This window comes from Panulirus ornatus, chromosome 4, assembly GCF_036320965.1.
Source record: "Panulirus ornatus isolate Po-2019 chromosome 4, ASM3632096v1, whole genome shotgun sequence".
Lineage (NCBI taxonomy): Eukaryota > Metazoa > Arthropoda > Malacostraca > Decapoda > Palinuridae > Panulirus > Panulirus ornatus.
The window spans coordinates 88,518,119-88,662,297 of NC_092227.1; the positions used below are offsets into that span (position 1 = coordinate 88,518,119).

General features: G+C 43.4%; 3 protein-coding genes and 1 long non-coding RNA gene across 4 annotated transcripts; 3 read left to right on the forward strand and 1 right to left on the reverse strand.

Moving 5' to 3' along the window:
- Positions 1 to 2,528: 2,528 nt before the first annotated feature.
- Positions 2,529 to 6,691, forward strand: LOC139764612 (carbohydrate sulfotransferase 1-like). Its single transcript, XM_071691462.1, has 2 exons — positions 2,529 to 3,603; positions 5,992 to 6,691. The coding sequence occupies exons 1-2, from the start codon at positions 2,882 to 2,884 to the stop codon at positions 6,326 to 6,328; spliced, it is 1,059 nt and encodes a 352-aa protein (XP_071547563.1). The 5' UTR covers positions 2,529 to 2,881; the 3' UTR covers positions 6,329 to 6,691.
- Positions 6,692 to 15,954: 9,263 nt separating this feature from the next.
- On the forward strand, positions 15,955 to 24,037 carry LOC139746198 (uncharacterized). The gene is made up of 3 exons (XR_011712101.1): positions 15,955 to 16,062; positions 19,833 to 20,145; positions 22,652 to 24,037. It is a non-coding gene; the product is annotated as an uncharacterized lncRNA (long non-coding RNA).
- A 2,459-nt stretch (positions 24,038 to 26,496) lies between these two features.
- LOC139746193 (alpha-(1,3)-fucosyltransferase C-like) lies at positions 26,497 to 44,813 on the reverse strand. The gene is made up of 10 exons (XM_071657119.1): positions 44,456 to 44,813; positions 39,161 to 39,216; positions 37,163 to 37,275; positions 33,495 to 33,759; positions 32,893 to 33,068; positions 31,942 to 32,070; positions 31,437 to 31,596; positions 30,509 to 30,663; positions 29,354 to 29,512; positions 26,497 to 27,501 (listed from the first exon to the last, which is right to left on the reverse strand). Exons 2-10 carry the CDS (start codon positions 39,182 to 39,184, stop codon positions 27,321 to 27,323), a joined length of 1,362 nt encoding a protein of 453 aa, XP_071513220.1. The 5' UTR covers positions 39,185 to 39,216; positions 44,456 to 44,813; the 3' UTR covers positions 26,497 to 27,320.
- A 13,344-nt stretch (positions 44,814 to 58,157) lies between these two features.
- LOC139746204 (aminopeptidase N-like) lies at positions 58,158 to 92,645 on the forward strand. The gene is given in 19 exon segments (XM_071657140.1): positions 58,158 to 58,270; positions 67,384 to 67,610; positions 69,726 to 70,168; positions 71,210 to 71,406; positions 73,758 to 73,913; positions 74,915 to 75,042; positions 76,608 to 76,785; positions 77,349 to 77,532; positions 78,657 to 78,813; positions 80,981 to 81,062; positions 81,264 to 81,438; positions 83,189 to 83,534; positions 86,982 to 87,032; positions 87,035 to 87,123; positions 87,542 to 87,723; positions 88,618 to 88,788; positions 89,888 to 90,031; positions 91,427 to 91,505; positions 92,350 to 92,645. Coding segments are annotated over 17 exon segments (2,517 nt in total). The 5' UTR covers positions 58,158 to 58,270; positions 67,384 to 67,610; positions 69,726 to 70,132; the 3' UTR covers positions 92,512 to 92,645.
- The last annotated feature ends 51,534 nt before the right edge of the window (positions 92,646 to 144,179 follow it).

Here is a 144,179-nt window from a genome sequence, read left to right on the forward strand (position 1 = left end):
TCGCGTTCAAATACCTGGATATATTCGAAAGTTTTATCTATTTCGAGCAGCAGATTGGTAAATGAGAACCATCATTAAGTCCTTTCGAAACACCACTGACGGATTAAGAAGATACGTTTCCTCAGTCTTCAGTGAGTTGAGAGAAGACATCATCGAAACACTTCGCCACTTCGTTGACCAGTTCATTGGTGTGTTTAAAGAGTTACAACAACGGGACAACGTTCACCGTTACAACAGACAAATCATAAGAACAATTTAACAAATTATACAGAAATATATTGACCAACTTTATATATATAGTAATAAAACAACACAAACCCTCATGATATATAAAGAAAAAAGAAGTCATTATAGATATCGTATATGAAATTCCGATACTTAAGCTTAAAGCTTAAACGAAGACATGGTTGTGATTATGGTCTGTATGTGTGGTTAGCGGGTGGCGGGTCATAACATTTTGGTAGTAATAACATGTTATTACAGATGATCACACTCCCCTGAGACCATCCCTTATGTCACAGTGGATATTTATCGCCCGCTAACACGACGGTGCTACAAATGCAAGAGTCACAATCACACAGCCAACATCTGTTATGCTAAGTCGCCTCGGTGTTGGAATCTGTGTCGGGCGACATTCAACCAAACTTTCCAGCAACAAACTCCCTCTAACTGAGACCGTTCCTCAACAGGCCATAAACTGTGAACCTCCTGGACTGCGGGCAAGGCGTCCACACTGCCCAGAGTTACCACGTGGCTAATTTGCATACAAGTAGGCGACGTTTGCATTCACTTCTCGGTCGTCTTTCCAACAGAACGTCTGTTGCATTATTACAAGGTCACAAGATTGAAGCTGAGGATATGCAGCTTGGAACTCCTGAGCCCCACAGTAGACAGATGAAAACATATCGTGAAATGGCAACAGTTCATAACTACATACACACACCCTGCGATAAACTTGACCTTATCATCTCTGCATCGAAAAAGAACAATGGATAATAAAAGAATTGGTAATGATAAGAGCGGACCCACTGGCTATGTCTCCTACTTAAATATCTTAGTATCTGAGTCAAACGTCCTGTAGTTGATGTACATAATCTAACTCGACAATATACAGACAAACACAGTTCTTGTGGTGTACAATCCTAACTGATGTGTAAATATAAGGACAGTAAAAATGATGTTCTTGGATTTTATCAGGTCTTGTGTAACAGATCACCACGAACCAGCTTTAGTCCAACATAACAGTAAAAGTATTATTATTATCAAACTTGAAAAATGTGCAAAATGAAGCCTTACTTGGCTGCCCCAAGAGGCAGTAAGTGCTCAACATGCGGGAAGAACGTGCTATACCCAGCACTGTGGACAGAACACTTGAGATCAGTCTTGTGATTCACATAATGTTGTCTCTCCAGGCTGAAACACAGACCGTAAAACCAGTAAATATAAAAGGATCCAAATAACAATGTCTGCAGTACATGATTTGTATGAAAATACGTAGAAGCAGCATTTCCCGCCTCCCAGACAGACAACTTCCTCTCACACAACTGTAACTACTTACATACTTGAGAAAGTACATAAATACAGTCTTCACCTGCAATACATGGCCAAAACCAATGATCTTGTACAAATACAGAAACTACAGACAGCAAAACACGGCTTAGTATATGTATACTGACGACTCTCTCAACTCTGCCACTGAGAAGTTGGATGTGCTGCTATCATGATCCAACCCAGTGTTGACAGAGGAAAAAAAAATATATTATAACAAACAATTTGGCATCTACCCTACGAATCGAACTGTCCATCATACTTATCGCTCTTGAGCTTATAGAAATCACTATCATAGACAGTTTGATGTTTATTTCTTTTTTATTTATTCTTACTACATACTGTAAACACCTTGAGATGAGAATGTTACATGTTAATCCCTGAAGCCAGAGAGAAGTATTCAGACACTGTTGGTCAAGGGACTCAAATAGAAATATTATGGATCCTCTCTTATTTAAGCCTCCAAGAGCATAGCAATCTTCCACTTCAAGAAGAAGATACTGAAAACAACACTGGGTTGTTACTCACAAGGCTCAGAGCTGTGATTAGCAGGAGTCTAGCATCACACCTCACGTGAAACATACAAACAACTGCAAACAGGCGCTGGCACGTGGACGCATTTTCCATCATGGTGAAATGTATATATTCAAACATGTTATGGAGAAAATAATGATCAGACCACAAGATGTCATTGTCAGACTAAATAAGACTATAACTATCAATAATATCAACACCGTGACATATGTCTAGAGATGTTGATTGTGTGAACCAGAGATGTGAATGTCACAACACCTTACTGTTGGTGACAAAATATCTGAAAGTCTTAAACAATCCACTTTTTGCACCTAGTAGATAAATCTACTTGTGCAGTGCAATGGACCAACTTTTTAACAACTCGTGTCACCATGTATGTAATCTATGTAATCAATATTTAGCCCAGTGCTGGGGTCTGACCAAGACCTTTGTTACCTCTGTAATCCTTGTGCATCACTGGTGGTTCACAGTATAAGAACCGGATGGTACACAATAACCCTGGTTATCTCTAACAACAACAGCATATCAAAACATGTACAAAACTCGTAGAATATCTTGCCTTTCCCCTTCTTATTTTTCCTTCTCATTACCCACGTTATTTTTAATATCTTCCCTGTCACTCGCTCTCTCTCTCCCCAGCTCGCATATTTCTCCTCCCAGCCACTTACGAACTGGGCGAAAAAGGTTGACTTTCCCACTGATAAGGAAAACTAGCGCTAAATACCACCTGTTCTCGGACAAAGTCTCAATCAAATAAGCCAAAGATGATGTGGCGAAGCCCCACAGACACCGAGTGACTATGAATCAAGCTGGAAAAGAGAGAAGATGGGCGCTACTGTCTCTACTCCTGCTGGGGATGTGGTTCTCCCTGCTGGTCATGTACAGACAAGGTCCTCTGATACGGAAAGTGGTCAGTGTGAGGGATACAGTGTTTGGACTGCAGAAGGAGAACCATGGTGTGAAGCAGGTCATCTTATTGACCCAGATGCGTTCAGGGTCGTCCTTCACTGGTCATCTCCTGATGGCGGCGTCCTCCACTTTCTACACAGAGGAACCCGTCAGAGAGTTCCTGGGCGCCGAGCCCACTACCTTAGATGAGACAGCGGCGGCCATCGCCCTCCTACGGGATATATCCCTGTGTCGGTTCTCCGCTCGGCCCGACTACTACGAGCGCCGTCTGCTTGGAACGCACCACCACAACCCCGACACCGTCCGCCTCTGTTATGACTCCAACCAAGTCTGCCGGGACCCCGCCACCAACGAGGCGCTCTGTCTCGCCGCTCGGGTCCGTCTGACGAGGGTGGTGTCCCTGGACCTGGCTGCCCTCACACCCCTGCTACGAGACCCGGACTTGACTCTTTACATCATCCACCTTGTGCGTGACCCCAGGGGAACCTTGGCATCTCGACAAGACCTTCGTAAATACTTCGACGAGAAAGCGAGGAACATGAGCGCGGTGTGCAGCCGCTACCGGCGGGACCTGCACACTGCAGACGTCTTCAAGGCTTCCCATCCCGACAGGTGAGGCTTCGCTCATACCCCAGAAATATCAGACTCTCTAGACACACTCCTAGTATACCACGGGGAGTGGCAACACTACCCTGAAAGGATAAGAATTTCAAGGCATTCTTTGCTTGAAGAGGAATACCTAAAGAATTTCTAGCCATTATCTAACTAAGCCTAGGTCTTTGCATATTCCCCATACATATGAAACAATATATACCCCATAGATATAAACATAAACATAAGACGATAGACATCCACCATAGATAGGCTTTATCGTGCTTGTTAGAGGTAAGGAGGCCAGCCACAACATCCTGTACAGTGATTAACTCCTGGTCATCATTTCTCATGAGTAGAGGATCCCAGAGCTCCCCTCCGTCGACGTGGCTCCATCATGATGAGTGAAGAAAAATATTTCTTACCCCAAGTTGGCTTCCTCCACACACACACACACACACACACACACACACACAGGCCTAACGGCTCACAGCGGTACGAAACAAAAGGCAATGATTCATTATCATGTTAAGGACACACAACACATGAAACGTAATGGAAGAATAAATTACAGAATAAACACCATACATGACAGAATGTCACCTTCTCGTGTGCTACATGTTCGCATGATTCAATCTGCCAATCCTTGTTTCACTTCTTCTCTCTCCCTCTACACCAAACGTTTTGTTCCACTATGGATTCCACCATTAGCTATGCTGCCGGGAGATGTTAGGAAGATCTATATGACTATTCATTTTCTTAATAATTTCTGGTAATGTACACTTGGTTATATTTTTAAATCTTTCTACTTCCTCGACGCTTCATTTATCCTGCCAGTTTTCCTGTTCTATCATCCCGCTTCTCCCTTCGTACACTCTCCCTCTCTACCATCCACACCAACCCTCATACTCCCTCATCTTTGTCTGGCAGGCTGGCCGACGTCACTCCTATATACAACAAGGGAAGCTATTGAATTGCCTGGTAATTACCGTCCTGTTAACCTCACATCAGTTATATGTAAACTTCTGGAGTCGATCATGAGAGATAGAATGGTAGCCCAACAGGAACAACCCAGCCTGATCAATAAAATATTTGATTATGAACAGACGAGCCACAAGATGAAGGACACCTCTGGTGTGAGGGATGTAGGGGTCACAGTCTCTAGCAACATCAAATTCTCCCAGCATATTGGGTATTAGAATTTATCAACAGAAACTTTACATACAAAAGCAAGGATGTGATATTGACTCTATACTTAAGTTTAGTTAGACCACATCTCAAATATACAGTGCAGTTCTGGGTCCCCCACTTAAGCAAGGATATTCTTTAATTGCAAGCAGCGCAGCGAAGAGCAACTAAATTGATTCCAGTATTGCGAAACAAACCATATGAGGAAAGACTGGGAATATTAAACTTGTTCTTCCTAAGCAAGAAGCACCTCGGGGCAGATCAACAGAATATCTTACAATACTTCAAGGATCCAACATCGTCCATATTGAAAATTTCTGTACACTTGCACCAGCATTACCAACGAGAGGACATGGACTAGAACATAGAGGTGGTCGAGTTAATATAGATTGTACGAAATCTTTCTTTACCAACGACATTATTGAGGCGTGGAATAAGCTCCGAGAATATATCGTTCAGATGAACATTAAACATCTTCAAAATTAGGCTTGAACATCACATGTCACTCTCCAGTTGTGAATAATTCATTTCATCAATCATGACGCAGTAGTTTATGTTACCTTCTCAACTCATGATCTCTTCCTGGCCAAGCTGGTGTAACGTATTAACGCAGATCATCCCACGTTATCTGCTTTCAGAGATAAGTAAGAATTATTGCATCAATCTTTAACGTCAGAAATATTATAGTCAAGGTAAGTCGAGAGGCTGGAGCTCAAGTGTATCCTCAGTATTGTCTTTGTAACAAAAAGTGATGGGATGTATGATGTTGGTGATGGGATGCATGACATATTCATGTTCATTCTACTTTAAGATCTTCATATACAAAAATCAGACTTTTTAATCCTGCAAGGTATTTTTTCTCCGTTTTCCGTCTGTCGTGTTGGTGGAGGGTGGGGAGAGAGCCTTTGCTTTACCATCACTTGTACTGCTTTTAAGGGAACTACAACTTTCTGAAGTGGTGTTAAGGCCAGGCCACCTCGCTTGGACCTTGGATCTGTTCGGTCTGTCTCCTTATCTCCTCGTCTCTCTGTCAATCATTCCTCTTCTCCTACACCCTTCTTTCCGTCCCTCTCTCCACATCCTGCTTCCTTCGCTGTCCCTCTCAACTTTCTCTCTCAGCCTCTCCTATCCTCCTACACGCTCGTGTCTCTGTCTCGCTCTCGCCACCCTGGCTAGCTCCCCTCGCCATTGCAGCTGATGTAGTTCTGGTGGTTGCCGCAGGTACATCTTCCTGCGGTACGAGGACCTGAGCCTTCACACGTCACAGAACCTCCTGCGTCTCTACCGCACGTTGGACCTGCCCTACACGGCCGTCGTCAGCGCCGCCGTCGCCCGCCATACCCTGGGCTACTCAGGCAATACCAACAACAGCTATGGTACCTTCAGAAACTCCTCGGCCACAGTGTTCCAGTGGCGGAAAAGGCTCTCCTTCGCAGAGGTGACGAGGGTGCAACAGGAGTGCCAGGACGTGATGCTGTCCTACGGGTACAGGATCTTCACCAGTCACCAGGAGTACCAGGATCCTGGTGTCCAGGTCCTCCTGACTAACACCTCCTAAGATGTGCTCTGAGTCTTCCTCCTGGCAGGAGGGACGTCTCTCTTCCTGACAACATCGTTATTGTGTTACAAATGTAAGAGTGGAAGTGAGTCTGGACAGGGAAAGTAAGTTTTGAACCCGTGAAAGAATGGTAAGGATGCGCCATAACTGGACGGAGTCATACACTGTATCACTGTTCAATGAGGAATAATATGTATTTGTAAGAATAACTGAGAAATATGACTTCGCACAGTTTGTATGACGTGTGGCAACATAGCAACTGATCGTATTAAATGGCTGCGTAAACCTTTATTGCTGAAGAACAAGTGGGTTCAGGGGAAGGACTGGGACGTGTACATCACCAGATCTGTGCATCTACAAGAGTACATGATAACATGTACATCACCAGATCTGTGCATCTACAAGAGTACATGATAACGTGTACATCACCAGATCTGTGCATCTACAAGAGTACATGATAACATGTACATCACCAGATCTGTGCATCTACAAGAGTACATGATAACGTGTACACCACCAGATCTGTGCACCTACAAGAGAACATGATAACGTGTACACCACCAGATCTGTGCATCTACAAGAGAACATGATAACGTGTACACCACCAGATCTGTGCATCTACAAGAGAACATGATAACATGTACATCACCAGATCTGTGCACCTACAAGAGAACATGATAACGTGTACACCACCAGATCTGTGCATCTACAAGAGAACATGATAACGTGTACATCACCAGATCTGTGCATCTACAAGAGTACATGATAACATGTACATCACCAGATCTGTGCATCTACAAGAGTACATGATAACGTGTACACCACCAGATCTGTGCATCTACAAGAGTACATGATAACGTGTACACCACCAGATCTGTGCATCTACAAGAGAACATGATAACGTGTACACCACCAGATCTGTGCACCTACAAGAGAACATGATAACGTGTACACCACCAGATCTGTGCATCTACAAGAGTACATGATAACGTGTACACCACCAGATCTGTGCATCTACAAGAGAACATGATAACGTGTACACCACCAGATCTGTGCACCTACAAGAGAACATGATAACATGTACACCACCAGATCTGTGCATCTACAAGAGAACATGATAACATGTACTGGCAGCAATGTAGGGAGACGTGATTTCTTGAGGTGTGCATGAGAACTGATGAATCCTGCAAGAGTCCTTACAGTGGAGGCAGTGCATTTGTGAGAGGCAGTAGGTGATGCACTTGTGAAAGGCAGTACGTGAGGCATTTGTGAGAGGCAATAGGTGGTGTGAGTAATTCGTATAAAGTAACTGTGGGAGTGTGTCATGTATATTTGATGTCACTGTGTGTGTGTGTGTGTGTGTGTGTGTGTGTGTGTGTGTGTGTGCAACGCTTTTATGAATGGTGAGTGGGCGGGATGGCTGTGTGGTGGGAGGATTGTGGAGTGATCATCATGAAGAAACACACTGGAAGTGGCCACAGTTGTCTCCAGTTAACACTGTGGTGTTCACCGCATTAGAGGAACAGCTGGACGGAACCATGACCAATTGCATAATGTTTACAGAAGGAGAAGACATACGTTCACTGAGGATCAGACTGCATGATCAGATCGCATGATCAGACTGCATGATCAAACTGCATGATCAGACTGCATGATCAGACTGCATGGTGAATAAGTGAAAGATGTGGATGAGTTTAGACATCCGGGAGTACAGCATGGTCAGGAGGAGGATGAGAAAACTGATGTTGAAGGTAGAATGATACAAGGTCGAAGACTTGTGGGTCAGTGGGGGAAAACTGAAGTGCAGTGTGTGGAGGAAGCGTACCTGGAGGTACACTTGTCCCAACACTGGTGTGTGGGAGTAAACCCCAGTGTATACAGGGCACAGTAGACCAGAAGCACGATCATTAGCGACAGATTGTGTTAATGACACATATATTGAAACGAGACGCCAGACTGGATGACCCACGAAGATGGGAAAGGATAACTTAGTGGTGTGAAGGCATATTAGAAAGACATAGGGGTGACAATCTCCCCGTTTGATATCGTCATGTAGGACTTAGAGCAGAGGGTAGATTGGTCAAGAAGATATATGAGCGGTATTATAGAGGTATACGAGGAGAATCGAGAGGCTGAGGAAGAGATGGACAGATGTGCTGAGAGAAATGATTTAGGGGTGAGGATAATTGACATGACGTCAGAGCCATGACTGGCGATCGGGTCAAACATCATGATCCCGTACGTGGAGATGGTGTGCATGAAGATGGTGTTATCACCTGACGAATCATCTCAGGGTGTAAAGTGAGTAAGTAACACTTTATAAGTATGGAAGTACACGATTCACATTATACACTGAACGAAAGATGAGGCTGTGTGCGAGTCACGCTCGGATCTACTACATTAAACTAGTTATGAAGTAATGATGACATTAGAGAAGCAGAGAGATAAATGAAGTCTATCTATATGACTAAACCATTATCAGTGAACAGACATGATCACTAGTCATCTCAACATTTTCGTGAAGGTCTTTCAACAGACCTGAAGTACAGAAGATGAGGGAACGGAACTGAAGCGGATGTTTCAGCGGCAACTCACAGCTTCAGGAGAAAAACTTTCCCATATTTTGATCTCTGAAAATGCAACTGTTGGAGTGGGAGCCAGGCCAGTGGTGAGGATGACCCTAGAGGGAAAGTCACAACATAAATCATGATCACAAAGAATACAGAAGTGTTATTTAGTCGTCTTTTTGACCTCTTTACTTGTGACCTACAGACACGATGTCCTCTGGTCCACACTGGACACACTGACCTTAGCTATACTTCCTGTTGGACACACTGTCTATATAAGTTATCAATCTCCCCTTGACACGTGCTAACCCCCTTGAGTACGACACTACGACACCCTGAGCACGAACGTACGACACTACGATCCCCTGAGCAGGAACGTACGACAGTACAACACCCTGTGCACGAACGTATGATACTACGACACCCTGAGTACGAACGTATGACACTACGACACCCTGGAGCACGAACGTATGACACTACGACACCCTAGAGCACGAACGTATGACACTACGACGCCCTGGAGCACGAACGTATGACACTACGACACCCTGGAGCACGAACGTATGACACTACGACACCCTGGAGCACGAACGTATGACACTACGACACCCTGGAACACGAACGTATGACACTACGACACCCTGAGCACGAACGTATGACACTACGACACCCTGGAACACGAACGTACGACACTACGATCCCCTGAGCAGGAACGTACGACAGTACAACACCCTGTGCACGAACGTATGACACTACGACACCCTGGAACACGAACGTATGACACTACGACACCCTGAGCACGAACGTATGACACTACGACACCCTGAGCACGAACGTATGACACTACGACACCCTGAGCACGAACGTATGACACTACGACACCCTGGAACACGAACGTATGACACTTGGGTACGATAACCTTTGACTTTAAGCTTCAAGGTTACCTCAGAGGTGAAGCCGTCACACCCAAGGATCGTTTCCTGGTACTCGAAGATCGTGCAGTCGCGCTTAAGGGTCATACCTCCGTGCTCAAGGGCCGTACTCTCGTGTTCAAGGGCCGTACCCCGTGCTCAAGGGCTATACCTATGTGCTCAAGTGCTTGCTGTAGCCTTGTGTTTAAGGGTTGTACGTTCGTGCTTAAGGGTCGTGCCCTCGCGATCAATGGACGTGCCCTCGTGTTAAAGGGCCGTGCCCTCGTGTTCAAGAGCCGTACCCTCGTGTTCAAGGGCCGTACCCTCGTGTTCAAGAGCCTTACCCTCGTGTTCAAGGGCCGTATCCTCGTGCTCAGTTCATTCACCTTACTCCTCTCAGCTCCAGGTAACACTGAGAACATCTCAGGAACTAACAGCTAACTCGTAGGGCAGTTCCAGCCAGATGTATGTACCCAGTGGGTCGGGTCAGGTGGTGTCTGCCACAGTGGTGCCCATCTCACCACAACCACTAGTCATTAACCAGTGCGCCCCATGCTGCCGCAGGCTCTCTTGTTGACTACAGACGCGCCAAGTTAATGACGGTATCGTATCGGTGAGAAACGTAGTACTACAGCGACTGTCAAATTTCTTTTCCTGGCTCAGTTTACTGTCATTTCCTCCCGTGTAAGCCACACGTGCAGGCCTTCACTCCACAAACACACACTCTCTCCACCTGACACATAACACATGACAACACATAACTCACACTCTCTCCACCTGACACATAACACATGACAACACATAACTCACACTCTCTCCACCTGACACATAACACATGACAACACATAACTCACACTCTCTCCACCTGACACATAACACATGACAACACATAACTCACACTCTCTCCACCTGACACATAACACATGACAACACATAACTCACACTCTCTCCACCTGACACATAACACATGACAACACATAACTCACACTCTCTCCACCTGACACATAACACATGACAACACATAACTCACAAGACTCGTTATTCTTAGATAAGTTTTCTGGCAGTAAGCGCTACGCGCTAGCCTTGCCTAATGGGGAAAATATCGTCGTAGGTACGACCCTTGAGCACGACAGTACGACCCTTGAGCACGACAGTTCGACCCTTGAGCACGACAGTACGACCCTTAAGCACGACAGTACGACACTTAAGCATAATGACATGACCTTTGAGTTGACCCACAGGTCTTACCGTCGTGCTCAAGGGTCGTCTCGTCCTACTCTATCTCAACACGGATTATCGAAGGCAAGTAAATCATGGGTACCCTCCTTCCCAAGCGTCATGCTAAAACCTTAACAGGTGAAATAGTTTATTCCAATACATCAGTAGCAAGTCCCGTCCTCACCCACTAGGAGTAGATAAACACCAGGTCGACAGATGCCATGGTGTGAGCCGACACCACAGCAGACCAACCCAACACATCATCTCTCGCTGAAGCCGACGCCCACACACGGTCGACCTGCCATGGGTTACGGAATGTGCAATTACTACTCTCGCTCTCATGACCTGACGATGTCGGAAAATGACTTATCACTTGTAATACGAGTTTGTTGGAAGATTCCAATCAACGAAGATAATTCTATAATCAAGTGGGAGGGAGAGAGGTAAGGTGCGTGGGATATAAGATGGGTTCCCAGACGCTGGTGATGGCTGGTAAGTTCCCCGCGTCTCTCACACTATGCTTGAAGGTCGAGGATGGCTCAAGGGCTCTACGAGACGACCAACATCACAACAGTTTCAACCACCAGGCTTCGATCCTCTTCTTTTTTCTTTCACCTTGGAGATCGTGTAGTGTAGGAATGTTAAGTTACAATAATTTGAATCCCCTTGAACGCGACGACACGAGAGGTGGCCACAGCGGTGCGAAAACTCTTGACTTGAGTACGACAATACGATTATTGAACGCGACCGTACAGCACTTTGTTACGACGGTGTGACCCTTAAACACGATGTTACGTACGAGCCAAGAGTGCAATAATGATATCACCCTCGAGCACGACAGAACGACCCTTGAGCACGACGGTACGATCATGGAGCACGACGGTACGACCCTTGAGCACGACGGTACGATCATGGAGCACGACGGTTCTGAAAATCTTGAACACGACGGAGGGTACGACCCTTAAGCGCGAGGTCGCATGGTTATGATGACATGACCTTTGACCTTACCCTGTAAGACCCACCCATTCTACCTACCATCCATCCCCTCCAGCCACCCTCACCATCTCCAGGTCATTGTAAACCACTTTGTAAACTAAATCAAAACTAGAATTTTAGACCAAGACGAAATATTTGGACACTGAAGTAGTTTTTCAGCTGAGTTGAAAACTCATGAGAATGAATTAGTAAGACAGATCTTTAGTGAAATAATTCTGCTTTTCAGTGAAGTGTTCTGAACGATTAATACAACAAATGAAATATTTCAGTGATGATCTTCTTCATGTATCACAAAGGAGAAAAATCTTGTATATATTCAGTTAGAAAGAAATTGCTAAACAATCTATCACAGTGAGACACCTACTTCGTCTATTCAAGAAATTGTTTTCCTTATTCTTGCCACAAACATCAGTGAATATAATCTCCCCACAGACCCACCCTGTGGGCGGAGACCCACTGTGGGGGGCAGAGGCCATGAATATATAAAAGAACAAACATGTTATATAATCTTTTTCTCCTCTCGTCGCCAGACATCCTACAAACGTTGCTCTACTTCTCTCTAACATCTGTAGAGTCAAAGTGAAATCTAAATACGATAATTCAATTGTTTTTTTGCGTGGAAGTTCAGAAATTTGTCAGAAACATGTAAATGTCAAGGAAGAGTAGTAACACCAGTACTTAATATCTTGTGTACTTCCTTGGCGCTAAATCATACTTGATAAACACTATTATACATACTAAGTTTGGCTATAAATGAGCGTTGCATGCTGCTATATAAGTCATATTCAGACATAGCAATTAAGGTCATAATGGAATACAATTATCGCTCACCTCTTCACTACTGAGGCGCTGATCCTGGTCGCTGGGGAGTTCGTGCGCTGCGGAACATCATGATCATGTTGGCTACGATTGTTTGTTTACCTGACAACAGATGATGACATGTTTACTATCACTGTAATCCCTCACTTTACACACAAGTTTCTACGTTTTGAACTGGTAATAAGGAGGTAGCAACGTGGCTCATATACACATACACGGCAATGAAGGTGCAACAATATATGTTTGCTTACATGAACACACAATTCTGGAGTCGATGCGATAATTGACTGAGCTGACCAGAACCAATAGTTCATTCCAGACGTTTTCTAATCACAGTTGTTTTCCACTGTGGAAAACAACTGTGTAGAAAACGTCTTGAGCAAACTCTGTCCTCCAGCCTGTTGTGTCACAGTGGCAACACCTACACCAACATATGTACACACGTATGTCAACATGGAAATGACATGTATATATGTACGCCAAGTGAAACAACGATACACGTACCCACACTTAAACACAAACAAACAAACTATAGGACACACACATACACACACACACACACACACACACACACACACATATACACACACACACACACACACACATACACACACACACACAACCTGGATGAGCTACATGACAGAGGCAGTCTGTTCTCCCAGCCACTGAAAACAAAAAAGAAATTAACATGACAGAGAAAACTGGAGATTACTGGTCACTGAGCCCAAGATGGGGGGGGGGGGGGGCGGCCCCCCCCCCCCCCTCCCCGAGGTCCCTCAACCCTGGTTAGACCAGGACGGCAGACCACGCGGGCCCTGACCTGACGTACACCCCCCCTGCCAGTCGCCCTGCCTCCAGCCTCACCACAGATCAACACACAAGGGATGTGATTTGTCAGCCTTACGCTGAGAGTCGTCCTAGCGCAGTGCTAGGATGGGGGGTCATTGTAAGGCAGCCCTACGTTGGAGGAAGTCCTAGGGCAGCCTCATGCTGTGTAAGGTCCTAGGGCAGCCTCATGCTGTGTAAGGTCCTAGGGCAGCCTCATGCTGTGTAAGGTCCTAGGGCCGGCCTGCACTAGGAGTTTCCCCAGGGCAGGTCCAGGCTAGTCATGAGGACCGGAAACACACTGGCCATAAAAAAAAGATAAACACTAAATAACGAAGTGAAATATGTGGACATTATGAGGAGGTGCTCTCCACATTATGAGGAGATGCTCTCCACATTATGAGGAGATGCTCTCCACATTATGAGGAGATGCTCTCCACATTATGAGGAGGTGCTCTCCACATTATGAGGAGATGCTCTCCACATTATGAGGAGATGCTCTCCACTCATACCTCACAACAGAGGACGTGATGGTGGAGGCCCAATACTCATTTATGAGGCTGTCCTGGTCATCACATACGAGGAGGGAGGGAGTGGGAGGTTTACTGTCTCAAGACATTCACTAGTTCCCGCGGCAGAAACAAGTCGTACCAGGTAGCACCAGCTGGACGCGCTGGTGGTTGACGTACACCTGGAAACGATGGTTAACCTGTAGGGAGGTCGTTCCTGGTGGTAACAACTGGTAACGATGGTTGGCATTGTGTCGTACACCTGATTACGACGGCCGACGTAGAGGAAGGTCGTGTAAGGAGGGTCGTACTAGTCGTGGTGCGAGGCAACGACCTCATTATCACCACACACACACACACACACACACACACACACACTGAAGGTGGAACACAGAATACACTATATACTACAATATATTGTATACTACAGTATCCTGTATATCCAGGTGCGGTCACAGGTGTAGGAGGGAGCTGGCCACAGCCACCAACACCACCGCCTGCGGCAACCTGGGGAGGGGAGGGGGTGTGTGGGGGGGTGCAAGATCGACGTCCCTTGTGCAGTCCCGGGAGGTTAGTGTCCTATCCTCCTGCGCTGCCTAGCCTGCCTTATCTATCCGCGAAGGATAGACGTAGAGTGACACTACGATGCTCCCTCACTTGTTTTATCTATCCTCGACGGATAGATGTAGGTGGTCGGTTAAGATGGAACTTCGCCTGTCTTATCTATCCTCGATGGATAGGCTTAAAGGTCACCTAAGAACCTCTCCAACTCCCTTATCCATGGATGAGGGATAGATTTCGAAGGTTATTATCCCTCTTCTCTATCCTGGAGGGACAGACAGAGAGTCAGTGAAGACGCCCCTTCATCCGCCTTACATATCCTCAATGTGAAGGATAGATCTCCATGGTTCACAGGGAAAGTGAAGTGGGGCCAATATTGACGTCGCTTATAATAACATCCGAGGACTTACATGTTCCTATCCCGGGATAAGCCAGGGACTGTCCCTGGGATGATGGGATCCTTGTCGAGCGGCCAGGACATTAACCTCCCCCAGCAGGCCAGCCAGGAACCTCCCCACACCCCCTTCTCCCTGCCTCCTCTGTGTACTACCCCCCCCCCCCCTCCCCCCACCTCCTCTCGTACGGTAGGTGTTGAGTGGTCGTTGCCTCGAACAACCAGGGTCGTACCACTGGGCGACCTCAGGTCATGACCTAGTGTATCTGAGTTTACATACTATTCTAAAATACCGTCATTCATGAATAGTTGGCATCAAGGATGAAAATCAGGCTTTTCAGTGATGAAAATGACGCCCATTGCTGGTGGAAATGACATTATATCATGAAAAATGACATGTGATGATGAGAATGACATGTGATGATGACAATGACTTGTGATGATGAAAATGACATGTGATGAAAATGGTACGTGATGATGAAAATGACATGTGATGATGAGAATGACATGTGATGAAAATGGTATGTGATGATGAAAATGACATGTGATGATGAGAATGGTGTTGTTATCTTCCCGGGCAGCAGAGTAACGCGTTACCCATGTGATGGTGGAGGAGAGCAACACCCCCCCGGGTATGACGTGTGTTAGTGTGTGGTCAGTAAGTACTGGAGCAGCTGGTGGTGCTTGCTGGGGGCACATCACCACACGTCACGTGATGATCGTGATGGTGGTGGTGGTGGTGGTGGTGGAGGTGTTGGTGCTGGTGGTGCTGATCGTGGTGATGGTGGTGTTGGTGCTGGTGTTGGTGCTGGTGTTGGTGGTGGTGGTGGAGGCCAGGCCGGTTCCTGGTGAGGGTGATCAGTTCTCGCCAGACAGCCAGTGGAGGCGGTACACCCGCCCAACCTCCACACCTGCAGCTTCCTCCCCACCCAGGGTCAGCCTCCGTGTACTTGCTGGTGTGAGGGACAGTGTACCTGCTGGTGTGAGGGACAGTGTACCTGCTGGTGTGAGGGACAGTGTGCCTGCTGGTGTGAGAGATAGTGGACCTGCTGGTGTGAGGGACAGTGTACCTGTCAGTGTGAGGGACAGTGTACCTGCCAGTGTGAGGGACAGTGTACCTGCTGGTGTGAGAGACAGTGGACCTGCTGGTGTGAGAGACAGTGGACCTGCTGGTGTGAGGGACAGTGTACCTGCCAGTGTGAGGGACAGTGTACCTGCTGGTGTGAGGGACAATGTACCTGCTGGTGTGAGGGACAGTTTACCTGCTCAAGCGGTGTGAGGGACAGTGTACCTGCTGGTGTGAGGGACAGTGTACCTGCCAGTGTGAGGGACAGTGTACCTGCCAGTGTGAGGGACTGTGTATCTGCTGGTGTGAGGGACAGTGTACCTGCTGGTGTGAGGGATAGTGTTACCAACCTACATTGTCTTTTCTAAGTTTCCTGAGAACTCTATTTCAATTTCTAAAAGACAGAACACAAGAAAGAGCCAAGCGATGAGTGCTCATCCTCCTCGAAGGCTCAGGCTGGTGTGTCTATATGTGTGTTGGATGTAACCGAGATGAAGAGAGAGGAGAGACAGGGAGTATGTTTGAGATGAGAAACCTGGATGTTCTGGCTCTGAGTGAAACAAACTCAAGGGTAAAGGTGAAGAATAGTTCAATAAGGGCTTAGGGGTAAAGTCAAGGGTTGGCGTGAAGGTAAAAGCTAAGGAAGGGGTAGCACTACTAAACATGCAGGAGTTGCCGAAATATGTGAAAAAAAATGTAAGGAAGAGAGCCCCAGATTGATGTGGGTGAAAATGAACGTGGGTTGTTAGAGATGGGTGATTACTGGTGCTTATGCACTTGACCATGAGAAGGCGGTTGATGGAATGCAAGTGTTTCGGAAGCAGCTAAGTGAGTGTGTCAACATTTTATCTGCTAGAGACAGGGTATTAGTGCTGGGTGATTTAAATATGAAGGTGAAAAATGTAGCAATTAAGGGTATAATTTGGAGACATGGGGAATTCAGTGAGGTGAAGAGTAATAGTGAACAGTCTGTGGAATTGTGTGCTGAAAAAGCACTTGTGACTGGGAATACTTGGTTTAAGAGGGACATACATAAGTATACGAAGGTGAGTAGAAAAGATGATAAAAGGGCATTACTGGATTACGTGTTAATTGACTGGTGCGTAAAAGAGAGACTCATGGATATTAATGTGTTGTAAGAGACAGCTGGTAGGATGTCTGACAATTACCTGGTGGAGGCAAGGGTGGAGATGTGTAGGGGTGTTAGGAAAAGTGGAACGATATGAGTGAGAGGAGGTAAGAAAAAGTAGGTGAGCTTGGAGAAGTGATATGTGAAAGGACAGCCAGTGGGAAATTGACGTACAGTGGTAAAAGGTGAGGATAAACGAAACAAAAAGAATGGATGAGGAATGGGAGATCCTTAGTGAAGTAGTACTAGCATGTGCAAGAGAAATGTGTGGCATGCGGAAGGTAGGACGTAGGCTGGTGAAAAAGGGTGGCGAGTGGTGGGATGACGAAGTAAAGTAGTAAGAGAAAGAGAAAAGATAGGTGTATGGACGGTACATATAGGGAAGGAGTGCAAATGATTGGGAGATGTACAAGAAAAAGCGACGGCAGGCCAAGAAGAAGGTGTAGGGGTTGAAAAAGAGGGCAAATGAGAGTTGAGGTGAGCAATTATCAGGAAACTTCAGAGAGAATATGATGTCTTGGAAGGTTAATTGTGTGAAAAAAAAGAGATCAAATGGGAACATCAGTGGAAGGGGCAAATGTGGAAGTGCTAACAGGCAGGAATGAGTGGAGGAGGAGATGGAGTGAGATTTTGAAGAACTGCTCAGTATGTTTGATGATACGGTGGCAGATTAGGTTGTTTGAACCGGGATGTTATGTGAAGTGAAAGTCATGGAAAGTGCTCTGGTGAAGAAAAAATAGATAGGGAAAAACTTACGCAAGACGGAATGTGGCAAGGTGCCTGGAGTGGATGGAATCGCAGTGGAATTTATTAAGAACTGGGGGCAACTGGGTGTTGATTGGTTAGTTGGGATTTTCATTATATGTATGGATCATGGTGAGGTGCCTGAGGATTGGTAGAATGTATGTATAGTGCCATTGTATAAAGGTGAGTGTTCGAACTCCAGAGGCAAAGGTTCGTTGAGTGTACCTGGTAAGTTGCATGGGAGGGTATTGACTGAGAGGGTGAAGGCATGTACAGAGCATCAGAATGAGGAGGAGCAGTGTGGTTTCAGAGGCAGAGGAGAATGTGTGGATCAGGTGTTTGCTTTGAAAAATGTGTGTGAAAAATACTTAAAGAAAAATAAGGATTTGTATCGGGCATTTATGGATCTGGAGAAAGCACATGGAAGGATTGATGGATATCAAGGGTGTGAGGCGTGTGTACGAGTAGGAAGAGAGGAGAGTGAATAGTTCCCAGTGAAGGTCAGTCTGCGGCGGGGGTGTGTAGTGTCACCACGGTTATTCATTTTGTTTGTGAATGAGGTGTTAGGGAGGTAAATGCAAGACTTTTGGAGAGAGAGAGAAGCGAGTATGCAGTCTGTAGCGGATGAGGAACGCCTGGGGAGTGTCAGTTGTTGCATGCTGATAACACAGCACTGGTGGAAGAATCGAGTTGGAAAATTGATAGGTCGGTGACTGAGTTTGGGAGAGTGTGTGCAAAGAGGAAGTCGAGAAAAATGTGAATGTAGGCAAGGTTATTAGATTCAGTTGGAGAAAGAGGTTGATTAGGTTGTCAATTTGAATTGAGAAAATTTGGAAAAAGTGAAGTGTTTTAGATGTCTGGATGTAGACATCCCAGCGAATGGAACCATGGAAGTGGAAGTGAGTCATAGGATGGGGGAGGAGAAGAAAATGGATATGTTTGAAGGTACATTTAGTTCCAACGATATCTTCCACCATCACAAACACCCTCGAAAGGAGCCAATGGTCTGATGCTGTTTGAATTCCTTTGCATTCCTCTGTATGTCGTCGAGCTGAGAGGCATGAAGTATAAATATGGGTGTGTGAAAGCGGTCGTCATTTCAGAAATGAAATGTTCCAGGAGATTATGTGGTAGGAGGTGGTTTGATCGAGTGAATGATAAAAGAGTAAGCAATAAAGAGCTGTAGTAAAAAAAAAGAGTGTGGTTGACAGAAAAAAAAGAGGTTGTGCTGGAATACGGAGAGAATGAGTGAAGAAAGATCGACAAATATGATATATGTATCAGAGGTGGAGTGAACAAGGTGAGGCGGGAAACCAAATTGGAGGTGGAAGGATGGAGTGAAAAAAATTTTGAGCGATCGGGGCCTGAAAATGCAGGAGGGTGAAAGGCATGCACCGGATAGAGTGCATTGGAACGATGTGGTATACAGGGAGCAAAGCGCTGTCAAAGGACTTACCAGGGCATGTAAAGCGGCAGGGAAAAATCATTGAAAGGTTTGTGAAGCCTGGCTGTGGCTAGAGGGCTTTGGTTTCAGTGCATTGCATGACAGCTATAGAATAGATGCGAGTAAATGCTGCCTTTCTTCGTCTGTTCCTAGCGCTATCTCGCTAACGCGGGAAAAGGCGGACGGGTTAAAGGCTTGTCCACCTACCCAAGGTCCTTACAACCATGTCTAGTGGGTCAAGATATTAAACAAACCTGTCTGTAGCTGTAACACCCATGAGACTAACAGTCTCCTGCTTCCTGTATCTTCCATAATGAACAGAGGGAGAGAGAGAGATGCTGGCAGCGGTCGTGTGGTGACGATGAGGACGTCCCGCTAGCTCCCGACCGAGCCATTAACACCACCACCACCGCCGCCGCCGCTACCATCACAGTTGACGGCGTCCCGAGTAACGGTGCGAGTGGCGTTCTTGAGGGCGACGACCTTGGGCCACCTCCGTTTCTCCTCCTCCTCCTCCACCTTCAGTTTTCTGTCTTGTCTTCCGGGCGAGGCAATAATGACTGCACCAGCCAGCCAGCCAGACCATTTCCTGGAACCAAACCAAACATCACGGTGGAAGGAATCGATGTGGAAGGTGAGTTAAGATTGTTTGAAGGTGTGCCTGCTGTGGCTACCGGGGATGAAAACTTTGATCTAAGGTGCTGTGGTACTTGTGAGGCGTTACGTCGAGCCGTGAACATCTTGAGGTGGCTCTTGAGGTGTTGTGAGGTGAGACGTGGCTCTACTGAACTTAGATCTGGTGAGGTAAGGTTCTGTGTCGGGATGGCGGAGGTGAGCAGCCTCTGTGACAGACGCTATGGACCAAGGATCCGTTGGTATGCTGAATCATAAGTCCGCCAACATGGCGGACAAACAGTGCTTCTCTCCGTGAGACGAGTTGTGGACGAACAGTGGTTCTGTTGGGAAGGTGACGATGGTAGATGACATTCAGTCTAGTTCCGGAAACCAGATTAACCTCCCACAGAACCGACGTATGTTAATTTCATATACGAATGCCTCAGTTTTGTTTCACAATATCTATAGCATAAGCTCTGTAAGTGAGACAATGTGTGATAACATCTCGTCATCCACTGACAGGTCTTTCTGGTCTTTAGCTAAGGGCATCTCTAACAACTTCTGTCGCTCTACCTTTCCTTCACTTTTCCATTCTGACGGTACTACAGCTGTCTCTCCCGTAGACAAAGCAACTAACTTTGGTTCCCGTTTCTCCTCTAACTCCATCTTGGATGATTAACATTCCTTCACCCCCTCTTGTTCCTCTTGCTAATCCTATTCCTCTTCCTGTAACATTTTCTTGAACTACTCGTCTCAAGACAACTTCCTCGATAAACTCAGATCTGGACAGAATTTTTCAGTTGGATAGACGAAATCTGGTTAATGCCTCCAAGACCCAGTTTCTGCTCATATCTCTGTCGAAAATTCCCCACAACTTTTCCCTCTCCTTCGACGGTTCTGTAATTCCACTGTAACTCTGTGGCTATACTTTGTATTACTGTAACGTCCACTCCATCCTGAAAATCCCGCTAAGAAACTGGGAGTCCTGTTTAAATGGAATACTTTTTCTTCTGAACAGTTGCTCCGTTTATACAAGGGTTTGATTCGTCCTTGTATGGAGTCCTGCTCTCACATCTGGGGTGGTTCTAGCTCTGCATCCTTACTTGACAACGTCGAGTCGAAAGTGGTCCTACTTATAAACTGTTCAGGCTAACTTCCAAACTTCACCCTCTTATCTTACGACGCAATGTTGGTTCACTCTCCCTCTTCTATAGGTATTACCCTGGTTTTGTTCTCGAGAGCTGGCTACTTGTGTGCCCACACCACTAACTAGACCACGCAATACTCGGCATGCTGCTGCGTCATATGATTATTGTGTTGCCATCAGCAACTCAAGGGTGGGCCGTTTTGATACCTGCTGCTTTCCCTGCACGTCGAACTTTGGAACTCTCTACCTTCCCATGTCTTTCCCAATAACTATGTCCGGGCACATATTTTAAAATACAGGTTTTTCACTTCCTCTAAAATTCGTGAATCCTTTTCCTTGTCTCTTATCTTTTCCCTTTAACCTCTCTAGGTTTCAATTAAGACCCGACCTTGATGTGGAAATTTGTTCATGGCTGGAGCCTCCAACGTGATAGAAAAGATTGATAGTCAGTTTTGTTATCCTGTAATGAAAATATCTTTGTACGTGTTACCAACGTCATATCAAATCCCTTCTATGTGCGGGATTCCCAGAACTCAACTGCTGAACCTCCTCTTTCACAGTGGCCTCAAGTTGGCTACACTGTTCTGTTAAATCCAGTATATTCTTTACGACTAAATTTCTTCTACAAATGTATTTGTTTATCAATATCATCATCACAAACCTTATATTGACCCTTTTCGTCATTATTTCTCTATATACTCTTTTCTTCAGTCTGTTTGAACACCGATTTTGAAGAAAAATATGCCTCTTACTCTCTGTTCATCTCTCATCATTCAGCGTCATTATGGAAGGAACCAAACCTCTGTACCTTAGAATTCATATGGAGAGAGAGAGAGAGAGAGAGAGAGAGATTTTCCCTGTAAATAACTTCGATTCTTTCACACTGTTTCATCATTCTGACAACATCATTCATGTGGACATTATGATTGAATAAATGCTTCAATTTTTTTCAAGTTTTCACTCCTGTTGTTCTTTTTTATTCAATGATTAAACACACACAGTTCCCACATTCACACTGTACCCACATCCACACTGTACCCACGTCTATACTATACCCACATCCACACTGTACCTACATCCACACTGTACCCACTACATCTATACTGTACCTACATCCACACTCTACCCACATCCACACTGAACCCACGGCCACATCGAACCCACATCCACAGTACATCCACATCCACACTGAACCCACATCTACACTGTAACCACATCCACTGTAACCCACATCCATACTATGCTCACATCCACACTGTACCCACATCTACACTGTACCCACATCTACACTGTACCCACATCCACACGGGCACTTTCCTTTGACCCTGATTCGACCTGCTGTAACTAACATGACACTAACGTATCCCTCCCTCCACAGCTGACCAGGTGACCCCCTGAGAAGGGCCTTCTGCAGGAGTACCTGGTGACCTGTGACCTGGAGCATTTGGTAATACCGGTGACCTGGCCTCTCCTTAATCCCGTGACCTGACCCATCCTACCATGCTGAGAACATCACGCCAGCAACGTGAAGGGTCACTTCTTCCTTCCTCAAGAGTCCAGGAGGATGAGCGATGGGGAAAGTCGTCACCCCAAGACTCATTCTCCTTAACTACTAAAGTGTGTGGGTTGTGAACACTGTTTACTGCCTGTGATCCGAGCAGAACAGGAAATATCGAAATCCAAGGCAGTGTACACCAGTAGCCTGGAAACTGGAGATATATCTTTGGTAAAATAGTAAAATCTTTGTTTATTTCCAATTATTATATCTTTACTAATACCACTTAATTATTGAATAATGACTGACCTTGTGTTATCAAAATTGTTTCACACTATATCATTTGTTTACATGCAAATGATCTGGGTGTTCTTCAAAATAATTCTTTGCTTGAACACATGAGAATCTCATGATGAATTGTTTGTTTACATGACATGGCTCAGTGTTATACACTCACAATGCCTGCTCAATGGATCTGCTCTCCTCTCAAAATATATCTGGCATAGAAAAATCTGAGAGACAAGTCTCTATGTAATCAAAGTACAAAAAGTATTCTTTGTAACAGTCATAGCTGGTTCTTGTTGACACAGACACATCAAAATATTGCTGAGTAACAAATGACTGCCATACTGAAATGACCAGACTGTGGGTGGGACTGACTGGATGAACCAGTTATCTTGACACTGTTACATGTATGTATTACCCACTGACCCACCAAACTGCGACACAGAACGACACACTGAGCTGTTTAACGCAGCAAATCACCATTCTGACGTGTGGAACTAAATGGCGTTGGTTTAGGTCCCCCCCCCAAAAAAAAAAAAATATGTTGTGTCACTTTCCCTCAGATATCTAGTTTATCAAGGTAACCCCAGAAATTTCCTTCATCCACACTACCCCTAAATATTTACTTCATCCACGCTACCACAAGAAATCAGCTTCATTCACATTACTGTGTTCACATACTGAGCTCACCAACACTGTCCCCAGACATTTAACCCCTCAGACTACCCCCAGATATCTTACACCACACAAACCCCGGAGATTTTCATCATACCACACTACCCCCTAATATTTCCGTTGTGCCCCCTTCCCCAGACGTCAACAACCATCCACCCAGCTTTCGTGTCCATCATATGTTCTTACTTCATAATAATCTCATGTCGAACTTTGCTCGTTTTCCCTTCTGTCAATCTCTCTCTCTCTCTCTCTCTCTCTCTCTCTCTCTCTCTCTCTCTCTCTCTCTCTCTCTCTCTCTCTCTCTCTCTCTCTCCATGATCACAATTAATCCTTCATGTTCCACGTCCTACAATGACCGACCTTCGCACAAACACATTCACTGTTCCAGCGTCGAGTTTGTATTTTCATACTGTTTTATTTGTTATTATTTGTTACCAAAACAGTTTCCGATGACGTAAAATCCAATAAAAAAAATTGCAACAAGTAATCAAGATGTATTTCTATCCCGTCAATTCATCTATTCCAGTCAGCAACTCGACACCAGCGGAAATAAATCACCAGAAGGATTAGGTACAATCTTTTGAATGTTACATACAACACAACGGGCGAAAATAAGACCGAGCAATTACAATCAACTGGAGGTGTGGGACGTGAACTGCCAACAAATCTGCAAACAAGAGGTAGTACAGAGCAGCAGGAGGCCATGACATCATGGGGAGTCGGTACGATGTATCGAAAACAGATGAAGAAACACGAGTCAAGAAAGATAAGTTCAATCACATGAAACCCACTGAGTTACAAGTGTCGAGTCTGAAGCATCTGTTTCAAAGGATCGTATGTTCCACTGGGTCATCTCTCGCGAGCTTGTGTCCGAAACTCCAGTTTGGCAACAGGATAAAGATAAACAAATGACATAAAGAAAGGAATTGTGAACTTGTTCACTGTGGAGGAAATAATGTCAACAGTGAATTTGAAGCGGAGTATTTTGTCAAGTTTATCTTTAACGAATAACAGTAAAAAGTGAAAATAGAGACATGGAACAGAATATCGGCATCTGTATCTTGATGATTCTTATAGTTATCATATTAGTTATGTAACCGTGGAAGGAGAAGTACAACATGTTCATCAGCCTGACTAAATCCAGGCTAAGAAGTGGGTTCAGCTTGGCTCTGGTCAGTGAAAGGTCGTTGTCAGAAGGTTTCGATCTGTTCTCATCAGTTCCTACATAACAAAGTCCAACTTGCTAACTTACAGGTTCGTATCATAACGTTTGTTTACTATGTCCGGGTATTGGCCTAGTCTGGTGACATGTTTACTTCATTGCAGACATTACCTCAGCTCTAGGTTACATACTGGTCTCAACAAAGGGAATAAGTCACGACCCGGAAATCATCGTCCTATGACCTTCATGTCTGTAGTTGGGAAACTTATGGACACCATCATTCGAGATATGGAAGACCACCACTTAACGATTCTCAACATGGTTGTCAGCGACAATCACTCATGTCTGACAAATCTGCTCGATATCTTTTATGATATAATCAACATGTGTGATGAAGGTTTTCAAAAAGATTTCTAAAAGTTTCCGCATCAAAGGTTACGATCACAAATTGAGTCAGATATTATTGGTTAACTGACCGTAAACAAAGAGTTATAATTAATGGTCAAGTTTCAGAATGGTTAGACGTACAAAGTGGAGTGCCACAAGGATCAGTCCTGGGACCGGTTCTCTTTCTCACTCATTGTAACGATATTGATAATGAGCTGCACTGCAAGATATCAAAGTTCACTAAATGAGACAAGCTGAGAAATAAATCTCCAAATGAAGTTGAACGTCGACAGCTTCAAACTGACATAGACAAACTGATGAACAGGGTTCACAAGTGGCAACTGAACTTTAACATCGATAAGTGCAAAGTTTTACATATTGTTAATAAATACGATAATGCAAGTTACAAAAAGAATTCTGTTGAACTACAAAATGTAAATGAGGAAAAATACTTGAACTTACTTGGTGACCTAAGACCAAGTAAGCTGTGCAGAGAAGCAGTGAAAAGGGCGAACAAAATTCTTGGTTTCATAAGTAAGGCCTTGGAATCTAAGTCCAGGGAAATCATCCTTACTCTTCATAATTCACTGGTTCGTCCACATCTTGAATGTTGGGTTCAGTTTTGGTCATCCTACCTGAACACAGGTATGATGGAGAGAGAACAGCGTCCAGCTACCAAGATGATTCCCGGACTGATAACAGATAATCTTACGTGAACACATTAAACGACTGGAATCTATTTAGCTTAGAAATGAGAAGGTTAAGAGGTGATCTTATACAAGGATTCGAAATTATTGAATTGATAATCTTGATTTATCAAGTTACTGAAGACTTGATTTATCTGATTTTATTCATAGTTTCACCTCGGATGAGGCGAAGTGTCTTTTCTTCGACCGAATTTTCACATATGGAACGAGTTCCCGTCTGGGATGGTTGAAAGCAGAACTACGGAGACGTTTAAGAACAGACTTGATACGCACTTCCCTTCATGTCTACGACTTTCATGATTTGGGCCCTCTTAGTCATAGTGACAATTAGCTGGTTCATCTCTTTGAATTACTTGTATATCTTCTAACGTTTCCCACACTGATGTGTGAGTTTGTGTTATCATTCATGATCACAAACAAAATCGTAAGTACCTAGTGGTCTGCTGTTGTCTGGATTCCCTTGTATTCCTTTGTACAACATTCTTTGGTGATGTCTTTAATTATATGTAATATTTGTTTGGTCTCTTTATTATTATAATCAGGTATATAAGTCCTTAACCAACTAAACGATTATGACAATAATGATCATACATTCTCTGGAAACTCTAAAGAGTTTTTGCCATCGTACTGTGCTTGTCTTCTACAAAGGTCGGGTTCAGCCAACAGACTGTGGTCAGAGAATGTACATTGTGGTGACACAGCATCCCACACTTGCGCCAGGTGTCCATCATGTCAACGCAGTGTGGGGACGTATCTTCCTCTTTAACAAAGACCCACATAAGGTCCATCCACGTAATCTAATCATAGTCACACGTGTTCATCTTTGGTGAAATCATCCGTTCGCGCGATCTCACAACTTATATATCTTGATTACTATGAACGTTACATGACTTCCTTGTTATGTGAAGATTAAGAATATCACAGCCATCAACAGACGACTGTGTTACGTCCTCTGGATATTGTTACTCGAACAGATATTTGACGAGAGGACTAGTGACTTGGGAGGAGACAGTGTTATCCCGCATAACGTACGCCGTCCACCCGCCTTCAGGCATGACGCCCTCGTTCCTAGCAGCACATAAAGGCCACGTTACATAATTATTCTCTGTAATCAAGTCCTTATCATCAGTTCACCTCACTTCATCTAGATTGTAGAACGTCTTTTATCAAGTTTCGCTTCACCACACGAGCCACATGACTAGCGTTCACCTCACCATAACCAGATGACAGTCGTCTACAACACAACACTGAGGGTGTTATAGAATCACATCACAACAATCACCACGCGGGCGGGCGGCCTCCACGCGAGGCGACGCCCACAACCTCAGGTTGTTCACTACCTCCACCTTCGCCAGGTCCTGGTGTCCAGCTTCTTACAGTGGCCTTGCGTCACGAACCATTGCTTCAGGTCCTGGTAGACGTGTGTGGTGGTGTCCTGGTGGAGCTTCCTGCACAGCTCGCAGAAGCTCTGGGCTCTGGCCGACCAGCCGTCGTGCACGACGTACCTGTCCTTCCATCTGTGGCGGAGGAGAAAGAGTAAACTATGAGACATCTTCACGTGAGGCAGATGAACCTTGACTGAAATGACCTCAGATGGTCATTAGGACAGCTGGATCCATGATGACCTGGCCTTTGACCTTAGCCTTAAGTCTCGGGTATGATGACCTGGCCTTTGACCTGAGTCTCAAAAGTCAGTCCATCACAACCAAGAGTTGTAGAGTTGTGTTCAAAGGTTGTCTGGTTGTAGACTGTACCGTCCTGGGTATGAGGTTACCTGAGTGAGTGAGTGTATCCACCTGTTGTATCGATGGTTGTAACCTGTACTGAGGAAGAGTAATTAATAACAAGTAACTTATAACTTTTTTCTTCTTGTTTCCATGATGACTGAGGTAGATAAGCTGAGGTAGCCAGACTGAGGTAGATAAGCTGAGATAGCTAAGCTGAGATAACCAGACTGAGGAAGCTGAGCTGAGATCGCCAGACCGAGGCAATTAAGCTGAGATGGCGAGGCTGAGGCGCTGAGGTAGCTAGGCAAAGCAGCTTCAAGCAGTTGACTGAGTTAACACTTCTTTGAGTTGGTAAACCGGACAGACACAAAAAGAATCCACCAGATTATTATGATGAAAATGAATGTATAATGTTCGACAACATCTTACATGTAAGCAACGTATCCTCGCTATGATGCGAGTGTATGATCAACACGAGAGAACATTAACATGTGTACTGCACTTCCTGGCTTCTCCATGTCTCCTCTGGTGCAGGGTTGAAGCTTCATGCTTCCTGCAACATGGTAGGTCAAAACATCTTTCTGTAGCACTAACTGTAAACTGATCTACTGTGTGTCGCAAGTATTGTTCTGTGCAACGTTTTGTTCATGATAACTTACCATAACTTACAAGTTACAGTGATCTGAAAAACAGCTAAAACAAAGAACTTTGACCTAGCAAATATCACATACAATGACCTTTGACCTGCAGAATACATAGAATGACCTTTGACCTGCAGAACACATAGAATGACCTTTGACCTGCAGAATACATATAGTGACCTTTTACTTTGTTACGGACGAGGGAAGTATGAAGATGTGTCCACCTTAGCTCCTTAACTAACTTGGAAGCGCAAAAAACAATCCAAATATCACTGGCTTTTAGAAAACAGTTCCATATGTTGCTATTGTGTGACAAGTTATACATTACAGTAAAGGTTGTACGTCTTAGTGAACGTTGGTTAAGTGTTGGTTATTTAATTGGCTTTTTCTTTTACGTTGAAGGTTCCAGTCACGAACAGAATTCCACATCAAGACCGGACCTTAATTGAAATATAGAGAAAATTATGAAAGGGAAACATTAGACAAGAGAAAGTGTTTACGAAATTTGCAAGAAGTGAAAAATCTGTCTTCTGAAATGTGTGCCAGGTCATAGTTATTGGGAAAGAAATGAGAAGGTAGAGAGTTCCAAAGATCCAACGTGAAGGGAAACAGTTATCAAAACGGCCCACCCTTGAGTTGCCATCAGCTACATAGTAATTATGTGACGCAGCAGCTGACCATCGACTGCCAGGATCATTAAGGCCAATAACATCATTTTGAAGCCATCAGTTGACATATTTTGAAAAATCTTGAAGTTGTACATACATGGCCGTCATTGTCAATACGGGGGCTAGATTCAGTAAGTACATCAATGAAGTTTTACAAATATGTTAAGCTGGATCATCTTACATGGAGAAGTGAGCGTTAGATGACTGTAAGAGTCAGTTCCCATAACCAGAACGAAGGGGAAAATGACAGTATACCTCATGCATTACACTGTTGTCAAAGCCTAGGAAGAATTACCAGTCTTCATAATCATTGCATCATTGTCAGATTCTTACTTGAAGTACTCATTGTAGGCGGTGTCGTTAGCGTGCAGGTACTTGAGGTAGTTGACGAGGCCTTCCAGAGTGGCGAAGTCCAGGACGTTGATGTAGGAGTGAGGGGGTGCCAGGTGGTCGTAACCCCCCAGACCGAAGACCACGGGGACCACATCGTACCTGCCGGACCAACCAAACCATCAGACCATCAGACCAACAGACCACAAATGTTAATACATAAAGAAAAACTTTAAAATCATCAGACGATTTTTCAAACCAAACGCATCACTGTTAAATGTTGTTTACTAAAAATCTAGTTTGTCAATTTTAACTTTTTCTCGACATCCAAAGAAGGACATGGTTACTGTAGTGGTTAACTGAGTGGGTATCTTAATGATCTTCACGTGACTCATTATTCAAAGCTCAAGTTTGTGTTTACATAAATCTGTATATCAAGTGAGGGACTGAGGAAGACTGGAGAACGAGGGACTGAGGAAGACTGAGGAACTGGGGGACTGAGGAAGACTGGAGAACGAGGGACTGGGGAAGACTGGAGAACTGAGGGATTGAGGAAGACTGGAGAACTGAGGGACTGAGGAAGACTGGAGAACTGAGGGATTGAGGAAGACTGAAGAACTGAGGGATTGAGGAAGACTGAAGAACTGAGGGATTGAGGAAGACTGAAGAACTGAGGAACTGAGGGATTGAGGAAGACTGAAGAACTGAGGGACTGGGGAAGACTGGTGTGGAACATGATAGTATGGACTTGATGACGACTCATGTTACCAGCGAAGTTATCTTACCTTTAAAACACCGAGTCCGTTTATCACTTGTTACAAGAGTCAGGGACGTAATCATCCATTTTATGAAACTTGTATCCATACGACAGGTTACAGTTAACATACAGGAGGTACAGGAAAATTGACAAGACCGTCATCAATGTATCTCTTATGGATTCTGATTAATGATATGCGGTTTTTTACCTAATGGCAAAATTTCATGTCAAACCAAATTAGATATCGAGTGAATGATAATCCAATACAGACTTTTAGTCTCTCAAATTTCCCACTTATTCTTTCATGTCTGAAAGATCAACTCCTTCTCTATTAGGAGGAAAATATCCTACATCCTCGAAGTTCATGCTTCAGGAGTACCTTCATCTACTTCAGGACTTACTTCAGGAGGGAGAAGAACTTCTCGGTGACGTAGTCCTTACAGAGCGAGTTCTCAAAGGACAGGTAGAACTTGTAGTCCTTCTCCAGCATGTAGTAGCACTTGGCAGGGTCGTCACGCGAGCAATTGAAGGGTCCACACTTACCATACACGTCCACCTGCAGAGTAGCGCTCTCATTCACTTGACATACACCTGGGGTTGACTGCAATCATACACTTGCTTATCATAATCATGCTTCTTCTCTGTTTCCCACTCTAACCAGGTAGTGCCAGGAACAAACGATGAAAGGCCACATTCGTTCACACTCAGTCTCTAGCTGTCATGTGTAATGCCCCGAAAACACACCTCGCTTTCCACATCCAGGTTCCGGTGCGTCAGGTGAGGGACGTGAGCTGCTGATGCAGATTGCATTCCCTCGTTGGACGGCTATACTGAGGCGCTGAAACAGAAAACCGGCCGCTCTCTCTCTCTCTCTCTCTCTCTCTCTCTCTCTCTCTCTCTCTCTCTCTCTCTCTCTCGTCCTTAGCTGGTTGTTATCAGCCGGGTTCCGAGGTCGCTGAGCAAACCAAGGGCCTTCTGTTGCTATATATGGTGACCCACCCACCAGTGAAGACCCCCCCCCCCCCCCCCCGGCCAGTACAAATGTGTACAACTCCCTCCCCCGTACAGTAAAAATAGATAATAAGGAGACACACACTTTACCAAGGACATCCAAACACTCTGACAAAAGCCCTTAAATACGACGGCTAAACGTCTTCAGTAAGACGATTTAACCCCTTGAGTTCGAAGACAACCCCTTCGTACTCAAGAGGTTTACGTCGTCGTATTCAAGGGTTAAAGTCACTTCCAAACCTGATGCTTCTTTGTCCCACGTCTTGAGTTCCTTATTGTAACTTGAGGAGTTACTTGAGGAGGACCTGAGCCACTCACCTGGAGGAACCGACGCATGAACTTGACCAGCTTCTCTCTCTTGGAGTGGGTGAAGCAGTTGGAGACGAACCAGGCGGCCATCTTTGTCTTACCGGCGGCGTAGTTCCTGACCTCACCGCTTGGAGCCGCTGGCGACGGTACCCGGTACACACGGCCGTACCTGCCCAGGAGGACACACTGTGGTACGGTACACGAGGTGGGCATATGTGTGTGTACAGCCTACCATATGTTCTACATTCATTATCTACAGGTACAGGACGGTACCTCGTGTTCTACAGTCAGTAGCTACAGGGGCAGGACTTTACCTCGTGTTCTACAGTCAGTAGCTACAGGTACAGGACGGTACCTCGTGTTCTAGTCAGTAGCTACAGGGGCAGGACTTTACCTCGTGTTCTACAGTCAGTAGCTACAGGTACAGGACGGTACCTCGTGTTCTAGTCAGTAGCTACAGGGGCAGGACTTTACCTCGTGTTCTACAGTCAGTAACTACAGGTACAGGACTTACGGGTAAGCGATGTCAGAGTCCCTCCTGTATGTCATCGTCCAGTTGAAGTGTGCGTTGTATCTGGCCGGGTCCTGGTAGACGTACGAGGCCGACTCTATCTCCCAGAACACCCAGCGCTGGTGAGAGGACCTGTGGGGAGAGTGGGAGGGAGAGGCTGGTGAAGAGGACCTGTGGGGAGAGTGGGAGGGAGAGGCTGGTGAGAGGACCTGTGGGGAGAGTGGGAGGGAGAGGCTGGTGAGAGGACCGGTGAAGATATAGTGGGTGGCGGGGAGAGTGAGTGAGAGTGTATGACCGCCGGGAGAGTAACCTAACCACGATAGAAGTGAAAGTATATCGAGATAAAAGTTAGTTAAGTGACAATTTAAGTCAAAGTATCAGCAGTGCGAGGGACTCAAGGGAGGGAGTGGAGGCGCTCCAGCTGGGGGTGTGGAGCTGCCTCACCACCTGAGTGTGATCATACCTGGGTACCTCACGTCCCACGACAGCAGCAAGGTCTCATCGTTAACAATATCGTGGCAGGAATACAAGCAAGTGTGGAAGCAACATGATGACAGACTATGGTCGTCCATGAAATTCTACTTAAACAATTCTCCTGATGTGTTTGGAATATAACCTCCTCGTACGACCCTTGAACAATATGGTACGACCCTTGAACACGACGGTGCGACCCTTGAGCACGACGGTGCGACCCCTGAACACGACGGTGCGACCCCTGAACACGACGGTGCGACCTTTAAGCACGACGGTGCGACCCTTGAACACGACGGTGCGACCCTTGAGCACGACGGTGCGACCCTTGAACACGACGGTGCGACCCTTGAGCATGATAATCTAGCCTACGACCTAATCCTAAACCTAAGGTTCGCACCATCGTGGTTAAGGATCGAACCATCACATATTCAAGGAGATAAGAAACTCCGGAACACCAAGATACTGATCACAGACACCGACCTGACTTGTGGCATCTTGTTGATCTCCGTCGCCCTGAAGTGGAAGATGACGGCATCGAACTCCTGCAGGGGCACCAGGGAGCTGTTGGCTGTGAGCAGACAGGCGTCTACCTGGCAGTGTGCCGCCTGGAACGGCGCCCGTCCGTACCCAAACGCCATCGTCTTGGACCCGTAGCCCTGCAGGATGGCAGAGTCTGTCCTTAACAACCCGTGTGAGTAAACTTCATTCATTCTTTTCTGTAAACTAGGAGAGTTTACCCTTAAACAACTCGTTACATCAACGTCATCCCTTCTCCCTACAGAACAGAAACGTTTACCCTTAAAACCCGCGGAAGAAAATAATTCAGTCTCCTGCAGAAAAGTTTACCCTTTAAAAAATGTTTAAAATAATCACCCATTCATTGTATATGAATAGATTTTACGTTTAAACTTCATTAAGAAAAAAAAATAAGTCTGAAGGATTAAGCAGTTTAGTCGTGAAATCCATTTAAGAAAACAAAAAGTTCCCCCTAAATAACAGAAGCGTTTTCTCTTAAACTTATTTACAGAAAACGTTGCCTATTTTCAATGTAATCTCATATGGTGCACTAGTATTACTCTTACCTCTGCCCAGACTAAGATCTTCTTCAGTCCTGCATGATAAGGATCTATTCCTTGGTCAGTATTTCTGAACTCCTTAGGCATGTCGCCGACATAGACAGGCGGCGCAATAGGGAATTCATCATAAAGGTTCAACCGATGACCAGACCAGCTTCTGTTGCCACAGCCAGACTGAGAATCATTAGGACCATTCCCACCAGCAGAAGTCACTGACCTCCTAGAATAGTTCTCCTGTTTAAGCGCTGAGTAGCTCCAGACTTTTGGTGACCTAGAAATACATTCAGGTTATTTTCTAAGTGTGGCATACAAGCTACTGGTGTATTTCCACCCTAAAAAGATATGTGACTGAAATACAGACTCTGGCTTTCAGTGAAATTGCTGTATCACTTTAAAAAATAAACAATATTTGACGGGATATGAAGGTTGATGTCTGGACCCGCAAAAACCTTAACATGAATTACCAATGGGAAGTAGAAAATCTGATGGAATGTTGGAGGAAAAAAATTGAGAAAATGAGCAATGGAATTCTTAACAACATATCGGTGACGCTTTATGTGGCCCAACAGTGGTGTCCACAGTGAACCAAACATCTGGACACTTGTGAGTCATCGTGAAGAAGTTGACTTTCCAGGATCACACTGGTAACAGACCACTATTGAGAAAATTACTGTTTTCTTACTTTGAAGGTTCCAGTCACGGACGAAAGCCCACAAGAAGGCCAGGCCTTAAGGGGAATATAGAGGTTTATGAACGGGAAAGAGACAAGAGAAATTATTGACGAATTTTGCAGAAAAGTGAAAAACTTATCTTTTAAAACGTGCGGCAGGTCATAGTTACCGGGAAAGACATGAGACAATAGAGTTCCAAAACTTCGAGGTGTAGGGAAAGAAACAGTTATCAAAATAGCCCACCTTTGAGTTGCCAACGACCAAATAGTAATCATGTGTCGCAGCAGCTTGCCGATTATTGCGTTGTCTAGCTAGTGGTAGGGATTCACAAGGAGAAAGCTCATGGCAGCAAAACCAAAATAATACCCACAGAAGAGGAAAGTGAATCAACATTGTGGCGTAGGGCAAGGGGGTCAAGTTTCGAAGTTAGCTTTCAAGTAAGGACGCAGAGCTAAAGCCACCCCAGATGTGAGAGCAGTACTCTATACAAGGACGAATCAATCCATTGTATAAACGGAACAACTGATCAGAAGAAAAGAAATTTTGACATGTAAACAAACTTAGCTATTTCCGTAAAGTGGGCTTTCCAAGACTAAGTGGGTGTTACATTGATAACAGGTATGTTCAGCAAATCAAAAGGTAGATTTAAAGAACCATTAGAGGAGAGAGGAAAGTTTCATAGGAATTTTCGATAGAGAGATGGGTAGATACTGACTCCTGAGGCCATTAAACTAAACAAATTTCATCTACCTCAATCTGATATCCAGTCTAAGTTTAAGTTTATTGAGGATGTTGTATCGAGACGTGATGCAAATCGAGTGAGAGAAGAAGGAGCAAAATGGAAGGATGTGGAGGATGCAGTGTTGAATCATTATTGTACGAATGCATTTGGTTATTTGTGGAAGAGCGGAAGTCGTTGATAAATAGGAAACAGAGTAGGGGACAGGACAGAACCTAGAGAGATACCGATATTGATAGGAAAAAGGCTGAGAGGTTGATCCATCAAAAACCAAGGTGATAGATCGGCCGGAGAGGAAGCTAGATATGCAGGAGCAGAGGGAAGGAAGCCAAAAGAGGGAAGCTTAGGGATGAGATCCCAATGCCAAACCCCGTCGAAAGCCATAGATATGTTAAGGACAACTCCACTGGACTCTCTAAAATCTTCCAGGGATGATGAGCAGACATTAGTAAGATAGGAAAGAATATCACCAGTGGATCTCGCCGTACGGAAGTCATTACTGGTGATCAGAAAGTCTGGGAGAAGCAATATGTTTAAGACTATGGGAGTCAGGGAGGAACTGAAAGACTTTGGAAATGGCAGATGTCAAAGCAACATGACGATAGTTTGAGGGGATAGAACGATCACCCTTATCAGGGACAGGATGTACCATGGCATTCACGGAAAAGAAACAGACGAGCAAGCACAGGTGCAAGTTCAGAGGCACACTTTCAGTACACGGGGATGGATGCCATCAGGACCATAAGTCTTGCTTGTGTCCAGAGGCAAAAGCGCTTGCTTTTCGTACAGTTCGAAAAGAGATTACGGGGAAAGGCATAGGTTTGGTAAGAGGAGCATCAGTGATGAAGTGATGTTAGAGTCATCCAAGATGGAGTTAGAGGAGAAACGGGAACCAAAGTTAGTTGCTTTGTCTACGGGAGAGACAGCTGTAGTATTGTCAGAACGAAACAGGGAAGGAAAGGTAGAGCGACACAAGTTGTTAGAGATGTCCTTAGCTAAAGACCTGAGAGACCTATCAGTGGGTGACATTTATTTTTGGTTCTTTGCGTTGGAGGGTCCAGTCACGGACAAAAATAAAATACAAGGCCGTGCTTTAATTGAAATATAAAGAAGTTAATGAAAAGGAAAAAGTAGAAACAAGGGAAAATATCTTCGAATTTTGGAGGAAGTGAAAAACCTGTCTTTCAAAATGTGCGGCAGGTCATAGTTATTGGCGGTAAAGGAACGCTTGCCTCTCAGATAACATCCTCCACTTTATTACGGGCAGTGATAAATCCCTCCATCATCTTCACGGGAGATATTCAACCATCACCTATGGTGAACGCTGAAATTCCCCAAGTAAAGGATCTAGGCTTGCGGATGAGAGACTGCAACAGTCTTACGGCAGGAATCCAGAGTCGAAGAAAGACATAAAATCTTTAGAATCAGGAGAGCAGTGGGCGAAACAAAGGAAGAATGTGGTGGATGTGAGACGACCTCGAACCACATAATACCAAACTCTGGGGTCTCAAGGTCCTCGACGCGTGTGATGATAATGGTATAATGAGTGGTATGATAATGAGAACTTCTATAATGAGAGACAGATAATGAAAATGTTTGATGTATATATAAGCAAATATAAATAACGCAAGCGGTAATAAACCAGAAAAAACCTACTATATTTCTCGAACAAAACTTTGGGAATATATAACACGAATTATCATAGAGACTGAAAGGATTATACATAAGAAAAAATCAAAAAACGAGATTTACATGATAATCTGAGCTGGGTAACACAGTGAGGGCATCGCGGATGATGTCCTGGGCTTAACAGCGTCTCAATAAGGAAGAGACAAGATGATCTAGTCTGCAGTAATATCCTGGAACATACCAAAGTGGTATGACATGAAAATATAGGAGAGTCCAGCACAAGAGATGGAGAGGCTAGTCATCGTCCCACCAGTAGAAATGTGACACATGGAGGCAACAACAACGACAAAATCTTGTCAGAAGATCTTGACATATAGTTTACAACAGTTCCAGATGAACCCAAGACTGAGAGGTGATGTGATGTGATGTGCGGGCAGCAGGTCAGATGTTAGCACTCAAGCAAGACGCACGGTGTCGCCCCGACCCTCGTAGGTACCCGTCAGTGCTACACGTCAGGCCTACCGTCGTAGGTACCCGTCAGTGCTACGCGTCAGGTCTACCGTCGTAGGTACACGTCAGTGCTACGCGTCAGGTCTACCGTCGTAGGTACACGTCAGTAGATATATTTAACTCACCTGAAACGTCCACCGTCATCAGCACGGACGTACTCTGGGTCAATGAGCCAGTTCTCCTGTTCTTCGAGGAACACGACGAACAACATGAACATCACCAGACAGCCGAAGAACACCTAGGCGGAAGAAGTACAAAATGTAGGAATGTAGATGTTAGTGAAGTATGGAGATAATGACCTGGTGAGCACAGTTATTTGGCGACTCGTTTATGGGTCAAAGTTAAAACCATGACAGTCTTTACTGATGATCTACGACAGGAAGGGATCATTGAGCACGACGGTACGATCCCTGAGCACGACGGCACGATCCTTGAGCACGACGGTACGACCTTTGAGCATAACGGTGCGACCCTTGAGCACGATGGTACGACCCTTGAGCACGGCGGCACGACCCTTGAGCACGACGGCACGACTCTTGAGCACGACGGTACGACCCTTGAGCACGACGGTACGACCCTTGAGCACGACGGTACGACCCTTGAGCACGACGGTACGACCTTTGAGCATAACGGTGCGACCCTTGAGCACGACGGTACAACCCTTGAGCACGGCGGCACGACCCTTGAGCACGACGGCACGACTCTTGAGCACGACGGTACGACCCTTGAGCACGACGGTACGACCCTTGAGCACGCGACAGTACGACCCTTGAGCACGACGGTACGACCCTTGAGCACGACGGTACGACCCTTGATCACGACGGTACGACCCTTGAGCACGACGGTACGACCCTTGAGCACGATGGTGCGGGCCTTGGGTACGATAGCCTGGACTTTGACCTCAGCCTGGATATCCAGATCATCATCCGTAGGTTCATACATTGACCTCCAAGGTCGTACACTCGTACTTAAAGGCCGAATCATACTCCACAGCCCTCTAACTGACTCACTTATTTTCATCAGCCCAATACGACTTCCGCCAGAAACCACTCCATAACTAACCACCAGTTTCCCAAGTAGAATAAAAAAGTTAACCCCGACCTCACACTTGAGCAACACATGCCTCCACATCGCTCCACCTCCACATCACACACGACCTCACACAACACATACACACCTATATGACCACCAGACTCGAAATATCTCCCCTGTGTAACCAGGACTTAACTCCATCCCATTACACACATACTATGTAAAACTCTCTGAACGTATGTGCGAGTTGACCTTTAATGTCTACACTGTAGTCACCTTTATCTCCATAACATTATACACATCGATACAACACATCACAACACACATCGATACAACACATCACAACACACATCACAACACGCCCCTCGTGTCCAAGATGCGTGACACTGGATGCTCAGCTGTCCGCCCTCACCTCGCACTCACATCACAATTTCTGAACCTGTGTTTCCGCCCGGTGGACGTGGCTAGCTTCCTGAACGCTGCAGGAGCCCCAGAACAAAGGTATCTTGGGGCAGGAAGGCAAGGTAAGGTAAGGTATGATAAGGTAAGGTAAGGTATAATAAGGCAAGGTAAGGTAAGGTATGATAAGGCAAGGTAAGGTAAGGTATGATAAGGTAAGGTAAGGTAAGGAAAGGTATGATAAGGCAAGGTAAGGTAAGGTATGATAGGGTAAGGTAAGGTAAGGTATGATAAGGCAAGGAAAGGTAAGGTATGATAAGGCAAGATAAGGTAAGGCATGATAAGGTAAGGTAAGGTATAAGACAAGGTAAGGTAAGGTATGATAAGGCAAGGTAAGGTATGATAAGGCAAGGTAAGGTATAATAAGGCAAGGTAAGGTAAGGTATGATAAGGCAAGGAAAGGTAAGGTAAGGTAAGGTAAGGTAAGGTAAGGTAAGGTAAGGTAAGGCAAGGTAAGGTATGATAAGGCAGGGTAAGGTAAGGTATGATAAGGCAAGGTGAGGTAAGGTATGATCAGGTAAGGTAAGGTATGATAATGTATCACCAACAAGAAAATTAAATCAAACATAACACAATATAGTCACGACAGGATGGTCCACTGTGTCAAAATAATTATAAATATTTCCACTTACCGATAACTTGATGTTTTGCTTCATGATGGCGACACCGGGCGACCACACACTGTCCACTACCGGAAGAAAACAGTGCTAAGCCACACAATTAAAACAAAAGCTTTTCCATCTAAATGTATAAGTAAATCTAAGACAATATTTTTCCAGTGACAACAAGAAACCTTTTAGAAAGTCTTTGGAACAGCATTTACGGTGCGTTACCTGAGAAACTTAATCATATAACGAGTAGTTAGTGGTTGGCAATTTGAGGGTTGACAACTGCTAGACGGAAGACCGAGCCTGGCCGATGACGGGGGTTGAGAACTAAAGTCTCTTTTCTTGTAAGTATCTATCCATCTACGCTGGTGTAGATCTGGTGCACACACGATAGATTGTCGCAGTAACCTTGATTATCATTTTGTATTCCAAAAGCTCATTATGACACATATGTAAATTTTTACTTAGCCTCACATTTAAGCTGGGTTCGACAGTCTTAATTCTAGTTTTACTTTTGAGCCATAACCACCCCAGATGTGACAGCAGTACTCCATACAAGGACGGATCTGTGTAAATGGATCAACCGTTCAGAAGAAAAGGAGTTTCGACATCTAAACAAGACTCCTAGTGAGGTTTCCAAGAATGATTGTATGTGACAGTAATACCAAGTATGCACAGTAAATCAAGCGACGAAATCAGAGAATAGTCAAAGAAAATCGTAAGGAATTTTTGATGAGAGAAGAGCATAAACTGGTTCCTGGAGCCATGAAACCTAACCAGACTTCGTCAAACCTAACCTAACCTAACCTAACCTAACCTACTGAAATATCTTGTTCAGGTCTGAGTCTATTGAGGAAGCTGTGACGGAACGGGAGACTGATCGAGTGAGAGAAGGAGCAGAAATGAAGGATTTAGAGACCAGTGTGGAGTAGTTAGCGAATGAGCGCATTTGGCTATTTGTGGATACAAGGAAATCGTTGATAAAAAGGAGAAAAAGTATAGGAGACAGGACAGAACCTTGAGGGATACCGTTGTTAATGAAGGATGAGAGGCTGATCCATCAACAACCACGGAGATAGATCAGCCAGAGAGGAAGCTAGATATGAAGGAGCAAAGTGATGGAGGGAAACTAAAGAGGAAAGCTTAAAGTTGAGACCCCGATGCCACACCGTCAAAAGCTTTGAATATTCGAGGGCAGCTACGTCAGACTCACCAGAATTTTTCAGGGATGACGACTAGACATACTGGTGATCAGAGAGAAGACTGTGAGATGGAAGATGTCTGTGGATATGGGAGTTTAGGAGGGATTCGAACACTTTGGAAATAGAAGTCAAAGCAATAGGACGATAGTTCGAGGAGCTAGAACGGTCATTGTTCTTTGTACCAGCGCATGCCTCCATGAGGGAAAAGTTTTCGCTTTTACGCAGAAACGTAACATACGAACAAGCAAAGGCAGACCCTTTTAGTACACGGGGACGTATGCCATCAGGATCATAAGTCTTCCTTGTGTCCAGAGAGGAGAGCGTTTTTCGGACAGTTCGAAGAGATTACATGTAAGGGTATAGGATTAGCGAAAAAAGTATCAGGAGGTGAGGGAAGGTAGAGTTAGGGGAGAAATGAGAGCCAGAGTTGCTTTGTGTATGGGAGAGACAGCTATAGTACCGTCAGAGCGGAACAGGGAAGGAAAGGTAAGAGCGACAGAAGTTGTTAAAGATGCCCTTAGCTAAGGACCATTATCGAAACAATATCCTCTGTTATGTGTTTGTTAGTGACAAACATTACAGAAATTTACCCAAGTAAGAAAAAAATTTCCTGAAGTTATTCCAATCATCTTGTTAATTTGTCAATATTTGCGCTTAGACTAAAGTGGCTGCTGGAGGAGGAGGTGCCGTTAGAACAGATACATTTATGTGTGTGTGATCAGATGAACCAACTTGGGGCCAGATTGTGTATTCACAGCGGAATGGGCAAGAGGTGAAAAACAGATGAAGAGTATTAGGAGAGTGGTCATAGTGATCATTACATATGTGAAGAGTAAGAGATAATTTGCTTTAAATATTGAGAATGGAGAACGTGAGGGTTTCAATCCCTCCACCACTCGTATGGGAGGTATTCAACCATTCCCTATGGTGAACGTTGAAATCCACTAGGTAGAGGATCTCGGCTTCTGGATCTTAATTCACATAACATCAGCATGTAGGTACTCAGAGTCCTCGAGGCGTGCCCCAAGTGCGTGCTTGCCTAACCATTCGCGACGTGACACTTTCTGAGGCCGTTTATAATTATCATTATCATATCACATTTGCATATGATATATTTGTACAGTATATGACACCATATTTGTGTTTTCCAGTATCATGTCCTCATTATACCGTATGACTCGGAACACATCCATCCCCCTCCTAACGTTAGTGCCTTTCCAAACAAGTCTCAGATTCGTTTCAAACTATTTCATGTTAAAGCTCAGAGTTTGAAGAGTAAAGTCCCAGAATTAGTGACGCCGGCGTTAGGAGGAAAGTATATGATTGTCATTTTCGAATCGTGTTTCGATATCAGGAGCAGAGCTCTCGACCACTAAATACCAGAGTACATTCTGTTTACTAGGGACAGAGCAAACAAGTAGGCGGTGCTGACCTGCTCTATGTTAAAGCTTATCTAAATTCTGTGGTAAAAATCTGCTGTAGCCGTTGATAATGTCGATGTAATTTTTGTGGAAATTAAAGATAAACTTTGTACTAAAATAACAGCAGGACTAGTTAACAGCAGGACTAGTTAACAGCGGGACTAGTTAACAGCAGGACTAGTTAACAGCAGGACTAGTTAACAGCAGGACTAGTTAACAGCGGGACTAGTTAACAGCAGGACTAGTTAACAGCAGCAGTAGTTAACAGCAGCACTAGTTAACAGCGGGACTAGTTAACAGACCCCCAAACAGAATCAGAGGTAGACGAAAAATTTTATGATCATTTACCAGAAATATGGAATAAAAAAGATTATACCACAGTAGGAGATTGTAACATAACAATATCACAGTAGAAGATTGTAACATAACAATATCACAGTAGGAGATTGTAACATAACAATATGTAAATGGTGAGAAACCCTTTCCAGTAGCTCCGGGCCCACGTGGACTCTACCTAAATGTGTTTAATCAAAGTGACTTGATCCAGTTAGTCAAGAAAGCTACTCACGAAGATAACAGATTTAGTTCTAACTACAAACAATCTCGTTAATAATGTTGAAGCTGTAGAAAGCTTTGGCACAAGTTATCACCAGCGTATTACAGTTGAGATCGCTTTCAACACAGCATGTAATGTTGGTCAACATAACACACGCGACAAAAAAAAAAAAGCGATTTTAAACGTGGAAATTTAAGTGATCTTCGCATTGCTCTTGACAGACAAACCTGGGATGACATGGTCAATGAGAATGACATGAACGTTGCTTGAAAAAGCTTCCTTAAAACCTTCAAAGCAACACAGAAGGAACGTACGCGTCAATGCCTAGTCAGCACAGTCTAGAAAATGCTAAAGCAAAACCAAGACAGTGGAACGATGAAAAAAAAGTGGCTGTTGTGTGAGAAAGTAGCTCATAAGAAACTCAGATAACACTAACCAACATGATCATGTATTTTGTGTAAAGTAAATAAGAGAAATTATCGTCTTATTAGCTTAAGGTGAGAAAACTTATGAAAACCATCATTCGAGACAAAATTGTAAACCATTTAGATGACCATCACTTAATAAACAATTTTCAGCATGGTTTCTGACGATATGGTTCACGTCTGACAAATCTTGATTTCTTTTATGATATAATTTACATGAATGACGAGAGTAAAGCAGCTAATGTTATCAAGAGATTTTCGAAAAGCTTTGGATAAGGTATTGCATCAAATATCACTAGAAACAATTGTAACATGACGTTGATGAAGTTGTACTTCATTGGGTAAGAAACTGGTTGACAGGCCGTTGACAGAGCTGGAATTGTGGTCAAGCCTCAGAATGGTTAGACGCAACTAGTGGAGTGCCACAAGGATCAGTCTTGGGACCAGTTCTCTTTCGCATATATATGAATGCCATTCATCATGAGCTGCATTGTAAGATATCAAAATCGTTGGTGATACAAATCATGGAACTATGTCTACAAATGAACTTTGAAAGTCTACAGCTTCAAACTGATATAAACAAACTGATGAACTGGAGTCATAAGTGGCAAATGAATTTCATAATCAAGAAATGTCAAGTTTTACATATTGGTAGATAAAACGAAAAGTAGCCTACAGTATGAATTCTGTTGAACTACAAAAGGTAAACGAGGAAAAGTATTAGGGCGTCATAATCTGTGGTGACCTAAGATCAAGTAAGCAGTGCAGAGAAGCAGTGAAAAGAACGAACAAAATTCTTGGATTCATATATGAGGCCTTCGAATTTAAATCTAGGATATCATCCTTGCTCTTTGCAATTCATTGGTTCGTCCACATCTTGAACACTGTGTGCGGTTTTGGTCACCCAACCTGAAATATGACTGGATGGAGAGAGCTTCCAAGATGATTCCCGGACTGAGAAACAGATCTTACGAGACCAGATTAAACGACTGGAATCTATTTCACTCAGAAAAGAGAAGGTTAAAAGATGATTTGATACAAGTATTGAAAATGATCAAAAGTTTTGTTAATCATGATCTGTCAAGTTACTTAAGATTCGTCTGATTTCACTTTAAGTAATAGATAAAAAAAAATTGTGGGTAAACGTTTTACGTCGATTGAGGTGACGTACTAGTTCATCCACACGATCGTTAACAAATGGAACAACTTAACGGTCAGGGCAGTTGATAGCCGTACTGTACATCCGGGTAAGAGCAAACTTGACTAATACCTCGCCTCACCCCCATGACTGCCATTATCTGCGCCTCCTTAATCACAGTGACAATTTGCATTACCTGTTTACCTTCTAACTTTTACTACACTGATCTGTGGGTCTCTGATATCTTCCACTATCACAAACAACCTCGAAAGCACCAAGTGGTCTGTTGCTGTTTGAATTCCTTTGTATTCTGCCGTCAACACTGGCAAACCATACGTATGTGTTGACATATGAGTCACGTAAGTAAATATACCTACCGTTGTAAGACACTCCCTCTGTCACACTTTGAGAATATCTTCACTAATCTATAAGATCCACTGAATCAATAAAGAAAACTAAGCACGGAAAAATAATAATTGATAATTCATAATCGACAATTCAGTTATCTTTCACTACTTTAACTACGTATGGTTCTTAATAGACCGTTATTACCATTACACATAATTAATCAATTTACCTCCACCATAGACTTGCACACGACGTAGCCAGCAGCTCCAAATTAGCGATCTTGATGAGGTGTTACATTCTTTCTTATCTCATCTGATCTATTGGTAAAAACCGTCAACGCTAATCTGCGTTAATGTATGGAGATTCCAGCATATTCTCTGAGAACAGAACATTCTGCAACCATCATATAATCACAAGTCTTGTGGTCAACACTAGATAAACAGGTTACATGTTGTCACTACGAGTATACACATGGAATACGTCACCCACCCGCCACCGGTAACGCTTATAACACAGCAGCGTCACCAGTCACAGGGCGTCACCGGTAACATAACAGAGCAAATGTGTCGACACCAGAACACAGCTGACTATCATTACGAACTATAAGGCGGGAACGGAAGGGAAGATCGGGTCCATGAACCTATTGTTGCCTAATGTCGCTATAACGGGTGATAAACTTCCCCTTATTAATTCTACTTATATCACGCTTACTGGAAATATTTACTCTGATAATTCACATATACTTATTGATGTATGAGTGTTACATCATGTTCTATACACTGACATAACGAAGGGTCGTCATGAAGGACAATCATAGATACATCAGACATTTATGAGTTGCCAGTCCATTGTTTCAATAATTTTCGATTCGGTAATTTTCATATGACAGTCCAGCTTTCTGCCATGAACCATATACTTCCGCAGGGAAAACGCAGTACAGATAATATATATTTTTCTAATGAATCAAAACAAGGTACGGGGTATATATGATATCAAAACTCAGTAGGAAACTAAGAACAGCACGAAATTTACACACATTCACACGTACCTCAGCGGCCATCGCCTACATGTGGTAGACCCCCGAGGGAAGACTCACCTTCCACAAGGTTGCGACGCCATCATCATCATCAGGGGCGGGAAACTGAGCGCTCATCTCAGAGGCATCCATCACTTCCCTGCTCCTGTGTGGACCAGCTCAGCTTCTAAGCTGAAGGAACCTACTAAAAGGTTTCCTGGATTGTATGTTTATATATATATATATATATATATATATATATATATATATATATATATATATATATATATATATATATATATATATATATTCTTATTCGCCGTTTCCTGCGTTAGCGGAAGCGCCAGGAACAGACAGGGAAAGGCATTTACTCGTTCGGTGTAATGCACCGGAACCACAGACCCGTAATCATAACCAGGCACCACAGACCTCTTCATGGTTCCCACCAGTTGATTCATATGTCTATTGATAACGCATCGCTCTTTGTATACCATATTGATCCAATTCACATTATCCTGTGCACGCCTTTCACCCTCCTGTATGTTCAAACTCCGATAACTCTTTACACTCCATCCTTCCATATCATATTTGGTTGACCTGTTCCCCTTATTCCCTCCACTTCTAAAACGTTAGTCCTTTTTCTTTTTATTACCACACATCTCTCTTACCCTTTTATCACTTACTCGATCAAACCGTCCCATACTACACATTGCCTTTAAACATTTCATTTGCAACACATCCACCCTCCCCTATACATCCACCCTCCCTCATACATCCTTATCCATATCCCATGTCGCGCATCCATACAACCCTTCCGGATAACGACCTCTCTTTCTACACATTCCTCAAAGCTCCCAGAACCTTCACCTGCTCATTGTATACTCACCTTTCTCTCCTATATCCTTGCATTTATCTCCATTACCATCTTACCCATTAACAAATCAAACAGTCCTGTTGACATCACACATCCCCTACGTGGACCAACCTACTCTTGTAACCATTTATTCTCCACTATTCCTGCTCGTACACACTCCTTACACCTTTGATAAAATCTCACTGCTTCTAGGAGCTTACCTCCTACACAATATATTCTTAAGACCTTCCACAAGGCATCTCTATCAACTCATCATATGCGTTCTCGAGATCCATGAATGCCACATACAAATCTTTCTGTTTTTCTAAGCATTTCTCACATACATTCTTTAAAGCAAACACCTGATCCACACATCCTTCACTACTCTTAAAACCACATTGTTCCTCCCAAATCTGATGCTCTCTACATGCCTTCTCAATCAATACCCTCCCATACAACTTACTAGTTACACTCACTTTCCTGCTCCATAGCAGTATGAACACTCACCTTTAACACAATGGCTCCATACATGCATTTCGCCAATCCTCAGGCACCTCACCATGATTTATGCGTATAATGAAAATATGAAGAAACCGATCAACAACACAACAACTGCTTTATGATCCACTCCAGCTGCCTTGCCACATTTCATCTTACGCAAAGCTTTCACCAACTCTTCTCTCTTCATCAATCCACTCTCCATGACTCTCTAGCTTCGCATGCCATCCAAGCCTAAACACAAAATTTTTTTTTACCCTATCATCATATACATTCACATTCCATTGAAAGACTCATTCCATCTTCTCCTCACTTCATTACAACCTATTACCACTTCCCCATTTGCCCCATTTACCAATGTTTAATTGTTTTTCGCACTTTATTAACCTCCTTCCGATATATTTTTTCTTTTTTTTCCTAAAGTTTACTGATTCTCGCATACCCCAATTTTTATTTGCCCTCTTTTTCAACCTCTGCACCCCCCTCTTGACCTCCTGCAGCGACGTCAAAACACTTTTCTTTTTTCTTTCACTAGCAACTTTAACTCGTCATGCCACCATTCACTACTCTTTCTCACCCATCTTCTCTCGCGCGTGCCAGCACTGCTTTCCTAAATATCTCTCATTCCTCAACCGTTTTCTTTGTTCCGTTTACTCTCTTCTTTTTCCGCCGTGTAACCAGTCTCTCTCAGGTATTACTTCATAGACGTGTCTTTTCCAGGCTGGTTTGATTTCACCACACTCCTCTCACTCATATTATTTTCCTCTTTCCCGAAAACCTCTGCAGAGCCTCACCATCACCTCCATCTGGCAATGATCAGAAATCCCACCAGCTATTCTTTTCAAAACAAACACAACCACGATTCTCTCTCGTGCACACTTATCAGTTAGTCTGCAAACCAATGATGCCCGTTGACCGTCTCTCCTGCTCACCCACCTGCACGGATGTACGTCCCTCTGTCTGAACCAGGTAGGTAGTCATAATCACCATTTCTTTTTCAGCACAAATCTCCACAAGTTGTTCACCTTGACTATTCCCATCACTGAATACCCCAAGTCGTGGAAGTATACCCTCACCTGCCACATCATGAACACTGCTCACACACTCACTTGACTCCTCCCAAAACACTTTCATCTTATCATCCTGGTGAAGGAGAATGAAAGCATCGTGGCGGAGCCTGGAAAGTGGAAGCATTATAATGAGGTGGTAAAGCATGGTGATGAGGTGTGGAAACATAGTTATGAGGCATGAGAACCACGTAATACGGTGCAGAAACATCGTGAAAGGATCTGGAAGCATTTTGTTAGGATTTAAAACCTAGTGATAGGTTATGAAAGCATTGTGATGGGTCTGCAAGCATCGTGATAGAGGTCTGCAAGCACGATTCTTTCCTCTATCCTCCAGATATATCATCTACAACTTACTTATGATGATTTTTCTCTGAGGGAAGTAGTCTGTCTTAAGGCCACTTGTACAAAAATGAATCTCCTACAAACTAGAATATTGATATTTGATTCACCAACGGCTATTCAAACACTTCTGTTGGTTGACTTGATGAATGTTTTTCACACCTTAGTCAACGATCCTTTATCTTGAGAACAGAGCGTATAGCTGAAGCAAAATCGTTTATATTCAATGTTAAATATCTATATAAACATAACTGTAACAATAGGAATTTTTACCCAACAAATTGGAACGCACTCACAATTTTTAGATACATTAGTTACCTATTAAAAAGTTTCATTTTCTAAGAATATAAAACAAAGAAAAAGATCTAATGTATGAGTAACTAAAGTATTTTCTGCAACTTTTATTCATTTATTTTCATCATTATTTTCTTTGATAGCAACGGCTACGATGATTAGATTGCCTTTAGTTTTGGTAAACTAGAAAGATATTTTCAACATCAAGACAAACATTTGTCCTCAAACCCATATACAAGTTCGTTTATAGGTTAATATGTTTTGCATTGTTTTTCTTATTTTTAGCTAAATGTCTGTATCAGTTGTTATAGAATGTTGGGGTAATATAAGTGCATAATTGTAAAAAAAATCTTTATGGATTTCTGCTGTGAACGAAAGAGCAGCTGGGAACTTATGGTGTTTCATTTTCCTGCGTTTTTATGCATATACTAGATCACGCACACCACTGCGACCTCTTGCAATATATATATATATATATATATTGATCATGAGAGGCAAGTGTTTTGGGAGCAGCTGAATGAGTGTGTTAGTGGTTTTGATGCACGAGACCGGGTTATAGTGATGGGTGATTTGAATGCAAAGGTGAGTAATGTGGGAGTTGAGGGAATAATTGATATACATGGGGTGTTCAGTGTTGTAAATGAAAATGGTGAAAAACTTGAAGATTTATGTGCTGAAAAAGGACTGGTGATTGGGAATACCTGGTTTAAAAAGCGAGATATACATAAGTATACTTATGTAAGTAGGAGAGATGGCCAGAGAGCGTTATTGGATTACGTGCTAATTGACAGGTGCGCGAAAGAGAGACTTTTGGATGTTAATGTGCTGAGAGGTGCAACTGGAGGGATGTCTGATCATTATCTTGTGGAGGCTAAGGTGAAGATTTGTATGGGTTTTCAGAAAAGAAGAGTGAATGTTGGGGTGAAGAGGGTGGTGAGAGTAAGTGAGCTTGGGAAGGAGACTTGTGTGAGGAAGTACCAGGAGAGACTGAGTACAGAATGGAAAAAGGTGAGAACAATGGAAGTAAGGGGAGTGGGGAAGGAATGGGATGTATTTAGGGAATCAGTGATGGATTGGGCAAAAGATGCTTGTGGCATGAGAAGAGTGGGAGGTGGGTTGATTAGAAAGGGTAGTGAGTGGTGGGATGAAGAAGTAAGATTATTAGTGAAAGAGAAGAGAGAGGCATTTGGACGATTTTTGCAGGGAAAATATGCAATTGAGTGGGAGATGTATAAAAGAAAGAGACAGGAGGTCAAGAGAAAGGTGCAAGAGGTGAAAAAGAGGGCAAATGAGAGTTGGGGTGAGAGAGTATTATTAAATTTTAGGGAGAATAAAAAGATGTTTTGGAAGGAGGTAAATAAAGTGCGTAAGACAAGGGAGCAAATGGGAACTTCAGTGAAGGGCGCAAATGGGGAGGTGATAACAAGTAGTGGTGATGTGAGAAGGAGATGGAGTGAGTATTTTGAAGGTTTGTTGAATGTGTTTGATGATAGAGTGGCAGATATAGGGTGTTTTGGTCGAGGTGGTGTGCAAAGTGAGAGGGTTAGGGAAAATGATTTGGTAAACAGAGAAGAGGTAGTAAAAGCTTTGCGGAAGATGAAAGCCGGCAAGGCAGCAGGTTTGGATGGTATTGCAGTGGAATTTATTAAAAAAGGGGGTGACTGCATCATTGACTGGTTGGTAAGGTTATTTAATGTATGTATGACTCATGGTGAGGTGCCTGAGGATTGGGGGAATGCGTGCATAGTGCCATTGTACAAAGGCAAAGGGGATAAGAGTGAGTGCTCAAATTACAGAGGTATAAGTTTGTTGAGTATTCCTGGTAAATTATATGGGAGTGTATTGATTGAGAGGGTGAAGGCATGTATAGAGCATCAGATTGGGGAAGAGCAGTGTGGTTTCAGAAGTGGTAGAGGATGTGTGGATCAGGTGTTTGCTTTGAAGAATGTATGTGAGAAATACTTAGAAAAGCAAATGGATTTGTATGTAGCATTTATGGATCTGGAGAAGGCATATGATAGAGTTGATAGAGATGCTCTGTGGAAGGTATTAAGAATATATGGTGTGGGAGGCAAGTTGTTAGAAGAAGTGAAAAGTTTTTATCGAGGATGTAAGGCATGTGTACGTGTAGGAAGAGAGGAAAGTGATTGGTTCTCAGTGAATGTAGGTTTGCGGCAGGGGTGTGTGATGTCTCCATGGTTGTTTAATTTGTTTATGGATGGGGTTGTTAGGGAGGTGAATGCAAGAGTTTTGGAAAGAGGGGCAAGTATGAAGTCTGTTGGGGATGAGAGAGCTTGGGAAGTGAGTCAGTTGTTGTTCGCTGATGATACAGCACTGGTGGCTGATTCATGTGAGAAACTGCAGAAGCTGGTGACTGAGTTTGGTAAAGTGTATGAAAGAAGAAAGTTAAGAGTAAATGTGAATAAGAGCAAGGTTATTAGGTACAGTAGGGGTGAGGGTCAAGTCAATTGGGAGGTAAGTTTGAATGGAGAAAAACTGGAGGAAGTAAAGTGTTTTAGATATCTGGGAGTGGATCTGGCAGCGGATGGAACCATGGAAGCGGAAGTGGATCATAGGGTGGGGGAGGGGGCGAAAATTCTGGGAGCCTTGAAGAATGTGTGGAAGTCGAGAACATTATCTCGGAAAGAAAAAATGGGTATGTTTGAAGGAATAGTGGTTCCAACAATGTTGTATGGTTGCGAGGCGTGGGCTATGGATAGAGTTGTGCGCAGGAGGATGGATGTGCTGGAAATGAGATGTTTGAGGACAATGTGTGGTGTGAGGTGGTTTGATCGAGTAAGTAACGTAAGGGTAAGAGAGATGTGTGGAAATAAAAAGAGCGTGGTTGAGAGAGCAGAAGAGGGTGTTTTGAAATGGTTTGGGCACATGGAGAGATTGAGTGAGGAAAGATTGACCAATAGGATATATGTGTCGAAGGTGGAGGGAACGAGAAGTGGGAGACCAAACTGGAGGTGGAAAGATGGAGTGAAAAAGATTTTGTGTGATCGGGGCCTGAACATGCAGGAGGGTGAAAGGAGGGCAAGGAATAGAGTGAATTGGATCGATGTGGTATACCGGGGTTGACGTGCTGTCAGTGGATTGAATCAGGGCATGTGAAGCGTCTGGGGTAAACCATGAAAAGCTGTGTAGGTATGTATATTTGCGTGTGTGGACGTATGTATATACATGTGTATGGGGGTGGGTTGGGCCATTTCTTTCGTCTGTTTCCTTGCGCTACCTCGCAAACGCGGGAGACAGCGACAAAGCAAATAAAAAAAAGAAAAAAAAATATATATATATATATATATATATATATATATATATATATATATATATATATATATATATATATATATATATATATATGTATGTATATATATATATATATATATATATATATATATATATATATATATATATATATATATATATATATATATATATATATATTCCTATGAGTCCACGGGGAAAATGAAACACGAAAAGTTCCCAAGTGCACTTTCGTGTAATAATCACATCATCAGGGGAGACACAAGAGAGAAATATAACAGTCAGTTCATATACATCGAAGAGACGAAGCTAGGACGCCATTTGGTAAACATGTGATTATCCAATCACATTGTGTTTTCTGTTTTGTAGGTTTTTCTGTATTTCTGTATCCATACTCTATATTTAGGTTGTAGGTTATACTACCCTTCATGATATTGTTAATTTGTAATCACTTAAAGTAGCTTTAGTGTTTTTTTGTTCTTTTAACTGAGGATTTATCCGAATTTGTTTCTTATGTACATGTTGTTTGCGTTTTCTATTTCATATCCAAGTTTTGTAACGTAGTTTTTTTCTCTTTTTTGTAGATTCCTGATGATGCCTCTGAATGAAATGAAATGACCCTTTAGTACTGAAGTACGATCCCTTCGGCATGATGACCTGGCATTTGACCTGACCTTTAAGGTTCAGATCAAATGCCAGGTCAATATATCTAAAGATAGCACTTTCGTCCTCTAGGGTCGTGCCTTCCTGCTCCAGGATCTTACCGTCGTCCAGAAAGGTCGTGTTATCCTATGCAAGGTCCTACCGTCGTGCTCAGGGGTCGTACTACCTTGCTCGAGGGTTTTACCCTCGTGGTCAGGGGTCGTACCATCCTGATCAGGGGTCGTACCCTCGTGGTCAGTGGTTCTGGCTGGGGTGAGTGAGGCTGGAGTGATGGAGCAGGAGGAGGTTGGAGTTCACACAAGAGGTCACTTCCATCGGTCACATTTCGAACCCTCGTTCTTGAGTTGTGTGTGTATGCCTTCATCAACCTAGTCGCCAGATGAAAGATGTCATGACCTTACCAGGTCATCATAAACTAACCCTTGACTGTCACATGGTTAAAGTACCATATCCCAACCCATTAGGCTCCACCGTGACCCCATTTTCTGTTCGATAGCCAGTGTGATGTTGGAGAAGAGATAGTGTGGTTTTTATCACGATACCTTAAGGGGAGATGAGGTTCAGCTTGCCTTGAGAGATATGGATTATCAAATCAGTGGCGAAGATTCGTGATCTATTAGTTTTTTGGTTTTACGAATCTCTCCCTCCCTCTCCCTCCCTCTGCAAGGTGGGGACACTGTGGAGTGTTGGTGTCATTGTACGTGACACTGAAACTTTACAACGATGGTGCGTAAATAATGTATGTCAATAAGGGTTGATAGTGTCCTTGTGAATGATAGTGTTATGCTATCATTTCGGGTGATATAATAAGTGATACGGTTAGAAGACGAGGGCATCTGCTGGAGGATAGCATTATCATCTTAAATCCCTAGTTTATGTAGATAGAGACTGGACTTTTACCTCGAAACCTGTACAAAAACAAATGGTGGAAGGACATGTATTTTACAGTGGTATTCTTTAAGTGTCTTCTTAATCATCATCATTAAAGCAATTGTTTTATCCAGACTTTATGCATGTTGATAGTCTTGGCTTTGATATTACCTGTTGGAACTTCATTCCAATGCTCATAGTATGACTTGACTGCTAAGTACATTTGCCTCCATTTACCGACCTATTACCTTTATGAAATTAGATGATGGTGACCCCGCTACATACTCGCTACCCAGGATAACTTCTAACCCAACCCTCTCTGGAATAACAATATCGTCTTTCTAATATAACGTTTAAAAAACTACACGTGTGACATATCATGCCTCTGTGGTGTCTTTGGCAATACACCTGTCTCATAGTGAACTCAGCAGTACTTTCTTCCCTTTGGGGTGATTACATATCTATATCTATATCTATATCTATATATATATATATATATATATATATATATATATATATATATATATATACATATATTTGGTAAACATGTGACTATCCGAATGGAGGTCGGTTGCGTTCAAGTCTGTCACCAAGCGAATCATAAACTTATTATGTGGACAACAAGGGGAACTGTTTACAAGTTTTATCAACAATAAAGCTATCAGTTTATATAGCCCATCACTAATATCAATGTTACAATTTTTTTGTGTATTAGAAGATTCAATGATATTTTTCGTGGTACAGGAGTTAAGATTAATATCTGAATGGCAATTACTCCAGTCAATACAATGAACATAATCTTTAACATGATTAAACAAGGCATTTGATTCTTGTCCTGTTCTTATACTATATTTATATTGCTTGAGTCTAACAGAAAAATCCTTACCAGTCTGGCCAACATAAAACTTATAGTATGAATTCCCTCCATCCTTCTAACAAGATTCGTACATTTTCTCTCAGATGTTCTTGTTCCTGTGTTTATATGACCGAGGCTTCCAGTTTGTCGTGCCTGGTCCGGGGCCCGCCCGTGTACCCTCACACGTGCCCTCCACTACCTTCATTGTTGACGTATTTCCCGGGTACGTCTGCCAGAGCTTCTCACCTGAACCTTCCCAAATCCTCTCGTGACAGAGCGTCCTTCTGGTACGTCTTGCTCTCTTGTTTATTGTCTTTTCTTTTTTTCTTCCTATGGATGGACCTCAGTCACTGACCCTAGTCATAGACCTCAGTCATTAGCTGCAGTCATTAATCCTTGTCATTGACCTCAGTCATTGATCCCAGTCATTGACCTCAGTCATTGACCCCGGTCATTGACCTCAGTCATTGACCCCGGTCATTGACCCCAGTCATTCACCATCATAATATCTCACACGGATACGGATCTTGCTGATGTCCAGTCCTTGTTTCTCAGTTACCAGTCGTGTACCCCAGTGGTGGGTTGGCTGGGTTTAGTTATCACCCACCAGGGTCACTAAGGTCGTCCAGGTCAAGCTACATCCACCACCAGCCGGACGATCTTCCACATTTTCCTCTTGTGTGGGAGATAAGACCACATCCACTCTCACTGTAGACCATCTTCATACAGTCGCTCTACCTAACCTAACCTACGTAAACCTGAGCTTTATGGATCGTGGCTTCATCTGGCAGCACCATTGCTTCACCAGGAAACAGTTCCTGTGGTTTAACACTCTGAATATAAATATAGGAATAGTTAGCGCTTACTGTGTGTGTGTGTGTGTGTGTGTGTGTGTGTGTGTGTGTGTGTGTGTGTGTGTGTGTGTGTGTGTCAGTTTGGCACAGTCTCTTCTCGATGGTGGCTCGTTCTCGGTGTTGCCATTACTGGCACAGGTCAACCCATGTGTCACTGTAGTGTGGTGTAGTGGACTCTGAAGTGGTTGTGTGTGTTGTGTAAAATGTGGTGAATTACTTCATCCTAAATAGATTTAGTTCCTGACGTAATATGAAGGTAAGATTACATCTCCAACTGTCCTCACATTCTGAACATGTAGACTTCATTCATTCAGTAGATAAGAACCTGTAGAAATATAGTAGAAATGTGCCTGGAAAATTGAATTTACCTCATCATTTTATGGATCACAACAGTCTATGATATAACAACAGCGCTTATTCGAGTAAACAAAGGTAAACTGAAGAACATCTAGCTCTGTGGACGTGTAAACGAAGGTAAACTGGAGAATATTCAGCCAGATGAGTGATAAGACTGGATATAATGGTAACAAGTCTTCACTATGATTCATTATTGAGAGAAAAAACAACCAAAGAAACAAGTTTCCTTCGTCATCCTTGATGGATTTATTTCGCGAATACAAAGATGTTTTCTATTGTATGTTGAGTCGCTGACACCGCCCGGCCCAGCATTAGTGACCAGACAGAAGCAGTTATTGCCCCACACAAGGCGCCTGGTATTGGAATATCGACATTAAATCGAACGCACCAGGTATTTCCCCTGGTTGCTATCATCATGGTATCTGCCTCACATAATCGTTTGGCTGATAGTGGGCCGACAAGGTGATGATTGTGGAAGAAAAATGTCAAGGGCAAAATATAGGTGTATGTTCGAAAGCGAAGAATGGCCCAACCCTCCCACATACACATGTATATACATACACGTCCACACACACACACATATATACTAACCTACACATTTCATATATATATATATATATATATATATATATATATATATATATATATATATATATATATATACAAATATATATATATATATATATATATATATATATATATATATATATATATATAATATATATATATATATATATATATATATATATATATATATATATATATATATATACAAATATATATAATTCATACTTGCTGCCTCTATTCATTTCCGTCGCCACCTCGCCACACATGAAATGACACCCCCCGCCCCCTGCACGCGCGCGAGGTAGCGCTAGGAAAAGACCACAAAGGCCACATTCGTTCACACTCAATCTCTAGCTGTCATGTATAATGCACCGAAATCACAGCTCCCTTTCCACATCCAGGTCCCACATCACTTTCCATGGTTTAGAAGAGACGCTTCACATGCCCTGGTTCAATCCATTGACAGCACATCGACCCCGGTACACCACATCGTTCCAATTCACTCTATTCCTTGCACGCCTTTCACCCTCCTGCATGTTCATGCCCCGAACGCTCAAAATCTTTTTCACTTCATCCTTCCATCTCCAATTTGGTCTCCCACTTCTCTTCGTTCCCTCCACCTCTGACACATATATCCTCTTGGTCAATCTTTCCTCTCTCATTCTCTCCGTGTGACCAAACCATTTCAAAACACCCTCTTCTGATCTCCCACCACACTCTTTTCATCACTACATATGCTTTAACTGCACTGACTGGCCAGTTCTACGAGACAGAGTAAATCTTAATACAAACTTGGACATCTTCAATTCTTGTTTTCATTTTTGTTTTAATATGATAATGTTAAGTTAAGGAATAACTGTCTATCCCAGCAACAACAACAACAACAACAACAAGCCTTGGGTAAACAAAGAAATGAAATGTATGCTCAATGAAAAATGTAGAATTATACAAAATAGTGATCGTGCTCTGTTAAGAATAAGACAAAAGCTTGATATTGGATCCAAAAAGACCTTACAACGAGAAGGTAATTTAGATCACATGGTGTGAAAGATGCGTGGAAAGGATGAACAACATTATGTGGTTATAATATACAACTGAACGTGCCTGACTCAGAAAACACTGATACATATGTGAATGATGTAAATTCATTTTTTGTAAGATTTGAAAGAAATGATTTTAACGAAGATCGCAGTGATGTTATGTCGGTTATACGAAAAAGAAATGATGAAAGAATCGTGATATCGTATGAACATGTATTGTGGTGCCTCACTGACGCGTATTAGGCCTGGAGAGGCCACGGGACCAGACGGTGTGCCAGCCAAGGCACTACAGTGTTGTGCTGACCACCTGGCATTATCGTCACACATACTTCAGCTACTAATTCACGATTCACTAGATCAAGGGCTACGTAGTGGTGCCTGACATATGGAAATTGCCAGAAATAAAGCCAATTGCCAAAATCTCATTTCCTAAAGTGTTCAACGATTTTAAACCTATCATTTTAACGTCAAATATTATGAAATGTCTTGGAGACATAATGAGAAATCATTTGTGTGATAGCATGGATGACTTCAGAAATCTACTGCAGTTTGCGTATTGTAAGATTAGGAGTGTGCATTTCATTTCCAACACATCCACCCTCCTCCTTACAACCCTATCTGTAGCCCATGCCTCGCTACTATATAAAATTGTGGGAACCGCTATCTTTTAAACATACCTATTTTTGCTCTCCGAATTAACGGTCTCTCCCTCCATATATTTTTCGTCGCTCCCAGAACCTTTGCCCCCTCCCTCATCCTGTATCTCACTTTCGCTCCCATGGTTTTATTCGCTGCTAAGTCCACTCCCAGATATCTAAAACACTTCACTACCTCCAATTTTTCTCCATTCAAACTTGCGTCCCAACTAACTTGTCCCTCAACCGTACTGAAACTAACAACCTTGTTCTTATTCACATCTGCTCTCAACTTTCTCCTTTCACACACTTTTCCAAACTCAGTCACCAACTTCTGCAGTTTCTCACTCGAATCACCCACTAGGGCTGTATCATCGGCGAACAACTGACTCACATCCCAAACCCTCTCATCCACAACAGACTGCATACTCGCCCCTCTCCAAAACTCTTGCATTTACCTCCCTAACCACCCCATCTATAAACAAGTCAAAGAACCATGGAAACATCACATACCCCTGTCGCAGACAGACATTCGCTGGGAACCGATGACTCTCCTCTCTTCCAGCTCGTACACTTGCCTTACAGCAAATTACTATAAAGAAATCTGTGACATGGTGAAGAGCAGTGACTAGCGTTTAAGGTGACACCTAGAAGAAAAAAGATTCGTATCGATGATGATATTTTATCAAATTTTGTTTAATACAATCTAATCTGCCGAGGTGGGTCGATGTGATACGTGAAGAGGCTCGCCAGAATAACACTTGCCAGTGAGGGACGCGAGTCGTTCGCACTCACCCGACCTGACACCCTCACACACAGACATAGCTACTCAACCTTCATTATTGTCTCTACCTCAGCACTTAGTAAGTACGGAATCTATGTGATATTGTGAGAAAGTGTAGTTCTTTGCATATTGATTTATATCTATCTTTCGTCTGAGTTTCTCAGGCCCGCGTGTCATCTACAGTAATACAGACCATCTACAGTTTCGTAAGAATATGACGTATTCTCCGGTCACATAACAGGTCACATATCGACGGCAAAAGAGACTGACGTCTCCTGTGTGAGGTTTCTGACGAGCGCAGAGCCCCGTCTGGTGGTTTATCTTTGGTAGCGATTGTGAAAAAAGTGTCACATTTTGTCAACGTCAGTACAATCGAAGGACTCATGAGAAAAACGTGATTATTTTCTTTCCTTTCAACACCATCTTGATCAGACTGTTGAACATTTCCTGTTGACGAGGAACGAACAAATCTGTGACGGAAGAAAAGAAGAATCACTAGAAGTGTGAGTTTAGATGGAAAGAACTCGGAGGAAGTGAAGTGATTTATATACCTAACAATGGATATGGTGGTGAATAGAGCCATGGGAGCTGAAGTGAGCCACAGGGTGGGTGATGGGCAAATGTCTTGGACGCATTGAGGAATGTGTGGAAAGAGAGGTCACTGCTTTTAAGGGCAAAGATGGAGATGTTGATGGTGTAGGGGTCCCGTCGGTGCTGTATTGATGTGAGGTGTGAGCCTTAGGCAGAAATCTAAAGAATTAGATGAATTTGTTGGAAATGATTTCTGAGGAAGAAATGTGGTGTAAGGAGGTTATTCTAATATGAAATGATAGGTTAAGAGAGAGGTGTGGTAGTGAGAGCAGCATGTATGAGAGGGCTAAGAGGTGTGCTGAAATGGTTTGGATATATGGAGAGGATGAGTGAGGAGAAGTTGACTAAGAGGATATACATGTAAAAGTGGTGAGAACCAGGGAAAGGGGGAAACCAAGGAGGAGGTGGAATGGAGGGGGTGAAAGATGCTTTGAAGGTTCTGGGACTGGACATGTAGGAGGGTGCGAGGCGAGCAAGGAGTAGAACAAAGTGGAGCGATGTACTTCACTTAGGACGACGTGACGTCAATGGGCTAACACGGGACATATGAAACGGCCGAGGAACACCAGGGAAACATCTGTAGGAACATGTTGTGGACAGGGGCCTCTAGTTTCAGTGGATTATGTATAACAGCTGCCGTGTGAATGTGAACGAATGAGACAATTTTTCGTCAGTTCATAATCTGATGATCACACTAGTCTATGATGATACCGATGAAGGTGAAATCGCACTACAGTAAGAGTACGTATAATTTTCTCTCTTAATACTTTACAATATACAACACATGTTGCTCGGAGACAGTCCACCTCATTAGGGGTAAACAAATCATAACATTTCAAATCCCAACGCCTAGGAAGTTTACCAACGCTGAGAGATGTATTCATTATTTTTCAGTACTTGAGCATTTTGTAAAAATGTTTGTAGTTGTGTCCATGTTTTCAGAGCATGTATATGTGATCCAACAAGTCTAGAAGGTAAATGTAGCTTTATAAGACGTAACTTGAGGCAGTTATGTCGTCGTAAGTGGTTTCTGAGCAATACTCACTAGAAAACCAGGAAGAAGTATTATACACCTAGTAACAAAAATGTGGAAAAATAGGATAGATTTCAATGTTTGGTGTTGCCCTATTCTCCTAATTCAGCTAATGTGAAAAGGCTATTAGAGAACAGTATTTCTAATGCCTTCCAATATGATAACACTATCAGTAAGAGACTAAATAAAAATTACGCCATGTTATCAGAAAATTGAGTGTTTTCGCCGTTAAATGTAAGGTAGGTAAACATGTTTATGTTGGCTGGAACTGAGAGATGCTATTTGCACCGTCATTCAGTACGCAGGGATGACCAAAGGTGATGCTGTCGCTAAACATTAGCAAGAAAATGATCACCCAGTAGACCTTAGCATCGCTGTCATATTGTGCCAATCATCGGATTATTCTACCCGTAATATCATTGAATCTTTCTTAATTGCTAATACCAATAACATTAACCTATCCCCAGGAAACATTAAAGCGCATTATGCTATCATCCAAATTATTATGAAAGAATGATCATGATAACATAAGAATAGTCGAACACACATCTCGCTACCCAGGCCACACAATTCCCCCTTAACCACAAGGCATCCCTCCCCTCCTCTTACCCGTGACTGGTCAGGTCTGTGTCTGGTGTGGCACAGCAGCAGGGTGTATAAGCCTGTGTGTTGGTTGGGGTTGGGATCTGAAACTTTATGAACTGTTTACATCTGATGAGTCGGATTGTCTCCGAGTAACATGTGTGTTGTGCATTGTGAAGTTTTAACAAAGAAAATTATCTGAACTCCTACTGAAGTGCGATTTCACCTTCATCACTATCATTATAGACTAGTGTGATCATATCATCATCACACACACACACACACACACACACACACACACACACACACACACACACATATTTATATATATATGTGTGTGTGTGTGTGTGTGTGTGCGCGCAAAACGTCACACCACACGCGTGACTTCATGAAAGTAGAATCAACATTAGAAAAAGAAACGTGAGAGCATTGAGCACTTTCCTTTATTACTACATCTTCAGAGGTCTAGCCACAGCGTGAGAAAATAGATACCGTGGAGTTGAACATGCTTGAATGCTATCTGATGCCTTATCATAATGATGTTTAGTCACGCTGGAGTCTATTTTATTTCTGTCAGCCCTCTCCCTACGCTGGATAGTAACCTTGGCATTGTTCTAATCAACTGAGCGATTATTATCACTAAAATGTACAAACAAGACATTAAATTGCTGGCCAGTGAGTATGCTGTACTTATGCTGTTGGCCAGTGAGTATGCTGTACTTATGCTGGCCAGTTAGTATGCTGTACTTATGCTGCTGGCCAGTGAGTATGCTGTACTTATGCTGGCCAGTTAGTATGCTGTACTTATGCTGCTGGCCAGTGAGTATGATGCACTTATGCTGGCCAGTGAGTATGCTGTACTTATGCTGCTGGCTAGTGAGTATGCTGTACTTATGCTGTTGGCCAGTGAGTATGCTGTACTTATGCTGGCCAGTGAGTATGCTGTACTTATGCTGTTGGCCAGTGAGTATGCTGTACTTATGCTGGCCAGTGAGTATGCTGTACTTATGCTGCTGGCTAGTGAGTATGCTGTACTTATGCTGTTTTATGATAATATCTAATCCCTTGCTCGTTTCACTTACGGAAAATTTGTTGCAATCTCTGCGTGGAATTTGATATGTGCAGCCAATGACCTCAACAGGTGAATTCCCGAGCAATATACCTTTAACATTAAGACTGGATTTGAATTCGAAATGTACAATAAATTTTAATAGTAATGAACTACTTTTTGACAGACGGAAATGGAAAGGTAAAATTGATAGATCTTTTTCTACACTTCTTTGTACTTAACTGATCTGAGTGCTTTATCAGTAGACCAATCAAAATACTGTAATTCATGGTCAGTACTGTAGTGTTGGTATCTTTAACCAGTAATTCAAGGTCACGTATAGATACAGAAACTAACACTACACAATTGGCCATAAATCACGGTAACTTATGTAGCTTATTGATGTCACTCAGAGATGCTAACTTGACGTTTTACAAGCTTGAATCTAAACTCCTGAAGTAGACAAGAAAATCGATTTGTTTTACTTGGCAAAATCTACCGTACATATGTTTAAGAACATTTGTAATGCTAAAGGTATAATGACCACGAATTCTCCGGTCGATGTTTGTTAAGGCATCATGTATATGCAGTCCGGGATTTGTTGATGAAGAGTTTGAGAAGATACATTTCACTGGATACAAGTTAAAGTATCCTAGATCTTTCATTGATAAATCACATAAGTTGGCAATCATTTTACAGAGGTAAACCCAAACATTCCCTTGATACCAAGAATCTTTTAGTTCTCCCTTTTAGTGATTATCTTACTCTACTTCCCATGTTGCTTAAATCCTGTAATGTAAATGTAGCCATCAGCAATAGCAATACCATGAAGGATAGCTTAATGAAAAACCCATCAGACGAGAGATTCTGTGGGATGTGTTTACAGAATCCTTTGTAAAAACTGTAACTTGTTTTATGTAGGGCAGACTAGTAAGGATCTTTATGTTAGATTTAAGCAACATAGATATAGGATAAGAACAGGTAAAGAATCAAATGCTTTGTTTAATCATGTTAAAAAGTATGACCATTGTACTGACTGGAGTAACGGTAATTCAGTTATTAACTGTAACTCTTTTCCCACGAGAAATATCACTGAATCTTCTATCATCAAATACAAAAAGAATTATAACATTAGTATTAGTGAAGGCCTATACAAATTGGATAGCTTTGGCGCAGGCAAAATTTGTAAGCAGCTCCCTTTCCTGTCCACATAATAGAAATTTTATGACAGGCATGAAGCCAGACCCGAACACCACCATCCGGTAAACAGACGAATGGCCCATCCACCCATATACACACATATATACATAAGCGCCCATACACGCACATGTACACACGTATACATAACATGTATGTACATATACATACACATACACAGACATATACATACATATATACACATGTACATATTCATGCTTGCTTACCTTCATCCTCTCTGTCGCTAACCCGCCCCACAAGAAACAGCGTCGCTACTCCCTGCTTCAGCGAGGTAGCGCCAGGTAAACAGACAAAGAGGCCACATTCGTTCACACTCGGCGTTTTATTGAACTCCACCTGCAAACTTTGAGGATCAGTTGTATAGAGAAAAATGAACATTTTTCATTCTATGCCGTTTTTCCAAGAAATGTCTCCTTTAGGAGAGAGACGTCCAGGACAAAATGTAGAGCAAGAGTTGCCAGGCCAGCGGTAAACACCGAACATAATGATACACAAGTTACACAGTAAATTCCAACACAGTAGTAGTATCAGAATTACCTATTTACATGTTCTGAATGATGGCAGGCATGTGTGTAAAGATACGTTGCTGATATTATGTGTTCAGTAGGAAAGTGAAAGTGCCTGAGGTAGCGTAATGAGAGACATGTTCGAACATTTGCAATACTGTTCACAGGGCGTGATGATGAAGGCAAAGTTTGTGCCAGGTGTCCGAACACTACAGGCCATCAGGTGATTGGTTATGGAGCATAATTGGGCAGTGATAGTTTTCGTTCAGACGTTGCTCGTTCAATTACGATTTTGTACAAATAAATACATATAGACTGTTTACACACTTGCGATGTTACGAACCAAAAACATACAGTTGCTTAGACATTCGACCCGATTGCACCAGAATCCGAAGCAGTGAAGCATGGCTCGACCCACAGAGAACCTACTTTGAGGGTAACACACAACAACACAACGTACAACACGCGTGGGTGTCCACCTGGTAAGACCTATTGGGTATGAACTGTCAACAAGAATAATGGTGTGTGTGTGTGTGTGTGTGTGTATTGTATCCACACTTGTGTATGGCATCGTATGCCAGCCAGTCCTACACTGGCTAGAACCTTCTCGATCATGCGTAACGTCCGTTGTGTACATGTAATGTTTTATGTACATTTACCAGTGTACCACAACACCAGTCAACTGATTTGTCATAACTTAGTTCATTGCTTTAGCCTTGCCCGGCATGTGGCACGTGTGCACCACGACAGACGACCTAACCCACCATCACGAACATAACAACAACAACAACAACAACAACAACAACCTTTATTTACGTAATTTGAGGATTTATTAGATCGCTTGTTATAAAGCCTGAACACCAGATCATTACTGTAGCTTTCTTCATTAATAGCCGACGTGAACTGATAACGTAGCACTGTCTTACCACAACTCCACAACCTGACTCGTTACGTGCGGGTTAACGGTACAACATCCTCGTCTACGTTACTGATCCGTTGTTCACCAAGGATGTAGCGGTACGCGTAGGTCGAGTTGAACTTATGTAAGGTGGGGGGGGGGGGGGGGGGTACGCTTATCGTATGTTTGGGGGGGGGGCGTGTGACGTTCAACAAAGGAAAAAAATACAAAGGCATTCACACACCAACAAATCACTGAGTATTATCGCATGTAGTTTGTGATAACAGAAGATATCAGAAACTCACAGATTACTGCGACAGAAGTGGTAAGGTATACAGGTAATGGAAGGAGAATACACTGTATAATGTCATTGTGACTAAGAAGGCGCACATAACGTATCTATAGTTCAGTTGTCTGCCACAGTAACTGCATATAATCCTATATATTTACAATCATGTTGATGGAAAAAAGCATTTTGCTTCATCCGAGGTAAAACGTTTGCCTCACAAGCTTATTATAGCCATTACTACGAGTGAAATCAGGCCAACCAAGTCTTAAGTCAACTTTATAGATGAAGATCATCAAAGTGTTTGAATCCTTGTATTAGATCACCTCTTAACTTTCTCTTCTCCTAAATAGGTTCGAGTCGTTTACTCTGCTGTCGTGAGATATGTTGTCTGTGTGTGAGTCACCTTGGTAGCTGGAGGCTATACTCTCTCCATTATGTCTGTCTTACTTTTATTTATATTTACGTAGGATGACAAACACTGGACACAATATTCAAGATGTAGACGAACCATTTATTGTAGAAAATAAGGATGATTCTCCTGGACTTAGATTCAAATGCTTTTCCCAGGATAACAAGATTTTTTTTTTTGTTCGTTCTGTTCCTACGTTTCTGTGCACTACTTCCTTGGCTTTATGTTACCAGAGATTATCAAGTCCGTCCTTTTTCCTCATTTATCTTTTTGAATATTAGAGGAATTCATGAAGAGTTTTCCCTTCGTCACACATGTTGATTATATGATGAACGTAATCAGTCAGCTTTGTCACACATGATCAGTCTCGTCAACAACCAAGTTGAGACTTGTGTATTAAGTGCTGGTCATCGAAATGTTTACATTCTACCTCGAATGATGCTCTTCATAAGTTTACCAACGACAAACATTAAGCTAATTGGACGGTAATTTCCAGGCAGTGACCTTGGCAAACTTCCATTCATCTGGAACCTTGACCTGTAGCAAGTGACTTACTGAGAAGGACAGTCAAGAGTTTAACTGTCTCATTCTTCCGTCTCTTTCATTGTTGTGGGATAAAACTTATCAGGAGTTGCCATGTGAGTTATTTCACTTCCGTTTATTCTTGACTGTTACTCCCCGGTTTTTATGTTAATATGTTCAAGAAAAAAAAAGTGATTTAATATTTCTGTCATGTCTTCGTTGTCATGAACCAAGACGTAGTTTTCCGTTATCAATGGAGTAATAGACTGGGTAATGACTCTCTTGCTTCCAACATATCTGTAAAACTCTGTGAGTTCCCTGCCATACCACAGCTCTCACAAACCTCTCTCAGTTCTTTCTTCATTGCATCAAGTCATACCACACGCTCCTCACACACACCACACACTCCTCTCACATACCACACGCTCCTCACACACACCACACGCTCCTCTCACATACCACACGCTCCTCTCACATACCACACGCTCCTCACACATAGCTCCTTTCCACAGCTTGGATTCTTCACATCTCTGACTCATTCCAAGTCCATGTTTCACCTGCATAAATCACAGTTGAAGGACTTGTCTCATAACTTACGCAGATTTACGCATCTTTATTACGTAGTAAACTTATGGTTGGGGAGCGTGGGGTGGGGTGGGGTGGGGTGGGGTGGGGTGGGGTGGGGGGGGGGTGGGGGTCGTGAACTTATTGTAATGTTGTGAGGGGTGGGGGGGGTCGGGGGGGGGGGAGTTAGTAAATGAATCGGCTGTGGAACTTATTCTGACATTTCAGACTTCTGTTGCTTAGCGAAAAACCTTCACTATATCTGTTATTTTCTTTGAAATCGTTTGCCATACTGGCACCATTAACGAGAAATATCATACTTAAAACAAAACGAGTATAGTGAATCACCAAAGAAAATGTGGTGAGTGTACCTTGCAGTGTAGATGTTTAGTGACACAATGACACAAGCGGCAGGAGAAGGTATACCACTCAGAACGAAAAGCAGTTTTATGAAATTCTGGTCCATGGGGTCCCAGCCAGCGGGAGGATCCCGCGGGATCCCAGCCCATGGGGTCCCAGCCAGCGGGAGGATCCCGCGGGATCCCAGCCCATGGGGTCCCAGCCAGCAGGAGGATCCCGCGGGATCCCAGCGCATGGGGTCCCAGCCCAGAGTGTCCCAGCGCATGGGGTCCCAGCCCATGGTGTCCCAGCGCATGGGGTCCCAGCCAGCAGGAGGATCCCGCGGGATCCCAGCGCATGGGGTCCCAGCCCAGAGTGTCCCAGCCCGCGGGGTCCCAGCCCATGGTGTCCCAGCGGATGGGGTCCCAGCCCAGAGTGTCCCAGCGCATGGGGTCCCAGCCCGCGGGGTCCCAGCCCATGGTGTCCCAGCGGATGGGGTCCCAGCCCAGAGTGTCCCAGCGCATGGGGTCCCAGCCCATGGTGTCCCAGCGGATGGGGTCCCAGCCCAGAGTGTCCCAGCGCATGGGGTCCCAGCCCGCGGGGTCCCAGCACAGTTGGTCGCAGGAAGTTGAACTCGCTTGATACTACTTACCTCGTGAACACCTTAAGCACGGCTGCAGCACGACCCTTGAGCACGACGGTACGGCTCTTGAGCATAGCGGTATGACCTTTGAGCACGACGGTACGACCCTTGAGCACGACGGTACGACCCCTGAGTATAACAGCCTGGCCTTTGACCTGGCCAGTAACGATTAGCCAAAACTGGATCACCATGCCAGAGGGTCGTACCGTCGTCGTGTTCAAAGGTCGTGTTGTCGTGCTCACTAGTCGTACCATCATGGTGAAGGCTCTACCTTTGAGAGGCGAGCATTGCATCATTAACACATGTTGATAAAAATCATTAACGTATTCTAATAACGATACATATGTTGATAACAATCAATCACTAACACATGTTAATAAAGATCATTAACATATATTGATAACGATCATTAGCATATGTTGATAACGATCATTAGCATATATTTATAACAAGCACTAATACGTGTCAGTAACAATTACTAACATGTTACTAACGAACATTAACACATGTTACTAACGAACATTAACACATGTTAATAACATTGTTGTAGTTAATCTGCAGATCTCGTCACGTCTGGCTGGGAGGCGGAGGGAGGTGCCCAGTGCTCAGGAGAGACACACACACACAGCGCGAGACATGAAGACCAGGCGAGACACGCTGGACATGGGCCTGGCCATCGTGGGGTTCATTGTGGTCATGGCCATCCTAATCGGCGGAGGCATAGTGGGCTACCTGGCCATACCTGATGATGAGACGACCACCACAACCAACCCGGAGGTCAGCCACAACCTGTGGTTGTAGACCCTGAGGTGCACGTGTGTCGTAGATCCTGAGGTGCACGTGTGTTGTGGTATGAGGTGCACGTGTGTTGGGGTATGAGGTGCACTTGTATGAGATGCACGTGTGTTGTGGTATGAGGTGCCCTTGTGTTGTGGTATGAGGTGCACTTGTGTTGTGGTATGAGGTGCACGTGTGTTGTGGTATGAGGTGCACTTGTATGAGATGCACGTGTGTTGTGATATGAGGTGCACTTGTGTTGTGGTATGAGGTGCACGTGTGTTGTGGTATGAGGTATAAGGTGGTGCATGACAGTTCCCAGACAGCTGGTGGGGACAGTGATGAATGCCAATGGTAATTACAGAAGTATGACAAGTGCCAGTGAGTAATAGTGGGAAGAGAAAAAAGTGAAGGGTGACCTGATCACAACCTTTATCTTTCTATACTACTCGATGACGTAGATCGTGAACAGTTCTTCGATCGATGTTGGAACAGAACAACTTCTTAGATAACATATGCAGGTACTTGTCTAGTGTGATATAACTGATGGATAAATGGAATGAACGGGGTTATGAAATGTGATTGTGGACAACTCACGTAGATCTAAGAAGTTGTATGACAGTAGTACATATTCAAGAGATAGGGCCCCACGAATGTACAACACCCCTCCCCGTACAGTACAAGATATGGGGCCCCACGAATGTACAACACCCCTCCCCGTACAGTACAAGAGATGGGGCCCCACGAGTGTACAACTCCCTCCCCGTACAGTACAAGATATGGGGCTCCACGAGTGTACAACTCCCTCCCCGTACAGTACAAATAGGTAATTACAAATGGAGGGCAATAAACATGGGACTTGAAATATGAGAACTGATCTACAGGTAGATATTAAGGGGTAAAATTTTGCCAAACATGGAAGAGAGAAGAGTAGGGAAATAATTGATGGTGTGAACATGTGTGACTGATGGTGTGAACATATGTGACTGATAGAATGAACATGTGTCACTGATGGTGTGAACATGTGCCACTGATGGTGTGAACATATGTGACTGATAGAATGAACATGTGTCACTGATGGTGTGAACATGTGCCACTGATGGTGTGAACATATGTGACTGATAGAATGAACATGTGTCACTGATGGTGTGAACATATGTGACTGATAGAATGAACATGTGTCACTGATGGTGTGAACATGTGCCACTGATGGTGTGAACATATGTGACTAATAGAATGAACATGTGCCACTGATGGTGTGAACATATGTGACTGATAGAATGAACATGTGTCACTGATGGTGTGAACATGTGCCACTGATGGTGTGAACATATGTGACTGATAGAATGAACATGTGTCACTGATGGTGTGAACATATGTGACTGATAGAATGAACATGTGTCACTGATGGTGTGAACATGTGCCACTGATGGTGTGAACATATGTGACTGATAGAATGAACATGTGTGACTGACTGTCTTTAATGTACCTCCTGTGTTGTTGTTGACTGTAGTTCATAATAAGTTTTCCTTTCCTACAACATCTATAATTATTCAGGTTACAATTCACTAATGTTTGCATAATTCTTCATCTCTGCAGGAAGGGTATACAGTGCTCCTCGTTAAGACTAATTAACTATTTCCCACATGGTGTTTTCATAATGAAACTACAAATTCATATTTTTATCTTCATATTATGATAAGGTTTTATCTGCTGGCTAAACAGTTATTTCAAAGTTAAGAAGTGCTGAAGCTGTATGTCAGTGAACAGCCATAGTGTTAACAACTATCTAATGTTCTGTATAACTATAACATGTGTTGTTCTTCATTGTTTTGTATAACTATAACATAGTGTGTTGTTCTTCATTGTTCTGTATAACTGTATCATAGTGTGCTGTTCTTCATTGTTCTGTATAACTATATTATAGTGTGTTGTTCTTCATTGTTCTGTATAACTATAACATAGTGTGTTGTTCTTCATTGTTCTGTATAACTATATTATAGTGTTGTTCTTCGTCGTTCTGTATAACTATAACATTCGTCTTCCAGAATTAGAGTGAGTAATGATTATCCAGTGTGAAGGATTATAATGATCAATGTGTTTCCTTTCGTCTAGAACATGACCACTATGGAATATTATACCACTGACGAATACATGACCACTGAGGAATACACCACTGAGAAGCACAAAACCACTGAGGAATACATGACCACTGAGGAATACATGACCACTGGGGAATTCGAAACCACTGATGAACACAAGACCACTGAGGAACACAAGACCACTGAGGAATACATGACCACTGAGGATGATGTGTCTACGTCCTCATCCAGTGTGGTTGAGAAGCTACCTAGTAACTTGAAGTGTCGACCTTCACTTGAGGACACAGCTTACCCTCGTCCCTCAACCCCGTCCACTACCTGGTCAGACTTCAACCCTTCGTCAGCGGCAACTTCAGCGTTCTCGGCTACGTGGAGGTGGAACTCGAGGTCTTGGAGCCGACCTCCAACATCACCCTCCACATGGCTGATATCATCACCCACAATGACACCATCACGGTGAGTGTGCGACTCATCCATCGCATGTGTAACAATATGTCGTCTCAAATGTGTACAAAGATTCTGGTGTATTGTTTACTCTCTCCTTCTGACATATGTTGTTACATTGTTTGTATTTTCTTTTGAGGTTGATGAATCCGGCTGTATTTTTTTTTACGTTGGCGGCTCCAGTCACGGACGAGAGTCCACATGAAGGCCGGACCTTAATTGAAATATAGAGAGGATCAGTGAAAGGGAAAAAGAAAAGACAGGAGAAAGTATTTATGAATTTTGGCGGAAGAGAAAATCTTTTAAAATGTGTGCCAGGTCATAGTTATTGGGAAAGACATGAGAAGGTAGAGAGTTCCAAAGCTTCGACGTATATGGTAAGAAACAGTTATCAAAACGGCCAACTGAAGTTTGTGCGGTTTCAGATTTATCATATCTTTACGTCAATCAACATTTTGACAACTAACTATTCATACAAATAAAATGTGGTTGCAATGCACTGAGGTTGTAATACACTGTGATTGTAATAGTGTGCGTTTGCAATACAGTGTGGTTGCAATAGAGTGTGATTGTAGTACACTATGTGTAATACGCTTTGGCTATAATACACCACGTTATAATACACCATGGTTGTACAGCATTGTGGTTGTAACACACTGCGATTGTTCAACGTTTACTTGGTTTTAGGTCACCAGAGATTATCTTGCTTAAGTCTTTCTCCTCCTTTGCCTTTTGCATTTCAACAGAATTAATACTGTAACTTGCCTTCTCGTTTTGTTACCGTTATGTAAACTTATCGATTTTAAATTTCACTTGCCGCCTATGAGCCCAATTCATTAGTTTGTCTGTATCAGTTTAAAGCTAAAGATGTTAATATTCACTTCTAGATTCATTTCCCAACGCTGTGTCATCAGTATATTTTGGCATCTTGCAATGCAGCCTGTTATCAGCATTCTTAAAGTGTATGAGAAAGATAATCTGTCCAAAGACTGATCCTTGTGGCACTCCACTTGTTACGTCTAACCATTCTGAGGCATCTCTTCCACCCACCAGGTGAGGCAGGACGGTGAGGCGGTGGTCATACGGCAGCACGTTTATGATGCCAGACGCCAGTGGTACGTAGCCAAGCTGGACCGAGAGCTTCGTGTGGACCACAATGTTGTCGTCTCCCTCAGCTTCACTGGCGTCCTCAGCGACCAGCCGAGAGGCTTCACCAGGTCGTCTTACCTGGACTCCAGCGGCGACACCGTGTAAGTACGTGGCAGGACAAGAGATAACACGGGTACCTGATGGTCCATGATGAGACTGTCTGAGATCATATATTCATTTGCAGAAGAGAATTGTCAAGCAGGAGGCACCTTCCCCCACCCACAAACATCTCCCTAGTCTTGGTACCAGTACCCAGATGTGTTACACTTGTCACTGATGGCAGGTAAGAGTGGTCACGGTGTCAATAGTCGCGTGTTTTTAAGTTGAAGATGTTCGTGGTCATGTGTTAGTAGTTACAAGCGTTGTGGTCGCAGGTGTTTGCAGTCATGTTTTCCTGGTCACAAGTGTTCTTTGTCTTTTCATATGGGTCGCTGGCTGGAAGTGTTGTTGGAGGAATACCCTTATATTCACAGGTGTCTATTGTTACAAATGTTAATGGTCGAGAGTTATTGGTTGTATACACTACTTTAAGAGAGGAAACTAAGCCAAACTTGTTCTCTCAGTTGAGTCTCTTCTGGTGTCATACAATATACAGTATCGAACATAAAGAGAAGGTGATGTATGTGCTTGACGAATGTGTCTGTTGTCCACTATCATGTGATAAAGATCCTTGCTATGTGGACTGGAAGGCACGCCCTCGTCACTCAGTCATTATCGATCTAGTGAGTTGTTCACTGCAGAGGTTGACCACATCTCAGCAAATGTCTGGAGATTCAGAAAGATTGACCACCGTGACACAACTCGCATGGCAGTGATCCTGTATAGGAATTTCTTTATGAGGAAATAAAAGTCAAACAATTTTCATCGTTGCTTCTGTCATGACCGACACGGTGGGTCATCCAAGGATATATACAGACGTGACCTTGACTTTGTATCCAGTAACTCAGCAGAAAGTTGCAGATGCACATGTTCCACAGAGGGACTGTAGGGTTTGAGAGCTCAATATAAACTTCCTACTTATCATTCGAACGATTAGATAATGAACAAAGGTGTACAGGAAATACCTTCAAGGTGTTTGCCTTTCTCCGTAACCGCTCAGTGAAACATTCTAACCTCAGAACTATACAAGTGGTCCCAGGGATGCATTAAAAAGGGAAACACTTTTCATGATCTTGCAACATAGTGTTGAGTGATGTGTTGTAGCGCTACTGGAAACACCCTGAAGTACTTAAGCATTGTACATACCTTGGTAGCTTTGTATTAGATTTGTGAGTACAAAGTGCAGATCATGTGTCTGTAGTTCCGAGCGCTTCAAGCATTCAACCCTGAACCAATATGAATACAATCTATATATCATTATGAAGATTTCTACCTTCAGTAATGTTACTGATTCCAACATATATATATATATATATATATATATATATATATATATATATATATATATATATATATATATATATATTGAAACTCACCTAAACTCCCACTTTCTCGAATGCTTATAATCTCATTCCCATCTTTCAGATCACCAATATAGACTTTCTGGCACAAAGTCTAGTGGTTATCTCTCCTGTCTCAAGAATCTTAGTAAATCATCCGTCATGGCTTTCGATATCTCCACAGTATCTGACAGAGAGTGGCACGTCTGCTTTCTAAACTCCCCTCCTTTGGTTTCACTGCTTCTCTGATGCACAGTTTCCTCTCAGGTCGGTCAATCACAGCAGCCGTTGATGAGCGACTTCCCTCTCCTATCCTATCAACAGTGGTGTTCCTCAGAGTTCTGATCTGTCACCTACTCTCTTTCATCTGACCATTAATGATCCTCTCACTTCTGCTTCTAACCTTATTCCTTCTTACACCGTTGATGCCACTCTTCCTACTTAACCTCACCTCCCTCCTCTCTGCACGTCAGTACCTGCTCGCTCTCTCGCGCTGAACATATATCATTGGTTCGTCCACATCTTGAATCTTGGGTTCAGTTTTGGTCATCCTACCTGAACACAGGTATGATGGAGAGAGAACAGCGTCCAGCTACCAAGATGATTCCCGGACTGATAACAGATAATCTTACGTGAACACATTAAACGACTGGAATCTATTTAGCTTAGAAAAGAAATGGTTAACAGTTGATCTAATACAAAGATTCAAGATTATCAAAGGCTCTGATGATCTTGATGTAACAGGTTTGTTAAGCCATGACTAGCAGGTCAGTCATCACCAGCAGGTCAGTCATCACCAGCAGGTCAGTCATCACCAGCAGGTATATGTATATGGTCTAACATTCAGTTGTTGTGATGACGGTGAACTAACCAGATCGCTCAGGTTTCTCCCGTCCTTGAATATATGACTAGCAACTAATTAATCTCAGACTCTTTATCATGCAGATAATTCCTGTTATTAGTGATCGTTTCCAAGCATTATTCGATAAGGTTCTGTCTTGCTCACCACGCAGGATGCTTGCTGTCTCGATGTTCGGGCCGACAGGTGCCAGGCGAGCATTCCCATGTCTAGATGAACCAGAATCAAAGGCCAAGTTCACAGTGTCACTGGCCAGGGAGCAGCACATGACAGCCCTCTCCACCATGCCAACGTACGCCACAGAACCTGTGTAAGTTTATAACGTGTAACCCAGACGTGAGCCAGCTGGGTCATGTGTTGTCTGGCTGGTCCTTCTGCTCACACGGACGGGTCATCCCTCCTTCCTCTCTGTGTTGAAGTAAACAATTTCTTTCCTTAAAGATAATGATGGAAGGAGAACTATTCACAACTGTTGACATTACCTTGAAGAACAATTACATTTAGAACAGTTAGTGACACCATACAGAACAGTTACATTCAGAACAGTTAGTGTCACATTGCAGAACAGTTATATTCATAATAACTTCAATTTTGTTGTAATCCTACAACATCTTCATGATTTTGATTCATCATCTGATTAACAACCCTGTGATGCAGCTTCCTGTCTCAGGATAACCAAAGAGTTTTTTTTTCTTTTATACACGGTGAAGAAATGAGAATCCTCACATCTCATATTTAACTTTGTTCTTTTCATCAGCTCAGCTAAAAATGACTGAGCTGCCTCTTGTCTCCTTAGCGACTCAGATTACATAAGCACTGAGTAAACATGAAATGTGTTTTCAATTTGCATTTCAGCTTTAGAAAGCGCAGGAAGTTAACCTATGATTTTAACTCGCAACTTTAACATTTTCGCTGAAAGTGTTTTTCCTCACAAAAACTCAAGCGCTCTATAACCTGATCCACCAGCATGGTTATGGATTAGATGATAACAGACAGATTGATAAGATAACACGACATGAGAACTAAGCTGACACCTAACTTTACACTGTGTATGGGAATACCAGGTGTGGTTCTATGTACTTAGGGGACTACAAGTGATCATCATTATTAGAAGTAGTAGTAGTGGTAATAGTTGTATTAGTGTATCATTATTGTTATTATCATTCTTGTTATTATTATCATCATTATGATTATCATCATTACTCTTATTATCATTATTATTATTAACAAAAACAACATCATTATGAGCGAGCACTAGTGTAGCCAGATGTTGGTATGATTAATAATGCTACAATGATTCCCATCTTGCAGGTCAGGTGAGCCAGGCTGGGTGTGGGAACACTTCACCACTACACCCCCCACCTACACCCACACTCTGGCCTTCATCATATTCAACTTCATCCAAACCTCGACCACTTATGGCGACGTCGACATATCAGGTTGGTCGAGAGCTCTGGGATATTGTCTTGTAGTGAATGTGTGGCCAACACATGTAGCCAGACAGCTCCTCCCCACACACTTCCTCCTCACCCACATAGTTCCGCCCCAGACAGTTTCTCCCCAGACACTTCCTCCATATATGACACATCAATAAAGAATAACGTGATCGTTACCAGGCATCTGTACACTTCATATTGTCACAACCTCCACACATTTACTGCCACATAACCTTCCCCTGTGTCATTATGTCCCACTTGTTATCTGGTAAGGAATGTTTGTTTTTTAAAGAACTAAAAAGAAAAGATGAAATGATGCGAAAGATCATTGTTAGAAAGGCTTGTTCGTTTAGTAATCTTAAAGGAAAGTTATAATCTACTCTCATGAGAAATTTAATCATTCGAACACGACGGTACGACCCTTGAGCACGACGGTACGACCCTTGAGCACGACGGTACGACCCTTGAGCACGACGGTACGACCCTTGAGCACGACGGTACGACCCTTGAGCACGACGGTACGACCCTCGAGCAAGACTTTACGATCCTTCGGTATGACGGCCTGGCCTTTGACCTGAGCCTTTACGATCAGATAAACGCCAGGCGGTCAAGGCTAAGGGTTGTACCGCTGTATGAAAGGGCTGTTCCGTCGTGCTGAAGGGAATGATTCTGTGGGTCAGTGAAATCCCAACATGGACGAAGCAAGAGAGAAATGTGTAAATAAAACTGAGGTATCATCTGTGCTCAGGCATCCACGGGCTACAGTAATATGTTACTAAAGACGCTTACTGACGTACATTATGGGTTCTGACACACTCCAAGTTTTGCTAACAATTGCAAGTTATGTTTATAACAATAGGTTGTCATAATAATAACAAATTCTTTTTGATAACAGTTGATTATCTTAATGTCATATGTTTTGCTGATAGAAAATATTTAGAGTGAATAATGATTATACATATTCACGTTAGGCATTGCATTATCTGTGTGATGATGTAAAAGATGATGGGTAATATTATTTTTTCCTATAATAACGAGATGGAGTCGAGTGTTGTGATGGAGTTTTATTTGCTATAAGCAGTCATCACTCCACACTGACGCATCGTAACAAAATGATGTGAAAAAAATAATTGTGTATCTATACACGTCCTGATGAATGGCTCCAAGCAGTTTGTAAGCATAGGTGTAGCGGTGTGAGTGAGGAGCCTCAGTGATGTATAGTTAAAAGCATCATAAGATGGACGGTATAAGCTTTGGGCACCTGGTGGATCCTTCTTAATCACTGTCATATCAGACAGATCTGATCATAGTGACCAGATATATGATAATCCCACCATGACTTACGTCCAGTAAGACAGAACTCTCACGTCGAAGTCAACATAATACGACTGACGTAGTAGATGTCGGGGATTATCAAATGAGTTCTAACGATTGTTAGCTTTGTATTGACAATTATGAACAGCAGTATAAGACGACGTCATTGTGGCATTAATTTACCTCAGGTTATCAAGCTCTACAGTAATGTGTTATGTATGTATTGTCATCCACTTTTCTTGACCCACTGACAGTGTGGGCCCAGAAGACAGTCCTCCATCAGGCAAGCTATGCGCTGGACACGGGAGCCGAGGCGCTGGCTTTCTTTGAAAATTATTTCGATATTCCTTTCCTGCTACCCAAGCTGGATCTGGTGTCCACCGTAGGTGTACCTGAGGGAGACAAGGACACCCAGGGACTCGTTACCATCAGGTGAGAAACAAACCTGTTGCTCATACACTCCTCAATGTGTGTGTGTGTGTGTGTGATGAATGACAGGGTAAGAGATAGTGTGGTAACACATAGAGTGTGGTTGAGAGCTGCAGAGTGTGAAATGGTTTGGACATATGGAGAGGATGAGTGAGAAGAGGTCGAGAAGTGAAAGGAACAAGAAGAAGTGGGACACAAAGGTGGAGGAAGTAGGATGAAGTGAAAGGTTCTTTGAATGTTTGGGATCTGAGGATTCGAACCCAGTGCTACCATGCGGCAGGCCAGCGCGCTACCCATTAGACTACAAGCGTACCGGCATGTAGCGCGGTGGAACTGGGTTGGAATCCTTCTTACCAATAGGTAATTCTTTATCATATATATATATATATATATATATATATATATATATATATATATATATATATATATATATATATATATGAGAGAGAGAGAGACTGTTACATAGACAAAGATACACAGACCACACAGACCCAAGGTGGTATAACCTTAACACTACTTAGAAATGTATATTTGTATAAATCAAAGTCTTATTTTCACGTGTACAGAGCGGCACAGATGTTGTACGACCCCAGGTCAACCAGTGCGGCCAACAAGCAGGAGGTGAGGTCAACGGTGGTGCACAGGTTAACCCACCAGTGGCTGGCTGACCTCCTGACCTCCTCATGCTGGGACGACGCCTGGATCAATGAGGGACTTGCCTCATACCTGGAGTATGTGGGGACCAGTCACGTAAATATATGAATATCTTTTTTTTCCTCTATCGTAGACTGGTAGAATATTCTTAACTTTATCTCATGGGCTCAGGATATTTGAGAATTTAGAAAATGAGTTGTATGTAACTCTCACGTCTTTTGGGAACAAAATGAGGGACCATGAGTGAGTGATCATGAGGGCTGTCCCTTCCAGAAGACCCTTCACTCCAGGAGAGCAGGAGTGGCTCCACCTTACGTTAGGTAGGACACCTTAGAGGGTCATAATGACGGGAGGTAATCCTCACATCAGGTCAGAGCTCTCAGTGCTCAGGGGAAGGTCACAGGGACAATAGCACTTCCCAGGGAACTCGAGCCTTGAAGGGATACTGTGTCCAGGGAGTCGGTCAGTACGAGAGGGAACGGATTATCATGTGTGACGTACTGGAGCTGTGGGTCTCGACCCAAGCTGTACAACATGTTGTAGATATGAACAGCCAAGACTCGAGGTATCTACTTCCATTGCGATTCTCATGACGCAAACTAACTCTTTATCTTGTATTTACTTCGATGCTGAAGATATTCTGTGGTAATGTATTTTTATCAATTCACAATATATTGTTAAAGTTCCCTTACCACAACCCAAATGATTACTCCTTAATCGCGACGATACGACCCTTGAGCACAACGGTACGACCCTTGAGCACGACGAGACGACCTTGTAGCACGACGGTACGACTCTTGAGCACAACGGTACGACCCTTGAGCACGACGAGACGAGCTTGTAGCACAACGGTAAGACCCTTGAGCGCAACTGTACGACCCTTGAGCACGATGGTACGACTCTTGAGCACGACGGTACGACCCTTGAGCACGACGAGACAACCTATGAGAATGGTGGTCCAGCCTCTGATGTGATATTTACGAGTCGGGACAGAAGACAGTCCATCATACCCAAAGGTTGTACCGTCGTGCTTTGGGGTCGTATCGTCGTGATCCAGGGTCGTACTGTCGTGCCCAAAAGTGGTACCATCGTGCTCAAAGGTCGTACCATCGTGATCAACGGTCGCACCGTCGTGATAAGGGGTCGTGTCGTCGTGCTACAAGGTCGTACCGTCGTACTCTCGTTGTCATCCTGCTAAGATCTTGTCTCCTCCTCCACAGCTGGAGCCTGAGTGGGAGATGGTGGGGCAGCTGGTGGTGGATAGCATGCACAACATGTTAGCTCTTGACAGTATGGAGTCCAGCCCTCCACTGAGGACACACATCACCGCCACACCAGACAACCATCACCTCACAGATGACGTCATCTCTAAGAAAGGTGAGCGACACTTGTCCTGGGAATACAACACAGTGAGCGACACTTGTCCTGGGAATACAACACAGTGAGCGACACTTGTCCTGGGAATACAACACAGTGAGCGACACTTGTCCTGGGAATACAACACATGAGGAGATATCAAACATGTGTTGCAAGACGGTATAAAATGTATGATAAGCAGTGTTGATGTATTGAATGAACAAATGTTGTATCATTGATCAATAATGTTTTCATCCTGTGCATGTATGACGTATCATGACTAAGGTGTGTGTCTAGGGTGAGTATGGCTATCGTCATGTACAGGTAGGGTGTACGAGAGGTCAACAGGGTGAAGGTCACGAACGAGTAAGTGATCATTAAGAAATATGCTTTTAGTTAAGGAGCGTTTCAGGTGTGAGTAACATATGGTTAGGAGTGAAGAATGTGTGTGTCAAGTATGGGAAAGATATGCCAAGGATGAATGTGGCGTGTTTGGCATATGACTATGGCCTCTGTTGGAGGAGGATAGCCACTATGTTACTGCAATAATGTCCGAGGGAAGGAAGACTCATTCTCTGCTCAGTCGATCAAAACTTGTGAAGTAAATCCCATTTGTGTGGTGGATAAGGATTAGATCTATGATAAGGTTCTTATCAAGGGTGAACAACGAGTATATGAAGAAGGTATTACATTCTAGAAACCTTTATGTTGTATGTCAGATACAAGATCACACTAGCTTTTATGTCACAGACGAAGAAAGTTATTCTTAAGGTGGAACAGACTTTTCAGTGGATTGTTAAACTTGTGTCATCAGCGCACGTAACTTCTTATCTTTGGTCCATAATGAATAAGACGTGTCGTGGGTGAGGGAAGGTTGTGTTCATCTCAACTAGAGCCTTTGATGAGGTGTTGTGTTGTGAGTGTGTGAGGCTTACATCATGAGTGAATGAGGAGACTTTTGTTGGTGAATGATAATATTGTCATCAGTTGATACGGTTATTATGCGGAGTAAGATAATTCTCGATGAATATGACTTATGTTAAAGGACGGGAATGAGAAGATTCGTATCCAGGAAAGGTGAATTATGTGACAATGGTAAAGTATAGTATATGTGAAGAGGAAATATGGCGTATGACAGTAAAACTCACAAATATTTGTCTCATTTTATATTCTGCTTGATAAATCATTTGTTCATGATATATGTTTATAATGATATATGTTTGTGGCATCTTATGGTAATACTTTCAATGTTCACATATTCAAGTTATCATATCACTTAGGAAGAGCTAGAAGATTACTTGAATAATATGTTTCCTGTGACAATAAGCCTTCTGTGTCGATGGACAGACAAATGCATGTACACAACCAGAATTTGTTGTGTGTGTGTGTGTGTGTGTGTGTGTGTGTGTGTGTGTGTGTCTTTTAACCCCTGTGTGACCAAGGTAGCCATGCACCCTGCCCAGGGTTCGGATCTGACCCGTAGTGTGTATACAAAGCCATTGTACTGGTGATACCTGACAATGTCTTTTCATCTTGATAACATCTCGGCTTTACATCATAGAGGTGGACAATTGTACCACCTTACTGCACATTACGTTGATAGTTGAAGGTAATTATCCAGTCAGGACAGTTTCTAAGACATATTACGAGTGATGTTAGAAAACGAGTCACAACCAAACTGGAGTAAGGAAACTGTAGCGTATCCACAAATATTCGTCCAAAGTCTCTCGAACATTTAACAATAAAATGTTAGAATATTCAGGGTTTTGTTTTTAGTATTTTCGAGATTTTCCAATGAACATTTTTGCTCTCAGAGCATGGGTTCTTTCAGAGCATGGGTTCCTTCAGAGCATGGGTTCCCTCAGAGCATGGGTTTCCTCAGAGCATGGGTTCCCTCAGAGCATGGGTTCCCTCAGAGCATGGGTTCCCTCAGAGCATGGGTTCCCTCAGAGCATGGGTTCCTCAGAGCATGGGTTCTTTCAGAGCATGGGTTCTTTCAGAGCATGGGTTCCTTCAGAGCATGGGTTCCCTCAGAGCATGGGTTCCTCAGAGCATGGGTTCTTTCAGAGCATGGGTTCTTTCAGAGCATGGGTTCCTCAGAGCATGGGTTCCCTCAGGTAGTGCCAGGGTTTCGTCTAAGTTAGAGGAATGTTATTCATGTTTAATGCCTTACATTTCCTCCCGACAGGTGCGTCGATAATTCGTATGTTGAACCATATCCTGACGGAGGACACCTTCAGGAAGGGCCTCACCAGCTACCTCAGCCGTGTGTAAGTAGTCAGGATATGTTCTACTGCCGCTAAGTGATCGTACAGTTACTGGTCGTGTTGGCAGTGTCGCTCAATCATATGTTCGCAGGAGTTCCTGTGATCAGGCATAACAATCCTTGTTGACACTATGTGGACACTATGCTGACACTGTGTTCACACTATGTTGACACTATGCTGACACAATGCTGACATTTCCCGCAGTGCTGACACCCAGGACGACCTGTGGCACTTCCTGACGGAGGCGGGGCGTGAGGACGACACTCTGGCTGACGGTGTCACAGTGAAGACAGTCATGGACACCTGGACACGGCAGCCAGGCTACCCGGTCATAACAGTGACGCGCAGTGCCGAGGGAAGCACTGCTACCATCACCCAGGTGAGCTACACACACACACACACACACACACACACACACATATAATACGTAAATAGTAATCACATCCAGAGAACAATAAGAGTTCATTAATAAGTTATTAAACAAGAAAGTTGCTAGAGAAAATGTTGAAATGTTTTTAGTATAGTAATTGAGGCTGAAGGAAATAATTCAAGTTTATGAAGCTACTAGCGGTACAGGTAGTATGAAGGCGTCTGTACAGATGTATGAGGATTATCACAACTCAAGAGATGAGGCTGTGCGAGCGTAGATCTCCCTCCTTGTGCTATGCAACTTGTTAATTACGTAATTAAGATCTTATATGATGCGACAGATAATTAGGTATATGGCGACAGACGGGAAGAACTTAGTTTCTTATGAGAGATGAAATTGTGATGACATTAGTCTTCTGGTGTGAGAGGAGAAGCTTCCACTCCACCACCAGGTCCTGGAACACACTAGGCCAGGGGCAGGGGGCGGGCGACACATCATTAATATTAGATCTCATTTTTACCTACAATGGCCAGGAAATGGAAAACGTCATGTGTGGTACCTCACCTAGGAAAAGTGATTAAGAGCTCAGGTTAATCTTTGAATATGTGGTCGGGGTAGCAATCTGAGATGAGATGACGACCAAAGATGAAGTATAAGGTGGGTAACAATACTGTCATAGATTCATTTCGGATAAATACCAGTTGGATCAGGGTGTTGAAGCGTATAACAAGACGTTCATTCATGTATATAAGGAGGGGATCGGCAACTGGGGTACGAGTGGAAGGATAAAGAGATGGGATTTCTTAGTTTGTACCTCAGGTCGATTCTGGATCACCTCAGCCTTTCCACAGGAACACAACGCAACAGCTGTGTGGGCTGGAGCGTCTCTGTTTGGTTCCATCAATCTCACACTTTTCAGTCAGAGGTTTAGGGTAAATGGTTGGCAGATGATTGTCTCGTTTCATTTGTTCTTCTACAGAAGATATTGTTCAACAAAAATCAAACAAAATAGTAATAAAAGAGTTACGTATTATGAAAAGGAGGACACAAGAGCTTGGTTGTCTTGTTAAGTCTTTGAAGACGATAAATGGGTTGTGTAAAATAAGGATGGACGAGCAGAGAAGGTCCGATACAGACACTGTGAACAAGGCAAAAGAAACTGCGAAGTTGTGCTGCCGACCTGCCATGCTTGGTGGAGGTTACCAGGGTAGCACAAGTCAGACTGACAGACTCGTGAGGAAGATTCATCAGAACAAGAGGAAATATGTGAAGAGATACGATCAAGGATCGTCACGTTATGCTCAAGGAGTTAAGAGAGACACTGGGTCAAGACTTGGGGTGGAACTGGTCCCTTCAAATGTTCAGTAATAAACTGTTTAATTTGAAGATTAAATGATACATTGATGACTTTCCTGAGTTCTGCCTCTGTCTTGTCTGTGTGCTACCAAGATGATTCCCAGACTGATCCCACGAGAGCCGGATACATAATCAAAATAATCAAACGCTTTGATAAGCTCGATTTAAGTAGCAACTCTCTAATTTCACTCGTAGTATTGGATACAAACTCGTGGGCAGACGTTTGATTTAATTGAGGCCAACTATGTAACTTTCTTCATCAGGTTTGTTAATTTCTGAAGATGAGTATATTACCCTCGTCTCTGATCGTCCTGTACCTTATATATCTGAGACCCATGTATGTTGCTTACGTCTGAGAGACCTAATAATGCGTCTCTGAACCTTGTATCTCCCTTCTCCCCAGGAGAGGTTCCTGGCGGTCAGGCGAGCTAACGGAGAAGCCACGGAGGAACAGGATCAGTACAGGTGGTGGGTGCCCTTGACCCTCACCTCTGCTGATGAACTAGACTTTAGCCAGACGCAGCCTTCCTATTGGATGGAAGGAGGACAACAAGAGGTCACCCTGACCTCCCTGCCCGCGAAGGACAGATGGGTCATCTTCAACCTGCAGGAGATGGGTTACTACAGGGTCAACTATGATGACGACAACTGGGCCTTGATTGCTGACCAGCTCCGTGCAAACCACGCGGTCATAAACGTCATCAACCGAGCCCAGATTATTGATGACACTTTCAATTTCGCCCGCGAAGGTAACGTGAATGTTCAGCCAAACTTAAACCTGGCTTGGCTTATGTTATGCTGTCTCTTTCTGTATCTGTTTATTAATATACCTATCTATCCATATATATATATATATATATATATATATATATATATATATATATATATATATATATATATATTTTTTTTTTTTGCCTTGTCGCTGTCTCCCGCGTTTGCGAGGTAGCGCAAGGAAACAGACGAAAGAAATGGCCCAACCCCCCCCCCCATACACATGTATATACATACGTCCACACACGCAAATATACATACCTACACAGCTTTCCATGGTTTACCCCAGACGCTTCACATGCCTTGATTCAATCCACTGACAGCACGTCAACCCCGGTATACCACATAGCTCCAATTCACTCTATTCCTTGCCCTCCTTTCACCCTCCTGCATGTTCAGGCCCCGATCACACAAAATCTTTTTCACTCCATCTTTCCACCTCCAATTTGGTCTCCCTCTTCTCCTCGTTCCGTCCACCTCCGACACAGATATCCTCTTGGTCAATCTTTCCTCACTCATTCTCTCCATGTGACCAAACCATTTCAAAACACCCTCTTCTGCTCTCTCAACCACGCTCTTTTTATTTCCACACATCTCTCTTACCCTTACGTTACTTACTCGATCAAACCACCTCACACCACACATTGTCCTCAAACATCTCATTTCCAGCACATCCACCCTCCTGCGCACAACTCTATCCATAGCCCACGCCTCGCAACCATACAACATTGTTGGAACCACTATTCCTTCAAACATACCCATTTTTGCTTTCCGAGATAATGTTCTCGACTTCCACACATTCTTCAAGGCTCCCAGGATTTTCGCCCCCCTCCCCCACCCTATGATCCACTTCCGCTTCCATGGTTCCATCCGCTGCCAGATCCACTCCCAGATATCTAAAACACTTTACTTCCTCCAGTTTTCTCCATTCAAACTTACCTCCCAATTGACTTGACCCTCAACCCTACTGTACCTAATAACCTTGCTCTTATTCACATTTACTCTTAACTTTCTTCTTTCACACACTTTACCAAACTCAGTCACCAGCTTCTGCAGTTTCTCACATGAATCAGCCACCAGCGCTGTATCATCAGCGAACAACAACTGACTCACTTCCCAAGCTCTCTCATCCGCAACAGACTTCATACTTGCCCCTCTTTCCAAAACTCTTGCATTCACCTCCCTAACAACCCCATCCATAAACAAATTAAACAACCATGGAGACATCACACACCCCTGCAGCAAACCTACATTCACTGAGAACCAATCACTTTCCTCTCTTCCTACACGTACACACACACACACACACACACACACACACACACACATATATATATATGTGAGGTGAGTTTGAATGGAGAAAAACTGGAGGAAGTGAAGTGTTTTAGATATCTGGGAGTGGATCTGGCAGCGGATGGAACCATGGAAGCGGAAGTGGATCATAGGGTGGGGGAGGGGGCGAAAATTCTGGGGGCCTTGAAGAATGTGTGGAAGTCGAGAACATTATCTCGGAAAGCAAAAATGGGTATGTTTGAAGGAATAGTGGTTCCAACAATGTTGTATGGTTGCGAGGCGTGGGCTATGGATAGAGTTGTGCGCAGGAGGATGGATGTGCTGGAAATGAGATGTTTGAGGACAATGTGTGGTGTGAGGTGGTTTGATCGAGTGAGTAACGTAAGGGTAAGAGTGATGTGTGGAAATAAAAAGAGCGTGGTTGAGAGAGCAGAAGAGGGTGTTTTGAAGTGGTTTGGGCACATGGAGAGAATGAGTGAGGAAAGATTGACCAAGAGGATATCTGTGTCGGAGGTGGACGGAACGAGGAGAAGAGGGAGACCAAATTGGAGGTGGAAAGATGGAGTGAAAAAGATTTTGTGTGATCGGGGCCTGAACATGCAGGAGGGTGAAAGGAGGGCAAGGAATAGAGTGAATTGGAGCGATGTGGTATACCGGGGTTGACGTGCTGTCAGTGGATTGAATCAAGGCATGTGAAGCGTCTGGGGTAAACCATGGAAAGCTGTGTAGGTATGTATATTTGCGTGTGTGGACGTATGTATATACATGTGTATGGGGGGGGGGGGGTTGGGCCATTTCTTTCGTCTGTTTCCTTGCGCTACCTCGCAAACGCGGGAGACAGCGACAAAGTATAATGAAAAAAAAAATAAAAATATATATATATATATATATATATATATATATATATATATATATATATATATATATATGTATGTATATATAAAAGGAATCTATGGTATCATTACCATCTTGTTTACTATCCTGTTTCCATCTATAAAGATTAGAAATTGTAGTTTACTGTTACTGTCCTCCAGCAGATAACCTGGTCATAGACCATCAGGTCTTGTGTTACCTGTCCTGCCCATGTACTGCCATGTACAGTAGTACTGTCCTCCAGCAGATAACCTGGTCATAGACCATCAGGTCTTGTGTTATCTGTCCTTCCCATGTACTGCCATGTACAGTAGTACTGTCCTCCAGCAGATAACCTGGTCATAGACCATCAGGTCTTGTGTTATCTGTCCTTCCCATGTACTGCCATGTACAGTAGTACTGTCCTCCAGCAGATAACCTGGTCATAGACCATCAGGTCTTGTGTTATCTGTCCTTCCCATGTACTGCCATGTACAGTAGTACTGTCCTCCAGCAGATAACCTGGTCATAGACCATCAGGTCTTGTGTTATCTGTCCTTCCCATGTACTGCCATGTACAGTAGTACTGTCCTCCAGCAGATAACCTGGTCATAGACCATCAGGTCTTGTGTTATCTGTCCTTCCCATGTACTGCCATGTACAGTAGTACTGTCCTCCAGCAGATAACCTGGTCATAGACCATCAGCTCTTGTGTTATCTGTCCTTCCCATGTACTGCCATGTACAGTAGTACTGTCCTCCAGCAGATAACCTGGTCATAGACCATCAGCTCTTGTGTTATCTGTCCTTCCCATGTACTGCCATGTACAGTAGTACTGTCCTCCAGCAGATAACCTGGTCATAGACCATCAGCTCTTGTGTTATCTGTCCTTCCCATGTAGTGGCATTCACTGTACCTCGCGGTAAGTTCAACAAGATGCCTGACTGACAAGTGTATGTTACCAGTCCATGTCGTATGAGGCTTTACTTGAGGAGTGTAAGTGGACGTTGCCTGGTCAGAGCGTGTCTGGTTTATACAGTAATTTCTATGCTTATTTGTGATCCTGAATGTTGATTTGGTTTTATAGTTTATGTTTTATAGTTTATGACATAGTTTATGTTCAGTCACTCAGTTAATTTCAAGTATTATGATTTTGCCAAGGAAATATTGCTTCAACAGAATTATGTCCCCAGAAGCTAGAGACAGATTATTCATGTTCTTTCCTCAACAACTGTCGACATATATGTATGATTTATGTATTTGTTCTTGTCTTCCGTCAGGTCGACTGTCATATGAGAGGGCGCTGGGAATGATTGCCTACATGTCACGAGAGCCGAGTACATCCCATGGAAGGCCGCCCTCAGTAACCTCGACTATATAGACAAGATGTTCGCCCGCACCCCAGGCTATGGAGCCCTCAAGGTGGGTGTTATGTGGCCCTCCCGCCTCTAGTGGAGGTGGCTAAGCAGGATACAATGGCCTTCAAGGTGGGTTGTGGGGAGCTATTGCCATCTTTGTCATGGGTTTTACGGGGTTTTAGTAATGTATAAGGAAGTATTGTGTTGACTATAAGGCCTTCAACACTGATGCTGTGGAGACTACAGTACCCTCAGCAATGATGGTGCAGGAAACACAAGAGCTCAATCATTGATGTTGTGAGGACTACAATCTCTGCAGGTCAGGCAGGGTCGTGGCAGTGATAACCTCACACAAGCAGCTGATGATGAGATGGTGAGGTCCATACGGTAGCCTGGGGGTCTATAATGCCTCAGGTGTAGGTGTGATGGCTACGTGACCTGGGGTCTTGTAGGGTTATACGTTACCTCATTATCTTCTACAGAGATATGTGCTGAGCCTGTTGACGCCGCTGTATGATTCCGTGGGGTTCGAGGACGACCTCAGAGACCTCCATACTAAGCAGCTCCTGCGGAGGTTGGAGCTGCCATGGAGTTGCAGACTCGGCCACCGTGAGTGTGTGGACCAGGCAGTCAAGCAGTTCGAGGATTGGTCGACGACTGGCAGGTCAGTTGAGCACCAGCAGGTGACCTATGATTAGTAAGGTACCCAGCACCTCCTTCACGTGACCAGAGGAAGACATTAGTGATACTTCAGCAACCAACCAACACTACGTCACTGCTCACATAAACACCAGTGCCAGACCAGAGGCAGAGCTTAGCCTCACAAGGACCCCAAAATCTAGGTCTCCACCAGAACGAGTTGCCTGTGTGCTTGAGACAAACACTGACTTTCAAAGATGAAACGAGAATGCAGGAATTGCTCCCTTTCTTGGATTTTTATCGCTGAAATATCAGGAAATTCAGAATTATGAATGGACTAAGATAAACTGTTGATTTTAATATTTAACATCTAATAATTCTCAGGTTATGATTACGCAAATGATGATGTCTCGAAGTTTATCTTGATGATCAAACTGGTGTGAGTGTTGGTGAGTGAGGCTGTGGTGTGAGATCTTCCCAGTGTCGCCTCTAGCGTTAATGCTACACCCACACAACTAAGATCAAATGACAGATATAGCAAAAATCAAGTTACAGTCAGAATATCTTGTACACTTACGTTTAGCTCAGATTTAAGTTTGATATACTCTGTATTACAGATGTCTTGCTTGACTTCTTTGCACACTGACCGCTATGGTACGATGTCTCCCCTGACATCTCTTCCCACTGATCCTCCATGTGGTACGATGTCTCCCCTGACATCACTTCCCACTGATCCTCCATGTTGATAGGATGTCTCCCCTGACATCGCTTCCCACTGATCCTCCATGTTGTAGGATGTCTCCCCTGACATCGCTTCCCACTGATCCTCCATGTGGTAGGATGTCTCCCCTGACATCGCTTCCCACTGATCCTCCATGTGGTAGGATGTCTCCCCTGACATCTCTTCCCGTTGTTCCAGCTTCATCTCGCCCAACCTGGAGTCGACGGTGTATTGTATGGGCGTCGCTGCTGGTGAGGAGGAGGAGTGGGACCAGGTGTGGAGGCACTACCTGCTGCCTGACCTGACCAAGAGGAAGGACCACCTCCTGGCTGCCCTCTCCTGCTCCAGCAAACCCTGGATACTCTCACGGTCAGGACAAAACCTCTCTGTCTAAAGAATCAGTCAGGTCGAGTCGTCCTCTGTATAGTGATCAATATAAGATGGAGGAAACCAGTGGTACAAGGTATCATGACTTCCCCATGATCTCTGATGTAGAGTGAGTCATACATTTACTATCTTATTCTATCTTCAAGACCTCTGGCATGATTATGGCGTGACCAGTGGCACATATTTGCTCATATTGTACAATTACTTTCATGAGTTCCATGAGCAGTTTAGACATAACTCGTAGCTGGATCTCTAGATCTTGCATTCCCTCAAGTATGGGACTGAGGAAGTCAAGTCTACAGATAAAAAGTCTACTTGAAGGTCCTTCATGTCCGAAGACGTCCCTTCAAATTGACTTCCCTATTCATTTATGGACTTAACAATGATCTCATTATCATAAACCTGTTTACATCTGAATAATTTCTCTCTTATTCTGTTTTTTTCATGTTCAGTAATGCTACTTTATCTTAGAAAAGGTTACTCTATTCATATAATATATTCTTGTTGAAAACAAATATCCCTGGGGATAGGGGAGAAAGAATACTTCCCACGTATTCCCTGCGTGTCGTAGAAGGCGACTAAAACGGGAAGGAGCTGGAAATACTCCCCTCTCATTTTTACTTTTCCAAACGAAGGAACAGAGAAGATGACCAAGTGAGGATTTTCCCTCTATGGCTCAGTCCTCTGTTCTTAATGCTACCTCGCTAAAGCGGGAATAGCGATATGTATGAAAAGTATATATATATATATATATATATATATATATATATATATATATATATATATATATATATATATATATAAAGTTCCCCATTCATATCTTGCTTTGAAAATGTATAAGTGAATACAGTTGTGACCTAACCTTAGTTTTGAAGAGGAATTAAAGAAAGCAGCTTTTGTATTCTTGTCATGTAAATAAGTATGACGGACTTTGTTAAAGCTGAGAAGGTTTTCAGTTGGTTTCCATGTTGTGGATGGCTGAGGTATCAACATTGTGCATTACGGTGTGTTGTCTGCCTAACATTAGCCACCAACACCCAGTCTTCAACACGACTGCTAACCTGAAGGTTCTGCTGCACAGGTACCTAGACGTGGCCTTCACTGAGGGAGGCGGTGTCAGCAAACAGGATTCTGCTCTGGTGTTTGCATCAGTCGCTGCCACCGACGTGGGCCACACAATAGCCTGGTCCTTCCTCAGGAACCAGTGGCAGAGGATATCTCAGTAGTAAGTCCAGCTCGCGTACTATGAGGTTCTGTGCTTGGCTTTGGAGATGACATTTTTCCTTGTCAGTAACTTTAGAAGATTTACGTAGTATTAAACCTTGTGACCTCAGATGAACCAGCTCCTCAGGGTCTCTCCTGTCCCTTAGCCAACTCCATCTAGTCATCAATGTTGTGACCTCAGATGAACCAGCTCCTCAGGGTCTCTCCTGTCCCTTAGCCAACTCCATCTAGTCATCAATGTTGTTCTTTCTTCATCAAGTGTCACACTTCACTCATATAAGAGTGCCTCGTCTCTACAATCCTCCACTTTATGATTATCTCTTCCATTTCCTGCTGCTTAGTCTGTGTCACAACATGTCTGGCCATGTTCTATAGGTCCAGACTTCATGGTGACGATCCAGGAGAACAAACATGATCCGGTAGTGTTGAACACTTGTGATATACAGTTTTCTCTCATTTTTCTTGTCATACAAAGTTGGCGTCATTATGGCTGTTCATCATCCACTTGGAAACCCTACACTACACTGAATGAATCGCTCGTTCATTTATATTAAAGACTGATTCGTCTTTATGTGGAGTAATGTTCTCCTAGCTGGTGAAGCTTTAGAATCATGTGTTTGTAAAACCGATTGTGAAGGAGCGTGAGGCATCATCACTGACAATGTCACTTCAAAATTCAGTCTAGCTCATACTACAGTGTTCTCTCTCTCTCTCTCTCTCTCTCTCTCTCTCTCTCTCTCTCTCTCTCTCTCTCTCTCTCTCTCTCTCTCTCTCCTCTCCTCTACATACAACTTTGCTTTCTGCCCTGAGAGTAGTGGTTTCCTGTGTGCTCCCACCATCAGCTGGGTGACGCAGTAATGAGCAAGCTAAAGCTTTAGCAGATTACTATGTGACCACTGCTAACTGACGTATGCTCATGTTTATTTCTTTTCTTTTACTGCTCAGATTTGGAAGTCTCTGTCATGTTACGTCTTGTGTGACTGCGACAACACGATCCTTCCTCATAAGAAAGTTTCTACTTTCTCAAACATCCGGACTTCTCTTTTTATCTATTTTTTTCGCCCTTTCTTGTTTGCTGAAGATTTTGATGGAGACTTTGATGAGGACTTCCGCGAATAACTAGACCCTTTTACATATATGATCACACATGAATATGTCGATTCACCTTAACTGATAATAAATAAGGTGACATAACATAACACATGACAGAGTAATTATATCTATATCATGAAAATCTAAGATCATATTATATCATCCTCAACCACTCGTGTCTCTATTAATCTTCCTTAAATTCTAAGAATCAGATATCAGTGTTTACATTTTCTTCCGTCTGTGTTCAAGTGAACTGTTCAGACCTGTAAGCTGGCTCTGATTGTTGTTTCTTTATGACCTGCAGTTACAACGAGTCATCCACCTTGTCTGACCTGGTCACCACGGCCACAGCTGGGTTCAACACCGAGGCCGAGAAGCATCAGGTAAGCTGGTCACCCTCTTCCCCTAACCCCACCTGTGATGTCATCACCCTCCCACCTTCTCTTTCCGTGACGTCATCACCATTCCTCAAACCCCCCTCCGTGACGTCATCTGCATTCAGAATGTCGTCAAATGGCAAATGGTGATAAGTTTACCCTGGAATTACTGAATGATAAGCCCTGTATATATATATATATATATATATATATATATATATATATATATATATATATATATACTTTTTCATATTCTATAATCGTTTCCCGCATTAGCGAAATAGCGCCGGGAACAGACGAAGTAAAGGCCGTATCATTCGCTCCATCCATTCCCTTGCTGTCATGCGTAATGCACCGAAACCACAGCTCCCTATCCACATCCAGCCCCCACAGACCTTTCCATGGTTTACCCCAGATGCTTCACATGCCCTAGATGTCCATTAACAGCACGTCGACCCCTGTATATCACATTGTTCCAATTCATTCTATCCGGAGCTGGGGTTTCGATGAATTACACATGCTGCCTTTCTAACGCCGGAAGCTGCAATCAAGTTTGAAAAAATATATATGTATGTATTAGGCAAAGACAAACAAAAGAATTTTTTTCTGTCTAAATTTAAGTGCATCATAAGCATGATATATCATGCGATCTTATCTATACATAACTCATGGCTGAACATGAGACAACGACAGCCCCTTCTCCTGTTACTGCATATATCTTGATGACCCAATGTGACCACTGGAGAGAAGTGGTACTGATGAAGGTCATCTTGTGTGTGTCTTGATGACCCAGTGTGACCACTGGAGAGAAGTGGTACTGATGAAGGTCATCTTGTGTGTGTCTTATCAGCTGGAAGTGTTCTACGTGCAACATGGCCACAACATGGGGGACGCTGCTCCGGCTGTCCAGCAGGCGCTGGTAAACATCGAGAAGAACATTGCCTGGATGAAGAACAATTACGACACGATCGTGGACTGGCTTAACGACCACGGCTTCTCCAGACTCCACTAACTGTCGCACTGGTCTAACGAGCATGGATCCCGCAACTCGTCCGTCTGTATGTGTCGATAACGTGACACCATCGTTGCTGACGTCATTCATAACGAGAGACATTATGTACTATTAAAGTTTACGTTTCTTAAGAAGTCATGAGTGTCCTTACTGATCCCACACCAGCTTCCCGACCAGTCACGTCTCTTGAGACCAGGCAGCGTGAGAGATGTCCCTCTGATATAGCAGCCCTTGGTGCTATAAACTAAGATTAACATAGTTTTTATGTTAGGTTAACTTAAGAATGATGGGTGAGTTAAGCTCACAATGTTAACGATGGGTTAACATCACATGTCACAGAGTGGATGTCATCATATATCTGTAGTACATATGTTAGCTCTCTACATGCATCTTTAGTAAAAAATTCTAAATCAAATCAATTTGTATTGAGATATTGTTTACGTCAATATCTATGTTGAATATCATTACAATATCTGAAAGGAAAATACATATGATTCCGTAAGAGAATTGAACTACAAATCTTTGAAAACTTTTTCATTAAACTTTTTCAATATCACTGAAAATATCTATATATGTAAACAAAACAGATGCGCTACGACAATTTCCCTACATCTTCATGAAATACAAATTGTTTGTTTATCTTTTGTTATATGTTGAAGGCTCCAGTCACGGTCACATCAAGGCCGGACCTTAATTGATGTATAGAAAGGTTCATAAAACAGGAAAAACAAGAGACAAGAAAAAACTATCTACAAATTTTGGACGAAGAGAAAGAAAATGTTTAAAATGTGTCAGGTCATAGTTATTGGGAAAACATGAGAGAGTAGAGAGTTCATTACTGTTATCATAATCGTTTATTTAATTGTAAAACGTTTCAAAATACTTTCGGTAAAAGTTTGGGTGATCTTCACCTGTTTTAACATGCAACACAGCTAAGCACAAATATCAGAATATAACAACAGACAGTTATTAGAGTCTGTTGTTGCTCGAATTATTAATTTCATGGAATTTGATTACATTCCAGGCAGCTACAGGGAAGAGATATGCAGGATTCTCCTGTCATCTGTTCTGCAGCCCAGTCTGGTGTGGTACAGAGTCTGGCCTGTATTTAGTTAGCGAAGTTAATGAAATAAATTGCCTGCAAGTCACGAAAAGGAAAAAGGTGTTTGATGACAGATAGCCTGGACGAAGACACCAGGGACACTGGCGCCATTCCTCACATCATCAGTTCTGTGTACAGACTGGAGTTCCCAGACCTGAGCCCAGACCTGAGCCCAGACCTGAGCCCTGAAGAAGAGTTCGGTAACACTGCAATGAAATTAAGATGTTGGAGGATCTTAACCAGAGGTGACCAAGGGATGACCTGTGACCCCCACCACAGCCTGAAGCATCTGGTAATGTCAACACTGGGTCAGGCAGAGTGGGGAACCCATGAGACAAATCGCAGCTTCATAGGGAACACCTAGGGCTTCCTGTGGTTAGTCAGCTGCCAAGTGTTAAGCAAAACTATTCCAATTATCCACACAAGGATCACCCTACCACTGCACAGGAGAAACTTATCCAAGATGTCAACGTAACGAAAAGAATAACAAGCAAAGGAAAATTATCTGAAGAACAAGGGACGGAGGAACAACAGAGGAGAACATACCAAAGGTGAAGAACCAGATGATGAACAGACCTCACAGGGAAGCATGTAAGTTAAGTTCTACAAGTCTTCAACGTAGACGAACGTCTTTACAGAAGCTGAACAATGAGAGAAGATGCAAACAACACTACATCACAGACGTCGACACAACCATCATTCTACGTGGAACATAAAGTGTCTCGGACGTCCATAGAAATAATCAAAGATGAAGACATCAGACCTGAGCCATGTTCCAGTCCCTCAACTCTGTGTCGAAGACGCAGTTCCTCAACTACAGATAACCCCAATATTCAGTTTAGGAATCCTCAAATATCACTCTTGTCATCCAGGCAACAAATGGTGAACCTACTTTATCTCAATCATGCGACAAGAAGCAGTTGCTGACACCACCATCACAATAACACTCTACCAAGAACATCTCTCAGCTGACGACACAAGAAATATCAAAACTATGAGTTATGTACAGTGGAGCTGCCGCCACCAGCTTGGACCAGCCTGATGCGAAAAGTCATTGAAACAAAACTTAACTCGAGGTGAAGCAGAGGCTCGAACAACCCAGCAAGAGAATCAGGGACTTTAACTGGGGATTCTACGACTAAGAACGGAACTCGCCACCTTAAGAGGGACGATAACAAAGTTTCCTCCATAACAACCTACCACAGCCATGACCCACTCACACCACAGTAAGAGCGACTCAGACCAGAGACACATACTGCCAGGATCAAGCAAAGTGGGAGATGAAGAGGAGATGCCACAGAGAGGCACAGGGGATTCTGCCGAGCCTGGCACAGTGGATCACACACCACAAAGGGACTCAAACAGCAACATACGACGGGGTTGTAACGATGCCTGATTGTGGTGCTGGAGGACAGCCAGAAACTCTCATTCGTGTGGTAAGTAGAGGTTCGAATATAAACAGAAATACCTGTAAACTTTACATCTAACTAACGAGGCGCAAATGATGTCAGTCGTTGACATGAAATATAATTCATGTGTATCTGTAGTGTTGCTTTCAGCTGCTCTAATAGGTAAATAATTTCATGTTAATAATTCTGTTGAAGAAAACGTACTTGGCCTCATATGATGGGAAACATTAACCCATGAATTTGATGATGTTCATTACTATTTACTCAAAGTCTTTGATATTTTGAGCATCTGTATCGTCACCCCTGGACCTTCACTCTTCTAGGCAGATTATGTCTTTGATTTAGTCGGCTCTGATGGGACTGATTTCTCAGTCAGGGAATCATCTTGGTAGCTCTCCTCTGTGCTACATACATTCAGTTTACGTATGTCTTTCTTCATGTCTGATGACAGAAACTGAACACAACAGTTAAGGTGAGGGCGCACCAGTGAACTGTTAGTCTTGAATTCTGATGCCCCACATACAAGTCCCTTTAACTATATCCTGCCACTTTACACTGCACTGCGTCTCACCAACAGCCCAGACTAACGCTGTCTCAGGTCCTGGTGCAAGAAGGATCCCAACATGACCTACCAGTCACTTGTATGATGACACAGCTCACATCGTGAGGGACGTGTCTTTACGTCCTCACCGCCTGCAGTAACGCCGGGGTTAAAGAGTTCAGGGTAAACAGTTTGTGACGACGTCAGCGAACATAAAGCCTCCGTTACCATGGAACCAAAATGTTATGGTCAACAGGAGAATTGCCAGTTAGATATAGCGGGTATCCAGACGGCCTGTGATCGCTGGGTATTATACCCCCCAGATGGTTGATGATAATTAGAGGTTGTTTTACCTGCCATCTATAAAGGATCATCGTCCTCAATATCAAAGTAAGTCTTAACGAGGAAAGTCTTAAATTTCATCCATGATGTAGTCTGTCTACAAGAATGGTAATCAGTGACTGACAAGGATGGCCTCATGCTTTTTTGGAGTCGATATGATACTTTATCTCCAGTGTGATGCCCTATCGACGTCCTTGCTGGCATGTGAGGTGACTCCTGACATGGTCAAAGTTCCGCGACTACTGAAGGAGGAAGTGCGCTACCCACTCCCCAGAGGCTTGGAATGTTAGACGACGGATGAAGAGTGAGTTGGTGTGACCTCCGTCTGCTGCCAGTAGCATGTGTTGTGGCCTCGTCCTCTGGCGTTGAGGAGCGAGGCTTTGAATCATGTATCACTTAGAGTGTCCTCGTCAGACCACACAGCACTTAGAGTGTCCTCGTCAGACCACACAGCACTTAGAGTGTCCTCGTTCGACCACACAGGAGCGTCCAAACCAGCACGAGAGGCGCCTGTGGGGCCCAGAGAGAGTTCTTGGTCTACACGAGAACCGTGATGTCGTTGATGTCCTCAACTCTGCAAGGTCTGACCAGTTCACTAGTCGTCAGTCGCCACCGTCGATGTCTGCTTCTCTGCAGCATCACTACCAGCCAAGATGCCACCATGCGCCGGGGAAGGTCACACTCCAACCACAAGACAGAATCTGTAAACAGTTACACCACAAACAAACAAACAACATGTTATAAGGAGCAAATAAGAACGGCAAATATTAAAGAAAGACAAACAACCAAACTAAATAAATGTATCAGATACGTTGAGTACTAAACGGAGATAATATACAAGAAGCACTGCAAGCTATGACAATAGCACAGAGCAGAACATTAAGGATTATATAAAGTCTGTGAAAATCCTGCAGAACTCCTTTGGCTCAGGACACAGAGATGAACCAGCTGTGGCACACAGGGAATCATACTCAGTACAATGACAGATGGTGAGCTCTAGTTACATTGCATTATGCACGACAGCTGGAGAGTGGATGTGAGGAAATAAGTCTCCTGTTTCGTCTGTTCATGGGGCTACTTCGCGAAGGCGGGAAACGGCCAATAAGTGCATGAAAAGGATGACAAAACATATAGTTATTAGAGCAATCATAATCACATAACATCCTGTGGCAGTCGTTACTCTAACTACCGTCTTAGAGGGAATGATATCAAGAAGACAGCACAGTAATGTTCCACTGGGTGACAGGCATGACGGTCGAGGACAGGAGCCCGAGAGTGGGACTGGCTCACGGGTGAGACCGTGCCAGGAAGTCCCGGGGCTGTGGACGGTGAGGCTCGGGTGTGTGAGTGCAGCGCCACTCAGGAGCCACACGAGACAAGATTCCAGTGAGTCAAACTTGTTGATTGCATTCTTCCACGAGACGATTGCTTGGGCCAGGGTTGCCGATCACAGCTGCAGGCTGGGGGCGGAGGCATGTGAGGTATTACCGACTCTGACTTCCTGTCACGAGACTGTGACATCCTTACACCCTCAACCTGACGTCCTCAACTTGGGAGACATCAAGATACATCATATGGAATGGTGGAACTCCTCCCACACAGATGGTGTGGTGTTTGAAGCTTTCACGTTCTCTATCCCAGTGACCCAGTGTCGGCTCGAGTACATCCATGTGAGCACGTTACCGTACATATAACCTGTGTAGCGTACCTCCTCCTCCTCCAGGAACCCTTTCTAAACATAAATATCGGCACATCATTAACGATGACCGGAATTGTCTGCGAAAATTCTATTTCATCTTACCTCGGGTTGATGACTGACATACCTCGGGCGATGCTTCTGTCTCTGTTGACGGTAAGGCAGAGGTGGTCTGTCTTTGGGGACGGGAGGTTACTGGCGCTTTCTGTCTGTAGGAATGAAAAATTCGTTTAGTTCCTCCTGTCTCTCAGTTCAGTCGGACTCGGCAACCCATGACTTCTCATGGTTCAGTATTGTGATGGCTTTTATTTCCTTGTGTTATCCAAACATTCTCGTTTCATTAGCGACACTCCGCCCGGTAAATATAATTCTCACAACAAACTTGTGAGACATCTGCATACATTATACCATCCTTGACGCAGGGGAAGGGGAGTGGATTGACGCAGGGGGAGGGGAGTGGATTGACGCAGGGGAAGGGGAGTGGATTCCTCTTCTTAATCACCATATACATAACATAATCCTTCACTCATACATCATTTGCTATGTATTTTTGTCTTAAATATCTTAACAGTTCTTACATCTGGTGTCGATAGATTCCTTCAGGTGATCATTCATTTACTCTTATATATGTATATATATATGGTATTGCAGTGGAATTTATTTAAAAAGGGGGTGACTGTATTGTTGACTGGTTGGTAAGGTTATTTAATGTATGTATGACTCATGGTGAGGTGCCTGAGGATTGGCGGAATGCGTGCATAGTGCCATTGTACAAAGGCAAAGGGGATAAGAGTGAGTGCTCAAATTACAGAGGTATAAGTTTGTTGAGTATTCCTGGTAAATTATATGGGAGGGTATTGATTGAGAGGGTGAAGGCATGTACAGAGCATCAGATTGGGGAAGAGCAGTGTGGTTTCAGAAGTGGTAGAGGATGTGTGGATCAGGTGTTTGCTTTGAAGAATGTATGTGAGAAATACTTAGAAAAGCAAATGGAGTTGTATGTAGCATTTATGGATCTGGAGAAGGCATATGATAGAGTTGATAGAGATGCTCTGTGGAAGGCATTACGAATATATGGTGTGGGAGGCAAGTTGTTAGAAGCAGTGAAAAGTTTTTATCGAGGATGTAAGGCATGTGTACGTGTAGGAAGAGAGGAAAGTGATTGGTTCTCAGTGAATGAAGGTTTGCGGCAGGGGTGTGTGATGTCTCCATGGTTGTTTAATTTGTTTATGGATGGGGTTGTTAGGGAGGTGAATGCAAGAGTTGGAAAGAGGGGCAAGTATGAAGTCTGTTGGGGATGAGAGAGCTTGGGAAGTGAGTCAGTTGTTGTTCGCTGATGATACAGCGCTGGTGGCTGATTCATGTGAGAAACTGCAGAAGCTGGTGACTGAGTTTGGTAAAGTGTGTGAAAGAAGAAAGTTAAGAGTAAATGTGAATAAGAGCAAGGTTATTAGGTACAGTAGGGTTGAGGGTCAATTCAATTGGGAGGTGAGTTTGAATGGAGAAAACTGGAGGAAGTGAAGTGTTTTAGATATCTGGGAGTGGATCTGGCAGCGGATGGAACCATGGAAGCGGAAGTGGATCATAGGGTGGGGAAGGGGGGCGAAAATTCTGGGAGCCTTGAAGAATGTGTGGAAGTCGAGAACATTATCTCGGAAAGCAAAAATGGGTATGTTTGAAGGAATAGTGGTTCCAACAATGTTGTATGGTTGCGAGGCGTGGACTATGGATAGAGTTCTGCGCAGGAGGATGGATGTGCTGGAAATGAGATGTTTGAGGACAATGTGTGGTGTGAGGTGGTTTGATCGAGTAAGTAACGTAAGGGTAAGAGAGATGTGTGGAAATAAAAAGAGCGTGGTTGAGAGAGCAGAAGAGGGTGTTTTGAAATGGTTTGGTCACATGGAGAGAATGAGTGAGGAAAGATTGACCAAGAGGATATATGTGTCGGAGGTGGAGGGAACAAGGAGAGGAGGGAGACCAAATTGGAGGTGGAAAGATGGAGTGAAAAAGATTTTGTGCTATCGGGGACTGAACATGCAGGAGGGTGAAAGGAGGGCAAAGAATAGAGTGAATTGGAGCGATGTGGTATACCGGGGTTGACGTGCTGTCAGTGGATTGAATCAAGGCATGTGTATGGGGGTGGGTTGGGCCATTTCTTTCGTCTGTTTCCTTGCGCTACCTCGAAAACGCGGGAGACAGCGACAAAGCAAAAAAAAAAAAAAAAAATATATATATATATATATATATATATATATATATATATATATATACAATATATAGAATAGAAGCTAGGCAAAGGGGTCACTTTACTGAACTCTGCCACATCACACCTTCCGTTTTCTTCATCTTATGTTTACCCACCATCTGTAGTTTACCCACCAAAGGTAATACAACAAAACACTACAGAAGGTTTTCTTTCCCTCCTCCTCCTGGCTGTCTATCATGTCCCACTCCACAACATGCAATTCATCACCTCCAATTGTGCCAGTATAGACATCTTCCCCCAGCACACCACCATATGGACTCCCGTGGTGTAGCGGTTAGCGTCTCTGACCGTGACGCATTCACGGGCCGCCCAGGGTCGAGTGCATAGGTTCGAATCCTAGTTGCAGAAATCGGTCCACAGTCGCTCCAGCTGTTCATCCAAAACTATGGGTTGGACGATAGAATGGGTATCTACCTCAGGCCTGGCCCGTACCGACTCAGCCAACGTAAAAAAAAATTGCACCTGAACTTCTCTTTGACCGACAAGCCACCTATTCCAACGCTTATTACCTCCCTCTTCGTTCATCCCAGACCCCATTATCCCAGACCCCACTATCCCAGACCCCATTATCCCAGAGCCCACTATCCCAGACCCATCCTCCCTGACCCCATTCTCCTAGACCCATTATCCCTGACCCCATTATTCCTTACCCCATTATCCATCCAGACTTCCAGCTAAAGTCTAGCTCATTTCTCAGTCTTTCTAATCCTGCCAAACGTTTTCCATGTTACTGTGTCACTACCAACGTTCTAAGGGTCATCAATCATACCAGCCCATCTCCACCATCCACCTGCTGGTCATCCCTCCGTCGCTCAGATGTACTCAGAAACCTTCCTTCCCTCATTAAGGAAAATGTAATGAGGTTCCTCCGTTATCAACACAGGAGTGAAGGACGTGATAGTAAGATATGAGTAGATCTTCAGTCCCAGATGGCGGCGCCGAACTGCAACATGGAGTCGAGGGATCTCGTATGGTGGGAGGTGACGGAGGCGGGGTCGGTGCAGCAGCTTCTTCCCGAGCTGTTGGATGAAGTTACTGGCCAGGAAAGTCTATATTCCTGTGAGACAGTTTCCGTTGCTTGCTGGTCTGGCCGTTCAAAACCTTTGTGTTGTTACGCTTCTCCTTGATCAAGCACAATCCAGCATCAGTCATGACTGCTTCTCTATCTCTCATCTGTAATAAACCATTTCCAGTTGAACAATTGTCAATATCTCGTCAGAGTCGAACAAAGACGAAACATCGAACCAGCCGACTGAACCAGGTTCCAGAGTTTTCCAGATCTGGCTTTTGTGACGAAGACGAAGTCTGGGTGCCCGCCATTTCCTCCTCTGGCTGATGGTGGCTGGCCACTTCTTCCTGGGACTGATGGTGGTTGGCCAGTTCTTCCTGGGACTCATGATGGCTGGCCAGTTCTTCCTGGGACTCATGATGGCTGGCCAGTTCTTCCTGGGACTCATGATGGCTGGCCAGTTCTTCCTGGGACTCATGATGGTTGGCCAGTTCTTCCTGGGACTAATCACTCCTGGGATGTCCCAAGTTTTGACACGGATCTCCTTAACTCAATTGTTGAGGAAGAACTTGTGTGGCTAGAAATAGCGAAGACTGGAAAGGCGTTTCACTTCTCTAAGTTTTTGTCTTCTAATTCTTCCTTCTGACGTCGTCTCTTCTTCCTTCTTATCCCTTCTCCTTCCTTTACCTACGTTTATCCTTACCCCTCATCTTACGTCAGCACTGCCATCTTTCTTTTTTAGCCATCTCTTCTTCCATCAATCTATCACAATCATTTCCATCTATCTACTATCTATGATACTCGCTTTTATTTCTCCCTCTCAGTAATCCATCTCTTACGTTCATCCATTCTCTCACTTACATTCCTTCCTCCGTCGTTCTTCTTCCCTTCACCGTCTCATACGTCTCTCTCTCTCTCTCTCTCTCTCTCTCTCTCTCTCTCTCTCTCTCTCTCTCTCTCGTACATTTCTTCCTCCATATGTTTCCTTCCTTCACCATCTCGTTTATCTTCCTCCCTGCCAACCAGCCTTCCGTTCCTGTAGACTCAGCAGAGTAGCACTTTGATCATCTACAGATACATCTTAGAAACAGTTACTTCTATTGTAGACTCGTACACACAGCTAAGTTCCTTATGACTCGTACACACAGCTAAGTTCCTTATGACTCGTACACACAGCTAAGTTCCTTATGACTCGTACACACAGCTAAGTTCCTTATGACTCGTACACACAGCTAAGTTCCTTATGACTCGTACACACAGCTAAGTTCCTTATGACTCGTACACACAGCTAAGTTCCTTATGACTCGTACACACAGCTAGGTTCCTTATGACTCGTACACACAGCTAAGTTCCTTATGACTCGTACACACAGCTAAGTTCCTTATGACTCGTACACACAGCTAAGTTCCTTATGACTCGTACACACAGCTAAGTTCCTTATGACTCGTACACACAGCTAAGTTCCTTATGACTCGTACACACAGATAAGTACCTCATGACTCGTACACACAGCTAAGTTCCTTATGACTCGTACACACAGCTAGGTTCCTTATGACTCGTACACACAGCTAAGTTCCTTATGACTCGTACACACAGCTAAGTTCCTTATGACTCGTACACACAGCTAAGCAAAGATCCTTCCTGATCTCCACAGCCCATGACCAAGTGGCACTCATTCCTCATGTAGACACAGTCAAGTGATACTCACAGTAACACTCTACATACACAAGTAACACTGACAGTAACACCCCATATACACAAATATCACAGAGTAACACTCCACATACACAAGTAACACTTACAGTAACACACCACATACACAAGTAGCACTTACAGTAACACACCATATACACAAGTAACACTGACTGTAACACCCCACATACACAAGTAACACAAAGAGTAACACTCTACATACACAAGTAACATACAGTTCTCAGTATTATCATACATCAGCAAGCTGGAGCGGAACTGATCATACAATACATGTATGATACAGTAATCATACAATGCATGTATGATACAGTAATCATACAATACATGTATGATCCAGTAATCATACAATACATGTATGATACAGTAATCACAAAATACATGTATGATACAGTAATCATAAAATACATGTATGATACTGTAACCATACAATACATGTATGATCCAGTAATCATACAATACATGTATGATACAGTAATCATACAGTACATGTATGATACAGTAATCATACAATACATGTATGATCCAGTAATCATACAATACATGTATGATCCAGTAATCATACAATACATGTATGATACAGTAATCATACAATACATGTATGATACAGTAATCATAGAATACATGTATGATACAGTAATCATACAACATATGTATGATACAGTAATCATAGAATACATGTATGATACAGTAATCATACAATACATGTATGATACAGTAATCATACAATACATGTATGGTACAGTAATCTTACAATACATGTATGATACAGTAATCATACAACACATGTATGATGCAGTAATCATACAATACATGTATGATACAGTAATCATACAATACATGTATGATGCAGTAATCATACATGTATGATACAGTAATCATACAATACATGTATGATACAGTAATCATACAATACATGTATGATACAGTAATCATACAATACATGTATGATACAGTAATCATACAATACATGTATGATACAGTAATCATACAGTACATGTATGATACAGTAATCATACAATACATGTATGATACAGTAATCATACAACACATGTATGATACAGTAATCGTTACGTGAGTCAGCACGGGCCCGCCCACGATCACACTTGTATGGGGCCGAATCCTGGGCGCGGTCGTCGACCCACACCCGACCCTTGGGGCTGATAGATAGATGGATACCTGGCTTAGGTTGGTGTGTGTATGTGTGTGTGTGTGTGTGTGTGTGTGTACATACATAGGAGTAAAGACATGGTACATATATATGCGAGGTTAAGAAAAGAGGCAACACTAATGTAAAACTCTCTCCCCGTAACACATGATTGGTAACTCAGACACATACACACAAAAAAATAGACACACACACACACACACACACACACACACACACACACACACACACACATGCACACACAATGGTATCCTCTCTCATATGCTATTCTATCTCTCATAAATATACTCTTACGGTCAAAAGATCTCAAAATCCTTTACTCCGCCAACATATCTTGCTCGCTCTCTGGCACCGGCAGTAAAATATGTGTCTTTATATCGACAACATATTTCTTGCCTCCAGCTCCTATCATCTGTATCTGGTGATCCTTCCTCAGTATTTTCATATCAATAGATTTTCTAGCATCACGTTTTCTCATCCTCGGTCTGATTATAAGGTTAGTGGAATACAGAGTGTGGCATCAGTCCCTCTCTGAACTTCCTTCCTCTGGGTTTTCTGTTTCTGTTGCTTAACGGTTAACGGTAACGGGTGGTGCCATTTCTGGCAGGGTTTGTCCAGACCTATGCCTGTATGGCTCTATTTTTTCACAGTAACTCGACATAGCCTCCCATCCAGTCGTGCCATGACAGTAGTGGTTGTTGTGGCGACTTCCTCCTCCGATCCTATCAACAGTGGTGTTCCTCAGGGTCAGTCCTGTCTCCTACTCACTCTCATCTCCCAATAAATCCTACCTATCCTCGATCCCTATTCATTCTTACGTCAATTTTTCCCATGCTTGATATTCTCCGTTTATTTTCCTTTCTCCTTTTTACTCCAGTACGTGTTCTTTTTCTCACACTGAACATTTCTTGTCCCTTAATTTGCATTTCAGAACAAGGAAGAAATAATCTAGTTAAGTTCAAGAAAGAAATATTTCATTTTCCACTAACGTCTTCTTTTAGATCTCACATCTTTCTAAGTTCTTATTTCTGTCTATCCAACAAACGCAGCAGCACAGCCTTACAAGAACACAGACATGTTGGGCGTAGCCATATACTCCGGTCTATACCGAAGACCAAGTAATCACCATCACAAAGTCTGCTTCCCAGAAGCTGGCGGTGCTGTGTAGGAGACGTAATCATTTTTCTTGTGAGCAGGACGTCCATATGTATGAGGGCTTTTATCAAGACCCAGCATGGAGTACTGTATACAGATCTGGGGTCGATCTTTCCTCTAACTCTCCCTTTGTCAGAGAGGAACGGAAGACATTCCATCTCATCAACTGTCTAGCTATCATCCCTCCTCAACCAAGCCTTTTCGTCCGCCATGATGATGTCTCTCTCTCTCTTACTCTCCCTCCTTCCCTCCTTTCTCTCTCTCTGTCTCTCTCTCTCTTACTCTCCCTCCTTCCCTCCTTTCTCTCTCTCTCTCTCTCTCTCTCTCTCTCTCTCTCTCTCTCTCTCTCTCTCTCTCTCTCTCTCTGGTCTGCAGGTATCATTTCAGCCACTGCTCACGTAAGACGCTTGTGTGTGTGTGTGTCCCATTCACTGAGACCCGTGGCACGTGACTGGCTCATTCCTCCCATACATAGCTTCGTTGTGAACACTGGTCGTCAGGTTACTCCCTTACCTCGAGCAGAGGAACCGTAGGATCATCTTCTTTCCTCTAACTTCTTCTCTTCCTAAAACATCGCCGCCGTTAACAGTCGCGTCTACAGACAACTAAGAGCTTGAACGACTCCCTGTTGTATATGTTCTGCAACCCATTAACTTACCTTTTATGTGAGAGGACTAAGACTGGAGCCTGCTGTTGCTCGCGCCGTGTTTGCCACCGGAGAAGAAGGATGAGCGGAGGAAGGCTTTTAACTGCGCTCGAGATGGGCATTTAAAAGGGGTATAATGGGAACCATGATATTCAGGAACGACTGTGAATGTTTGCATAAAAAAGATCTGGAAAATATTTTGATGGCGCAAATTCTCTCTGCGTCAGGAGACCGTAAAGGTCGACTCTTCCAAAGGACTGACGCACCTGTCATTCCCAAACTGCTACAATAAGATACTACAACACTCCAGCATCATGACACAACACAACATATACTACAACACTCCAGCATCATGACACAACACAACATATACTACAACACTCCAGCATCATGACACAACACTACATATACTACAACACTCCAGCATCATGACACAACACAACATATACTACAACACTCCAGCATCATGACACAACACTACATATACTACAACACTCCAGCATCATGACACAATACAACATATACTACAACACTCCAGCATCATGACACAACACAACATATACTACAACACTCCAGCATCATGACACAACACAACATATACTACAACACTCCAGCATCATGACACAACACAACATATACTACAACACTCCAGCATCATGACACAACACAACATATACTACAACACTCCAGCATCATCACACAACACAACATATACCACAACACTCCAGCATCATCACACAACACAACATATACTACAACACTCCAGCATCATGACACAACACAACATATACTACAACACTCCAGCATCATGACACAACACAACATATACTACAACACTCCAGCATCATGACACAACACAACATATACTACAACACTCCAGCATCATGACACAACACAACATATACTACAACACTCCAGCATCATCACACAACACAACATATACTACAACACTCCAGCATCATCACACAACACAACATATACTACAACACTCCAGCATCATGACACAACACAACATATACTACAACACTCCAGCATCATGACACAACACAACATATACTACAACACTCCAGCATCATGACACAACACAACATATACTACAACACTCCAGCATCATGACACAACACAACATATACTACAACACTCCAGCATCATGACACAACACAACATATACTACAACACTCCAGCATCATGACACAACACAACATATACTACAACACTCCAGCATCATGACACAACACAACATATACTACAACACTCCAGCATCATGACACAACACAACATATACTACAACACTCCAGCATCATGACACAACACAACATATACTACAACACTCCAGCATCATGACACAACACAACATATACTACAACACTCCAGCATCATGACACAACACAACATATACTACAACACTCCAGCATCATCACACAACACAACATATACTACAACACTCCAGCATCATCACACAACACAACATATACTACAACACTCCAGCATCATGACACAACACAACATATACTACAACACTCCAGCATCATGACACAACACAACATATACTACAACTCTGGCAAAAACAGGAGGAGTAAGACCCATGTGTTTACCAGCACGAAGCCTCCTCAGTTCTCGCTATATCATCTTCCAAAAACCTTCAATTTCTCTTCGTCATTTCCAGGCTTTAGTCGTGACTGGCCTCAGCAGCTGTGGCTGACAGGCGATACAAAGACCCTCAGACTTACGACTGACTGGCCAACAATCACCAGCAGGGACAGAGAGGAACAGGGTGTTGCTCCCCCTCCAGCTGGGTCTATCTCTTTATCTCCGATTTATTTACTGAGCCAGCTGTCCTGCTGAGTGCCTGGGAAGATGGCGCAGCTGGTCCTCTGCTGCTTGGCTCCCACAATAGACAACAGCTGGTTGTCTGTTGCCCTGAAAGACGATCTCAGGCCTCCAGGTCCTCTATGTAAGATGGTTCTGGCCATCACTTGAACACTCCTACGTCAGGAGGGTAGTACGTCACTTGGCTGCTGTCTACAACCTTCCCTGGGTGGCTGCTGTCTACAACCTTCCCTGGGTGGCTGCTGTCTACAACCTTCCCTGGGTGGCTGCTGTCTACAACCTTCCCTGGGTGGCTGTTGTCTGCCATCTATGTACCCACACCTCCATAACTACCCATAAATCTGCAAAAACCATTCTTACGACGCTCACAAAAGATTGCACGATTTCAAACGTGCAGATTTTAATGATCTTCACATTGCTCTTGATAGGCAAAACTGGGATGATTTAGTCCATGAAATGATATGAACGTAACTTGGAAAAGTTTCACAAAAGCATTCAAGATAGCGGAGGGAACATACGTGCTAATGTGTTGTTGACGTTCTACTGTTAAGACGAAGTGGTTGTTGTTTAAGAAAGTAGCTCCTACGAATCTCAGCCAATAACCAGACAGGATCGAGCAAGGTAATGTGAACTTGCGTAGAGTAAGTTGGAAAACGTATGGAAACCATCAGTCAAGACAGAATGAAAGACCATATAGAGGACTACCATGTAATAAACGATTCTCAACTTGCTTTTCGACGAAATCGGTCATGTCTGACAAAATATTTCTTTTATGATATGTCGACACGTATGACGTAAGTAAATCGGTTGTTATCACATATCTAGATTTTCAAAAGCATTCGATAAAGTTCAGCATCAAAGGTCACCATAAGAAATTGTCATACGCTTTGACGGGGTTGTACTTCAGTGGATAGAAAATTGGTTAACTGGTCAAAAACAAAGAGAAGTTATTATTGGTCAAGCCTCAGAATGGCTAGACGTACAAAGTGGAGTGCCACAAGGATCAGTCTTGGGACCTGTTCTGTTAATCATGAATATTAATGATCATGATAATGAGCTGCATTGCAAGATATCGAAATTCGCTGATGAAATATGTTTATGCTGGGGAAATATGTTTACAGATTAACTTGAACGTCCGCATTATCAAACTGACTTAGATAAACTGATGTACTAAGCTTATGCGTGGCCAAACTGACGTAGATAAACTGATGTACTAAGCTTATGCGTGGCCAAACTGACGTAGATAAACTGATGTACTAAGCTTATGCGTGGCAAATGAATTTCAATATCAGTAAGTGCAAAGGTTGACAAAAATGTAATGAGAACGAAAAGACAAGCTACGGTAAGAATTATGGTCAACTGCAAAAGGTAAACGAGGAAAACGATTTGAACGTAGTAATATCTGGTGACCTAAGACCAAGTAAGCTGTGCACAGAAGCAGTGAAAAGAACGAACAAAATTCTTGGATTCACAGGCAGAGCCTACGAATTACTCTTCATAATTCACTGGTTCGTCCACATCTTGAATGTTGGGTTCAGTTTTGGTCATCCTACCTGAACACAGGTATGATGGAGAGAGAACAGCGTCCAGCTACCAAGATGATTCCCGGACTGATAACAGATAATCTTACGTGAACACATTAAACGACTGGAATCTATTTAGCTTAGAAATAATGTTAAAAGATGATACAATACAAAAATTCAAAATGATTAAACACGATTTGCCAATTAGAGTGTTTGAAAGCAGCACTATAGTTACGTTTGAGAATAAAATTGATTACTGGGGTCCTATCAGGTGATTACTGGGGTCCTATCAGGTGATTACTGGGGTCCTATCAGGTGATTACTGGGGTCCTATCAGGTGATTACTGGGGTCCTATCAGGTGATTACTGGGGGTCCTATCAGGTGATTACTGGGGTCCTATCAGGTGATTACTGGGGGTCCTATCAGGTGATTACTGGGGTCCTATCAGGTGATTACTGGGGTCCTATCAGGTGATTACTGGGGGTCCTATCAGGTGATTACTGGGGTCCTATCAGGTGATTACTGGGGTCCTATCAGGTGATTACTGGGGGTCCTATCAGGTGATTACTGGGGTCCTATCAGGTGATTACTGGGGGTCCTATCAGGTGATTACTGGGGTCCTATCAGGTGATTACTGGGGTCCTATCAGGTGATTACTGGGGTCCTATCAGGTGATTACTGGGGTCCTATCAGGTGATTACTGGGGTCCTATCAGGTGATTACTGGGGTCCTATCAGGTGATTACTGGGGTCCTATCAGGTGATTACTGGGGGTCTTATCAGGAGATGATAGGACCACTGCCACGCCAGAATGTTGAAATAATTGGTCTGGAAGGTGATTATCGGTTCTGGAAGATTGGATCAATTATGTCCAAATTATAGCCATTTTTGACCCAAAGGCAACATGGAAACTGAACTATTGAAGAAATTTTTTCTGGACTAATGTTTTTAAATCTAGTTCTCTCTCTCTCTCTCTCTCTCTCTCTCTCTCTCTCTCTCTCTCTCTCTCTCTCTCTCAGTATGTACTCATGTGTCAGAGGGACGTAAGCACCTCGTGGTGGTGGTGGAGATAAAAGCGCTTTTCATTTGACCCTTATTGCTTTACGAAGAAGAGCACTATCTTGCCCCTTCTGCCATACGGCTCTGGTAAGACCGTGTCTGCAGAGAGGCAATAATTGCAGCGCCGTCTGCAGCAGAGACGGTGGTAAGAACCCTGAGCTCAGTTTGGATGGTTCCAGACCTACCTCATATCACCTGGATGGTTCCAGACCTGCCTCATATCACCTGGATGGTTCCAGACCTGCCTCATATCACCTGGATGGTTTCAGACCTGCCTCATATCACCTGGATGGTTCCAGACCTGCCTCATATCACCTGGATGGTTTCAGACCTGCCTCATATCACCTGGATGGTTCCAGACCTGCCTCATATCACCTGGATGGTTCCAGACCTGCCTCATATCACCTGGATGGTTCCAGACCTGCCTCATATCACCTGGATGGTTCCAGACCTGCCTCATATCACCTCCAGTTGGATATTGTAGAGAGAATATATATTGCTTTCTTCCTCTCACATCCTGAATATCTTCACTATGACACAGACAGGATAACAGAGGTCGCTAGTGATGCACAATATATTGCTATGTCATCACCATATGTTGCAAACTAAGAATATCATCACAAATAACCACTGGCTTTTATATACGAGGTAAAGAAAATGGTCTGAAGTTCTCATATGAAATATACGTCATCATAACCAGATATTTACAACCTGACCTCCATTTTCTTTATGTTACATAACTTTACTTTTATTTTCCTTTATATTTCAAGATCTTTTTCAGTCGTCAGTCAGGTGAATCTTGAGTTCTGATTTTTTCTTTTCTTTAGAGCAATATACAGACGATCTGGTCTGGTACTTTCTTATTATATTTGACCTGATGTTTAAGCTTAGGTCAGGTCAAAGATCGAGCCATTATACCATAAGGTCGTACTGTCGTGGTCATTAGTCGTCCCATTGTACTCAAGGGTCGTACAGTCGTGGTCAAGGGTCGTAACTTTGTCCTCAACGGTCTTACACTTTTGATGAAGGGTAGTTTAGCTGTGCTCAAGGGTCGTTCCATCGTGCTCAATGGTCGTTCCCTCCTGCTCCTGGGCTTAAGGACCAACATGTAATAAACATCTTCACAACAACACAAATGTCCTACTAACAACATACAGAAACCAAAATCTCCCAGAACCGGATCGTAACGCGTTTTATTAACAATCAAACTCCAACTGGCTCGTTAGTGACCAAGAAGAAGCGGGAGACCAAATTGGAAGTGGAAGGATGAAGTGAAATAGATTTTGCGCGATCGGGGCCTGAACATACAGGAGGGTGAAAGTCGTGCAAGGGACAGAGTTAATTGGAACGAAATGGTGTACTGGGGTCGACGTGCTGTCAATGGACTGAACCAGGGCATGTGAAGCGTCTGTTATCAACCATGGAAAGGTCTGTGGGGCCTGGATGTGGAAAGGGAGCTATGGTTTCGGTGCATTACACATGACAGCAAGAGACTGAATGTGAACGAATATGGCCTTTCTGCGTCTGTTCCTGGCGCTGCTTTGCGAACTTGGGAAACGGTAATCAATAGATACGATATTTTTCATCCTCGTTTTTAATAACAATGCTATTAACATGGTGAGGCACTAAAGATATATATCACAGAATCAAACATCCGGTCAGAGGGTAAGGGAGATGATTAAACATATCATTAGGATTGATTTACAATAATCATAACATCCTGGCTCTCAGAGAAACAGTACTCAAGATGTCACAGTAATGTAACCTGACACTTTCCATACAACAGGAAAGATTGTTGTGATGGTCGGGTTGTTGTGGTCTGGTTGTTGTGGCCGGGTTGTTGTGGTCGGGTTGTTGTGGTCTGGTTGTGATGGTCGGGTTGTTATGGTCTGGTTGTTGTGGTCTGGTTGTGATGGTCGGGTTGTTGTGGTCGGGTTGTTGTGGTCGGGTTGTGATGGTCGGGTTGTTGTGGTCTGGTTGTTGTGGTCTGGTTGTTATGGTCGGGTTGTAATGGTCGGGTTGTTATTGTCTGACTATTACAGTCTTGGGAATGAGAAGAACAACAATGGACTGGGACAAGTGACTCGTCCATCAGCGAGTTGGTGTTCTATGTCATATCAAAACGTTTTCTAATTTTGAACATGTGAAATGTTATCATCACATGAGAGAGAGAGAGAGAGAGAGAGAGAGAGAGAGAGAGAGAGAGAGAGAGAGAGAGAGAGAGAGAGAGAGAGAGAGACTCACCAAACACACAAGGTGATGAGGAAACATCAGACCCTTGCGAGGTCAACATTCTGTAGTGATGTACCTTGATGTACCTGCCTCTACTGAGGCCAGATATCCCTCAGGCAAGACTCGAGTATGTGGTGATCATGTGGTAGGTACTGAGTATGTGGTGATCATGTGGCAGGTACTGGGTATGTGGTGATCATGTGGCAGGTACTGGGTATGTGGTGATCATGTGGCAGGTACAGGGTATGTGGTGATCATGTGGCAGGTACTGGGTATGTGGTGATCATGTGGCAGGTACTGGGTATGTGGTGATCATGTGGCAGGTACTGGGTATGTGGTGATCATGTGGCAGGTACAGGGTATGTGGTGATCATGTGGCAGGTACTGGGTATGTGGTGATCATGTGGCAGGTACTGGGTATGTGGTGATCATGTGGCAGGTACAGGGTATGTGGTGATCATGTGGCAGGTACTGGGTATGTGGTGATCATGTGGCAGGTACTGGGTATGTGGTGATCATGTGGCAGGTACTGGGTATGTGGTGATCATGTGGCAGGTACTGAGTATGTGGTGATCATGTGGCAGGTACTGGGTATGTGGTGATCATGTGGCAGGTACAGGGTATGTGGTGATCATGTGGCAGGTACTGGGTATGTGGTGATCATGTGGCAGGTACTGGGTATGTGGTGATCATGTGGCAGGTACTGGGTATGTGGTGATCATGTGGCAGGTACTGAGTATGTGGTCATCATAGCAGGGGGCGGTGGTCTGTCTGTAGTGCAGGTCTGAGCGTCGCGTGTCAGTATACGTGTAACATACATGTAGAGACTGGTCGATCACACTGACCAGCGAGACTGTTGATGATGTCATAGTGTGACAGATGGTCGTTGGGTTGTTTGGGTTGCAGACGTGTCCACGACCAGGGTCATTAAGGTCATCTTCTAACCACCAGTCATATCATCATGAATACTTTCTTCAGGTGTTCATGATCATTGTAAGGTCATGTATGCTCGCTGTATGACCGAGACAGTGTGTTAATATCTCTGGCTCTCCAACTTTCCATTCATGCAGCACAGAAGTGAAGGCCTGGCGGCCCGCTGCCTGCCTCCTGCGGGAAAATATGTGAGAAAAACGAAAATACGAAACACACGAGATATATGTGTTCCCTCTGCCCCCCCCCCCCCCCCCCCCCGGTCCATGGACGGGGGGGGGGGGGGACGGGGGGGGGGGACGGGGGGGTTAAATATCAGCGATACAGAGTTATGTACGGTAGGTCCCCCTCCCCCCCTCCTCCCTCAGTGGTGGAGGTGGTGTTGGCGGAGGTGCTGGTGATGGTGGTGATGGTGGTGGTAGTAGTATTAGTGTTGGTGATGATGATGATGGTGGTAGTGGTGGTGATGGTGGTAGGGCTGGTGGTGGTGGTAGTAGTGGAGTGGTGGTAGTGGTGCTGGTAGTGGTGGTAGTGGTGCTGGTGGTGGTGGCAGTAGTGGTAGTGGTGGTAGTGGTGCTGGTGGTGGCAGTAGTGGTAGTGGTGGTAGTGGTGATGGTGGTGGTGGCAGTAGTGGTAGTGGTGGTAGTGGTGCTGGTGGTGGTGGCAGTAGTGGTAGTGGTGGTAGTGGTGATGGTGGTGGCAGTAGTGGTAGTGGTGGTAGTGGTGATGGTGGTGGTGGCAGTAGTGGTAGCGGTAGTAGTGGTGGTGGTGGTGGTGGCAGTAGTGGTAGTGGTGGTAGTGGTGATGGTGGTGGTGGCAGTAGTGGTAGTGGTAGTAGTGGTGGTGGTGGTGGTGGCAGTAGTGGTAGTGGTGGTAGTGGTGATGGTGGTGGTGGCAGTAGTGGTAGTGGTGGTAGTGGTGATAGTGACACCAACATGATCATGTACACACCATACCATCACTGAGTCGCAGGCAGGCAGACCACAACAACGTCAGTTAGGTACATTGCCAGTGTGTAGCTCCTGCCCCACCTCACACCACCCTCCTCATCTACCCACCATTCCCAAGAGAGAGGATGAACACCTGGGCTGGCAGTGAGCCGGTTCTCCTATCCATGGATTCGAACTAAGGCCAGGTAGGTTCGTGGTTACGCAACGCAAACTACTGAACCACGAAAGCTATAAATATGGAATTTTCCTCACATTTTTCCTTCCTTCTTAATACAGTAAGATATGTGGTTCCTTCATACTTTCCCTCCTTAATACAGTAATACATGTGGTTCCTTCATACTTTCCCTCCTTAATACAGTAATACATGTGGTTCCTTCATACTTTCCCTCCTTAATACAGTAATACATGTGGTTCCTTCATACTTTCCCTCCTTAATACAGTAATACATGTGGTTCCTTCATACTTTCCCTCCTTAATACAGTAATACATGTGGTTCCTTCATACTTTCCCTCCTTAATACAGTAATACATGTGGTTCCTTCATACTTTCCCTCCTTAATACAGTAACACATGTGGTTCCTTCATACTTTCCCTCCTTAATACAGTAACACATGTGGTTCCTTCATACTTTCCCTCCTTAATACAGTAACACATGTGGTTCCTTCATACTTTCCCTCCTTAATACAGTAATACATGTGGTTCCTGCCTGTTGAAAATTATGAGATAAAGTTTATCAAAACAGTTATGAAGAAGAATTAGAAAACTTAAGCAAGTGAACCGATGAACCCTGGACATGAGAGTAATGATCAACCCTGGACATGAGAGTAATGATCAACCCTGGACATGAGAGTAATGATCAACCCTGGACATGAGAGTAATGATCAACCCTGGACATGAGAGTAATGATCAACTCTGGACATGAGAGTAATGATCAACCCTGGACATGAGAGTAATGATCAACTCTGGACATGAGAGTAATGATCAACTCTGGACATGAGAGTAATGATCAACTCTGGACATGAGAGTAATGATCAACCCTGGACATGAGAGTAATGATCAACTCTGGACATGAGAGTAATGATCAACTCTGGACATGAGAGTAATGATCAACTCTGGACATGAGAGTAATGATCAACCCTGGACATGAGAGTAATGATCAACTCTGGACATGAGAGTAATGAAGGAATGAAGTAAAACTGAATATTATATAAGCAAAATCCTTCAGATCAACCAGTAAGTTGTACTGCGTCGGGAAGTAAACAACTTGGCGGCCTCTGGCGCCAATATGTCGCACATAACTTGTGGGAAAGAGACTAGAATGATCTCCACACATCTTGCCAAGACTCGGATAACTTTACCTGACCTTCCCCCTCTAACGATCACATAACCGTTTCCTAAATCCTTAAGCCAAGTCATATAACTCACTAAACCTCGTCTCTTAAACCTACAAGCAAGGACGTATAACTCACAACCTCTCCTGAGGACGTATGCGTTCAAAGACTCTTCATGCTGTCTGTATCCTAAGTGGTTTACAGAGGTCTTCTCATATGAGTAGCCACGTCAAGTTTTGTCTGTTCGGTATCGACCTAAAAGAACACTCACACAGTGAGAGGGTGTTTGGTCGTACAATCATCTTGAACACCTGCGGAAAGTGTTCCAGATTTCTCCAGTGGTGGTTATAACTTGATGATGACGGCCTGAATGACTCTGACAGTCGATAAAGCTCAAATGACCTAAGCAACCAGCTCCCCATTTAGACTAATACACACATAATGTACAACATTAAGATATAGTATGAATTATAGACCAAGACTTCCTGGAACGTCTCAAGACGAATCACCTCACGTAACGAGCACATCTTTTCATCATAATAACGTAACATCTATATTCCCTCACAACCACAGTGAACTTGGACATATCAGTAATTTACTTAAATGGCAGATAAAGTGAACTATGAATCTCAGGAAGACTAAAGACCGATTTTATGGACCATAGCTTCTGGATCCCGAGGAGGGAATACTGATGGTAGAGCAAGGCTGCCTTACGACTCCTGGAACACATGGTAAGAACTGGTGGTTGGCCTGGAAGGATGATAGCAAAGACTGGTAGTTGGCCTGGAAGGATGGTAGGAAGGACGGGTGGTTGGCCTGGAAGGATGATAGCAAAGACTGGTAGTTGGCCTGGAAGGATGGTCGGAAGGACGGGTGGTTGGCCTGGAAGGATGATAGCAAAGACTGGTAGTTGGCCTGGAAGGATGGTAGGAAGGACTGGTGTTGGCCTGGAAGGATGGCAGTAGGGACCGGTGGTTGGTCTGAAAAGAAGGTAATAACAACTAATGATTGGTCTGGAAGGAAGGGAGTAAGGACTGGTGGTTGGCCTGGAAGGATCGAATTAAAAGTTGGTGGTTGGCCTGGAAGGATGATAGTTAGATAAGGTGGATGGCCTGGAAGAGAGGCAGTAAGATCAGGTGGTTAACCTGGAAGGGAGGTAGTAAGAACTGGAAGCTGGACAGGAAACATAGTAAGAACTGATTTTTGGCCTAGAATCTTGACAGAAAGATCTGATGGTTAGCCTGGAAGGATCGTAGTAAGAATTAGTGGTTGGCTTGGAAGGAATATAATAAGACCTGGTGGTTGGCCTGGAAGCATGACGTAAGACCTGGTGGTTGGCCTGGAAGCATGACGTAAAACCTGGTGGTTGGCCTGGAAGCATGACGTAAGAACTGGTGGTTGACCTGGAAGGAAAATATAAGGAGCTGGTGGTTAGCCTGGAAAGAAAATGATAAGGACTTGTGGTTGGCCTGGAAAGAAGGTAGTGAATACTACTTTCCTGAATGGAAGATAATCCAAGAATATTGGTACACAGGACTGAAGGACTACTTGGAAAACAATATATACAAACGCTTGTCTATTGATCCCTCTTCCGCTTGACTCTCTCTCTCTCTCTCTCTCTCTCTCTCTCTCTCTCTCTCTCTCTCTCTCTCTCTCTCTCTCTCTCTCTCTCTCTCTCTCTCTCTCGCTCTGGCTCAACAGTAACTGGTTCTCACTGGCTCACACCAACGGTCTGGAAACTCAGACATCTTCTACGCATTGGACAGATAAGTCATGCAAGATGCACAGTAACAATGTCCATTTACATGCTGAACTTCCATCCAATCAACAGAACTTCATCGAACAGAACTTTACCCGCTAAAACTTATATCTAACTTGGAGGAATGGTTGTGCCATACATACAGTGGGAAAGTGTATGGTGTATGGTCTTATAATTATCCTGAACACCTTAAGAAGGTGTTCTAAGTTTTTTCTATTGACCATTATAACTTGACAGCCATAATGACCGTGGTAGTTGATGGGCCAACGAACCAACCATTGAAGAAGTTTTGATTAAAGAGGTCAACAGACAGTGAGAAACTCAAAACTTATAATAGAAAAAAGACAACAAAACATGGGAGAAGTTGGAGAAATTCAGAGAGAAAATAGAAAACCACAAACTGGAGAACGAACCAGACGAAAGGAGCAGATTCCTCTCTAGTGTGAGTGGAACAGAAGGAATCAGCAGAAAAAAATTCCCAGATGAAAACGTTGGCGGATTGTTGAGGAATGGAAAGGAATATGAGGCTCGAGGAAGGAGAGTGAGCCAAACATGACAGGCAGAGTGAAGAGCAGACTCAACCTGGATGTTAGATCACTTGTGGTGTTCCCAGATGATGTGAGACAACACGAGATGAAGGAGAGAAGGTGGAGGTCTGGTCCTGCTGCTGGTGAGCGAAACATTAAAACCGTCGGAGGAAATGGTGACAACTGGACCTTGTGGCTCGTAGGTTCAGGGAAGGATAAGACTTGATGAAACTTACTTGATAATCTTTCTTATCTTTAATCGTCAGAGATCACAGGAACCAGAACAGTAATGTAAACATGATAATGAAGGAACACTGCAGATGGTGCTAGAGGCTGGAAGGGCAGCCACACACAGCGTTCGTGACGTCCTTCTTCTATGGGATTTTTATGTATGAGGAAATAGACAAGGACACCATATATCCACCTGGGGGTAAGAACATATGAAGGTTGAGGTTCCTACAACACCTGCAGGAGTGCCAGTTGTGTCAATATAAGTCTGAAGTTACTGCAGGAGAACTTGTTATACCAACATGTGCTTGAAGTTATGAAGTTACTGCAGGAGAACTTGTTATACCAACATGTGCTTGAAGTTATGAAGTTACTGCAGGAGAACTTGTTATACCAACACCTGCTTGAAGTTACTGTGGTTAACGGTACGGGTATACAGCCAGAATTGAATCTAAACTTCATGCACAATAAACCTGATACTGAAAACATCATCTATTGACCTTCACTTCGTGAAAAATGGGATTTTCTTGAACTTCAGATGAATCGCGCAGAGAAAAATGGGGGAAAGAGGTAATGTTTACAGTTAAAGAAACGACTCGATAATTGGGGTTAACATAAAAACCTATGAAGTCTTAAACACCTTATCTAAAGAGATACTGGAAGCCAAGATCCATCATCTGGGTTGAGAATAAACTACAAAGAGGACATAGGGAAAGATGGACCAACAGGGACGGAGGAAAGACGAAGAGAACAGCATAATACAGAACGTAATGAAATAAAAGAACATAAATACAGACTTAGGAAGAGATACAGGAGACATATGCGTCAGGCTGTATTTGGCAGATACGAAGGTACAGAAATGCCTGCACCACGGTAAGGAGGGAAAGATGTATGGGAGCCTCAGAGGGAGGCAGTAGAAATGACCATTCGAATCTATGCCATATATCCACAAGGAGCAAATTACCGGTCCACGCTCAACCCAGTAGATTACAATCCTCAGAGGCCAGTGATGAGGACGTGGACGTATGGGAGGAGGTGAACACCAAGTCCTAGAGTGTGTTTACATCCGAAGTTACCATTACTGCCAGCCAGGGAACTGGGGTCATGAACGAGATAAACCCACAGGAAGTTCTTGGATCAGATAGCCGACCATCAAATATACTAACAGTGTTTAGAGACCCTTGTTAAACCACTGGTGAGGCTGTTGTGTACATGTGTCTTAATGAGGGAAATGAACCACGATCAGATTGCAAGGTGGCCAACGACGTGCCAACGTGGACACACACGAAACTGGATATGTGTGAGTATGTCAACTACATCCTGGGGAAAAGGGGTAGTAGGTAGACTGTGCAACCCCTTGACTACCGACGACCGAACCCCTTAACTGCCACGACATAACCCCTTGACTATCATGACTGAACCCCTTGACTATCATGACTGAACCCCTTGTTACAATGAATTAACCCCAGCAGTACAAGCTAACTCCTTGATCACGATGACTTAACCCGTTCAGTACATTAGTCATGACAAGTCATCGGTGCTCTGTTCTGTTATGGAACGTTTGATATTGTCTCCCATTATGGAAGCTTCTAGAACCTTCCATGGTCTACTCCAGTATGGAAGCTTCTAGAACACGTGACGGCGTAACCCATAACGGAAACTTCTAGAATATTTAAAACTCACTTTCCCACAAAAAATCTTTGAACCATGTAAAAACGGTGGCCGCCAAAACTTCTGAATCGTTCCTCAACAAGACAACAAGGCAATCAGAACTTTGTTAGAGAGAGAGAGAGAGAGAGAGAGAGAGAGAGAGAGAGAGAGAGAGAGAGAGAGAGAGAGAGAGAGAGAGTACAGTAACAGAGATATTGACAGGGTAACAGAGGGAGTTACCTGGACACACAGATCCAAAATCTAAGCGAGGTAGTTTGACCTCAACAGTACTTAAAAAAAAGATTAATTCCCTTAAAAACAGATGAAAAGAACAGTAAAGTTACTTCTCTCTCCCCACCCTCCACTCCCGCCACCAACACACCAGACGGAAAACAGGAAGAAAAAAATACCTTGCAGGAAATTTTTACAGGAAAGTCATAATGTAAAGTAAACATGAATATGTCATGCATCCCATCACCAACATCATACATCCCATCACCAACATCATACATCCCATCACCAACGTCATGCATCCCATCACCAACGTCATACATCCCATCACCAACGTCATGCATCCCATCACCAACGTCATACATCCCATCACAAACGTCATACATCCCATCACCAACGTCATGCATCCCATCACAAACGTCATACATCCCATCACCAACGTCATACATCCCATCACCAACGTCATACATCCCTTCACTTGTTGTTATAAAGACAATACTGAGGATAAACTTGAGCTCCAGCCTCTCGACTTACCATGTCTATATTACTCCTGATGTGGGAAAATGATCCAATGACTCTTACTCTCTCAAAGCTGGTGACGTGGGTTGATCACTGTTGGTATGTTACCTCAGCGTGGCCAGGAAGAGATGAGTGGATGAAGAAGGAAGTATGATATACCACTGTGTTATGATGAATAAGTCATTACCCAAGAGTGACAAGTGATGATCAAACTTATTTATGAAGATATCAAGATTGTTGCTCAGAACAGCATTATCTGGGAGCTTATTCCAAGCGTCAATAATATCGATAATAAAGACGTAATTCCTACAGTCCAGATTAAATCGGTGACCTCTAAGTTGTAGTTCATTTCCTCTCCTCGGTAATGTTGGCACTACTGTAATTATGTATTTAAAACATTCTATTAATTTACCTGAGAGACGCTTCTTGCTTTGGGAGCACAAGTTGAGTTGTGGCCGTCCCTCATTTGTTACGTAAGCAAGGAATCAATTTAGTTGTTCTTCGCTGCGCTACTTCCACTTGAAGAATATCCTTGCTGAAGTGGGGCACCCAGAACTGCACTGGATATTTGAGTTATGATGATGATCTCACAAGACTCATGTATTGTGGCAATATCACGTCCTTGCTTTTGTACGTCAAGTTTCTCTTAATAAATCCTAATATCGTATTGACTTTCATGTCAGCATCTTACATTTGAGATGTGACTTTTGTGACCTACATCTCTCAACTAGGTGGCCTCAGTCTATTACTTGTGTCACGTTGATACATGTTTTCTTAACACTAGGTTATGTAATTACGTCAAGTTTGAACCTAGGTTATGTAACTTACGTCATTTGAACCTAGTTAGTAACCTTACGTCAATTTGAACACTAGTTATGTAACCTACGTAAAGTTTGAACACTAGGTTATGTAACCTTAGTCAGTTTGAACACTATTTGTAACCTTACGTCAAGTTTGAACACTAGGTTATGTAACCTTACGTCAAGTTTGAACACTAGGTTATGTAACCTTACGTCAAGTTTGAACACTAGGTTATGTAACCTTACGTCAAGTTTGAACACTAGGTTATGTAACCTTACGTCAAGTTTGAACACTAGGTTATGTATACCTATACGTACAAGTAATTGAACACTAGTGTTATGTAACCTATTGTACGTCCATTTGACACACTTGGTTATGTAAACGTCAAGTTTGAACACTAGGTTATGTAACCTTACGTCAATATGGTTAATATAAATGATACAAAGTGTAGCCCCAACACGGATCCCTGGGGGACCCCACTACTGACGGCTGACCACAATGTGGGGTCACCAATCTACTTCCTATCACGTGACCAGGATTCTGTCCAGTGTCTTGTACCAACATTGATCACCAAGACCCGGACTTTGTGCATCAACTTTACTTAGGAAAATTGATGAATGCTTTCTGGATGTGTAGAAATATGATATCTATTGCTCTAGTCATGTTGTGGGTAGTGAATGATGTATGATAAGATTACAGGAGGTTTGTAAGACATGATGTGCGTCTTCTACAACCATGTTGTGTGTTGTTGATCAAGCTGGGTTGTTCCTGCTGGGTTACCATTCCACCTCTCATGATCGACTCCAGAAGTTTACATATAACTGATGTGAGGTTAACAGGACGGTAATTACCAGGCAATTCATGGCTTCCCTTGTGTATAGGAGTGACGTCTGCCAGTCTCCAGTCCTGTGGGACGATTCCATCTTGGTAAGATTTATCAAAAATGTAGATTAATGGTCCGGCAATTTCGTGTTCGATCGAAACTATTACGACCTGGACTTTTATCAGTGTACAGCTTATGTGTGTGTGTGTGTGTGTGTGTGTGTGTGTGTGTGTGTGTGTGTGTGTGTGTGTGTTGATACTTGTCTAACTGTATCGTGTAAGTGCTGTTTACCACTGGCTCAAAACTCAAGTCGCTCCTTCCTACAGTAACAAACACAGCTGAAAAACATGTCCTCATATGTTCTTTAGTATTGTTCTATTTATATGATCTTTAAGATCTCTATTACTATCTCTTGCAATACTCACGTCATGCTCTCTCTTGGCTTGCTTGATAAATCTTTTCACGTCTCTCTTCACTGTGTTGTATTGCGTTGTAATATGTGGCTCATTGTCTAATTTCTTAAGCTTGTACAGTGTCATAGATACACAGACCCAATATTCGAATGGTCTGGCCTTCAGAACGGGTAGAAAAATACTTTCCAGGAATGATATGCCTAAAGAAAATTTTTATGGGAAACTAGATTGAACGTGAATAAGTCATGCATCGCACCACCAAACACATGCATCACTTCACTTTTTCTTAGAGAAAATGGGTCAAAATAAACTTTGATGTCCAGCCTTGCGACTTACCATGTCTATATTTCTCTTGATGTTCAAGAATGATACAGTAATCCCTTCTTGTTCCGTCAAAGCAGGTGACGTGGGTTGATCAATGTTGGTATGTTACCACAACCTGGCCAGGGAGAGATCACTGGTTGAGAAGGTAGAATGATATACAACTATATCATGTCGACTAATTGAAAGAATTTTTCAGTACTGAGGAGCGAGAAGTGATGATCAAGCCTGATCCAGAGAACATGAACAGTGTTCCACTGAAGAACGTGTTCTCAGGTGTACTGCCATGTGCCAATGATGTCGTTGGTAAAGAAATATTTCGTGCCATCCACATTAACTCGGTGACATGTAAGTTTTAGTCTGTTTACTCTAGTTGGTAGCACTGGTGCTACCTCAAAGAGAGAGAGAGAGAGAGAGAGAGAGAGAGAGAGAGAGAGAGAGAGAGAGAGACAGAGAGAGAGAGAGAGAGAGAGAGGTCAATAAATCTATGCTGTAAAAATTTACGCACCTATTTACGAGTGAGCGCTGTATAAATTTGTGCTTGTATACGTGTGTGTGTGTGTGTGTGTGTGTGTGTGTGTGTGCGTGTGTGTATACAGGGGTAAGTATATATTCATATATGCTAGAATTTGTAGAAGACTCGTTACTTCCCTTCCTCCACCTATACACCTACTTTTCCATGCATTTATTCAATATAAGATATACGCTGATTCAGGATGACAGATAAGAATATACAAGATTATCAACTTTGTGCTTCTCATGTTGAGAAAACAATATGACAAATGTATAAGAACTTCACTAGATATTGCTCTATCTATCTATTTATATTATACATATATATATATATTTGCATCTGTGAGGGGCTCTGACCCACTCCTGCTGGCTCCGCCACCCCACCATCACAGTGGTATGCGACCCTTTCCTCACATCTGTTAAGATATCTTTATAATTTCACATTCCAGATGATCAATTCAGATATTATCATTTAAATACACAGTATATATATCCAAGTTAACCAATAAAGGTTGCCAAAGCTACAATATATATGCAAATGAAGTGGTAACAGTCCTTTAGATCATCTTGAAATCATGTACATTAGTTTATATAGAGTATATACATAGTTAGTCAGGTGGAGGGCAACTAATAATCCTGAAAATATTTCCAATGTCCAGCTCAGTCATGGCTGGCAGGAATGGCACATTAATCGTCTTCTGATATAAAAACGCCAAGAGAGGCGAGATTCCCGAGTCTTGCAACATAACTCCCGTCGTATCTGTCAGATCGCTATATATTTTGGGTTCTTGTTGCCTCTAACTTCAGGTCGTGGTAATGCATAGACACATGGAAATGTGTTGTGAATATATACTCACACACGCACACACACAGACATATATATATATATATATATATATATATATATATATATATATATATATATATATATATATATATATATATATATATATATATATATATATAAACAAAACAGACGAAAGAAATGTATGTATATACATGTGTATGGGGGTGGGTTGGGCCATTTCTTTCGTCTGTTTCCTTGCGCTACCTCGCAAACGCGGGAGACAGCGTTTGCGAGGTAGCGCAAGGAAACAGACGAAAGAAATGGCCCAACCCACCCCCATACACATGTATATACATACGTCCACACACGCAAATATACATACCTACACAGCTCTCCATGGTTTACCCCAGACGCTTCACATGCCCTGATTCAATCCACTGACAGCACGTCAACCCCGGTATACCACATCGATCCAATTCACTCTATTCCTTGCCCTCCTTTCACCCTCCTGCATGTTCAGGCCCCGATCACACAAAATCTTTTTCACTCCATCTTTCCACCTCCAATTTGGTCTCCCACTTCTCCTCGTTCCCTCCACCTCCGACACATGTATCCTCTTGGTCAATCTTTCCTCACTCATTCTCTCCATGTGCCCAAACCATTTCAAAACACCCTCTTCTGCTCTCTCAACCACGCTCTTTTTATTTCCACACATCTCTCTTACCCTTACATTACTTACTCGATCAAACCACCTCACACCACACATTGTCCTCAAACATCTCATTTCCAGTACATCCATCCTCCTGCGCACAATATCCATAGCCCACGCCTCGCAACCATACAACATTGTTGGAACCACTATTCCTTCAAACATACCCATTTTTGCTTTCCGAGATAATGTTCTCGACTTCCACACATTCTTCAAGGCTCCCAGGATTTTCGCCCCCTTCCCCACCCTATGATCCACTTCCGCTTCCATGGTTCCATCCGCTGCCAGATCCACTCCCAGATATCTAAAACACTTTACTTCCTCCAGTTTTTCTCCATTCAAACTTACCTCCCAATTGACTTGACCCTCAACCCTACTGTACCTAATAACCTTGCTCTTAACCTTGCCCCTCCCCGTAATTTCCTTTCGAATTGTCCAAAAAGCACTTTTGTCTCTGGACACAAGCAAGGTTTGTAGTCCTGATGCCATCCATCCCTGTGTACTGAATGTATGTGACTCCTAACTTACACCTGTGCTTCTTAATCTGTTTTATTCCTGTTTAAAACCAAAACTTTTCCTTCTTGGAATCATCCATTGGTACATTCCATTCATTAGAAGGGTGACCGTTCTAACCACTTTAACTTTCGTCCTGTTGCTTTGACATTTGCTATTTCCAAATTCTTTGAATCTTCTTAGCTCCCATATCTTCATACATCTTGAAAGTCAGTCTTCTCTCTGATCACCAGTATGGTTTTCGTAAGGTGAGATCCGCTGGTGATATTCTTTCCTGTCTTACTAATGTCTGGTCATCATCCCTGAAAGATTTTGGGGATCCTAAACAGTTAGCCTTGATACATCCAAAATTTTGACGGGGTAGGATCGAGGGGTCTCATTTCAAAACTGCCTTCATTTGGCTTCCTTTCTTCACTTTGCTTCTTCATATCTACCTTCTTCTCTGGCCGATCTTTCTCCATGATTGTTGATGGATCAGCCTCCTTCCCTTTCCCAATCCAGCGAATTCCCTCAAGGTTCAGTCCTGTCCCCTACATTTTTTCTCTTTTTTCAAGGATTTTCTCTCAACAAATACCGAAATGCACTCATACGCTGACGGCTCAACATTGCGTTCCTCCACATCCTTCAGTTCTGCTCCCTCTTCTCTCACTCGATCTGCATCTCGTCCTGACACAGCCGCTTCCTTGATAAACTCAGACTGGGACAGGATATCTCAGTGGGATAGACCAAATCTGGTTAAGCTTAATGCCTCCAAGATTCAGTTTCTGTCCATCACTATCGAAAATTCCTGATAATTTTCTCTCCTTTGACGGTTCCGTAATTCTACCTCATAACTCGGTGAACATACTTGGTATTACTGTATCATCCACTCTCTCCTGGAAACCTCATATTACGGAGGACTGATCTCCCTTTCTGAGGTGGTTGCAGCTCTGCATCCTTACTTGACTCAGTTGAGTCGAAAGCGGTCCGTATCATCAACTCTCCCAGGCTAACGTCATAACCTGACCCCTTGCTCTTCGCCTCAATGTTGGTTCTCCTTCCTTCTTCTATAGGTATTACTTTGGTTTTTGCCCAGAGAACTGGTTGCTTGTGTGCCCCCACCACTAGCTAGACCACACAACACTCGGCAAGCTGCTACGTCACATGATTACTGTGTGACCATCAGCAACTCATTTCTTTCCCTACACGGCGAAGCTCTGGAACTCTCTACCTTCTCATGTCTTACCTAATAATTATAACCTGCCACACATTTTAAAAGCGAGGTTTTCACTTACTCAAAAATTCGTAATGCTTTTCCTTGTGTCTTCTTTATCCACTTTCACTAACCTTTTTATATAACAAGGTCCGGCCTGAATGAGGACTCTTGTCCGTGACTGGGGCTTCCTAGACACACACACACACACACACACACACACACACACACACACACACACACACAAGAGAAAGATTGATAGATATCATTATACTTATCTATTTATCGACTTGATGACCCTTGTACCCCATTCTTCAACGGTCTTGACTCTACCTCAGAACCTTCTTCTGGCGGTTCTTCAAGACTGCGCTACACTGAGCAGCAGCAGCAGGGGCAAGATGGACTCCTTTGAAGTGAGTAATCTGATGAAGCCCCGACCTCTCTCATCAAATGACGATGATGCAGCCTCGCCAAGGTGACTTTCTGTAAAATGAAAAGAGAGAGAGAGAGAGAGAGAGAGAGAGAGAGAGAGAGAGAGAGATAGATAGATAGAGAGAGAGAGAGAGAGAGAGAGAGAGAGAGAGAGAGAGAGAGAGAGAGAGAGAGAGAGAGAGAGAGAGAGAGAGCGGGGGAATTTTACTAGCCAATATCGTGTAAAGTAAAAGCAACTTACACGTGAGACCTTGTGAGTGATGCATAAAGCTTGAAGTATCTCTCTCTCTCTCTCTCTCTCTCTCTCTCTCTCTCTCTCTCTCTCTCTCTCTCTCTCTCTCTCTCTCTCTCTCTCTCTCTCTCTCTCTCTCTCTCTGGGCGACACACTGGTGGAACCAGGTAGTCGGTCCACCAGTCCATCCAGCTTCGACTCAGCAGACCAGTCACACCTCATCCCTCGGTCCCTCCTCACCCCCCCCCCCCCCACAACATCCTAATGCTCCTGTGGGAGACGTCCTGCCCTCCTCTACCCCCGAGCCCCCTGGCTCACTCCCCAGCCTCACCTTCTTCCTCATCCTCCCCAACTCCACAGGAATTTCATCACCCCACTGCAGTCAGCAACGTCTCTCCCAGCCACACACAAGGACTCCACCCCGTCCCACGAGCCCACAGCCTCTCTCCCCACCATGGGCGGAGATTCCATCCTTCCATCTAGACTCCCCAAGCTCTCTCTCCCCAACATCTGCAGGGGGAAGACTACCTCCTCTTCCTGGGATCCACATTTTCTCTCCCCACCTACCGCAAGAAGTCCACCCCATCCACTAGGGTCCCCAGCCTCTCTGCCAACGCTCCCGGTGCAGCGTGTGGCACCTCCTCCGCCAGACCTGCTGCAGAAGACGTCCAGTGTGTCACTACCAGCTGCAGGTGTACCTCCGCCTGCCTGCCTCCCTGCCCTCCACCACACCAGACCAACACCTCCGGCACCAGAGGTGAGATGTGGTTCCCCTCCAGGAGATATATACTACGAACGGCCCCTCGCCTCGCTCCCTCCCTCACTGGATACAGAGTTTCCTCCCTGCCAGGGAGCAGTGGGGTGGCAACTGCCTCGTGTCCCTGCACAGTTTTCTATTACCTCTCCCCCCACCCCCAGCATCGGAATTTCTTTCCAATGCTCTTACTCTCCCAAGCCTTACCCTCCCACACCTTACTCTCACAAGCCTTATCCTCCCACACCTTACTCTCACAAGCCTTGCTCTCCCAGGCCATACTCCCCGGATGGTCCTATTTGGGCCTCTGGTTAGCAAAATGGAAGCAGCTTGTACAGTGAACACCACGCGGTATTCTCTTCCTTGGTCTTCCGTTCAACCTATCCCTTCGTCCTCTTCTCTCTCTCTCTCTCTCTCTCTCTCTCTCTCTCTCTCTCTCTCTCTCTCTCTCTCTCTCTCTCTCTCTCTCTCTCTCTCTCTACTGCCGCTTCAGCATCCCATCAGAGAGTCCTGAATTCCTTTATACAGTCCAGATCTGGCTGGAGTGGAACCCACGGTGGACCAGCCTCCCTCAACCACCACAGCTACACATTTGTTGCTCTTACATAACCCCCCCCCCGGACCTCCACACACCCCCCCCCCCCCGACCTCCACACCCCCCCTCCTCCCACCACCTCCAAGACCTGGAAATTATACGTCTCGTTTGCCTGAGTTCAGAAGACCTTGGAAAATTACCCGAGATCTTCACTGCGCCATGAAAGGATTTCAGGATCCGCGAGACGAGCAGGACTCCAGATACTGGTGCATTTTGCTGTACAGGAGAGGAAGAGAATTGGGGTCGTTTGTCCTTATGTAGGATGTGAGCAGCTGGCTGAATGTTTCCCTATCCATGTGAACTTGAATGTGGTTTTGTACTTGCCAGCAGACAGTCAGTCTCCCTCACTGTTGAATCGAAATGTGACTCTAAGGAAGGGCTAGGGTCGATGTCGGCTCCCAAGTCCGTCTCACAAATAGATTTCTACAATTTGTTTACTATTAGGAGGTAAACAGATCGAGTCCTTCTCCCGCTCTTCTTTCCCCTCATGACTTTCACATCATCTGCAAACATATCCAGGTGAGAGTCCATCCCTCTGGCAGGTCGTCTGTATGGAATGAGAAGAGTGATGGTCCCAGAACTGGTCCCTGTGGCACTCCACTGTGATCTTAGTCACTTCGGAAGCCTCCTCTGACGTGCGTCTCCTCTTCCCGTCTTCACTTCCACTTTAGTAATCATCTAATCATCCGTATTTAAGGTTCAAGACAGCCATGACTCTACTCCTTCGTTGGATATTTCTCAGAATCTCTCACCATAAAACCCTGGTTCCCGAGTATCAAACTCTGCTTCCCAGTTTATGTAACCACAGAGATGGTTTAGGTTTGTGTCGTTCCACAATCATATCTTCTCTATATGTCGGGTCTCGCTTGTGTTATTCTAATTTCCTGCTTTACCGTATGTTCAAACTTGAGCATTACATGGTCGCTACTGACAGTCTGTGTATCACGTATGACGCATGACAGTATGAGGCATGACAGTATGAGGCATGACAGTATGAGGCATGACAGTATGAGGCATGACAGTATGTGTCATGATAAGATCTGGTAATGATGGCGTCATAACCCCTATCGTCCTAGAGTGTCCATTAATTCATATCATTGCGGATCATTTCATTATACACATAGTGTTACTTCATTATATCGGGTCTGGCCCGGTTATAACGAACTGTGGTTCTCGTTATAGTGAGAGAACATAGTGTGTGTTGCTAGTACAAGTGTCTGGTGTGTTGAAGCTACAGATGGTTAGTAGGACGAGAGACCATACGAAGTTTGTAATACGAAAATATAACTAGTTTGCAATACGTGTTGCGGAAATAATGAGTAGTTTCCTACACTTGCTGAAGAAATTGTTAGTACTTTGCAATACGTGCAGGTTAAATATAAATAATTTGCAGTACGGGCTGGGGAAACTATAAATGGTTTGTTGCATTTTCTGAAGAAACTATAAGTAGTTTGGAATGCGTGCTGCGGAAACTATAAGTAGTTACAATACGTCCTGGAAAACTACAACTAGTTTACATTACATCTTGGGAAACTATAAAGTAAACTAAGCAGGAACTGCACTACGCGCTTAAAAGCATTACAAAGTTTGCTTAAAAGAATCGCATCTAATGTGATGAAACTACTTTGAAAGTAGTTCGCAAACTAATTTTCAACTTTAGCCACAATGATACACATCTCATTTCATAGTATCTAAAGTATTTAAACAAATTATCGTTTATCTTCAGTACAGACATGCACTTCAATTATTTTGATAAATTTTCTTTCCATACAGACATGCACTTCAGTTATTTTGATACATTTTTATTTCCAATGTGACAGCAATACATTCTGTAGTGTTGTGAAGATGTCTACTATGAAGCCAACCACATCATCAACCCGTTGTCGTACCCTTTATTGTCAACCCATTATTTCATCTTCTCTCATTGTATTATCCTCTGTTGTCAACCCATCATGTTACTCTCTATCATCCGTCCACTGTTGTAGTGTGTATCATCAACCCATCATGTTACTCTCTATCATCCGTTCACTGTTGTATTGTGTATCATCAACCCATCATGTTACTCTCTATCATCCGTCCACTGTTGTATTGTGTATCATCAACCCATCATGTTACTCTCTATCATCCGTCCACTGTTGTATTGTGTATCATCAACCCATCATGTTACTCTCTATCATCCGTTCACTGTTGTATTGTGTATCATCAACCCATCATGTTACTCTCTATCATCCGTTCACTGTTGTATTGTGTATCATCAACCCATCATGTTACTCTCTATCATCCGTCCACTGTTGTATTGTGTATCATCAACCCATCATGTTACTCTCTATCATCCGTCCACTGTTGTATTGTGTATCATCAACCCATCATGTTACTCTCTATCATCCGTCCACTGTTGTATTGTGTATCATCAACCCATCATGTTACTCTCTATCATCCGTCCACTGTTGTATTGTGTATCATCAACCCATCATGTTACTCTCTATCATCCGTCCACTGTTGTATTGTGTATCATCAACCCATCATGTTACTCTCTATCATCCGTCCACTGTTGTATTGTGTATCATCAACCCATCATGTTACTCTCTATCATCCGTCCACTGTTGTATTGTGTATCATCAACCCAGTGTCTGTCTGGTCGTCTTTACTGTTTACTGTTAAGATACACTTGGGTAGATACTTACCATGAATTTTACTTTGGTAGATACTTTACTATTATCTTTACCTTGGTCTATACTTTACTATAAATTTGACTTTGTTAGATGTTTTACCATTAACTTTATTTTGACTGTAAACTTGGGAGGAAATCAAATCAAACGTAAAATGATCTCAAGCGAAGATATTTGAAACGTGTGTTGTCCTTTATGGATATGTTAGTCTCCACCAGACCTGTTATTATTATCATTATTACTATCATTATTATTATTATTATTATTATTATTTCTATTATTGTTATTATTATTATTATTATTATTAGTATCATTATTATTAGTAGTAGTAATAGTGGTAGTAGTAGTAGTAGTAGTAGTAGTAGTAGTAGTAGTATCATTATTATCATTATTGTTATTATCATAAATGAAGACTTGCCTCATGACATCTGGTGTTGTGTAGAGGGAGTATATGCGAATGAGTTGTGATTGGCTGAGCTGTTTGTCAGCCTGGTAGCATAGTGAACGAGTCTTGGAGGCTCTGACGTCAGGCAGGTAGTGCACAAAACGAGTCTTGGAGGCTCTGACGCTAGCCCGCTTGCTAGCTTGGCAAATTTGAATAAGAAATTGAATGTATTTAATCACAAGTTTGAGTAACCAGTTTCAACGACATCTTCAAGGTAAAAAATCAACAAACATTCTACACAAACTAACACGTAAACAACAAACAAACACATTACCCAGGAACATTCCAACGTTCGGGAAATAAAAGCCATATATTCCTGGACTTTAATTTGTCAACATTTAACTCATTAATGATGATAAATGAGCATGAATAATGAGGAGGTGAATGAAGTTAAACCAGAGCATTTCTCGGTTATAAGGCATTACAGCAAAAGGAATGGTGGTCATTAACAAGGCAAGCAATAAACACTTCAGGTAATTACTGTCTTAATGAAAGAATTACGGTGAATATAGCAATTAGTTAATATTTGTATTTCAAGCTCAAAATTACCATTTTCCTCTTTCGTTAAACTCATAACCAATATATTCGTAAGTAACTCAGCGATCATCATCATCATGACATATTGTGCTGTGTTCATGTTCGCTATACGAGCCAGCTCATAACATAGATCTCACTTAGCTATATTAACTATACGTGATCCACTCACATTAACGGATGGTTTACACAGGTCTTATTATGAGTGGAGAAACTTTGAGGTTTGGTCAGGACCGTCCCCTGCATTATGGCCTGTGTTACATGTACATAATTGTGTTAGATACTAACAATCCTGTGTTAGATGTACATAATTGTGTTAGATACTAACAATCCTGTGTTAGATGTACATAATTCTGTGTTAGATGTTCATGGTTCTGTGTTAGATACTAACAATCCTGTGTTAGATGTTTATGATTCTGTGTTAGATACTAATAATTCTGTGTTTGATGTTCATGATTCTCTGTTAGATACTATTAATTCTGTGTTAGATGTTCATGATTCTGTGTTTGATACTAATAATTCTGTGTTTGATGTTCATGATTCTCTGTTAGATACTATTAATTCTGTGTTAGATGTTCATGATTCTGTGTTAGATACTATTAATTCTGTGTTAGATGTTCATGATTCTGTGTTAGATACTATTAATTCTGTGTTAGATGTTCATGATTCTGTGTTACATACTATTAATTCTGTGTTAGATGTTCATGATTCTGTGTTACATACTATTAATTCTGTGTTAGATGTTCATGATTCTGTGTTAGATACTATTAATTCTGTGTTAGATGTTCATGATTCTGTGTTACATACTATTAATTCTGTGTTAGATGTTCATGATTCTGTGTTAGATACTAATAATTCTGCGTTAGCTAATAATTCTGTGTATGATCTATAATCTTTCAGGTTCTATTGTTATCTTCGAAAAGTTCTTCATATCTTCAGCTCTCAGTAAAAATGTTTGATATAATGTGTTTAGATTTATGATAACTTAAAGTGTATAATTGTTCATAAGAACATTATTGAGTGTGTTACAACCTGACTTTGATGTTTAGCTTCCTTTTTTTTGTAGATTTTTAACACTATTTGTCCACAATTTTTTCCCAGAGTTATGTAACATTAATGTTGATCTGGTCATATGTAATCATTTTGTATCCACGATAATACATATAATCTTTTCAGGTAATGAATCTTTTTGTCACTGTGGTTATAAATAATGGTTATGATCACGTGTGTTATGATCACGTGTGTTGTGATCACGTGTGTTATGATCACGTATGTTATGATCACGTGTGTTATGATCACATTTGTTATGATCACGTGTGTTGTGATCACGTGTGTTATGATCACGTGTGTTGTGATCACGTGTGTTATGATCACGTGTGTTGTGATCACGTGTGTTATGATCACGTATGTTATGATCACGTGTGTTATGATCACGTGTGTTGTGATCACGTGTGTTATGATCACGTGTGTTATGATCACGTGTGTTATGATCACATTTGTTATGATCACGTGTGTTATGAACACGTGTGTTGTGATCACGTGTGTTGTGATCACGTGTGTTATGATCACGTGTGTTATGATCACGTGTGTTATGATCACGTGTGTTGTGATCACGTGTGTTGTGATCACGTGTGTTGTGATCACATTTGTTATGATCACGTGTGTTATGATCACGTGTGTTATGATCACGTGTGTTGTGATCACGTGTGTTATGATCACGTGTGTTATGATCACGTGTGTTGTGATCACGTGTGTTGTGATCACGTGTGTTGTGATCACGTGTGTTATGATCACGTGTGTTATGATCACGTGTGTTGTGATCACGTGTGTTGTGATCACATTTGTTATGATCACGTGTGTTATGATCACGTGTGTTATGATCACGTGTGTTGTGATCACGTGTGTTATGATCACGTGTGTTGTGATCACGTGTGTTGTGATCACGTGTGTTATGATCACGTGTGTTATGATCACGTGTGTTATGATCACGTGTGTTGTGATCACGTGTGTTATGATCACGTGTGTTGTGATCACGTGTGTTGTGATCACGTGTGTTATGATCACGTGTGTTATGATCACGTGTGTTATGATCACGTGTGTTGTGATCACGTGTGTTATGATCACGTGTGTTATGATCACGTGTGTTATGATCACGTGTGTTATGATCACGTGTGTTGTGATCACGTGTGTTATGATCACGTGTGTTGTGATCACGTGTGTTATGATCACGTGTGTTGTGATCACGTGTGTTGTGATCACGTGTGTTGTGATCACATTTGTTATGATCACGTGTGTTATGATCACGTGTGTTGTGATCACGTGTGTTATGATCACGTGTGTTATGATCACGTGTGTTATGATCACGTGTGTTGTGATCACGTTTGTTATAATCACGTGTGTTGTGATCACGTGTGTTGTGATCACGTGTGTTGTGATCACGTTTGTTATGATCACGTGTGTTGTGATCACGTGTGTTGTGATCACGTGTGTTATGATCACGTGTGTTATGATCACGTGTGTTGTGATCACGTGTGTTATGATCACGTGTGTTATGATCACGTATGTTATGATCACGTGTGTTATGATCACGTGTGTTATGATCACGTGTGTTGTGATCACGTGTGTTATGATCACGTGTGTTGTGATCACGTGTGTTGTGATCACGTGTGTTATGATCACGTGTGTTATGATCACGTGTGTTGTGATCACGTGTGTTGTGATCACGTGTGTTATGATCACGTGTGTTGTGATCACGTGTGTTGTGATCACGTGTGTTATGATCACGTGTGTTGTGATCACGTGTGTTGTGATCACGTGTGTTATGATCACGTGTGTTATGATCACGTGTGTTGTGATCACGTGTGTTGTGATCACGTGTGTTATGATCACGTGTGTTGTGATCACGTGTGTTGTGATCACGTGCGTTGTGAGGAAAACCTAACGGGAGAGGACCTGTTTATGTACGCACTGTTCAGAAATTAACACCGTTAACGGCTTCTGTTCGTCGTGTTATTACAACCATCACAAGCAACAGCTGCCTCTCTAATTTTCTTAAGATATACATATACTATGTTATAAACATATGCTATGTTATAAACATATACTATGTTATAAACATATACTCACCCTTCCGCTCCCTCCACTGTACACTTCCCTTTGCTCTTCCCTCCCCTACATCCCCCCTTCCTGCCACCCTTTCCCCTCCCCCTCTCCCTTCCTCCCCTTCCTCTATTCTCCCTCTACCCAAACTATTCCCTTCCCTCCCTTTTTCACCCCCTCCCCTCCCATCATCCCCCTGCCGGCACCCCCTTCCTGCACCTCTCCTCCATCTCTCAGTTCCCCCCCCCTCCTGACCAAGTGACCCCCCCCCCCACCACAACCACCCCTACACGACATTAAATTATCCCAACACTTGACCCGGGACCAGACAGCCTCATAAGGAAAACGGGGTAACGGTCTCGTTACTGTCCTACGGTGCGAGCCTTCGACCCCCCGAGACTCAGGACTTCACTGTATGTAGATGGGAAAAGTTCCCGCAGGACGTGGAGGATGATATGTGTCTCACCTGCAGGACGTGGAGGATATGTGTCTCTTCTGCAGGACGTGGAGGATGATATGCGCCCCTCCTGCAGGACGTGGAGGATGATATGTGCCCCTCCTGCAGGACGTGGAGGATGATATGTGCCCCTCCTGCAGGACGTGGAGGATGACATCTACGATTCCTCATCAGGTTAACATGGCAGGTGACATCTGCAATCTTGGTCCTTAGGCTCATAGTGATGGAAACCTTCAGCCGGTGTGACAAGCTACAGCTTTCTGAGAGAGAGAGAGAGAGAGAGAGAGAGAGAGAGAGAGAGAGAGAGAGAGAGAGAGAGAGAGAGAGAGAGAGAGAGAGAGAGAGAGAGAGAGAGAGAGAGGTGGGGGGGGGGGACCGCGGCTCAAAACATTATTCACTGTTGAAATGATCCTTTGTGACGCCAGACGCCGCACTCAAGTTAGCCAGCTGTCGACACGGACGGCTCGACCCTCCCCTTACCAGCTGTCGACACGGACGGCTCGACCCTCCCCTTACCAGCTGTCGACACGGACGGCTCGACCCTCTCCTTACCAGCTGTCTTCGCAGCTGACTCCTCACCAGCTGTCCTCACAGCTGATTCCTCACCAGCTGTCTTCACAGCTGGTCTCTCACCCGCTGTCCTCACAGCTGACTCCTCACCAGCTGTCCTGGCAGCTAGCCCCTTACCACCAGCTGTCGTCCCAGCTGGGCCGACTGACGAGCCAGCGAAGGGTAAGTGATGGTCACCTCCAGCTGGTGAGGCTTGTATTATTATTATTATTATTATTATTATTATTATTATTATTATTATTATTATCATTATTATTATTATCATTATTATCAATATCATTATCATTTTCTATCGTATTAGATATTCATCATCACTATAACAATATGTTTATCATTACGTTTTATTAGATATTTATGGACAAGAGGCAGTAAAATATCTGTTGGATTCACCACCTCAGTCATAAAAAATTCTCTGGTAACTTCAGTTGATTTATGTCGTGTCTTCTCGACATATAAAAAATTTTATGATAAAGTTCCGCATCCAAGGAATGGAATATGTTGGTCAGTTGAGTAAAGTTGACCTGGGTTGAACTATGGAATAATGACTGGACTACTGAGAACAAGGGAAACAAGGAAGTTTAGCATGAGAGGTCAATAACCCTACCATGTTTTCTTCTTCTCCAGGGGGGACTTTAAGATCTAAATTAGACATATTATCCTGTCGGAGCCATCTTCTTCAGGGGAGACTTTAAGAATTAGTCAAGACGCGGTATTCTGTCGGATCCCGGGTCACTGCACTAGATCTACCGTGGTTCATATGGTAAGATACAGTCATGCGACAGATGCACACGTAATACTTATGATTATATAATAACCATCAAGGATTTCATTGTCTCTAATACCTACGTAATACATATCATTATATACACAGATAAGGATTTCATTGTCTCTGATACATACGTAATGCATATCATTATATAAACAGATTAGGATTTCATTGTTTGATAAATGTTCCTGGAGAAGGTCACTGACCCAGGGGTCACAGAGGTCATGCCAACAAGTTTGAAGCATCAGTGAGGTCATCTTAGGTCGTCAGTCTGCTGCAGGCAAAACCTATAAACGTGACAACGAGATAGTCTTCACATATGATCGCCTCTTCCCTCCTGGCCCCAGAGTGAGCGTAAATATGTCCTCAACCCTCCATCAACACAACCAACTCTCTCGGCTCTCCATCATTTCCTTCTTCCTCCGTCCCCGTTGCTCCATCATGCCAGGTCGTCGCCACAAGTTGTCGGATCCAAGGGACACATTTTCCCCTCCTCCGTCCACGTCTGTCACAGTCATGCCTCACCAAGAGGATCCTACAACTCACTTTACAGTATACAATGCTCTATAAATGGAACACTAAATCTCAAGTTATGATGTAGATGGGTTATAATTTAGGTTTACTGCTTGATTCTGTGGTCTAAACTATTTGACAGTACGAACTGGGTCCACATGTAGTGAGATGGCGGCAGGCAGTTGGACCAGTGCCTAGTCTTTGTTCATAGTCCAGGTACTGTACTGTCTGGTCCTGGTACGTGCTCCAGGTACTGTACTGTATGGTCCTTGTATACAGTCAAAATGTTGTTCTCTTTGTTTCATCTATTCCTGTCCGCTAACAATCTGATACAATAAAGTTGCAAATATAGAATCAGAATGATCTTTAGAATTGAGTTTAAACATCTTTCTGTACCACTGGGATCTATCAGTCTCACTTGGGATATGACTGACACCAGTATGGTCAGCAACTCTACTCCCGACCTTTCTTTTTTCTATATCATCAACGTCAATGTCCCACTTTCTATTTCACTTTCTCTTTTCCTTCTAATTTCCCCTTCCTTTACCCACTCTATTTCTCTACCATCTCTCCGTGTCTCCCTTTAGTGTCTTTTGCGTCAGTGATTTGTGATCCTGATGAAACAATAACAAACAACAAATGTTACTATTCGTCCGTAGGCTTCACTAAGAAGGTGACACTATCAACGTACCTTACAAGTTAATTATCTTCACTACAGGTACAATAGAACTATCTTCACTACAGGTACAATATAACTTGTGCAGCTGTATAGATGACGCCTCAAGTCCTCGTGATTATATTATGTTATGATAACATCACGATACACGAACAAACGTATGTATAAACAGACGTTAAGGAACTACTGTATCTTACCAACAACAACAATAAAACAGTCTTTGTATTCTGGAACTTGTTGCTATATATCGCCACTCTCTGGTCATCTCCACTGTCTTCAGTCAATATTCTCTTCATCTACAGTTCTCCACGTCTTCTGTCTTTATTATGCTCTGTAACATTAATCTCTGACCTCCATATATATTTGTCCTTCCTGGGCAGAATTCCTTGATGAGCGAGGGTCGTCGTCTGCACAATCCTAGCGCTTCCTACATCAGCCCATCTCTATCATTACACAAAGGAACCCAATATTTTCGAGGGTTTTCGTTGTCATGAACTGGCGTTAGTGTTCTCAGGGACTGGCTTCCGACCTCCATAAAATCCAATTTGGACAAAAGGAATGAACCATCGAGAATCCCTGAGATGTTTTTACAACGTGACACAAATCTTGTTGACAACAGTAATATGTTTGGTGAACCTGAGTCATAATAATGGTGGCACATCTCCTACCTTACCAGGACGTCGTCCTCTGACAACACACACACACACACACACACACACACACACACACACACACATACACACACACACACACACACACACACACACACACACACACACACACACACACATACACACACACACATACACACACACACACACACACACACACACACACACACACACACACACACACACACACACATATACACATAATATATATGTGGTCTGGGTAACGTGTGGCAGAGAAAGTATAAAACCTCCAGCCTCCCCATGGTACCTCCAGCCTCCCTATTGTACATTCACAGGCCAGTACAATACTCCTCCGCCAACATCAACATTACCGACACCAAGATATAAAGAAATACATAGGAATTCAAACACCAGCAGACCACTGGTCCCTTCCAGGTTGTTTGTGTGGTGGTGGAAGATATCAGACACTCACACATTATTGTGGTGAGAGTAGAAACTTGTTCAAATGCTTAGAAAGATGCCTAAAAAAATTTCAAGGAACTAAGGAGGTGAAAATAATGCTATACTTAGACTTGGAGAGAAATATTCATTAAGTCTATTGGTAAACGTCTCCATATTATTGCTTTCAACTATTCTGACTGGTAAGTCGTTGCCTATGTGAACAATCCTGGTAGAGAAAAAGTACTTCGTCTTTCTCGAGGTAAAATGTTTGCTCACGAGTTTGTATCCCAAACTACGAGTATAATCACAAGAATTCAAACTTAAGTAGTTGATGAGGTTGACATTATCGAAGCCTTTTGATGATTTTAAATACCTGTATCATTACTCTTCTCTCTTCTAAGTAAACTAAGTCGTGTTTATGGTTTTCTTAGAATTTGTTTCTTAGTCCTGGAATCATCTTGGCAGCTCGCCTCAGCAACCTGAACTTTCCATCTATGTCTTTTTTCAGGCAATGTGACCAAAACTGAGCAAAATATTCACGATGGGACGCACATACGAACTGTTAGGAGTGAGGATGATTACAGTTGAATTTGAGTTTAAGCTTTACCTATGAATCCAAAAGTATTGATTGTTATTCCATTATCTCCTCATTTGCCTTCTGTAGCTCATCAGTTGTGCTGTAGCTTGCCTTCCACCATATGTAAAACTTTGCAGTTATCAATAAAGCAGTTCATGTGCAGCCTGTGTAGCCCAGTCTATCAATTTGTCTAAGTCAATTTCAAGCAGCAGCAACAGCTCATTTTTTTGTTGTAGATTTATTTCTCAGCTTAGTATCTATCATCTGCTAATTTTGATGTCCTACAATATAGCCCATTATCATTATTATCAATATATACATATGTGCGAAAGAGAATCGGTTCCAAGACTGATCCTTGTGGCACTCCACTTGTTACGTCTAACCATCTGAAGCTTGACGTGTAATTACATCTCTTGGTTTATGGCCAGTCAACCAATTTCCTATGCACCGAGGTACAACCCCATCTATACAACACGACTCAACTTTGGTTAGTAATGTTTGATTTAGAATATTCATCGAATGCTTTTTGAAAATCTAAATTGATGACATCAACTGCTTCAATTTCATCATCTATCTTTATCATTTCATGATGGGAATCAAGTAAATTTGTTAGACATGAGCGATTTCGTCTAATGATCAATAATTCTGCCTCGTTTGATGATTTCCATATGTTTTTCAGGTACAGACGGTAAGTTAATTGGACCATGATATCAGGTAGCGACCTGCTATCTTTTTAGAATAATTGTGTTTCACGGTAAACATCAAGTCCTTTGGATCTTTTCCCGTAGCGAGGGACTGACTGGGTCGAGCAGTCTGGGCTTAACTGTCTCACATTTCACTTATTTTATTGTTCTCGGATAAAATTCATCCGGGCTGTCGATTTATTTACTTTTATTTCATTTATTACTGATAGTAAATACCTAACTTTGTTGTCATTTTGGTATTGAACCTTATCCCCTCTTAACACTGGAACTGGTCACAGAATGTGAGTTGTGTCGTCAACCCTCAATACTGTTTCAAAAAAAGAATGAATGATTTATGATCCTTAGCATGGCTTTGTTGACTTGAACCAAGTCACCATTTTCTGTAAGTAATCGACCAGTTTACTGAGTAATGAATCTCTTGCTTCTTAATGTTTCTTTTGTTATTTTTTGGCAACAAACGTTTCCTACTGGAATTTATCATGGTGAGTAAGGCCTCTAGTTTCTTTAGGCAAATTCAAGTGACTTACTGTATCTTGTTGGTATTGATATCATTACGCTTCTAATGTGCTACTTTCTTAGACAATTTCAACAATCCACTATTTCGGGTTCGTTTTGGCCCATATATTCCCAACTGCACAGAAAGTTTTACTGAAGCTTTTCCAACCTAAGTCCATTTCGTTTCCATTGACGATATCATCCTAGACATCCTGTCAAGAGCAACGCGACGATCATGAGGACCTACAGCTCTCCAGTGTGGTACTTTATTGTAAATTTTATGTCGAAAGTCACCTCAAAAGCATTCAGCCGTTGAACACTTGTGCAAACTTTTTCCTGATTTCACCGTTGTCAACGAGATCCTCATGCGCAGTGAGAACCACAGTAGATGTGACACGTTCTCGTTACCATTAGATATCTCGAGAAATTACATGAAGGAATTATCAAGCAAATCTTAGGTGGAGTTTGCGCCCCAGGAGGCTACCGTAGATTTAGCCTCTCTCTCTCTCTCTCTCTCTCTCTCTCTCTCTCTCTCTCTCTCTCTCTCTCTCTCTCTCTCTCTCTCTCTCTCTCTCCACAGTTACCGCACTACCGGTAAGTTACAACTTCCCACTGAGATGGAATCATCTTTATCGCCGTGATCTCGTATCTTATCATAAGGTTTTCCGTTTTCCTCTGGTGTTTGTGAGGGGACCATGAGGGGGGAACCAATAAACTAACCCTGCTGCTATTTGCTCATCAATCTTACCTTTCATTTCTACCAATAACAACGACGTTTCTCATGACAGGATTATGGTGAGTTTTAACTGAGAGCAAGACTCCCTCCGCTGCCTACTTTATTGCCTCCATCACCGTCAGATAGAGTGTACCCGGGAACTGCCAGGAGATCACCATCCCTGACGTCCAACCAGGACTCAGGAATATCCTCGTCTTTGAAAGGATTTCTATTACTGAGCCTATTTACAGGTGGGTCAAGATGGTGGTGCTGGTGTTGGAGGAACAAGTCTTAACACTATTGGTGGAGTTGGTGGAGAGCCTCAACAACACTACTGATGGAGCTGGTGGAGAGCCTCACCCACACAGGAGGCTGGAGGTACGTAACACAGGAGGCTGGAGGTATGTAACACAGGAGGCTGGAGGTACGTAACACAGGAGGCTGGAGGTACGTAACACAGGAGGCTGGAGGTATGTAACACAGGAGGCTGGAGGTATGTAACACAGGAGGCTGGAGGTACGTAACACAGGAGGCTGGAAGTACGTAACACAGGAGGCTGGAGGTATGTAATACAGGAGGCTGGAGGTATGTAACACAGGAGGCTGGAGGTACGTAACACAGGAGGCTGGAGGTACGTAACACAGGAGGCTGGAGGTACGTAACACAGGAGGCTGGAAGTATGTAACACAGGAGGTTGGTGGTAACAATAATATATCCAGATCCATCATGGGAGAACGTAACGCAACACTTCATGTTAGCCTGACTGACACACAAACCGGTGTGGTGATGTGCTGCGAGGTTAGAAACATGCTATTGTAATCTAAATATGTCTTACGTTAGTTTTAAGTTAGTTTCTGAGACGAAATCGTCTCAAATCAACAATGTCAGACACTGCCAAAACCACAGCAAATGTTGGAGGTTACTCGGCATATAATTGATGACATTGTTTCATGGTTGGTTCATCGTCCACGGATAAAGCTTTATCATATATCTATAGATAACAGTATGTATGATAACACTGATGTAAATCTCAATCTGAACTTTACTCGAATCAAATATAATGAAAATTGACTTTAACGAGATGGACTCAGGGATCATTTGGAGCGAGATAATCCACGTCAGACAAATTAGTAATTACAAATTACCAAGAATAAGAAATGGAAACTAGTGCGTCATGACCTCAGTTGTCAGGTAATTGATTATCTTGACTCATTGATCAATATGATCACGTTTACTGGGTCATTAATCTCGACCTTTGACCCTCCCTCATGCCCCCCCCCCCCTCTACATCACCCCGCTTTCGCATCTCCCTGGCGCAGCGTACACCACCCTGGCGCAGCGTACACCACCCTGGCGCAGCGCACACCACCCTGGCGCAGCGTACACCACCCTGGCGCAGCGTACACCACCCTGGCGCAGCGTACACCACCCTGGCGCAGCGTACACCACCCTGGCGCAGCGTACACCACCCTGGCGCAGCGTACACCACCCTGGCGCAGCGTACACCACCCTGGCGCAGTGTACACCACCCTGGCGCAGCGCACACCACCCTGGCGCAGCGCACACCACCCTGGCTGCTGTCATCACACACATGACTGACGCATCGCTTGTAATGCAAAAGAAGTTTGCTGGAAGTGATACCTGAGAGTGACTGGTGGGCGTCCTCACCTGTCTAGGGATGACTGGTAGGAGTTCCTCCCAACTCTGCCCCTTCCCCCTTCTGTCTCACTAGACCCCAGTCCCCTCCAGGTCGTCCAGTCCACCAAGCTTCCTGTTGTAACTCTGGAGGACAATCTAAGCTGTAAGAAGACCGCCATATCTACCAACCATCTCGTCCACATTTTTCATTACCTCAACACACTTGGACTCCCTCCATCTTGACTCAACGTCTACACAACTTTCATTCTTGCCAGACTCACTTCTGCCTCCTTCCCCGCCTGGTCTTCCTCCACCATTCCCGCCACCGTCACCTCCTGACACCTGAGATCTCTGGCCCCAGAGTTGCAGTTATGTCCAGCAGAAGCTTGTATGTTATCAGTGATGGATGATAAGACTGCCAGTCAAGGGGGCAGGTCAGGGTCGTTAGGGAGGTGCTAAAGGCGTAGTTATGAGCTCATGTGGCTGGGTGTTGTTGTATATTTGGGGGAGGGGGGGATGCACAGCATAGGAGTGGGGACACGAGAGAGCATGACGTAAACACCTGAGCATGACGTAAACACCTGAGCATGACGTGAACACTACTGCAGAAAACGGAGTACATGAGCAGCATATCACTGGAAAGAGAGAGAGAGGGAAGGACAGGGTCATGACCCGAGTGTTGCTGAAGATAAGGGTGTGCATGACCCGTATCTTAGAGAGAGAGAGAGAGAGAGAGAGAGAGAGAGAGAGAGAGAGAGAGAGAGAGAGAGAGAGAGAGAGAGAGAGAGAGAGAATGTTCGGGTACCTACGAGTACCTACTACAAGATTCGGTCAGCATGG

What these genes read in the sequence shown, in the direction of transcription:
- LOC139764612 (XM_071691462.1), top strand. Translation starts at nt 2,882, where the DNA reads ATGAATCAAGCTGGAAAAGAGAGAAGATGGGCGCTACTGTCTCTACTC. An exon ending in AAGGCTTCCCATCCCGACAG is followed by an intron (nt 3,604 to 5,991) that starts GTGAGGCTTCGC and finishes TGGTTGCCGCAG; the next exon opens with GTACATCTTCCTGCGGTACG.
- LOC139746193 (XM_071657119.1), bottom strand. Translation starts at nt 39,184, where the DNA reads ATGAAGCAAAACATCAAGTTATCG. An exon ending in AAGTTCTTCTCCCTCCTGAA is followed by an intron (nt 29,513 to 30,508) that starts GTAAGTCCTGAA and finishes TTGGTCCGGCAG; the next exon opens with GTACGATGTGGTCCCCGTGG. An exon ending in GCCTACAATGAGTACTTCAA is followed by an intron (nt 27,502 to 29,353) that starts GTAAGAATCTGA and finishes CCTCCGCCACAG; the next exon opens with ATGGAAGGACAGGTACGTCG.